We start from the raw sequence: 113,678 nt of genomic DNA on the forward strand, positions 1-113,678 counted from the left end.
GAAATGAATTGGGCAAGCATTCATACTGCTGCTCCAGTCTCACATGGGACCCTCCATTCTGGTGGAATTCCAGTGGTTTGACCACCACTAATCATACAGTAATCTAATATTCTGTGGACAGAGGGATAAGTTGAAATAATGAGAATATCCCTTTTTAAGCTCTTATGGCTACAAATTTTCTGAAAACTTAGAACCAAGTTTTAGTTTTTTTCACAATATATGTGGGCCACAGTTTGACAATAATGTAGTAAAGCAGGTTTCATCTCCAAAGCTGAGTTTGAACTCAATTCTGTAAGTTCATGTAACTTGATTCAGCAAGTTAATTTAATTTATAAAAGCAGTTCACAACAGAAAAACAAGCCCTGGATGAACTGAATGTACAATGGCGCAGAATGTGCCAGGATTCATAATGACCCGATATTTATTTCAGTGTACACGGAAGCTCTACTGACTTATGAAATGGCAAAGTTTGGTTTAAAGCAACAACACATTTACTTCTGTGGAAGTAAGTTGAACAATTAGTAAACTATATAAAAAGTCGACACCTTCTGATTTAGGTGAATCTGTTCCGGGTCTGAATGCCAGAGTGCACTCCCAAGTGTTTAGATAAGGTCAAAACCCTCTGACCAAAGCATGGTCTACTAGAATGCCAGATCTAATTTAGTAAGGGTGTTGTAGAAAATTCTAAAGTAACCCTGTGGCACGTGCATAGGGACAGTTTGGAACAAATAGACATGGTACCTCGCTTTTTCTATTATAAATTCCTAATTTTTATGCTATTGGAGGTCCCTCAATGTCCTCCTGAAGAGATGGGTAATTAATAGAGATAAGCAAATATACTCGCTAAAGGCAATTGCTTGAGCATTGCCTTTAGCGAGTACCTGCCCGCTCGAGACCAAAGGTTCAAGTGCCGGCACGGGGGAGCGGTGAGTAGCGGCAGTCAGCAGGAGGGAGAGAGAGATCTCCCCTCTGTTCCGCCCCGCTCTCCCCCTGCAGCTCCCTGCCCTCTGCCGGGACCCGAACCTTTGGTTTTGAGCGGGCAGGTACTCGCTAAAGGCAATGCTCGCTCGAGCAATTGCCATTAGCGAGTATACTCGCTCATCTCTAGTAATTAACAGAAAACTCTGGAAACCATGATACATAAGGCTCCGGACTTGCCAGAAGTTGAGCAGAAGTTACTCTTAAGGGAGGCAACTGCATCTGGAGGCAGCGTAACATTCAATGCTTCAGTCTTGGCCAAATTAGCTTTAAAATTCCTAAGCCACCCAAATCGTTTGAACTCAAGAACTACTGAGGGTAGAGATGTGCTGGGAGAAGGTATACAAAAGCAGATCGTCAGTGTATGAGGCTAATTTGTGGTGGACCTGCCCAGCACAGAAATTCATGTTTCAATTCTTGCACAAGGCCACCACCAAATGTTCAATAGTGGGAATATACAACAATGGACGCCCATGGCGGATGCCATTGTTGATAATGAATTATTCGTTTGCCATTCACTCTCGCCATCTGGTAGGAACAAAGAGCCATAATCTGATCTATAAATCTAGAACCTAACCCAATCTGCCTAGCGAGGCTTAAGAACCTCTAGTGTGTTCCTCCAAATGCTTTTTCGGCATCGACTGACAGAAGACACAATGGCACCCATTTGCGCTTAACATAGGAGCTAAGAGAGTGTGTGCATATAGTGTTGTCCCTTGCTGGGAACAAAAGCAATTTGGTCTCTTCCACCACTGGAATTTTTTGATGCAAGTAACTTGCAGTATATCTTAATATCACAGTTAAAGAAGTAGAACGGTAGTTATAACATAAAGTGGTGTCTTTATATAGCTTGGACAGGTACACAACATGAGCTTCCAATGCATGCTTAGTAAAAGGGCAGGAGGGTGAAACGCTATTGAATAGCTCTGTTAATATTGGCAAAAGCAATGTTCAATGTGGCTGCCGGTTGTTTCTTACAACAGACACCTGCACGCAACAGCTCTGATCAGCACTACCGCTGATTTCAGCTTTTCACCCTTTCAATTTGGCAGTCAATTCCGATAGCAGGGTGTTGTACGGTTTCCATGGCAGCTGGGGGCCTTCTGAAAGCCCCCAAGGCTGTCATTGCAGATTGCCAATTCTGTGGGGTGGTTTGATAGACTGCCCGTCAGATTGTGGTATAACGTAATACTATGGTATTACATCATACTGCAGGATCGATCAAACCATCACAAGTTCTTGTCCTCAGTGGGGACTAAAAAAAAGAAAGAAATTTTAAAAGTTTTAATTAATAAAGGTAAAACGTTGTATATATATAATGTAAAGACAAAGGAGTGCAAAATTTTATATATATATATTTATAAATAGAATTTTGCACTCCTTTCTCTTTACAATTATGATTCAAGGACTTACTCTACCCCCAATACATTTTATGTACTTTTAATACTCTGAATACAGAGATTTATAGATTTTCAATTTTTGATAAAGACTAGTTACACTGCTGCCAGTTATTTCTTTTCCAGTTCTACCTGTAACATAGATTCACTGCTGCACATAATTGGTTCCATTTTAGGGTGCCGTGTTTGCAGCATTCCAGGGATCTTTCTTCTGTGACACACCAGAGTTTACTGCACTGCTATATAAATAGTGTATCCATAGCACTGCAGGATCAGCAAAGTGGTTAGCACTGTTGCCTTGCAACACTGGAGTCCTGGGTTGAAGTCCCACTAAGGACAACACCTGCATAGTGTTTGTACATTTTCCACGTTATCATGGGCTTTCTCCCATACTCCAAAAACATGCTAATAACATGAGAATAGAGTCTAACAGCAGTTACGGCAGGGGACCAGTTTTCTGGGTGACTCACAATTTGTCCATGACCGAGGTCTTAGAATAGCATCCAACACCTGGTCAATAATATTAAAACCAGCGGAGGAAATGCCCGTCTTAACAAATTTCCCACAAGAAGTTCTGACAGCTATTTGCAAGTGTTTTACCCTCCATTTAGGAGTGCTCCTCCCAGTTCTTGAAAGCAGCACTTTGCCTTCTGCTTCTTTCCCCCCCAAAAAATTTATCATACATGTACTCCGTCACCGCTGTTCCATGCTACTTCTCGTTAGCCACAGTGAGAAAAGAAAACAATGACTTATCCTCAATCTTAAATGGCCACTCTGAGGAAAACACATTTTCCACCCCTTCACCTCTTTGTCTGCAATAAACAGAGGAGACCCCAGAGTGAGACAGTCAATTCCCTAGAGTGCAGCCCCCCTGTCTGATACTTACAAGGAAGCATCTTGATGTTACTTTCACATCAATCCCATGATACATCAGCACAGCATTACATGAGCAGATGGAGACTTTACCATTAGAGATGAGCGAGCACCAAAATGCTCGGGTGCTCGTTACTCGGGACGAAATTTTCGCAATGCTCGAGGGTTCGTTTCGAGTAACGAACCCCATTGAAGTCAATGGGCGACCCGAGCATTTTTGTATTTCGCCGAAGCTCGCTAAGGTTTCCTTGTGTGAAAATCTGGGCAATTCAAGAAAGTGATGGGAACAACACAGCAACGGATAGGGCAGGCGAGGGGCTACGTGTTGGGCTGCATCTCAAGTTCACAGGTCCCACTATTAAGCCACAATACCAGCAAGAGTGGGCCCCCCCCCCCCCCTCCCAACAACTTTTACTTCTGAAAAGCCCTCATTAGCATGGCATACCTTAGCTAAGCACCACACTACCTACAACAAAGCACAATCACTGCCTGCATGACACTCTGCTGCCACTTCTCCTGGGTTACATGCTGCCCAACCCCCCTCCCCCCTGCCAAACGCAGTGTCCACAGCGCACACCAAACTGTCCCTGCGCAGCCTTCAGCTGCCCTCATGCCACACCACCCTCATGTCTATTTATAAGTGCGTCTGCCATGACGAGGAACTGCAGGCACACACTGCAGAGGGTTGGCACGGCTAGGCAGCGACCCTCTTTAAAAGTGGTGGGGCGATAGCCCACAATGCTGTACAGAAGCAATGAGAAATATAATCCTGTGCCACCGCCATCAGGAGCTGCACACGTAGGCATAGCAATGGGGAACCTATGTGCCACACACTATTCATTCTGTCAAGGTGTCTGCATGCCCCAGTCAGACTGGTAATATGTACCTTAACAGTAACCGCGTTGGTGGTAATGTGGTGGTGACTGCGGACCTAGTAGCGCGGTTGTATTTTGTTGGTTTTCGGAATGTGGCCAGGATTAAGTTGGCCGTGGCGGGGGATGTTTTTGAGGCACTACGTGTCCTCTCCACGTGTCCGTGGTTATATGCACCTTAACAGTAACCGCGTTGGTGGGAAATGGCCTCGCCGCCATCATGTCTTTGTGAAGCCTCTGTTTCCACACCCCAGAGACATACCATTAGCAGCAGTATAGGCAGAGCCCATAATTCGTAACATTTCAGCCGTAGCATTAGGACAGGCCCCACTAACATATCACTAGCAGCATTATAGGGGGAGCACAGTATTAGTTCCATTTCAGTAATAGTAGCACTCAAGACAGGCCCCAGTAACAATTCCGAAGCAGCAGTATAGTGGGAGCGCAGTCTTCGTTCCATTTCAGTAATAGTAGCACTCAAGACAGGCCCCAGTAACAATTCCGAAGCAGCAGTATAGTGGGAGCGCAGTCTTCGTTCCATTTCAGTAATAGTAGCACTCAAGACAGGCCCCAGTAACAATTCCGAAGCAGCAGTATAGTGGGAGCGCAGTCTTCGTTCCATTTCAGTAATAGTAGCACTCAAGACAGGCCCCAGTAACAATTCCGAAGCAGCAGTATAGTGGGAGCGCAGTCTTCGTTCCATTTCAGTAATAGTAGCACTCAAGACAGGCCCCAGTAACAATTCCGAAGCAGCAGTATAGTGGGAGCGCAGTCTTCGTTCCATTTCAGTAATAGTAGCACTCAAGACAGGCCCCAGTAACAATTCCGAAGCAGCAGTATAGTGGGAGCGCAGTCTTAGTTCCATTTCAGTAGCTGCAGTATAGCCAAGGCCCAAGTTACATTTATGTAGCTAAAGTGTAGGCCAACCCCACACACCTTTCTGTACCATGAGTGCAGGCGAAGAACATAGAAATTGCTATGATTACACTGTAGGTGAGGGCCGAAAAAAATTGGTGTACCAACAGTACTAATGTACCTCAGTAAAAAATGGCCATGCCCAACCAAGATGGCAGGTAAAACCCATTAATCGCTTTGGTTAATGTGGCTTAAGTGGTAACTAGGCCTGGAGGCAGCCCAGTTTAACAAAAAATTGTTTCAAGTTAAAGTTCCAACGCTTTTAAGAGCATTGAAACGTATAAAAAATTTTTAGAAAAATTATATGAGTGAGCCTTGTGGCCCTAAGAAAAATTGCCCATTCAGCGTGATTACGTGAGGTTTCAGGAGGAGGAGCAGGAGGAGGAATATTATACACAGATTGATGAAGCAGAAATGTCCCCGTTTTGGATGGTGAGAGAGAACGATGCTTCCATCCGCGGGTGCAGCCTACGTATTGCTTAGGTCTCGCTGCTGTCCGCTGGTGGAGAAGAGAAGTCTGGGGAAATCCAGGCTTTGTTCATCTTGATGAGGGTTAGCCTGTCGGCACTGTCGGTTGACAGGCGGGTACGCTTATCTGTGATGATTCCCCCAGCCGCACTAAGCACCCTCTCCGACAAGACGCTAGCCGCAGGACAAGCAAGCACCTCCAGGGCATACAGCGCTAGTTCAGGCCACGTGTCCAGCTTCAACACCCAGTAGTTGTAGGTGGCAGAGGCGTCACCGAGGACGGTCGTGCGATCGGCTACGTACTCCCTCACCATCCTTTTACAGTGCTCCCGCCGACTCAGCCTTGACTGGGGAGCGGTGACACAGTCTTGCTGGGGAGCCATAAAGCTGGCCAGGCCCTTAAAGACTGTTGCACTGCCTGGGATGTACATGCTGCTCGATCTACGCACATCCCCTGCTACCTGGCCCTCGGAACTGCGCCTTCTACCACTAGCGCTGTCGTATGGGAATTTTACCATCAGCTTGTCCGCCAGGGTCCTGTGGTATAGCAACACTCTCGAACCCCTTTCCTCTTCGGGAATGAGAGTGGGAAGGTTCTCCTTATAGCGTGGGTCGAGCAGTGTGTACACCCAGTAATCCGTAGTGGCCAGAATGCGTGTAACGCGAGGGTCACGAGAAAGGCATCCTAACATGAAGTCAGCCATGTGTGCCAGGGTACCTGTACGCAACACATGGCTGTCCGCACTAGGAAGATCACTTTCAGGATCCTCCTCCTCCTCCTCCTCCTCCTCCTCAGGCCATACACGCTGAAATGATGACAGGCAAGCAGCATGGGTACCGTCAGCAGTGGGCCAAGCTGTCTCTTCCCCCTCCTCCTCATGCTCCTCCTCCTCCTCCTGAACGCGCTGAGATATAGACAGGAGGGTGCTCTGACTATCCAGCGACATACTGTCTTCCCCCGGCTCTGTTTCCGAGCGCAAAGCGTCTGCCTTTATGCTTTGCAGGGAACTTCTCAAGAGGCATAGCAGAGGAATGGTGACGCTAATGATTGCAGCATCGCCGCTCACCACCTGGGTAGACTGCTCAAAGTTTCGAAGGACCTGGCAGATGTCTGCCAACCAGGCCCACTCTTCTGAAAAGAATTGAGGAGGCTGACTCCCACTGCGCCGCCCATGTTGGAGTTGGTATTCCACTATAGCTCTACGCTGCTCATAGAGCCTGGCCAACATGTGGAGCATAGAGTTCCACCGTGTGGGCACGTCGCACAGCAGTCGGTGCACTGGCAGATTAAACCGATGTTGCAGTGTCCGCAGGGTGACAGCGTCCGTGTGGGACTTGCGGAAATGTGCGCAGAGCCGGCGCACCTTTACGAGCAGGTCTGACAAGCGTGGGTAGCTTTTCAGAAAGCGCTGAACCACCAAATTAAAGACGTGGGCCAGGCATGGCACGTGCGTGAGGCTGCCGAGCTGCAGAGCCGCCACCAGGTTACGGCCGTTGTCACACACGACCATGCCCGGTTGGAGGCTCAGCGGCGCAAGCCAGCGGTCGGTCTGCTCTGTCAGACCCTGCAGCAGTTCGTGGGCCGTGTGCCTATCATCTCCTAAGCTGAGTAGTTTCAGCACGGCCTGCTGACGCTTGCCCACCGCTGTGCTGCCACGCCGCGCGACACCGACTGCTGGTGACGTGCTGCTGCTGACACATCTTGATTGCGAGACAGAGGTTGCGGAGGAGGAGGAGGGTGCTTTAGTGGAGGAAGCATACACCGCCGCAGATACCAGCACCGAGCTGGGGCCCGCAATTCTGGGGGTGGGTAGGACGTGAGCGGTCCCAGGCTCTGACTCTGTCCCAGCCTCCACTAAATTCACCTAATGTGCCATCAGGGAGATGTAGTGGCCCAGGCCGCCTGTGCTTGTCCACGTGTCCGTAGTTAAGTGGACCTTGGCAGTAACCGCGTTGGTGAGGGCGCGTACAATGTTGCGGGAGACGTGGTCGTGCAGGGCTGGGACGGCACATCGGGAAAAGTAGTGGCGACTGGGAACTGAGTAGCGCGGGGCCGCCGCCTCCATCATACTTTTGAAGGACTCCGTTTCCACAACCCTATACGGCAGCATCTCAAGGCTGATAAATTTGGCTATGTGAACGGTTAACGCTTGAGCGTGCGGGTGCGTAGCGGCGTACTTGCGCTTGCGCTCAAACACTTGCGCTAGCGACGGCTGGACGGTGCGGTGCGAGACATTGGTGGATGGGGCCGAGGACAGCGGAGGTGAGGGTGTGGGTGCAGGCCAGGAGACGGTAGTGCCTGTTTCCTCAGAGGGGGGTTGGATCTCTGTGGCAGGTTGGGGCACAGGGGGAGAGGCAGCGGTGCAAACCGGAGGCGGTGAACGGCCTTCGTCCCACCTTGTGGGGTGCTTGGCCATCATATGTCTGCGCATGCTGGTGGTGGTGAGGCTGTTGGTGGTGGCTCCCCGGCTGATCTTGGCGCGACAAAGGTTGCACACCACTGTTCGTCGGTCGTCAGGCGTCTCTGTGAAAAACTGCCAGACCTTAGAGCACCTCGGCCTCTGCAGTGTGGCATGGCGCGAGGGTGTGCTTTGGGAAACAGTTGGTGGATTATTTGGTCTGGCCCTGCCTCTACCCCTGGACACCGCACTGCCTCTTGCAACCTGCCCTGCTGCTGCCCGTGCCTCCCCCTCTGAAGACCTGTCCTGTGTAGGCGTTGCACACCAGGTGGGGTCAGTCACCTCATCGTCCTGCTGCTCTTCCTCCGAATCCTCTGTGCGCTCCTCCCTCGGACTTACTCCAATTACTACTACCTGAGTGATAGACAACTGTGTCTCATCGTCATCGTCCTCCTCACCCACTGAAAGGTCTTGAGACAGTTGCCGGAAGTCCCCAGCCTCATCCCCCGGACCCCGGGAACTTTCCAATGGTTGGGCATCAGTGACGATAAACTCCTCTGGTGGGAGAGGTACCACTGCTGCCCAATCTGAGCAGGGGCCCGAGAACAGTTCCTGGGAGTCTGCCCGCTCCTGAGCATGTGTCATTGTAGTGGAGTGAGGAGGCTGGGAGGAAGGAGGAGTAGCAGCCAGAGGATTTGGATTTGCAGCACTGGACGGCGCAGAACTGTGGGTGGATGATAGCTTGCTCGAAGCACTTTCTGCCTTCCACGACAGGACCTGCTCACACTGCTCATTTTCTAATAAAGGTCTCCCGCGTGGACCCATTAATTGGGCGATGAATGTGGGGACGCCAGAAACGTGCCTCTCTCCTAATCGCGCAGCAGTCGGCTGCGATACACCTTGATCAGGAGCTCGCCCTGTGCCCACACCCTCACTTGGGCCTACGCGTCCTCGGCCACGTCCACGTCCTCTAGGCTTACCCCTACCCCTCAGCATGCTGTATTACCAGTGATTTCCCAGGCAGGAAATAAATTGGCGCAAGCCTGCAGGACAAATAGAATGTTTCCCTTTTTGGGAAACGGAGGGCCCACTGACTATATTCAATCAGATAAGATATGTGTTGCACAGAAATGCAGTTATATGAAGTGCAGCACAGCGGTTACTTTTCACAGGCAGGAAATAAATTGGCGCAAGCCTGCAGGACAAATAGAATGCTTCCCTTTTTGGGAAACGGAGGGCCCACTGACTATATTCAATCAGATAAGATATGTGTTGCACAGAAATGCAGTTATATGAAGTGCAGCACAGCGGAGACTTTTCCCAGGCAGGAAATAAATTGGCGCAAGCCTGCAGGACAAATAGAATGTTTCCCTTTTTGGGAAACGGAGGGCCCACTGACTATATTCAATCAGATAAGATATGTGTTGCACAGAAATGCAGTTATATGAAGTGCAGCACAGCGGAGACTTTTCCCAGGCAGGAAATAAATTGGCGCAAGCCTGCAGGACAAATAGAATGTTTCCCTTTTTGGGAAACGGAGGGCCCACTGACTATATTCAATCAGATAAGATATGTGTTGCACAGAAATGCAGTTATATGAAGTGCAGCACAGCGGTTACTTTTCCCAGGCAGGAAATAAATTGGCGCAAGCCTGCAGGACAAATAGAATGTTTCCCTTTTTGGGAAACGGAGGGCCCACTGACTATATTCAATCAGATAAGATATGTGTTGCACAGAAATGCAGTTATATGAAGTGCAGCACAGCGGTTACTTTTCCCAGGCAGGAAATAAATTGGCGCAAGACTGCAGGACAAATACAATTTTTCCCTTTTTTGGAAACGGAGGGCCCACTGACTATATTCAATCAATAATATATGTCTTCTGGCCCTGCCTACACAATTCTCTCCCTGTAGTATTACTGCAAGGCGCAATGCTCTGTAGACAGCCGATTTTGAAAAGAAAAAAATATGCAACACTGCTAACAGCAGCCTGCACAGTACTGCACACGGATAGATGTGGCCCTAAGAAGGACCGTTGGGGTTCTTGAAGCCTACACTCACTCCTAACACTCTCCCTGCCTAACCACCACTTCTATCCCTGGACTATTACTGCAAGGCGCAATGCTCTGCAGACTGCCGATTTTGAAAAAAAAAAAAATTTGTGCAACACTGCTAACAGCACCCTCCACAGTACTGCACACGGATAGATGTGGCCCTGAGAAGGACCGTTGGGGTTCTTGAAGCCTACACTAACTCCTAACACTCTCCCTATAGCAGCTCCGGCACCAACAGCACTTTCCCTCAGCTAACTCACAAGACATCTGAGGCGAGCCGCGGGAGGGGCCGACTTTTATACTCGGGTGACATCTGATCGCCCCAGCCACTCACAGCAGGGGGGTGGTATAGGGCTTGACGTCACAGGGGGAAGTTGTAATGCCTTCCCTGTCTTTCAATTGGCCAGAAAAGCGCGCTAACGTCTCAGAGAGGAAACTGAAAGTAACTGGAACACCGCGTGGTGCTCGTTAAGAGTAACGAGCATCCCGAACACCCTAATATTCGCACGAATATCAAGCTCGGACGAGTACGTTCGCTCATCTCTATTTACCATCCCTGCTGCAGGTAAAGCAATGACATTCTAGCCACCTAAATATGCTACAGACCATAAGTATACAGTCAGGAAGATGAGCGTCGATCTCCTCTATTACAACTGTGTGACAGGAGCTGTGTGATCATCATCAGTAAGTGCCCTAGTAGTGCCTGTGTTTCCATCTACGCAGCTTTGTGCTAGGGTTCATGTAATAGCATCACACAGGCTGAGAAACTGACTAGAAATTGAACCGATAACCCCAAATCTGAGCAGGTCAGAATTGAGATCCCATGACCATCTGAGAAGAAAGAGGCCAGGAGTTTCCAATAGAAAGAAATAATTAACCAAGGTAACACTGGCTCACTTATAAGTACTGGGAAATAACTATATAGTGAATGAAAAAAATGATGGCCCTTTAACCAAAAAAGCGAGGTGATACTGTTATCCTCTGCTTCATATCGACTAATGAGGGTATCTTAGCAAGTCATAGATGAGTGTTCCTCAAAAGTAAATGAAATAAACATATTCATATAATACAATTTGTTTTCAAATGTTTAATGTTATTAACATTGATTATTTAAAACCTTTGAACAAACTGCTATTTACATAGAAATCTAAATGATAGTTACTTTTGTCAATATACACAGTATATCTGAATATTTTACACAAAGACAATTCCAAAATACCTGTATATAATTTAAAACCAATCTGAAACAATACAATATATTAACTTTACAAAGGTAGATTATTCTGCTATATAAAGCATCTGCAAAACCACGCATTCAACTCAAGCATAATTGCACAAGATCTATATGAAAATATCACTTTCTTTGAAATTATAAAACATAAAAATGCAGTGAGAATATAAAGGGGACACGTGTGATAATACAGGTCTGCTTTCCTGGGTCCCCGGTGGCTCGGATTACAGAAACAGCCAACCTGGCTGTGCTACACCGTTTCTGTAAGAAGGTGAAGGAGAGCCTACACACGGCCAGTTTCGCTATTTCTGCAACCCCAACCACCTTGGGCAGAAGGAGGTGAACCAGGACAGGGTTGGGGTAGGTGAGTTCAGAAGACGGGTGAGTTCCAGAGGTGGGACCCGCATCTAGGAGACATTTATGGCATATCCTATGGCTATGTCATTAATGTCTAGGTGGGAATGCCCCTTTAATGCTCTTATAACTTATGAAAGCAAACCATATCATCATATAATAGTGAACCAATCTATGAGGTCTTTACAAGAAGCTAGAACCTGGAGGTCGGAAGAAAAGTACACAGCCTGGAGGGGACGAGCTACAAAACTGGATTCTTCACAGTAGATAATCAAAAAAACAAATAGAAAGGTTTGTACCCCCGAAATGCGTGTTGGACCACTAGGCAGGTAGAATCACGGACCACATGAAATCTAAGATAAGCGATAACAAGTTACTTTATGGTCTCAAAAAAACGCATTTCGGAAGGAAACCTTTCTCAAAAAACATGTTTACTTGACATCATTAGAGGAGATTGCTATCACCTATCTTGGTCCAACACACGTTTGGGAGCAGAAACCAGTCTTTCGATGATTCACTGTCCCCTCCACTTCCTTAGAAGGGTTGCACCAGGCGGTTTGCAGCACACCCATGTGGATCGATGTTGAAGTTGTTTTTGGGGTGTTGTGAGTTCAACTTTGATTTTTGAAACTACTACAATTCGAGTAGTTAGAAATACTATCCAAGGAAGCGCTCTGCTCTCTTTTTATTAGGTCTGCATCTTCAGAACTGAGGTCAGTGATACTGTAATAGATTTCTCAAAAAAAAACAAACAACTGAGTGAACCCTGTCAATGGGCAGAATCACTCTTGATTAGCAGATCTATACAATGTTATATTAAAAGTTTAGTGTATATAATTTAACCAGATAAATGCTCCTCCACCCCAACCCCCAAAGTGGACTTTTTGTTTCCAAAAATTCTAGGAGGTAGTAAAGTGTGTCACATGAACCTCCTGACCGTTGATGAGAAGGGACGTTCTGCTGCCCTGTCTGGCACCAGGGCAGATCACTTACCCTCCAATGTTAGCATCTTTTGGGAATCTAAAAGGAGATTCTCCAATGTATCATGGCCTGTACTATTCATAGACCTGTATCCAAGTGTCAGGTTCTCGTTTACATTTGCAAAGTATTATTAACATTCTGTTCATTGAAGACATAGTCATTAGATATGTAGAACAGTAGGCCAAAATCCGTTTGTGTCTACACAACAGAGTGGACTAAGTGTCTGGATTGCAATGACATTTATTCATATACTTCCTGTTTGTATCTCTGCCATTTCCCTGCATCTTCCTAGTTGTGCTGCCGCTTATATTGCACTAATCGCAGACTTCCTTCACATTGTTTCTTTTTACACTATCTTCTTGTCTTGTAAAAAACGCACGTAAATCGTGGCTTTTTTTTAAAGTGTTTTCTTGAGTGGCCTTTTTTTTATTAGTACTTTTTACGTTTTTCTGTGTGTTTTTCCAGTTATATAGAGAAGTCTGTGGAGAAACAGAACAAAAAGGGACACAACTAGAGCCTTCTGCATTTTGAAATGAAAAAAATATATATACCATTTCCCAAACAAGAAATGAAGCAAAAGTGAAGAAGAACTCCCAAAAAACTGCAGTTCGTAGTGCATTTACTTCAAAATCGGCTTTAAACTACCATCTGGCCACGGCATTAAAAAAAAAACTCCTAGAAAAGCGGGGCAGGAAAAATGCTGCAAAAAATTCAGAATGTTTTTAAAAAACAACACTACATGAAAAAACCCCTGACTACATTTTGGGGTGCGTTATTAAGGTAATGCTATGCATCTTACAGGTCTGCTAAGCATGCCAACATCAATGATGCAGGGTCTGTAACTTTGTTTTTATGGTTTGCATGGGCATCTTTTTGTGCAGTCACCTAAAAACCATAACAACTTAAACTCAGATGGGATATTCACAGCCACAATTATCCACGCAACTTATCAAAAGGCAAAAGGGTGTAGAAAAAAAATCCACATTAAGATAACAGACTTTTCAGGTCTTGCCTTATATTAGGGCCCAAAAAAACCTACTTACATTTTGTGAACAACATAAATAATTCCAAATGTAAATTCCACAACGGATCTTGCCCCAAATGTATCATTACATAGTGCCCATTGTCATTAAAGTGACTATGTTTCACGGCACAATTCTGTCTCAGGACTGGAGAGAAAGAAGGATGTTGCTTGCAGTTGTTGTCCCTCTGATCCACTGTTTCCAGGTCCCATTTTTAGCTATTCAAGATGGCCGATGTAATCATCACTCTATATAATTCCTCACAGTGCATTCCTAATGTTAGACTACCAATGAACTATATCTGCTCTCAGATTGACCAGAGATGCTCATGTGATCAGCAGTGGCCAAGTGTGCATTAGGTAATTAAAAAATTGCTGCAGCCATCTTGGACTGCCGAAAATTGGGCTTGGAACCGGCGAATCGGAGGAGAGAGGAGCAACTGCAAGTAATACACCCCTCTACTGTCCAAGGACAAAATATTGTCTTGAAACGAGAGGATCGCTTTATTAGGCTGACCAGGTCCGCCCAGAGCAAGATAGCCACTTTCGCTCAGAGTCCTGAACATTAGACTGCACTATGTTAGCCCTAATACTGTATTTGAAATTGGGTTTTCCAAACCAGACGACCCCTTTGATCTAGTTTTAGTCCCAGAAATTTAACAATTGTGATCTAGAAGTAAAGAGAGGTAATATTACCACTCTAAAACCATTGGTGCAGCCTCATCTGCAATATGCCATATAGTTCTGGCTACCATTTCATAAAAAAGGATGTCCTGAAGTTAGAAAAGGTCCAAAAAAGTGCAACAAAACTAATAAGGGGCATAGAGAATCTTAAGGAATCTTGAGGAAAGATTAAAAGAATTCTATTTATTTAGTCTTGAGAGAAGATGTCCAAGCGGGAGTTGTGTAAGTACATAAATGGGCCATACAAAAAATAGGTTGAAAAGCTGTTCAATGTAAAAAGCCCCCCAAAAACAAAGGGGAGATGCCCAACGTCTGGAGAAAAAAAGGTTAAAATTCCAAGGCTTTACCATAAGAGCTCTGGATCCGTGGAATAGTGGCCTCAGAAGCTGCTCACGGCACTAATAGTTGGTGGCTTCTTAAAACAAAGTGAAATTATATTTTATGCAAATTTATAGAATTATGTTGAGGTATTCTAACTGCCATATCCAGAGGGAAATTCCCCCTTTTGGGTGCAGATTGGCTTATGCTGTATAGGTGGAAACAAGGTTCTAGAGTTTGCCCACATCCCTTGGTTGAAGTTGATGGACTCATCTCAACTATACTATGTAACTATATCATTTTAATAAAGACACAACTGTGTCACGTAAGGTAAGTAGTGAGGTCTAGGCTTTCACTTGCTGGATATCATACAGTTCCAGGGGCAGTGAACAGTATATTGGGTCGGCAAACGCCTCGTTTCTAGCGTCAAATGGATTTTAATACAAATCTCAATCTAAAATGACCTGTATTCTATAATAATCATAACAAATAGGAAAAAAACACAAAACCTGTCATTTAAATATTACACTAAAAATGGCCGCATTTGCATATGAAACGGTAATGATCTGGCTTTACAGTCCGAGTCTGCGCTGACATCGATATAAAGTTGGGAACTGAATACAATATGGGAAATATACTGTATAATAGGTAATGGACCATTAATATAAGCATGTAAAACATTTCCTAACAGCAAATGTTCCTAGAAAACACAGAATCCCTAAAAAGGTAATCTCATCCCACAACAGGTAAAACACACACATTGACAACATCTTATATCTTATACTGAAGCTCTAATTTGGAGCCGCTTTGATGATTACATTACAGAACTGCACTAATTGGCAATTCCTCCACATAATATAATGAAGGAAATCGCTCCCCTTACAAGTGGAGGTGACCACAGTAATAAACCCACAGGTCTGCAGAGAAGTCATAGGCAGGTTACAAGTAACATATACAGCACCCCACTGTTCCTTATTGGCAGTGAGTAATGCAAACTTCCCAAAGGCAAGACTAAAGGGTCATTTGCACGCAACGATTATCACTCAAAATTAGTTTAAAATGCTGTCATTTGAGGGATAATCATTGCGTGTAAATGCTCCCATCTTTCACTCTTCGGCTGAAAGATGATTTTTAGGTGAGCATAAAATCCATCATTCAGCCGGTGAGAAGATAACACAAACCGCATGCTGTGTTTGCTGTCCATGGTGCTGTATTTTTCACGGGAACGCTGATTACATTGTATTCAGCTTGCGGCCCCGCAGAAGGACAAAGGAGCTGAATGCAGAGAACAGAGCAACTGCTGTTCTCTGCATACAGGTCCCGGAGGCTCATCTACATGCAAATGAAGTTGATAAGCTGCTAATGGATATTAGTGTCCATTAGCAGTTTATGCAAAACAATCTTTTGAATGATTATCTTTGCATGTAAATGGGCCTTAAGCCATAGGTTGTCCCCATTTAGAACATAGCCTTCACAGTTACTATATTCAAATCCAAATAAAAGACACCCAAAAACACAATAAAACCATTGGACTCATATGTCGCTGACTATACCAAGGGGTCTATATCAACAGTCTACTAGATGAGCATTATAGAATTGCTGTAATATCCACTCCTAAGCTGAGGTATATCAGAAAGGTATCAAACTAGCAGATATGGGGTTGCTTCTGTGGTGCATTTATATTAGTGTAGGGACCCACTACAACGCAAGGAACCATGAAGTGACTAGTGGGCTCATGTATCTTGGCCAACATCCATGCATTTATTATCTATCATTCACATGCAGTGTAGCTTTAAGACTCCAGGGGGAGCCCAGGGTGGCAGTACCAATGTGGTTCACTGATGGAAATGCAGGGCAACCTGCCGAATTATCATGGCGTCATTAATAGGTTGCTGGTCTGCATGGTGAACTACATATATCAGAATGGTCTGTCACCCTGTATCCACTATGTGTGGGAGTGTACGCCAAGCATCCACCCCCCTCATTATCAAGAGGCAGTGTGAGTGGCTGTCTTATCGGTGTCCTGCACAGGTGTTATTGGCTCCTCCATTTGGTAGTCAGCTACCTGCATGGTGAGAGGAGGATGCATCTATATGCACTCCTCAATCAGTAAGTAACGGACATTTTCTGTGATTGTCTGCAAAACCCTAAACCAAATTTTGAGAGCACATGAGATCTGCAAAGTAAAATATTAGACTATACGCTCCTTTGACAAGCTCGCCAGAGATCTGGTGTCATCAAGACTGGTGCTATAGATCAGTCTGAAACTTGTCGGTGGGGTAAGGAGGAAGGGGATCTGATAGTCCAATATTTTAGATTGCATATCTCATTTACGCAGTTTTAATATTTGGTTTTTGTGTTTACAGTGCTAACCCCTCATCTGCTGGTTTGATACACCTCGGCTTAGGAATGGGTATTACAACAATTCTAAAGCACTCACCTAGTGGACTATTGATATACACCCTTCAGTATATTCAGTGACAAATGATGTTTTTTATTTAAATTTGAATAAAGGTTGAGTTTTCAATGGGGACACAGCCTATAGTTTAATATTCCCTTGGGCAATGTACTTTATGTGGTTGAGAGTAATTGAGCTGTCGGGCAAACGATGTCTGGCTGCCCGTCCCAGTGATGCTCGTCCCTGAGGAATTACACAGGAGCGAATATCGCTGGCATCGCTGAAAGTGCTGCTGGCATGGAGGCGGAGCAGGCTGGGGAGCGTTCTCCTTCTCCCACTTGCTTCCATTCACAGTAAGCAGTTGTTCAGTCGTTCCAAGGTGAATGACTGCTGTATACACTGAACGGCAAGTCAATTAGTTTCTGCATGCCGAAAATTGAACTCTCCTTCAGTCGCTGCATGCATTTACACGGGATGACTACCCTGTTTCCCTGAAAATAAGACATAGCATGATTTTCCAGAATTTTTGAGGATGCAAAATGATTTTTCAGGCTTTTTGAAATATAAGCCCGACTCCAAAATTAAGCCCTGCTAACAGTTAATTAAAAAAGTCAATTTAAATAGTATCCAGGCAGCTATACATGTAAAAAAGTTAAACCTTTTTGAACAAAAATTAGTATAAGACACTGGCTTATTTTCTGGGAAACATGGTAGCGATCAATTTCCCACACGAGCGTGGGAACTTTTTTTTAACGATCCTCAATTATAATCGTCCCGCGTTAATGGCCTTAAAGGGTCCTTTTAGATGAGCCGATTCTCGCTTAAGTGACATCACCGCTAACCTGTTCGCTCTCGTTCAGACTATCTGGACAGGCTGTATAAGAACAACTGAACGATCACCGTTTAAGCCGAACGATAAGTGAACGAGCCAACGGTAACTTTTATGCCTGCGTAAGATAAACAATGAGCGAAAAGTGAACCATTCTCATTCAGTCGTTGGCTCGCATTCAGGCTGAACGGTTATCATTCACTTTCGCTCGTTTGAATGTTTTTTTTGAACGACAATTAGAGATGAGCGAGCACGCTCGGTTAAGGCAGATATTCGAGCGGGCATCGCTCTTCTCGAGTATCTGCATACTCGTCCGAGCAAATGCGGGGGGGCCGCGGGGGTAAGCGAGGGATAGCGGGGGGAGAGATAGATCTCTCTCTCTCCCCCTGCCGCCCCCCTTGCATTTGCTCAGACGAGTATGCAGATACTCGAGAAGAGCGATGCTCGCTCGAGTATCTGCCTTAACCAAGCGAGGTCGCTCATCTCTAACGATAATCGTTCTGTCCAAAACACCCTGGTGTGTCCCATCGGGCCCTATCTAGATATGATGTCTTATCGGCAGTGAAAAGTAATTACCTTCAAAGTAATTACCCACTTGAATCGGGAGCAATTCTGATAGTAAGAATAAAAAGTAAATATTTATACAAGGGAGTTGCGAAAAATGCAATTGTCTAATATTGTCCACTTTACGTCAAGAAATATTATTCGTCTTTTTTTTTCTTCTTGTTTTGCTGTAGTTCTACCAGATTATGTTTTAACTTATGGCCGGCATAAGCAAATCTATAATCTACAGTCAGCCTTTCTGTTAGATTAGTGGTTAACATGATAAATCTCATTATACAAAACGATTCTAAATATACAAAACATCTCATATCAACATTATATACTCTAAAAGCCCTAAAGGTTATAAAGCACCTTTTCTAATAAAATCTATACAAAATCATAAACAACCGAAGAAAGCTTGCTAAATGCTGAGAATAGTATTAGAGTTAGTCGAGTTAAGTTGAGTGCAAATTTCAAAAGTGTGATGCGCAAAACAGTAGGCAAGCCAATAATATCAGGCACGTTAATGTAACACTGTACTCCCCCATCCCCCTCCCCACCCCCCTCATTTATCAATCAGTCCGGCTTCTTTAATTTTAGTGTAGAAGAACTTCTCCAGGATATTTGCACATTTAAAGTATTCACTCTCCGGTGGATTATACTCCCTGCAGTTTGTGAAGATCCTCTGTAGATCTGCCATGAATAGCTTCTTCGTCACATAGTATCTGTTCTTCACACGTTCACTCATGGTTTTAAGATCTGATATTCAAGAAAGACAAAAAAAAAGCAGAGGTAATTTTTGGAATGTGTAGTATGCATCCCTACAGCGACCATAAAATGACACATGAGACGTCGAACCCGAGTGCCAAGGTCAACGTGAATCCCACGTCCGAATAGGGTGTCTGATGGGGTCTTAAAATAGATATGAGAAATGCTTTAAATATTAAGATTCAGGAAGAGGGAAAAGTGTAAACAGCTGTCAGAGACCCGATGCCTCAACCGAAATAAACTCTTATGTGCTGACTGGCCAGGCAATGACTAATAACTGTGGACAATGTAAACAAAACTGGTTGTGCTTCTACTATCCGACCAAAAGTAATTGGACAGTGTCCATCTTCTTTGAGGAAACTTGCCAGATGTTTGCAGGATGAATGGAGGGAAATAACGGCTGAAGTGTAGAAAGTATGCCACAGAGAGTATCCGATGAGGTTATTAAGGCCAAAGGAGGTCCCCCAAGTATTAACATATCAAGATAAACACTTGCTGATTCTTGCTCAGGGGTTTCATTACTTTTGTGACACAATTGTTGCAATAATTTTCGTGAGAAATTCCTTTGTTTCTGCAGCATGTGCATCAATCCCTACAGGCCCCATTCAGATGGCAGGGGCAGTCACAGAAATGTCTGCAACTAATCTGCCCAAATTTATCCTACTAAGAAGCAAGGCTGCTTTCACACCTGTGTTAGGGCTCAGCTCTGGGTTTCTGTCTTTCTGCTCCGTTTTTGGAGGTGGGAAACTGAAATAGAATGGAAAAAAAACTGATCCATTTTTTTTCCATTGATTTCAACTGGGGTTTAAAAAAAAAAAATAAAAAAAAATAAACGGAAAGCAAACACTATTTTTCTGTCCAAAAAAACCCAAAGCCTGGCAGAATGGAAGCAAACGAAAGCCTTTCTGTGTTTTGGTTTTTTTAAACCCCATTGAAATCATGGGGAAAAACTGCTCTGTTTTTTTTCAGTTTTATTTCAGTTTCTCTCCTCCAAAAATGGAGACGAAAACCCTGAACTGACCCTAACGCAAGTGTGAAAGTAACCATAGACTGCCGTATATCTATATACCCTGTGGGCATACAGACATACAGTTACTGTGCAGGGCGAGTCCGAGAAAAGGCAGCTCTACAAAGAAGTGAAGCAGCCTATTTAAAAGGGTTATTCCCATCTTATGAAGTGACATCATATCACTAGTTCCCGTTATCTGTGCAGCTGTGAGCGCCGCTGGGCAGGGATTAACAGTTAAGGGGATGCAGTACTAAACTAGTATTGCAACCCCTTCATTCTTGGGATTAGTGGGAATCCCAGAGGTCAGACTTCCACCGATCATAAAGTGATCCTAGCGATATGCCATCTCTTTAAAGCATGGGAGGAACCCTTTAAAGGAAACCTGTCACCGCCTATGAGCACCCAAACTAATGAAAACAAAGATCTGGTACCGTATATATAAGTATCCATGCCTCTTCAGATCCAATCCATTTAAGCCTGAAGCAGAACCCTGCGTTGGTTCGCAAGCTCGCTATAACATCATGTATTTTTGTTAGCCATTAAAAGGTATCATATCTACAAGATTACGTGGTTTCTCTTGCTGGGAACAATCACATTTCACCCAAACTAAGTTATGGTGCTCCTAGGCCAGATCCCAAGGAGTCTGGGGGGGTGTACTGTTTAGACTTACCCACCTCCCCGTTTCTGTGGGGTCACCCCTAAAAGTCAGCAAGTGGACAGTGCAGCGGGCTCATCTCTGCAGGCGGTGTGCGCACTCCATTGTTCTTGATGCCACCCATGGAAGTTGCTATGTGGACAATGCAGATATAAGATGGATAGCGCTCCAAGAAATGGATAGGAGATGGTTGCCAAAATATACAAGAAATATATATAAATGTGGAACAATTGTATGAAGGAGGTTACTCACCCCGTGACGCCGGGCCCGTGTATGGGGTGCCCGTGCGTCAAAATCCGAGATGGCGTATCAATCCACAATGAACGTAATGATTCCTCGCACCGGTCACAAGAGACATCCTGAAGAGAGCGTCTTGGTTGCTCCCAGCGATGAAAATAACACCACGGGATGAAAGACAAACCAGTGTGAAAAAGGAAAATTAACCAGCGCTCCAGGGTTTCAGAAGAGGACGGATGATTCAGGAGTATATATTGAGAAATGAAGTTGTATGGTTATAAATATTACTTACTTCGCAGGGGTGCTAATGATTAAGCACCCCTGAATCCAAGGTGGCAGGCAGAATTCAGAGGATACATACGGAAATTCCTTTTATTGCGACGCGTTTCGGCCGTAATATCGGCCTTTCTCAAGCATAAAAAACATATACAACATATACATATATATATACATAGTAAGTGATTATTGACATTGATCCCCTGATGCACAATCCAGTTCATGCTTTTAATCTAACTTATTGCAACATCATCTTTGCAGGCCATGCAATTGTGTGTTAACTATCTGCACTATATAATGCAGGCATGTTGTATATGTTTTTTATACTTGAGAAAGGCCGATATTACGGCCGAAACGCGTCGCAATAAAAGGAATTTCCGTATGTATCCTCTGAATTCTGCCTGCCACCTTGGATTCAGGGGTGCTTAATCATTAGCACCCCTGCGAAGTAAGTAATATTTATAACCATACAACTTCATTTCTCAATATATACTCCTGCATCATCCGTCCTCTTCCGAAACACCGGAGCGCTGGTTAATTTTCCTTTTTCACACTGGTATGTGGACAATGCAGTAGACGCATCTCTATAGGCTAGGCATGCACTTACAGATAACAATGGGAATGTGCGCACAGCCTGTACACATGAGTCCGCTGCACTGTCCACATGGCGACTTCCATGGGTGACAGGGTGGGAACGGGTAGCCGGGTAAGTATAAAAAGTACATTCCCGGACTCCTTGGGACCTGGCGTATGAGCACCATAATTTAGTTTATAGACCTCATAGGTGGTGAAAGGTTCTCCCAGCTCGCCGGAGTACTAAGGACATAGTGTACAGCACTCACTGCTCGCGTGAACTTCTTGCCACGGGCTGTTTTTCATTGAATGAATATCTGGTAGAATTAAAATAAATTATTTATTCCACTGATTCACTATTTACTGTATGGCAATTTATAGCAGATAGAGGATTACACGGATTATCCATCTTCTGAATACAAATTATTAATCCTCTGATTTATGAAGCCATGTATGACCTGGATTTTACATAGGGCGAGATAATGAGACCAGCAGGGAAACCTCATTCATGCACTGGAGCACACGGGCCAGGGGAAACATGGCATCCCCTACATAGTGGTTTTTATCTGTATATCCCAATGTTTCTGCTCACAATCTAGGAGCCTGATACACCAACAATGCAGGATAGATATTTTTGGGCCTCTTTTTGGCCTCTTCCAGAGTATTATTTACACGAGAGTGGGTCAAAAATTATCCGCACTCTGGCTGTAGAATTTATTTTAATCAACTTTCAAAAAGATAAATACATTATTTTTTGACATAATCTCCCTGCTTTTCAATGCGCTTTGCCTGTCTGTCAACAAGCTTTCATTAAAAAGTGTTTTAGGCTGAGCTACGAGCCACGACTGCACCGTTGTCTTCACCTCTTCATCAGAACGAATATTCGTCCTCTTAGGGCTTCTTTCAGGGGACCAAACAGGTGACAATCCAATGGGGCAAGATCAGGACGCTGGGGAGGATGGCTTAACACCTCAAAACAATTTTTAAAAAATCAGTTCACGTGTGCTCTCAATGTTGTCTTAAGTTGTGGATGTGGAGGAGCGTCCGGCTGCTTCTTGTACGACCTTCATTGAACTCCTCTACGCATTCATACACACGTCTTTGCAACAGAACCCTTTCTTTATACTGTGCACAAAGTCTTCGATGAATATCAGCACCAGACACCCCCTCAGACACCAAAAACTGAATGATTGCACGTGGCTCTTCCTTTGTGCCTATTACAAGTAGGGCAGCCATTTTTTCTTGCACTGCAGTCATAAATTAACTGACATCGCACAGTAGTGACTGGGGAGATGGCAACCTACAACGGAAAACGTTTTTTGCAGTGATTTGTTTGTAACGTTAGTGTAGGGAATTACAAGACATGAGGACCCTTGACGGTGGTGGGAAGTTTGTGTTTTGGCCTTAATATCAACTACCCCCTTATATTTAAGATGACTTTTGCAGTAGTAATCTGGCCCTGGGAAGCTGAGGGAGCCGAGGGGTGTCAGGGCTTTGTGTGGCTCTTCACTTAGAATGTATGGGACTGACAGCCTGATCTAATAGTATGGACACCCCCAATAAGCCTTAAGCATGCATTGTGCACTACATGAGTGATCGACACCCTACACTAAATCTTATCCATGCAAGTATAATAGCCCCAGCGCATGGTAGGTGTGATAATGCTTGTCCATCGGTATTTTGCACAATGGTAATCTCTGCCATATAGCATTTTGCCTTCCAGCATGCTGCTAGGTATTGATGTTTTGTACCTGTCCTCCTTCCTCTGTATCACTAAGCATGTCCTTTTTCAGTGATTTGTGGCCATATAAGATATCTATTTGAGAATGATATATGATGAAGCTTCTACCCAACTTACATCAACTATGATCGACCGGCATTATTGGGCTACATTATATAGAAAAGCACATCTAATAACTCCTTAGAGTATAGATGACAAACCTAGAGTGTAGTTTCAAAGGGGAATTATTAGAAAGGTAATAGTAGTTACTTGTACCTTAGCTCATGCAGTACAGAGTGAATTAAAGGGGTTTTCTGAGTTGTTTTTTTTTTTTAAACACAGCTCCCTTAGCCACAAAATAATAAACAAGACTATATCCACTCATCTTTGCAGCTCCAGTGCCAATTGTCTGTTCACCCCATCGGGTCTATTTACAAGCTGCAGAGTCAGCCTGTAAACAAAAGGTCACAGGCTGCTGCAGCCAATCAGCAGTCGACCACTGAAGTCTGTGATTGGCTGCAGTAGCCTTTGACGAGTGCTGTACTTAAAAAAGACTTAATTAACTTGGAAAACCTCTTTAAGAAGGTTAATGCCATTACCCATTGGAAATCTTATGACTTCATAGTATCCCGGTGCTTCTGTTCTTTTCACGGGCTCCATGAAAGGCCACGCACTTTGATGACTCTGAAATAAAGGAATGAAATTGGCGTAGTTACAGTATTATAATGAACTGCTGCGATGGCGTTTACAGACAGATTTAATCACATTCCCCATCTACATCGTCTCTAAATTATATAGAAAACTTTTAAACTCAACAAGTCCCCCTACAGTTCCTGTTGTCATTGCACAGAAATGCCATGTCATCTATTGTCACATGACTGCGGCAGGCAATTACTGGCCACAGTAGGAACAAGACCAAGTTGAAAAGGTTATTATTAATAATAATTGATTTTAGCCACATAAGAGCAGGCGACCAGGACTAATGTGATAGAAGCCAATGTGGAAAAATCTGAAGTAGATGCCAAATGCCGACTCTGTAAAGAAACCGATGAAACAATCGACAGCGTATTCAGTTGTTGCAAAAAATTGCAGATTGAGTACAAAGACACAAGTCGGTTGCAAAGATGATTGATTGGAACCTCTCCAAAAACTACAATCTGCCCACAACGGAGAACTGAGAGACCGTAACCCAGAAAAAGTGGTTCAAAACGAAACAGTAGAAATACTGCGTGATTTCCGTATGCAAACAAAGTCTTGGCCCATAACACATCTGATTTGATTATCCCCTTAGCTCTCCAGGACGTACAGTGACATCCTGCAGCATCGGGGTATGTATGAAGAGAGATCGCGGCGGGACCTCTCTTTATACAGCGCGGCCGTCAGCTGTTTATTACAGCTGACACTGGCAGGCAATAGCTGCAATCAGCCGTGCGGCGGATCAGCCTTTAAATGCCATTGTCAATGCTGTACGGACCCCCCACGATGAGATCGCAGGGAGCAGTGTGTGTGTCATGGCAGCAGGGGTTCTTCTGAAAGGCCCCAGAGCTGTCTTAACAGACTGCCTATCACGCCATCCCCATGGAGTGGGGTGGCTTAATAGACTGCCTGTCAAATTGCAATATGATGCAATGCTATTGCATTACATCATCCTGCAGGAGTGATCAAAGCATTGCTAGTTGTGGTCCCCTAGGAGGACTAAAAAGAAAGTAAAAATAAGATCAATAAAGTTTTACTAATTGAAAATTTTAAAAAAGTAATAAAAGTTTAAATCATCGCCCTTTTGCCATATCTATAATAAAAAAATCTAAATCATAAAGCAAAAATACATATTTGGTATCGCCGCATCCGTAAAAGTCAGATCTATCTAAACAGTGCATTATTTACCCCACAAGGTGAACATCGTCTGAAAAACAAAATAAAGGACGCCTGAAACGTATTTTTTCAGTCACCCTGTCTCCAAGAAAAAATGCAATAAAAAGCAACCAAAAAGGTCCAATGCATTCCTAAATGGTACCAATGGTATAAACTACAGGATGTTTTGCAAAAAATGAGCCCTCGCACAACCACATCAACGGAAAAATAAAAAAGTTATTGCGCAGAAGTTGGTGGCAGAAAATAATTTTTAAAAATTTAATGTCTTTGAAAAAAAATAAAAATAATACAGCAAAAAAAAAAAAAACAATATAGGTTTGGTATCGTAGTAATCGTATTATTGACACATAGAATAACGTTATCATGTCATTTTTGTTGCCGTTTGTGCGCTGCAGAAACAAGACGCACTGAAAGATGGTGGAATATTTTTTTTCCTTTTTTTTATTTTTCTCCACTTAGAAGTTTTAAAAAGTTTTTCAGTACATTATATGGTGCATTAAATAGCACCATTAAAAATGACAACTCGTCACTAGAGATGAGCGAGCGTACTCGGTAAGGACCATTAGTCGAGCAAGTATCGTCCTTACAGAGTACCTGCCTGCTCGCCCGCAAAGATTCGGGTGCCGGCGGGGTTGAGCGCTGTGTTGCGGAAGTGAGCAGGAGGGAGCGGGGGTCAGAGAGAGAGAGATCTCCCTCACATTCCCCCCGCTTTCCCCCGCTGCCCCCCACCGGCACCCGAATCTTTGTGGGCGAGCAGGCAGGTACTTGGTAAGGACGATACTCGCTCGAGTATCTGTCTTTACCGAGTACGCTCGCTCATCTCTACTCGTCACACAAAAAACAAGCCCTCATACAGCGACATCGATGGATAAATAAAGAAGTTACGATTTTTTATTTATAGGTTTGTTCTTATTTTGTCCCATGGACGGTAACTACTACAGGCCTGATAAGATCCTGGGCAGGACAGGGCCGACAACTGATGGATACATAGCCGTGCAGGCTGTGCACTCACCTTCACCTGCTGCAGGATATTTTTCAGCGTGTTGTACAGCTGATCGGCATCTTTTGGCTCTTTACTGGAAATAAAAAATGTAAAAGTAGTAAATAATTAGGCTGAATGAAGTTCATTCTCTCCCTATTCAAAAATGTTTGGTACTTTATTAGACTAGAAGTCATTTAAAGGGGCATCAGCTCAAAAATGCTGCCCAAACTGCAGGCATTACGTTATAGAGCAGGAGGAGCCGAGCAGATTGTATATTGTTTTATGGGGAAAGATTCAGTAGAACTTGTGTTTTATTCATTTATATGTCTGCACATTCTGAGCTGAGTGGTCCAGTGGGCGGTCCTATCAATCACTGATAGCTCCGCCCATTGGACTGTTCAGCTCAGAATGAGCAGATATAAATAAACAGAAAACAAGTTATACTGAAGAGTTCTGCTTTAATTGAGGCTGCTCATATAGGTAGGCTGGGTTCAGTTAATTAATGCCATTTTTGGAGCTAAACCCAGGAGTGGATTGAAGAAAACAGAAGTAGTATACAGCGGTCCTTAATACGTCCTCTCCTTTTACGACCACACCTCTTTTTGGTTTCAAATACTTAATAGAATGAACGAAAACTGCAGACATCTGGGCACCCTAAGGGCTTATTCACACGGGCATATGCCGTTTCGGTGCATGAAATACTCAGCATTTTCATGAACCAAAACTGCACATATTTACTGACAATTTTACCATTCTTGCGTTTTCTTGGTGTGCGTATTCAGCACAAGAAAGTTCCATTGATTTCTCCTGACTTCATGTGTAAATATGCAGTGAATACGCAAGTATCATGTATATTCACTGGGTTTTTTTTTTTGCAATCTCATAGATGTAATATAGTCTGAATATCCCAATGCAAATCAATGGAGTTTATGCTGCCTGAACTACGCTTGTAGTACCGACTGCAAATATGACAAGGTGGATGAGGTCTAAGGGTAAGTACATCAAAACCAGACGTGAAACATTTCTTACCGTTTTCTCGCACATTGCCACAGTTCTCAATTCAGTTGCAGTAAATCACACTATGTGCATACATCCATAGACAGAGTCACAGAAGATGCAGGTGCCACCCATATTTTAGGCAGTGCACATTAAAGAGGTTGTCCAGGACTTTGGGGATTTATACTAGATGATTGGCAAGAGTCTGCCGCTCGGAATCGCCACCGATCAGTTGATGGCACCGTTGTCATACAGGCAGTCCAGGAAGCAGATCATGCCGTCCATACTGCAGCAACCCTTCGGAGGATAGGTCATCAATAGGCAAAAATCCCCAAAGTCACAAACAACCCCTTTATCAAAAGTACATCTACACTGTATAAAAAGAGATACAGTGCAATGGCAAGATTACAAATAATTGCCTTTTAAAGCCTCATGTCCACGGGCGGGTTTAATTTGTGGGACACCCGCGTGGCAAATCAAGCCGCCCATAGGAAAGCATGGGTATTCGCAAATTAATTTAAGCATGCTGATCTGTTTTGCAGACTTTTTGGTCCGGAAAACAAATAGCAGCGTGCTCCATTTTTAAAGTCAATGGAAGCCGTCTGATCCTTGGCACACCCGCAGGCATTAAAATCAAATGACGATTGTAAACAGGCAGTTGTTGATCTAGGAGAGGCCAGAAGCGATCTCCGGCCCGCTCTGCCTCCATTCATTGAATGATTAGCGCTCCTGTGTGAAGAGATCCTAAAGTATATTAAGGCCCATTTAGATACAACAATTCTCGCTCAAAGCCGTCTTTTGAGCGACAACCGTTGCGTCTAAATGCACGGACATCATGCACTTTTCGTGCACGATTCGTTCCTCGCTCAATTCTAGTTTTTTAGAATTGAGCTATGAACTCTTAGCAGCGGTGCAGGCTGTTATCACAGCAGTGCTGATAAGATTCTTTCACCTCACGTCCCGCTGGTAGTTTACAGCTGGACGCGAGCTGTAAGCGCGGAGAACAATGCAGCTGTTTGCTTATGCAAAACAGCTGCATTGTTCGCCGAGCGATAGCGGCAGTGTCTCACTCCACCTGCATAGCTCTTTAGCAGCTAATTAGCGACTATAGACTATGCAAAGATGATTGCTCAAAACTGTCCCTCAAACTGTCGTTTGAGCGATCATCTTTCAGTGTAAATGGGGTCTAATGTGTAGAATAATAAATTAAATTAATTTACCTTCGGTCTTTTATGCTTGGCTTCCAGCCAGTCTCTCCTGTAAAAGAATACAATAAGAATTACACCATACAACCACATTCACATGGTGTCTCGCATGTAACCTCAACGATGTTCCTGAGTACTATACCACCATATGACCATACGTATAGGCGCAAAAAATAGGATATATCATCGCTTTTGGGTCTTTAATGATGCACACACTTTTTTTCAGCAGACATATCAACTAGATTCACAGAACCACTTCATAATAGTCTACTCATTTCTTATCAAATTAGTGCCTTCACTCCCGTGGCACCTAGAATATTATACACATATAATGTCATATAGAACACAATTAATGTTACCAAAATAATTTGATCTGGCTCAATCATGCAATGTGAATGAACATAAAAGATGCCACAAGTCCCAGTCCTAGGGGGTGTATTTAGGTCAATTAACATACTGCTGAGCAAATCAACCAAAGACCAATTATAAAAAATTGTCATTAGCATCAATGGTGCTCATTAGTATTTATTTTAAATTACAGAATGACTGACATAAAAAACTCAAAGATACAGTCATAGGAAATGTGAGAGGAATGTCAAACAGTTATTGCACAAGCCCCATTTCATATAACACATCCGGTTACAATATTACATCATCATTTGTATCTAAAAGAGTACAAAAACAAATGTCAAACCACTGAAAAAATAGCAAATACTTACGGATTCCAGGGATACTTTCAATTGGGATTTGCCGTACTCCTTCCTTGAAGCACGACAAGCCGGGGTACACCTTCCTTATCTGTGCTTGCTTCCTTTCAATCATTTTTTTGATGATCTGTTGAACAAGGTTTATACTTTAATAACGCACAGCAAAATAACAATGTTCTTCTGTTGGAAGGAGAAAACAAGTGAAACATAAAAAGTATCGGTTCTTAAGAAAAGGACAATTACACAGGAAAAGAATAAAATAACGTGTATTTACTGGTACGAATGCATCAAGTTCTAGTATATTTTATCGGACGGTTTTCAAATGTACCTCACAGGTGTAATAAAATCATTGAAATATATTAGGAATGTTATTTCCATAACGAAAGCCAGGGGACGAGATCATAGAATGGTAGAGATGGACAGGAACGCCTTGGTCACATCGGGTCTAACCCCTGCTAAATGCAGGATTCACTAAATAATCCCAGATAATATTGTAGTGGCCCGGGGGTCCTACAGGGTAGTCATCCAGTTACCAGTCCTATAACACCTAGCTATGTGCTCCTAGGAGGAAAAGAAGGTGCCGCACATTGGAAAACGCTTGTTTTCCCCCTTTCTTCTCAAAGTTAAAGCTAACTGCTTGGCAACAGCTGGCTGCTTATTGGCTGCTTGTCATGCTATCAGTGATTGGTAGAGGGGGATGATGTGATGAAGTGCAGAGTCGGAAAGGATCAGGGTGAGGTGGATGTTAGGGGGAGGTGTAGACAGAAAGTGCAGGAGTTCGACAGGAAGAGAAGGCAGTGGTAGGAAGGCATTTGTAGTGAGCAGTCAGAGGAGGAGGACGTGAGATGAGGTGCAGTAGCGTGGAGTGAATCTAGTGTGCTCCAGTGGAGAAAGCAAGGACTTTTCAAGTTTCCTAACAAGCTGCAGTGTGGAGGATAAAGTGTGGGACCCACCAGCACAACAGTGAGTTGCATGAGCACTTGTTAACAGTGAAGCCAGAGAAGTGTAAAAAGGGCCCATGACCAAAATATCTTCACCATCTGCCTAGCAATCGCCAGAGTAACCTTACAGATAACTAGGACTGTGGGAGTTTCTCTGAGTAACCTTCAAGAAAGAGAAAGAGAGCTTTGAAGTTTTTTAATTGTTTTTGCATCATAAATGAAAGTGTGGAGCAACGGTATATCTGCTTTAAATTGAATCTACTGCCAATTGCTAATGAACTGTATGTGTTGTTATTGCAATAGTTTAACTAAAGAGCTGAAGCAAGCTGAGTATCTCTAGTTTGCTCATCAAGGCTACAAGGACTCGTGTCAATTATTTTTACACACATACCAGGAGTCTGTTAACTTAGAGATACTGGTGTCACATGACAAATCCACTGTTTAGTATTTAGAGGCAGTCAAAACCCTTTCGCCACTGTGCGGCGACACAGTAAGGCACCTTTGCCGTCATTGCCGGGAGAGATGGCAGAGCCACCCGTGATATCTAGCTTGTTTTCCCCGTGGTCTCCCCCACTTTGGCGCGCCCCGCTCGGACGCTGTAATATCATTGTAGAAGCCAATGTAATAATTTACAAAGATGGTGACCAATTTAAAGTGAATGCCCATTCTTGGACATCATTTTGGTTTTATTTAAAGGAATTTTCCTGAAGTAAACTATTAATGATCTTTCATAGATCATCAATAGTTGATTAACTGGTGTTTGCCGCTCAAGATCCCCACCAATCAGTTGATTGAAAAGGCCAAAGCTCTCAGGTGAGGGATGCGGCTTCTTCCCAGGACTGTGACGTAACATTCACTGCTCACATGGCCTGCGAGACCCTCAGTCCCATTGAGGTGAGCTGCAATACCAGTACTATGCCTTGTATGGGTTAAAGTGACAGCGGCGGTCACCGGAGCGTCACTGTCACTTCAATCAGCTGATTTACAGAGTACCTGAGTGTTGGATCCCCACTGATCAACTATAATAGTTTAGGGGCAGAAAACCCATTTCATCTAAGTAGATCCAGAAGTCTGTGTCGATTTATTTCTTGATATGTGTTAATAGTGTTCAAAATTCTTATTGTCTCACACAGGGCTCAAAATCTTCTGCATAGAGAGAGTTAAATTATAGGATGAGCTTACTGCATGTTGTTTTATCGTAGACGAAAGATTCACCCTTCTCCAAACACTATAATCAGTATATATGAAAATATTAGAATCCTGAAGCAAAAAACACTAATATTTTCATACATACTGATTATAGTGTTAGAGTGCAGACTCGCTCTGCTGTGAATATACGTGATCAATTTCCACATCCACCAGCAGGTGGTAAGCCAAAAGAGCGGTCACAGCCGCTGCCTTAAGCATACAGGCGTAAGTAATCCGACTGCAGTTCACATTCCAATATAGGTAACACCTCAACAGCCACAATGCATTTTAAAAAACACTACCATGCCCACCCAGACATGTTTCGCCATGGCCAACATCATCAGGGGTTTGGGGCAATGACAGTAGGAAACACTGCAGCTTGAAACTTTTCAAGACTTACATCACAAGTCACCGCTAGAGATGAGCGAACGTACTCGTCCGAGCTTGATACTCGTTCGAGTATTAGCGTGTTCGAGATGCTCGTTACTAGAGGCGAGCACCACACGATGTTCGAGTTACTTTCACTTTAATCTCTGAGACGTTAGCGCGCTTTTCTGGCCAATAGAAAGACAGGGAAGGCATTACAACTTTCCCCTGCGACGTTCAAGCCCTATACCACCCCCTGCAGTGAGTGGCTGGCGAGATCAGGTGTCACCCGAGTATATAAATCGGCCCCTCCCGCGGCTCGCCACAGATGCATTCTGACATAGCTCAGGGAAAGTGCTGTTGATGCTGGAGCTGCTATAGGGAGAGTGTTAGGAGTGATTTTAGGCTTCAAGAACCCCAATGGTCCTTCTTAGGGCCACATCTGACCGTGTACAGTACTGTTGAGGCTGCTTTTTGCAGTGTTGCACTTTTTTTTTTTTTTTTTTTGTATATCGGCCGTGCAGAGCATTGCGTCCTCAGTCTGCAGTAATTTTACATAGTATAGGGCCAGTAGTGCTGAGGCAGGGACAGTGAAAAAGGTGAAAGACATATACTGTCTATATAGGCAGTGGGCTTTTCCAAAAAAATTTGGGAAAAAACATTCTATTTGGGCTGCCTGTGACCGTCCTGAGTGTACTGCGTCTCTGCTGGGGGTAGTAGTCCTAATTAATACGCAGCCAGCTAAGTGTTACAGCAGGCTTGCGCAAAATTCTTTCCTGGCTCTGCGTTGCCCATTACATCACCGCTGTCATCCTGTCCAGAGGGAAACAGTCTGCAGTAATTTTACATAGTATAGGGCCAGTAGTGCTGAGGCAGGGACAGTGAAAAAGGTGAAAGACATATACTGTCTATATAGGCAGTGGGCTTTTCCAAAAAAATTTGGGATAAAAAAATCTATTTGGGCTACCTGTGACCGTCCTGAGTGTACTGCGTCTCTGCTGGGGGTAGTAGTCCTAATTAATAAGCAGCCAGCTAAGTGTTACAGCAGGCTTGCGCAAAATTCTTTCCTGGCTCTGCTGTGCATTCCGTAAGCGAAGTCAGCCTCCAACCACAGGCCAATAAGCGACACATTTAATTACAACGTTCTGTTTCTGCACTACTGGTAATACACCATGCTGAGGGGTAGGGGTAGGCCTAAAGGACGTGGACGCGGGCGAGGACGCGGAGGCCCAAGTCAGGGTGTGGGCACAGGCCGAGCTCCTGATCCAGGTGTATCGCAGCCGACTGCTGCGGGATTAGGAGAAAGGCACGTTTCTGGCGTCCCCACATTCATCTCACAATTAATGGGTCCACGCGGTAGACCTTTATTAGAAAATGAGCAGCGTGAGCAGGTCCTGTCGTGGATGGCAGAAAGTGCATCCAGCAATCTATCGACCACCCAGAGTTCTGCGCCGTCCAGTGCTGCAACTCTGAATCCTCTGGCTGCTGCTCCTCCTTCCTCCCAGCCTCCTCACTCCATTACAATGACACATTCTGAGAAGCAGGCAAACTCCCAGGAACTGTTCTCGGGCCCCTGCCCAGAATGAGCAGCAATGGTTCCTCTCCCACTGGAGGAGTTTGTCGTGACCGATGCCCAACCTATGGAAAGTTCCCGGGGTCCGGGGGATGAGGCTGGGGACTTCCGGCAACTGTCTCAAGAGCTTTCAGTGGGTGAGGAGGACGATGATGATGAGACACAGTTGTCTATCACTCAGGTAGTAGTAATTGGAGTAAGTCCGAGGGAGGAGCGCACAGAGGATTCGGAGGAAGAGCAGCAGGACGATGAGGTGACTGACCCCACCTGGTTTGCTAAGCCTACTGAGGACAGGTCTTCAGAGGGGGAGGCAAGTGCAGCAGCAGGGCAGGTTGGAAGAGCCAGTGCGGTGGCCAGGGGTAGAGGCAGGGCCAGACCAAATAATCCACCAACTGTTTCCCAAAGCGCCCCCTCGCGCAATGCCACCCTGCAGAGGCCGAGGTGCTCAAAGGTCTGGCAGTTTTTCACTGAGAGTGCAGATGACCGACGAACAGTGGTGTGCAACTTTTGTCGCGCCAAGATCAGCCATGGAGCCAGCACCCCCAGCCTCACCACCACCAGCATGCGCAGACATATGATGGCCAAACAACCCACAAGGTGGGACGAAGGCCGTTCACCGCCTCCGGTTTGCACCACTGCCTCTCCCCCTGTGCCCCAACCTGCCACTGAGATCCAACCCCCCTCTCAGGACACAGGCACTACCGTTTCCTGGCCTGCACCCACACCCTCACCTCCGCTGTCCTCGGCCCCATCCACCAATGTCTCTCAGCGCACCATCCAGCCGTCGCTAGCGCAAGTGTTTGAGCACAAGCGCAAGTACGCCGCCACGCACCCGCACGCTCAAGCGTTAAACGTGCACATAGCCAAATTGATCAGCCTGGAGATGCTGCTGTATAGTCTTGTGGAAACGGAGGCTTTCAAAAGCATGATGGCGGCGGCCCCGCGCTACTCGGTTCCCAGTCGCCACTACTTTTCCCGATGTGCCGTCCCAGCCCTGCACGACCACGTCTCCCGCAACATTGTACGCGCCCTCACCAACGCGGTTACTGCCAAGGTCCACTTAACAACGGACACGTGGACAAGCACAGGCGGGCAGGGCCACTATATCTCCCTGACGGCACATTGGGTGAATTTAGTGGAGGCTGGGACAGAGTCAGAGCCTGGGACCGCTCACGTCCTACCCACCCCCAGAATTGCGGGCCCCAGCTCGGTGGTGGTATCTGCGGCGGTGTATGCTTCCTCCACTAAACCACCCTCCTCCTCCTACGCAACCTCTGTCTCGCAATCAAGATGTGTCAGCAGCAGCACGTCGCCAGCAGTCGGTGTCGCGCGGCGTGGCAGCACAGCGGTGGGCAAGCATCAGCAGGCCGTGCTGAAACTACTCAGCTTAGGAGAGAAGAGGCACACGGCCCACGAACTGCTGCAGGGTCTGACAGAGCAGACCGACCGCTGGCTTGCGCCGCTGAGGCTCCAACCGGGCATGGTCGTGTGTGACAACGGCCGTAACCTGGTGGTGGTTCTGCAGCTCGGCAGCCTCACGCACGTGCCATGCCCGGCCCACGTCTTTAAATTGGTGGTTCAGCGCTTTCTGAAAAGCTACCCACGCTTGTCAGACCTGCTCGGAAAGGTGCGCCAGCTCTGCGCACATTTCCGCAAGTCCCACACGGACGCTGCCACCCTGCGCACCCTGCAACATCGGTTTAATCTGCCAGTGCACCGACTGCTGTGCGACGTGCCCACACGGTGGAACTCTACGCTCCACATGTTGGCCAGGCTCTATGAGCAGAGTAGAGCTATAGTGGAATACCAACTCCAACATGGGTGGGGCAGTGGGAGTCAGCCTCCTAAATTCTTTACAGAAGAGTGGGCCTGGTTGGCAGACATCTGCCAGGTCCTTCGAAACTTTGAGGAGTCTACCCAGATGGTGAGCGGCGATGCTGCAATCATTAGCGTCACCATTCCTCTGCTATGCCTCTTGAGAAGTTCCCTGCAAAGCATAAAAGCAGACGCTTTGCGCTCGGAAACGGAGGCGGGGGAAGACAGTATGTCGCTAGATAGTCAGAGCACCCTCCTGTCTATATCTCAGCGCGTTGAGGAGGAGGAGGTGGAGGAGCATGAGGAGGAGGGGGAAGAGACAGCTTGGCCCACTGCTGAGGGTACCCATGCTGCTTGCCTGTCATCCTTTCAGCGTGTATGGCCTGAGGAGGAGGAGGAGGATCCTAAAAGTGATCTTCCTAGTGAGGACAGCCATGTGTTGCGTACAGGTACCCTGGCACACATGGCTGATTTCATGTTAGGATGCCTTTCTCGTGACCCTCTGGCCACTACGGATTACTGGGTGTACACACTGCTCGACCCACGGTATAAGGAGAACCTTTCCACTCTCATACCCGAAGAGGAAAGGGGTTCGAGAGTGATGTTATACCACAGGATCCTGGCGGACAAGCTGATGGTAAAATTCCCATCCGACAGCGCTAGTGGCCGAAGGCGCAGTTCCGAGGGCCAGGTAGCAGGGGAGGCGCAGAGATCAGGCAGCATGTACAGCACAGGCAGGGGAACACTCTCTAAGGCCTTTGACAGCTTTCTGGCTCCCCAGCAAGACTGTGTCACCGCTCCCCAGTCAAGGCTGAGTCGGCGGGAGCACTGTAAAAGGATGGTGAGGGAGTACGTAGCCGATTGCATGACCGTCCTCCGTGACGCCTCTGCCCCCTACAACTACTGGGTGTCGAAGCTGGACACGTGGCCTGAACTCGCGCACTATGCCCTGGAGGTGCTTGCTTGTCCTGTGGCTAGCGTCTTGTCAGAGAGGGTGTTTAGTGCGGCTGGGGGAATCATCACGGATAAGCGTACCCGCCTGTCAACCGACAGTGCCGACAGGCTTACACTCATAAAGATGAACAAAGGCTAGATTTCCCCAGACTTTTCTTCTCCACCAGCGGACAGCAGCGATACCTAAACAATACGTAGGCTGCACTCCTCCTGCTCCTCCTCCTGAAACCTCACGCAATCACGCCGAACGGGCAATTTTTCTTAGGCCCACAAGGCTCAGTCATATAATTTTTGTAAACAATTTTTATATGTTTCATTGCTCATTAAAGCGTTGAAACTTGCACCTAAACCAATTTTTATTTTAACTGGGCTGCCTCCAGGCCTAGTTACAAATTAAGCCACATTAACCAAAGCGATTAATGGGTTTCACCTGCCCTCTTGGTTGGGCAATTTTTCTGAGGTACATTAGTACTGTTTGTACACCAATTTTTTGGGGCCCTTGCCTACAGTGTAATCCAATTAATTTTTTGCCCACCTGCATTACAGCTGACGTTACATCAGCTGTGCTGGGCACTGCAATGGGATATATTTATGTACCGCCGGTGGATTCCAGGGAGCCACCCATGCTGTGGGTCCACAGGGAGTTGTAACTGCATGTGTCCACTTCTAAAGAACCCCAGTCTGACTGGGGCATGCAGTGTGGGCCGAAGCCCACCTGCATTTAACATGACATTACCTCAGCTGTGATGGGCAATGCAATGGGATATATTTATGTACTGCCGGTGGCTTCCTGGCACCCACCCATGCTGTCGGTCCACACGGAGTTGTAACTGCATGTGTCCACTTCTAAAGAACCCCAGTCTGACTGGGGCATGCAGTGTGGGCCGAAGCCCACCTGCATTAAACATGACATTACCTCAGCTGTGCTGGGCACTGCAATGGGATATATTTATGTACCGCCGGTGGCTTCCTGGCACCCACCCATGCTGTCGGTCCACACAGAGTTGTAACTGCATGTGTCCACTTCTAAAGAACCCCAGTCTGACTGGGGCATGCAGTGTGGGCCGAAGCCCACCTGCATTTAACATGACATTACCTCAGCTGTGATGGGCAATGCAATGGGATATTTCTATGTACTGCCGGTGGGTTCCAGGGAGCCACCCATGCTGTCGGTCCACACGGAGTTGTAACTGCATGTGTCCACTTCTAAAGAACCCCAGTCTGACTGGGGCATGCAGTGTGGGCCGAAGCCCACCGGCATTTAACATGACATTACCTCAGCTGTGATGGGCAATGCAATGGGATATATTTATGTACCGCCGGTGGCTTCCTGGCACCCACCCATGCTGTCGGTCCACACGGAGTTGTACCTGCCTGTGACTATTTATAAAAAAACCCAGTCTGACTGGGGCATGCAGTGTGGGCCGAAGCCCACCTGCATTAAACATGACATTACCTCAGCTGTGCTGGGCACTGCAATGGGATATATTTATGTACCGCCGGTGGCTTCCTGGCACCCACCAATGCTGTCGGTCCACACGGAGTTGTAACTGCATGTGTCCACTTCTAAAGAACCCCAGTCTGACTGGGGCATGCAGTGTGGGCCGAAGCCCACCTGCATTAAACATGACATTACCTCAGCTGTGCTGGGCACTGCAATGGGATATATTTATGTACCGCCGGTGGGTTCCAGGGAGCCACCCATGCTGTGGGTCCACAGGGACTTCACAATAGGGAGTTGTACCTGCCTGTGTCTATGAATTAAAAACCCCGGTCAGGTTGGGGCATGCAGTGTGGGCCGAAGCCCACCTGCATTTAATCTGATGTTAGCTCTGCTGTCCAGGGCACTGCAATGGGATACATTTATGTACAGCCGGTGGGTTCCAGGGAGCCACCCATGCTGTGGGTGCACACGGAATTCCCATTGCGGAGTTGTACCTGCCTGTGACTATTTATAAAAAACCCCGGTCTGACTGGGGCATGCAGACACCTTGACAGAATGAATAGTGTCTGCCACATAGGTTCCCCATTGCTATGCCCACATGTGCAGCTCCAGATGGAGGTGCCACAGGATTGGATTTCTCATTGCTTCTGTACAGCATTGTGGGCTATCGCCCCGCCCCTTTTAAAGAGGGTCGCTGCCTATCCGTGCCAACCCTCTACAGTGTGTGCCTGCGGTTCCTCCTCATGGCAGAAGCACTTATAAATAGACATGAGGGTGGTGTGGCATGAGGGCAGCTGAAGGCTGCGCAGGGACACTTTGGTGTGTGCTGTGGACACTGGGTCGTGCAGGGGGGGGGGGGGGTTGGGCAGCATGTAACCCAGGAGAAGTGGCAGCGGAGTGTCATGCAGGCAGTGATTGTGCTTTGTTGGAGGTAGTGTGGTGCTTAGCTAAGGTATGCATTGCTAATGAGGGCTTTTCAGAAGTAAAAATTGTTGGGAGGGGGGGGCTACTCTTGCCGCTATTGTGGCTTAATAGTGGGACCTGGGAACTTGAGATGCAGCCCAACATGTAGCCCCTCGCCTGCCCTATCCGTTTCTGTGTCGTTCCCATCACTTTCTTGAATTGCTCAGATTTTCACAAATGGAAACCTTAGTGAGCATCGGCGATATACAAAAATGCTCGGGTCGCCCATTGACTTCAATGGGGTTCGTTATTCGAAACGAACCCTCGAGCATCGCGAAAATTTCGTCCCGAGTAACGAGCACCCGAGCATTTTGGTGCTCGCTCATCTCTAGTAACCGCTCAATTGAACAGCCAATGAGAAAACACATAAGATGGACAGCACAATCAGCCAATAACATGCAAGGCATATGCGCTAATGCAGGAGAAGGTAAGCGCGCAAAAGAATACAGTGTAAAAGAATTCTAGATGGTGCATGCCCAGACTCTTGGTAACAGAGACAAAAGGGCTGGCATCACACAGGTGATACGGATGTATAAGATGTGGGTAAGTATCAATGTAGTACCAAAAAAATGGAATAGTTGCAAGAGATCAAAATAACTAAATACACTGATTGCCATCAAGGGATAAAGAAGTAGCAATATATCAGATTATATATGCAACCGCAAGATATTAAATAGAAAAAAAAAGAAAAAAAAGTGGTGATATAACCAGAACCAAAAACATATAAAAAATATGACAGCAATGTAGCCAGCATTTCTCAGTCGTAAAAGTGACTGCTGCTAATAAACACTAAGAAAGAAGTATAAATAAAGAAGGTAACATGTAGAGGTCCTCATATGAAAGCTGATGGGCAGGAAACTATAAGGCCAAATGCAGATGGCTGGGTCGGATTCTGCATGCGGGATCCCACAGCGGAATCAGATCCTGTGCCCGGCTGGTGATTTGTGTATCTGTCCGGATTAGTCTTCTGTGTGCTGTGGATGTGTCGGCCGGCAGACATGTGCAGTGCAGAGAATGCCAGGCTGTCGTGCCGGAAATGACGCGGATCCGCGACGATTTAAAAATTGACATTTTGGAATCGTCGCGGATCGGACGGCTTCCATTGACTGCAATGGAAGCTGTCCGTAGGAGTCCCGCACAAAAAAAAGAGCATGCTGCGATTCTTTCTCCGTGGGTGGAAATCGCTAGTGATTTCCGCTCGCGTGCGTGGAAGAATTTACATTGCATGCTATGGAATGGCCATTGCTGTGGAAGCCGCAACCAGACGCCCACTGCGGATTCCGCAGCAAAATTTTGCCCCTGTGCATTGGGCCTTATGGTAGTTTAAATAAAAGCCTTCATTCAGATCAGATGAATTGAGGCTATTCAAGTAAAAAAATCCAACAGGCTTTTCATAATAGTACTATCTTATCAAGATATGTTTAGGGTCCACGTTTACAAGAAAGAAATCCAAAATTTAAGGAACTTTGGGTGGATGCTATGCATATAGCTAATGAGTCTAGATAGTTGAGATGAGTTCCCTGTATCTCTAGGGCAGCCAGAGATAACCGATTGCTTGAACTAGGCCATCTCTGGCAGCCCTCCTGAAACCAATAGACTAGTTGTGCGCATGTGCCGCTCCATTCATTCAGGGAACTTCCGAACCCCCCCCCCCCCCCCAACTCTATCAGTTTTCACTGTGGATAGGTGAAAACATGCAAAAAAAAAAATCACTGAACTGGAATACCCTTTTAATATATTCATTATATTCAATTTATAAAATTTCACATCCCCCAAAATGGGAGAGAATTTCAAAGCTTCTAAATGATGAAGATTCTTGTATTTACAATATTTACCCATTTTTATCTGAATGGAGAAGAATGAAGCCAGGATTCCCCGAGCGGCATGCATGCCAGCCTGCGCATACTAAAGCGGCATATTGTTTTCACTGTTGACAAGCCAGTCATGTAATTCAGCAGAGAGCTACAATCTTATATGAATTCTTAATATCTGCATCTGAGAAGAGTGATTACGATTTATTAGAAGCGGTCGCAGCCATGTTACAAGACCGGCGCTGCTTCCAGAACTGTTCTTATGTAACGATTAACATTTAATTATCATTTGATCAATGCAGGTATTCGACTATAAGTTTGAGTATTTAATTTACCCAGCTGAGATTTAATTAACATTTCCCAAGAGTTCAATGATTGGATTCATTAATGACTTCAATTTTACGCTTTGCTGATTTAGAACAACATCGTGGAAGTCATCTATTCAGAATTACAGATTATCGATTCTGCTGGCGGCTGGTAAAATGTCACTCACTGATATAATATTAAATGTGCCGCTAGGAATATCAGCTTTTCCTTAACTGTTTCTTGCAGGCTACTAGAACTTAATTAGAAACTCCTATCCGGCTGGTGTAGAACTTCTGTATAACTGCATAGGATTTTTCCACAAGTTACCGATACCTCCTGGAGATGTCCATCAACTTTGGGTCCAGTAGTATAAATTTGGTGGGACTGTCCCCTCATTGCACTCCTGCGGGGTGATGTGTCTATGCTATGCAATTACTTACTGTACATCTTCCCCTATTTCCATTACACCAGAAATAGAATTCTCATCTACGTTCCCGAGCTCAATATCAACTATTTAAAAAAGTCTGCTTTTTTGGGCTTTGCGGCAGACTATCCCCACATTGTAGAAATCTCCGACCCCCCTCAAGAGTCATGAGCATAGAGGTTTCAAATTCATTAATGCACATAGAGGAATGGGGGCCTCTGAGGAGTCTAAGTATCAAGTTTATTACTCTATGTGGGCAACGTCGATTCATTTAGCGAGCTCCGCCATGTTTTTTTTTTAACTCGTTTTATTGAAAAGTCAATAAATTACAACATCTTTTGTAGCATTGCAGTACATCAAAAGGCATGACAGATCAACATATTACCAGGAGGGCAATTCACCCCAATAGCGTAAGTCTTTACATAGAGGAAAAGAGAAGAAGTTTAGATCTATTGTCAGTGGAACTCTGATTCCAGCCCCGAAATGTGCTTATTAATGGGGGCGTCTCTGAATCATTGAAATGGAAGATGAAAGAAAGTGTGGAGTGCAGAGAATGCCAGGCTGTCGTGCCAGAGATGGGGCGTTATTGGGGAACCGCACCACAGACCCCACACCTTATGTGGCGCAGAGTGCTAATGCCGCACAAAAATGCAGTCCTAAGCTCTCGCTCACAACCTGAGGGTAGCAAGTTTAATCCCCGCATGCATCAGGTAGCCGGCTCAAGGTTGACTCAGCCTTCCATCCTTCCAAGGTTGGTAAAATGAGTACCCCAGCTTGGTGGAGGGTAATAAATAAATTACTTGAAAGTGCTGCCGAATAAGTTGGCACTATACAAATATCAAAATGTATTTATTTTTTACATTTATTTAGTGCTGTAAATAAATTTATAGGGGATCACAGGGATGAAGGACCTGTGATGATGTCACCGGCATGTGATCAGGGGCGGAGTTCAGAGCCTCAGTGACTGATCCCATGACGGTGGCATCTTCACATGTAACCCTCACAGTCACTCATTTACAGACAGGTGGTCATTAGTATTCCATAGCAACTGAGGCCATGGGGACTTTTAGGAGATGTAGTCCGTCTCTAATCTGCACAGGGATGAAGGACCTGTGATGAAGTCACCGTCATGTGATCAGGGGTGGAGCGCAGAGCCCCAGTGACTGATCACATGTTGCAACTCACACAGTCACTCACTCACAGACAGGTGGTCGTTAGTATTTTGACTAGTAATTATTAGAAAATTATAGTACCAGTGTTTCTGGTGGCGCAATGCGTCACTTACTAATATAATATAGTTAAAGGGATTGAGCTGGTCACAGTTCCTAAACCAGCAGAGTCTGACAGAAGCTGTGTGCTTACAGGACCTGTGATCACATCACCATCATGTGATCAATCACCGGGGCTCTGAGCTCTGCTTCTGATCGCATGACAGTGACGTCATTACAGGTCCTACACCAGCGAAGCCGGACAGCAGCCGTGTGCTTACAGGGCTTGTGATGATGTCACCGACATGTAATGAGTCACGAGGGCTTTCTCTAAACTCAACCCCTGATCGCATGAGGGTGACGTCATCAAAGGTGCTAAACCTGCAAAGCTGGACAGAAGCTGTGCGGAGCCCGGTGACTGATCACATGAAATGCTTCATTCAGTGCATAAAGGACTTGTGATGACATCACAGTCATGTGTTTAGGGGCGGAGCTCAGAGGCCCAGTGACATCATCACATGTAACTCACACAGTGACTCAAGGACAGGTGGTCATTAGTATTTTAATTCCTGTGGTAAGCTTTACCTGTTGAGCTTATCTCCATGACCTAGTTAAAAGATTTTTTTTCCTGTCCCCTTTCTTCATTTCCCCATTCTTTTCCTCGAATACTCTATGTTTTATAGTGTTATTGTTTTTTTTTTTATATATTTCTATTTTGATGTATGTATCCAGCTCACTGAGCATGTAATTGGGGTCACAAAGATCCTATTCATTTCCATAGTACTGCACTGTCATGATCTGATTTTTGTTTTCCAATTACAAAGCCAGTGGGTGACGAACAACAAAACTGATTAGAAAACAATGGCAAATATATATGTATTGCAGAGCAAACCAAAGAATGAAGTGCCATAATTGCTTTATTGCGGGCTCAATAAAAGGAGTCTAAAAGGGGTTGTCTCAGAAAGAAATATTAATTTACTCTTACAAAATGCAACAATTTTTCAATTGGAATGATTAAAAAAATGTTCCTGTGTCTACGTATGGCTGTTATATAGTTGTTATGGCGCCCCCAATGTTATTAGATGGATGTTCTAAGGGAATCAAAAGGTGTCCAGTGCAGGTAGTCACACATGGCCTACTGCGCAGGCTCACCAATAAAAATCACCTCACTAGAAACGGATGCATTAGGTGGATGCTCTGAGGGGCAATGTTTACACATAGGGGCATTTAAAAAAAAAACAAAAATAAATAAATTTATGTTTTCATGGTCTAAAGAGTAAATCAATATTTAATTACGTGTCAATCCTTTTAAAGTCTGCTTCAACTTACTAATTGATTTTTGCAGCTTTTTTTTCAGAGACACATAGAACTATTTTTTTTACATCTTTTTTCACTGACTATTTTTTTTCTATTTTTGTTTTATTCGGGGTAAAAAGCAAAAAATTTTTTTTAGAAATGTATAGTTTTTATTTATGGATTAGGTATATTTACACTAAAATAAAGTGGGTTCCTCATCTCGTATCAAACGTTTGGATATATAATTTCTATAGATTTGGATTACAGGTCATGATCTTATACAAGACCTCTGGGTATCATTCACATTGTCGTTTTTTTTAAATAAATATATCACTTCTGCCTTCTCTTCAGGGTCCTTGGCTGTGACTATTAGCTGTGGACCGGACCTGATCCTGCTAGATTGCAGGAGGAGGAGTTTTAACCTTTTCCAATCCAATTTGTATCCTGGTTTTCCTAGGGGGCTTACTCTTTTTCTGTTGTTATACAACGGCGCTATCTGCTGGCTAAAGACAGTACTGCATAAAAGATAGGCACGTTGGATAGGCTCCGACAGCAGAGAGGCTGGCAATATACAGTAAGAGAACCCCGACGGACGTCTTCCAACATCGGAGCTGTACAGCCTTAAATCATAATGTCTTCAGAGGTCAGACAGTGGATTGGAAAGGGTTAATCCCACACCATACTTTTGCTATCGGCTGGAATTGAAGCCCAGGACCGAGCGCCAAAATGTATCATGCTTAGGCCTCTTTCACACGGCGACAGCGATATTGCCACAAGAAAATTGCTGCGATTTCACAGCTGCGTTCCCGCGATTTCTGTGCGTCATTGCTGCGTTTTATCGTGGCGTATGGGGGAGATAGAGAATAGGACTTTCTAATGTTAAAGTCACATCACATCGCATGGGCTACAAAAGAAAAAATGTGCAAATCCCGGCAATATAGCACATGCCACGATTTTTGTTTTCTCGCAAGATAGCATCAGAGGAAGCATCGCTAATGTGAAGGAACCCATTGGAAAACATGAGGTTCACATACATGCGTCTTCTCGGGCTATCCCATCGCGTTAAACTCGAGCGATTTTGTCAGCTGTGTGAAAGTGGCCTTAGTCCTTAAAGAATTAACCATTTCCAATCCATTTATTTTTTCTCATCCATTCTACCCAGCTCCAAATAAATTGGAGCTGGGGTGAATGGATGAGAAAAAATACATTTTCCCTTCACCCTCCTGAGCTTACAGAGTTCAGGAGGGTGCAGGTGCTCACTGCACCGTAGGGGGAATGCGGAAGTAATACTTCCGCATTCTCCCTTCTGCCTCCCGGCTTTGCGATCATGTGACCGCTGGGGTCAGGTGACACCCACGGTGCAGGCTCCCGGCTCGGCGTTCATGTGACTGCTGGAGGTCAGGTAACACCGGCGGTCACATGATCGCCGGCCGGAATCTCTGCATTACATAGCGCTAATTGAGCACTATGTAATGTGTAAAGGAGAAGGCAGAAAGGGTTAAAAGCCCTTTCTGCCTTCTCCTCGGGGGTTTTTGATGAGGATTAGTGCAGAAGTGTATCTGCACCCAATGTGTCTGATGATCGGGTGCAGATGCACTCCTGCACTGCAGTGTCGGGCCTGTCCCGACATCGGAGCTGTGGAGGGAAATGATGATGTCGGGGCAGGCCCGACATTGGATTGGAAAGGGTTAATATGAAACTATAACAGTCAAATTATTAGTATTTTGAAGAAATGAACTAAAGATTAACTTATAACCCAATATGCCCACAAATACTATACCTCTTTCTGTTTCTTAATGATGACAGAAAATTCAGTGTATGGAATTCTGGGGTTCAGCTCGCACCCCATTAAAGTGGCTCCTTCATAGTCCTTGATATATCCAACATATCTTGCTTTAGGTACCTTAATATCCTTAGAAAAGCCCTAAAAGAGTGAATGAAAAACAGAAAAGAGAATTTGTATACAGACTAAAAAAAGCTTGCACAGAGATTTGGTGGAAGATTCTCCCCTGGTCTCCTTTCTCCATATGAATCCTAACATATCCGTGTTCTATAATATAAGGCTTTCTGACTTTAAGTAGTTCTCTAGAACTCTGAAAGTATCTGAAAGGGATTAATAACAACACTATATCAGCTCTTTTGCACAAAGGCAAAAGGAGAACATACAAAATAGTGTTAGCTAGAGGGCCACCCACCCTACTGCCCCCCACCACCAAAAAAATCTGAATTTTTCTAGGCCATTACAATTAGGCCTCGAGACTAAGATCTCGAGAAATGTAGAATATATGTATTTATTTACAGATTCCTATTCATATGTTACTAGAAGAGGTCACACAAAGTGTCTGTTGCAACAATTTCCAGGCACTTGGCAGCAGGACGCTTGGTCTCATGGTGCCCATTATGTGCACGGCCTGTCACACCCACCCACCATTGCCTACATTTGTACTGGTGTCGTGAACAACAAAACTGGACTGCTATGGAGTGGAACCGAAATGTCTTGGGATATGAATCCAGGTTTATTTTGGGTTCTAAAAACTAACATGTTTGTTTCTGGAGACCTAGGGGTGAGCTCAGCGATGTGTTCAGGACATCCTGCAGGCACATGTGTAGCCTCTCATGGCAGGGCTTCCAAGAGGCATTTTCCTGCAGGTCACACATGACAAGGATGTCACAGGAATGCCTCCACATCATTGCCACATTTCCATGGCCTCCCTGGGTTGCCAGATTTATCGCCAATAGAATATATATGGGACTATCTGGGATGCCAACTTTGACAGCCTATGAATTTGCATGATCTAACGGCTCAGTTACAGTAAATGTGGACTGACATGCTGCAGGATACCATACAGAACCTCTACGCTCCCATGCCCATCAGTATCACATCTTGTATACAAGCTTGAGGCAGTACCACAGGGTACTAGAGCCTCCATGCTCGCAGTATTACATCTTGTTTTCAAGCTAGAGGCAGCCCAACAGGGTACTAGAGCCTCCATGCCCCTATATAACATCTTGTATCCAAGCTAGAGGCGGTACAACAGGGTACTAGAGCCTCCATGTCCTCCCTTATCACATCTTGTATCCAAGCTAGAGGCTGTACAACAGGGTACTAGAGCTTCTTAAAAGAAGCCTGTCACCAGGTTCATGCTGCCTGAACCACGGCAGCATGAACCCAGAACAGATATGCATATTTGGGCCTTGTATGTGTTATTCTGAAATGTTGCTTTCTTACTTAGAGGCTGGACTCAGAGTTTAGCTCTTGAGTTACAGAAGCAGGCTGTGTCTTACTTTGCTGGTGTATATAAAGAAGACAGTTGCAGAGTGCTAAGGCAGCAGAAATGCAGTCCTAAACTCTCGCTCACGACCTGAAGGTTGAGAGTTCAATCCCCGTGTGGTTCAGGTAGCCGGCTCAAAGTTGACTCAGCCTTCCATTTTTCCGAGGTCGGTAAAATGAGTAATAAATAAATTACCTGAAAGCGCTGTGGAATAAGTTGGCGCTATACAAATAACAAGATTTGTTTTATTTATTTTATGACGCAGGCAAGAAGAGGCCAGCATGGCCCGCCTCTTAGGCCGCCTGCAGACGAGCGGGTCGGATCCGGCGGCAAGAATTCTCGCCGCGGGACCCGACCCGAGCGCCTGCAGAGACGAGCGCGTACTCACCCGCGCCCGGCGGCCCCGGCTCTTTCATGTGCCGGCTGCCGGGCAGCCGGCGCATGCGCAGACCGGAGCCGGCGGCCGGGTGAGTGACGTATCTGTGCACAAAAATAGGGCATGCCGCGGTTTGTTCACCGCACGACATTTCGCTCGGCCAAACCGCGGCCGTCTGCATAGGAGTGCGTATTGTAATGCACTCCTATGCAGGCTTTCAGTGGCGGAAATCCCTCGGGAAATCCCGCCGCGGGATTTCCGCCCGTGTGCAGGCGGCCTTAGACTCTAAGCTCTGATACAGTTGAGGTCCAAGTCAAACTTCTACGTTTGTGTTTCTGAAACACAGCAGCATTTCATAATAAAACATACCTAAAACATATCTGACCCGGGTTCATGTTGCCTGTGGCTCAGGCAGCATGAACTTATGGATAGGTTCACTTTAGTCTATTTCAAGCCTAGGTACGGGTGGACGCAGCTCTAGGTCCACTCCAATTGCTAAGCCTTCCGAATCGAGATGCCGATTACTACGAATGCCCCAAAAATGCAACATATTCAAGGACACGTGAAATATAAAGTGAATGTATTTTCTTACAGCAGGCCCACAACTACAATGTGATGTTGTACGCTCCTACAGTAAAGTAAGCCGTATTAATACTCAACAGGTAGATGTTATTTTCAACTGAAGCAATAAACAATACCTGTTTCTTGAAGTAGCCTATTGCATATTCATCAGCATAGGTAAGGAAATTGAGCACATTATGCTTGATGTGATATTCCTTCAAATGATTCATTAAATGAGTCCCATAGCCCTAAAAGAGGAGCACATCATTCACATATTATACATATGATAACAGCGGGGCATATGTTCATGCGGCATACAACATAATCACCTTTTCTCTATAGATGCATAGAAATAGGTGACTACATATGACTAAGTCATCATAGAAATCATCAATGCTATATGATGGAAAGCCTCACTGCTGATCTCCTCAACTGAATGGGAAACCATTCACCCAATTATTGGACTGAGCTTCACCCCTTAGTGTCCACCAATACACCTTTTAACGGTGATTACGTGAACGTGTTTTTATTGTGCTAAAGTAGTAAAAAAAATCTATACAAACTTGGTACAGCAGAAACTGTGCTGAACCAGAAAGTTCTCATGTTATTTTTACCGAATAGCGAACACCGTACAAACAAAACTCAAACACAACAGTGGAATTTCTGGACGTTTTTACTCTCTCCCCCCACTTCAGAGCCCAATAGTAGTTCACCATCAAGTGAGTGATCTCCGCCGCCCAGTGGCAAAGACTAACATGATGTTTAACGGTAACTGCTGTAGAGGCTGCTCTTTTAACCCCTTAGTGACAAAGCTTTTTTTCCATTTGCTTTTTTTTCCTCCCCCCCCCCTTTTAAAAAATCGTAATTCCCTTATTTATCCATCAACATAGCTGTATGAGGGTTGGTAATAGGCTGAACTCAATGGACATGTTTTTTTTCAGCCTGACATACTATGTTCCTATTCACATGAGCAGCACTGGCTAATGAGGCACCACCAGTGCTCAGTGCACATTAGTAGTCTTAGATTTGCCACAGCTATCTTGCAAGAATAAAGAGGGGGTCCAGGAATTGGCGGATTGGTGGCAGAACGAAGACAGAGGAAGACACCAGATAATATATATCCCCCACCCCCCACCTTCAGTTCCTTCACAAATTTTGTCCCGCTTTAAAACGATTTCCAATTTAAATTTTAATTAAAAAATTAAAAATAAAATAAAACTATGCAATATTTAATAACTTGTCTATTTAGCTAAATGGAGTCATTTCAGGACATAATTAGGATGACTTCCCACCTTTACTTGTTCATTTGATGTCACAGCACAGAAAACTATTTCTGTGAATCCCTGACTTGGAAACATTCGAAAGCAGATTCCTCCAATCACACGGCCATCTTTAATTAAAGCAAGTGTTTTGTGTTTTCTGGAAAAACAAAATTCACATTTAACTACAGTGATATACATACACATGTTCTTCTTTAACTTGGCACAAGGTTAAAAAAAAAACAAAAAAAAACGGCTGACACGTATCGGCCATCGATCAACATAGTGTCCCATATTAAACAAAATGATGCACTTGATTATAGGTTTTTCTATTGGATAGGTTTTTCTATATGGAGGTACCCATGGGCACCAATATTATAAAAATCTATATGTTTAATCAATGCATTTCTTTTACTCGATGGGAAGAGAATGTATCATTTTTGTGTCATGAGAAATTGCAATCCTTAAAAGGCTATGGAAACCTCTGTGTATGCAAATCAATACACACGTCTTTTCAAGTCCCTGCAGAAAAAGATGATGCACTTATATGTATTTTGCATTGAATTTTGCTTTTCATGCATTTAGAAAGCCTCATACTTGCTCTGCAGGCTCTCCTAAATTCACGTTTCTGGCTCGAGGGCGTTCCCAGTACTGATTAGCTCCACCTCTTCTCTCCTCTTTCAGAGGCTGTAAAGCATAACCACACCTACTCAATGCTACACTTCTCTCTCCTTCTATTTCATCCTCTTTCTAAGTAGCTGCTGGTCTGTTCCCCCTCACTGATGATTAGAGTAGAACATTTACTGGGAGTGAATTACACCCCTCTGTAATAGTAGCTTTCTCAGCTCTCTGTCCTCCTGATCTCCTCCACCATCCCTCACTTCTGTCATACATCCCTCTGTAGTAGCTCAGTGGAAGGGCAGTAAATGCATGTTCACAACTAAGAAAGGACTCACTCAATTTACTCCGACTGACAGAATTTGGAAAAAAATACAAGCATAAAAATCAAACGGTCAGCAATGTTTAAAGGTGTTTGTCCCACAACTTAAAATTGCTTCACAACCATTCCTGGTTGCTGCTGATCAGGACATGTGACTGCTGCAGCCAATCACTAACTATGGAAGCACACAGCTGTGGCCAGTGATTGGCTGCATAAGCCACATGTCTTGATCAGCAGTGATCAGGAAGGACAGGATGGTTGTGAAGTAGGTTTATATCCTGGGAAAATCCCTTTAATCAAAATCAATTACAAAATGTCTTCATTTCCAAAAACACATTGATTAAAAGAAATAAAGAAAAGAATGTAAAGGCGTACATGGCCTTTAATAAAATTCAAGCCAAGGTAAGGGTGGAGACATCTATATGTCTTCTCAAGAACAGAGGAAGGCATCATTTGACTAGCCTAGGCAATTGTACGCAAGCACTATTGGATACAATTATTAATACCCATCGGTCTTTCAGTAAAGAAAATGACTCAACAGTAATCTAAGATTAAGCCCCCTGAAGCCCATTACAACCCTTACTCAGGAGTGTTTGGTAATCAGGGAAAACCTCTCGGTACATGGTAATCAAGCATTTCATCCAACGGTACTATATACAGTACCTAGATAGCTTTGTACACATAAGTACGGTAAGTCTCATAATGATATAAGTAGCTATATTTTCTCAAGAGAAAACAATTAAAAACAGTTCCCACTAAGGCCTCATGTCCACGGGCAAAAGAAGAATTAAAATCCGCAGCAGATTTTAACTCTTCTCCCGCCCGCGGATCCGCACCCCATAGGGATGCATTGACCACCCGCGGGTAGATAAATACCCGCGGATGGTCAATAAAAGTGATTTAAAAAAAAATGGAGCATGAAAAAATCTGGACCATGCTCCATTTTCGTGCGGGTCTCCCGCGGGGACGGCTCCCGCGGGCTTCTATTGAAGCCTATGGAAGCCGTCCGGATCCGCGGGAGACAAAAATCGGAATTTACTCACCCGCTCTGTTTCTCCTCTTCGCCGCGGCGCCATCTTCTCTCCGTCGCGGCCGGATCTTTTTTCTTCGGGCCGGAGCATGCGCGGGGCACGTCACCGACGTCATCCTGCGCATCCGCCGGGCCGAAGAAAGAAGATCCGGCCGCGACGCAGAGAAGATGACGCCGCAGCGAAGGAAGGATCCGGAGCGGGCGAGAGGTGAGTTTATTCTTATTTATTCTTATTTTCAGCGCTCATGTCCGTGGGGCAGGAGGGACCCGCTACGGATTCTCCATAGAGAATCCGGAGCGGGCCTGATTTTCCCCGTGGACATGAGGCCTTAAGATACAATACAGACATAGAACATGTCTGAGTGAGATCGATTATGAACACAATACACAAACTCCTAAAACAATCATTGAAACTCGGATTTCTCACTTTCCTGCTTTCTCTACAGCACATTATACATTGTAAAGTAACACAAAATCTGGTATTGATCTAAGAACAAGCATTCTCTAACAAAAGAAGCGAATGCAATGTATTTTTCAGTTGATAACATGTAATCTACTCACGGATCAAAGACAAGACGGGTGATGTACTCTTTAGGCATTCTAGGCAGCTGATGCGAGAACACATTTTGTAAGCCAATGAGCCAGATCATGATCTTCTTGTTTGGTTTCTGGTTTAGAGAATTCCCAACCACATGAAACTCAATTACTCCCCTGCGTTCCTCCAGCCTGGCTGCCTCATCTCTGGCAGAAATTGCAGATAGGAAGCTGGTCTTATAGAAAACAAAAAAATAAAAGCTAGGGCAAGAATACCGACCAAAAAATGTGCAATAAGAGTGCTAATTACTCCTTAAAAGGCTGATTTTATATTAGTGGCTGCACATCATTCTCACGCAGGGCAGGAGCATAGGACCCACCAAATAGTAGGTCCATACATATTTAGTATATATGTGTATTTTTTAACAAAAATGAGACTGAATCCCAGCAAAGGGAAAGAAAAAGGAAAAAACTATCCCTGATTTTCTGCTGCCAAGATCTATTCTGGAAAAACGTTTCAGACCCCTTAGTGCCAATTCCTTATCTCTATAAAAGGGTGATGATGGACAGCTCATACACAAGCACACCGTATGCAGAGAATCACAGACTGATGCCCTATTTTGGAGAAAAACAACACTAAAATAACTTACAGGATTTCTTTAGCTATAAAAAAGTGAGCAGAATATTTTTATAAAAATCTATTAAGAACAGATAAATAAGTAACAAATCTCCCGCACTCACGAGTCTAGCCAATAAGTTATAAGAGCAATTTGACAAGATCACCAATGAATGCACTTTATACCTCCTCTTTATATATTTAGTTTTTTTGTTTGTGTTTTCTTTTGTATTCTGTGCCATTTTTTATTTTCTGAGTAATTATTAAATATGGCCTTTTCCTGTGATACCTTTTGAATGGACATACTTATTTCAAGTTGCTGATATTGTTCCTTCACGTCACTTTGGACCTTTAAGTCGGGTGCCCTTTGGATTTTTCTTAGACCCCTCCCTCTCAAGTAAGTGCATTGGTGATCTTGTCAATTTTTCTTTTATAACTTATGGGTTGGAGCCCTGAGCACGGGAGAATTTTTACTTATCTATCTGCTCTTGATATTTGTCCGAGACCCTTGCTGCTTCAGAATTCTCCCGCTATTTGCTCTCCTCTCTGGATGTCATCTTGACTAAGTGTTTTTTTTCAAACTATTCACGTTGTGTTGCTTACTTGGACCAAAGGTGTGATGGCCAACCATTTGAGGTTGGGCCATGCACACCAGGTGAGTCATTTCTTATTCATCACCTTTTTATCAAACTGTGACATCAATATCCTCCCTAGAGGAGCTGTCCTCATTATCTTTATATGAAAATCTAATAGTATCTTATAGCCCCTTAGAAGTGATTTTCAAAAGTTCGGCTGGGCCAGTTAGCTGAATTTGGGCAAAAAGTTTGGTTCGGTCTGAATTAGTTCGAACAGAAGCTGAACTTCATATACTACCCTTAACATTGGTGTACAACACTGTCTAAGAGCCATAAAAGCCCTGTATAAAGAAAGAAGGCAGAAAAAGAAGGAAGGAGAAGAAAGAAAAAGAAGGAGGAAGAAGATGGAAGAAGAAAGAAGCAGATGGAAAGGAAGAATAAGAGGGAGAAGAACAAAGAGAAGTAGAAGTTTTCTTCTTCTTTCTCTTCCTCTTCTTTTGAGTTTGACCAAGATGAACCATTTCGACCACAAAAAGGGTTCGTCTGTTTTGGTTCACTCAACACTACCCACAAGATCCAAAAGACATTATTACGTAAAGCAAAAAAAAATGCTTGCTGAAGATTGAAAACTTTTCTCTCCTTTGCTGATGTTTTCCATTGGATTCAACTTTCTTTTATTTTCTTGTATTTTGTGTTTCTGATGTCATTTACGGACATTTATACATTGTACAAGCACTGGACATTTAACCTCGTTACTCCTTTCGTAACTTGTTTAATGTAACAATGTACCAAAGAGAATGAATCATCCTAAATACATGATCCTTCTTATGCCACCAATATAAGTAATTGCAGTCAAATATTATTTTATATCTGAGCTTTTAGCATTGTGCTGTCTAAGTGATGTAGTATATTTACCTCTGGACCCAGCATGGCAGCAGGATCTGTGATTGTTGACATGACCTCGTTGATTAATTCAATAGGAATGTCCCCTACAACTCTGGGTTTCTTGGCCTCTTCTCCTGAATATGGTTCATTGCTCTTCCTTTTATCGCCTGTGACAATAACATAGCAGTTCATATATATTTAGGCTGAAATGGAGCCAACCATAATAATCACCAAATCCAGTGGCGAGTACAAATTATCAATACAGAACCCCTTTAAACACTTACCTGGATTTGATTCAAGTGCTGGTTTACTAGATGGGCTCAAACTTCCGCTGTTGGACTGATCTAGGGACGATGGGCTGGTCACATAAGTGACTGTTCTGGCAACCGGTGGATTTGAGATAACTAAAATTGTAAAAAAAGGAGACAATATTTCACAAGATCCCATACAATATAAGAATATTACACAATTATTCACACATTTTTAACTATGTACTATTTTTATGCAACTTAGGCTAACTTTACGCGGGCCATGAATTCTGCCCCTATATCGTGCTCCCCATCCTGAAGATGCTAGGCGTTTTCATGTCAACACAGCCTCACATCACTTCAGGGATGAAGTGAACCTGCGCCACGGCTGTCAGTCACAATTTGATTCCCGCTTAGCATCATGGTGCCATGCAGGTGTACATTGCTCATGTGTATGACCCCATTCAAAAGAATGGGGTTCATATTTGGGCGAGATTTATGCGGCTCGCAACGCATAAATCTCGAACGATTTTTTTCACCCGTGTGAAGTCGGCCTTAGCTTTCTTTTTTCCATTTTGAAATACATCGCCTCTACTTATGATGTCATTATCCTAAGCAGAATTGTATAATTTAGTTGATGAAATTTAACAATTAAGCCATTTTCACACGGCCGAGAAACTTGCGTGAGATTTGTGCATTGCGAGACGCACAAATCTTGTGTGAGTATGAACTCTATTCTTTGTAATGGAGTCATATACACAATTGGCATGTCCTATGTCTTCGCCTTCCTCGGAATGCATCGCCCATTGATTTCAATGGGACCTTTAATGCATCGCATGGCTCTCGCATGCCATGCGATGTGAGGTTTCCTATTGAAACTCGCGCAAGAGGATTGGAATTTCACAAGTGCAATTTAAGGTGTTTTTACCTGAAAAACAACTCACATGGAGAGTCAGAATGGAGAGCCACTTATGAGGGTAGCTCCACTTCTGGTGGATACGCACTATCCTTGTATTACATGGGTGGTTGTTCATTACATTTCCCCTGCATTAGGAATGTTTGGCTGGCTACATCTTTCCCCAGTAAATCAGATATTTGCCAGAAGTGCCAGGAGGTCCACATTCTCTTTTAAAAATATAAAGTAAATTGCTGTATCATTAAAAGCGTTGTCTAGTTGTAAACTATTAATGCCCATCTGGGTTTGCCTCCTGGGGTCCCCTCTGAACATCTGTTTGCTGGGCTAGTGCATTCATGCACTCAGACAGCTTCTTTCTCTCTGTAGTGGTGACGCCTGGTATTACAGACAAATTTTCCATTGAAGTGAATAGAAACTTCTCCTGTAATAACAAACCTGGCCACTGCGATAGAAACAGAGCTCTCTGCTTCCTGCAGAAATCATCTCCATGCAAGAACACACTGGGCTGGCGTACACACTATTGGTTGGGGTCCTGGATGACCCGACTGATGTACTATTGATGACCTATCCTAAGGATAGGCCATTATTACTTTACAATTGAGCAACCCCTTTACTCCTTAAAAGACAAATCCAATTTTTGCTGGAAGGATGACAAGCGTTTTTTCCTTTCCCTCTTAATACTTCAATCATTATGTTTTTCTTGCATTCCTAACTAAATGTAAAGTTGTCATTTTTGAAGGCCAATATTGTGGTACACACACGCCACCATTTAAAGGGGGTTTTACCAAGATCACAACTTATCCCCTCTCCACAGGATAGGGACTAACTTGCTAATCGGTGGGAGTCTAACTTATGATCCTGGTACTACCCCTTTAAAAAAAAAAAAAATCTATAATTGGGGTTGGTGCACTGGTTCATAAATGCCCTTTTTTGTTTTAATTAAAAAAATATTGTCCCATCTAAGGTATAACATATCATAATAACAGGTAGCATCATGGGAGGCCACAATACAACATAAAGATGACACTATAAGGTAAAGCATAAGTACCTGCTTGAATACCCAGCTCGTTTGCTCGAGAAGATGTAGATAAAAAATCTTCATCCCATATAGGTGAATCATGGCTGTAAACCTCTTCTTCTAACATAGACAAGAATCTGTGGGGAAGACAGACATATTGGATACCAGTGAACATGGCTCAGCTGAGAAGCACAAAACCAAAAGAAAACAGGACGCTACAGATTACAAAAATCACCTGCACTTAGTTGCGACACTCAATCAGTACCAAGCTGCCTCGAGAGGTAACTTTGGCGCTGTTCATTGTGATCTTCATAGACAAGCTATGCACAGACCTTAGGCCAGTGCTACATGACTACTTCCTCCATGACACGTCATGCAGCCAAAGATCTCAGTATGGCCATCACACACCAAAGGAAGCGAATCCCGAACTGCAACCTACAAGTTGTCAAAACCGCAACTCCACAATCGCACAAAATCCCAACTCGCTGGATTTCTTACAATTGCGGGGATGCAGTCATGGCAGCATCTGAGTTCCAGGGTGACTACATTTACTTCCATTAGTATGAAATGTTACAGGGTTCTACTACGATCTTTGACCATGGGACGCATGACACAGCCAAAGTCGCTATATAGCCCTAGGCTTAAAAAGAGCGAGGCATCCCTTGTAATCAGCCTCAATACTTGATAATATTGATTTTCTTACAAAACATATTCTGACAGGTCCGTTTTAGTGAATACTTGTGTTTTCCAATTCGGAATCCTCTTTTCATATAACTCTGCATTGTGCCGTTCCTCTTCTATGAATATTTATGACTGCATTGACAACAGGGTGTTACCAATTGGGGGCGTGTCCTTACACAGTCTGAATCTGTCAGCACTGATTGGATAGTGTCAGAGTACATATGAGCACACCCCCAACTAGTAACACCCAGTTGTCAATTTATTTATAAATATTCAGAAGGAATAAAAGAAGAACTCCGCAACTTCTCCAGAATTGTTATTTCATGAAGAAAACAAGTATTTTTAGTAAATTAGAATGGCCAAGAAAGCAGATTCATCTTAAAATACATGTATCTAACATGAAAAAGCCCGCATGTTTTTGAAACAGGCTGAACTAGATGGACATTGTCTTCATTCAACCCAACATACTATGTTACAGGCTTTTTCTTGCCCCACACTTTGACCCCGCTGCGTGACCTTTGGTGGATTTTAGTGTCATTAGATTCGTGACAACCTTATCACCGCCGTAAAGTCATATAATGTGAGTTTGATACGTTGAATGGCCTGTCAGGCCAAGGAAAAGTTCCTATGTTAAGTCTAGAGGCGCTGTTGTGCTTCACCCAACAGCGCTGCTACGGAGAGTCAAGCGTTGCTGAGCGCCGTTCATATCAAGTGCTTACCAGTTTGACTGTTGGCATGTCCCCAAAATGTGGAAGACCAAGTCGTGGACAGCGAACAGTTCAAGCTGAATCCTCGGCTCGGTAGTTCTTAAAACATTTACAACCATTTTTGCAAACATTTTAAGTTCATGTAGTGAACATCGGGACAATCTAGTTGTAATGGGTGACTGGTTACCTGCCAATGCATAGTTGAAGGGATGCTCGGGGTTTGAGCTGGGTTAGAGGGTTATGTCCCATTGCTGTACAGTTGTAAGGTGGACATGCATGCTCAGAACACTCTGCCCAGTCCTCAATGTGCATTTTGCTCTTTTCCTTCCTGCTTCTCATACACTGACAGGAGTTGGTACGTAATCTGAGCTACTGGGAAGAAGGTTGAGCAGGGCAGCTTCTGCTCTGCTCTTATCGAATAAGATCTGCCATGTTTCCTTGATAATAAGCCCTACCCTGATAATAAGACCTACCCAATTTTTCAAAAAGGGGTTGAAGTATAAGCCATCTCCTGAAAATAAGCCCTAGCTATACTACATGAAAAAAAAGAATATTCAACGAGTAGGCGGTGTTTGGTCGCTCGTGCTGGGCTGCAGCGCTGCTGCAGGCTGCCATGTTCTCCTGGATGACAACAGAGCATTTCTTCCTGGTAGTGGGGCTTGAATACCTTGCCTCCAGCAAGCTAATGCTTTAATTGGTTAATCGAGCGCCACATCAGCCACTTAGAGACAGCACTCGATTAACCAATCACAGCCATTCATTGAATAACATCGCTGAATGGCTGTGATTGGTTAATGGAATGCCAGCTCTGACTGGCTGGTGCGGCACTTGATTAACCAATCAGAGCATTAGCTTGCTGAAGGCGGGGTATTCAAACCCCACTACTAGGAAGAAATGCTCTGTTAGCGTTCAGGAGAACACGGCAGCCTGCATCAGTGATGGTGACCCGAACACCGCCTACTAGGTGAATATTATAAGATACTGTGCCTCTTTATGGGCAAAAAATCTATATAAGACAGTGTCTTATTTTCGAGTGAAAGCCGATAGTAAGATTGATGCCCCACGTTAATTACTACATGTACAATGCAGGCGCAAAGGGGTGAGTGTGCGTAATAGAGAGCCCTTGAATTAGGCCATGATGCAGTGCCATTCACAATGGGTAGTCAAGGCATTGCTCTGCAGGGGAAAAACAGTGAGGAGGATGCAGTGCTAAACCAGTGCTGCGTCTCCTTCATTCACAGGATTGATGAGAATCCCAGAAGTTAGATCCCCACCGATCATAAAGTGAAGGCCTATCTAAATACACAAAGTGTACTGATGCAAATGTTGCTATCTGTAAATTGGGCTGGGTGACTGCATGTTAAGAGAGTCTTTAAGTGCTACTGTAATGCATAATATTCTGCGATGGGATTGTTCGCTCCGTGATAACATCCAATTGTAAATGAGGCGTACAAATATAATTTTCATCTAGCCATTATTAGATTTTCAGAGATCCAGAATACATTGTGGTTACATGGCTCAATAGAAATGGGGAAATCTAAAACAGAAGCTCCCGGCACGACCATCGGCAATTGCATTCGGAAACCAATTCTCATCTAGCTCATTTTCATAACATGAAAATTTCCCATTCCCTATAAAACAGTCATTATTAACGCTCGTATTATGGTCAAAGGGTATATATGAGCGGGTCGTGTGGTGGGGGTCCCTTTTGTTCTTATCTCCATCTAGTTCAGCTCTAATTGGCTGCGTTCACACAAAAAAACAGAGAGGTTTTAGTTTCTTCCGTTCTATGTTTCTATCTGTTCCGTTACAAAAAATTGGAAATGGAATGGAAGAAAACTAAAAGCTTTCAGTTATTTTGAAAACCCACTGACAACAATGTAGAAAAAAATGAAAATGGTTATTTCCGTTCGATTTTCGTTTTCCTGCTCCAAAAACAGATGAGGAAAAGCTCTAAAGAATCTTACAAGAGAGCAAGCGCAGGAAGCAGTTCTGTTAATAGGTTCTGTCCCATTAACTCTGTCATTTCCCTTACATTCTAAACAGACTTCACCGCTTCCTCCTATTTGGATCCCAATGATACACACTTTAATTAATGAAGTGTATTTATGTACCTGTGACTTTTGGCAAGCTTTTTGCTTTCATATGCATTGGTATAATTAAGATCTGCAATATGGTCATGAATTTCTCAGGCCAAGTTGTGAGTCCTAAAAGCTCCGCATCCCGTAATATCAGCAGCTTCTGACAAGTAAGAACTGTTTGATAGCACCTCCAGCACTTCCATCAGATCGGCAGCTTTTCCTCAACTAACAGCATCAGGAAGAGCCTGATCATGCATGGATCCATGTACGCTATCTTTTCTCCTTAGGGAGAGCACCTAGAAGGTGAGTGAGTGAGGAGACTTGTAAGGCCATGCATGCTCCTCTGGGTAATATGCAAATAAGGGAGATGGAACAATACCTATGCAATAGGTGACGTTACAGAGGTATTATTCCATCTACCTTATATGTACTGATGCAAGCTCTTTTGTGAAGATATTTCCTATGGATTCCATACACTAACTTTTATTAATGGACATGCAGAAGAGTAACTTGCTGTTATCTCCACCTCAGCAGGTGTGCTGTTTACTCTGCTGCGATGGAGGCTGTCTTGATGGAACAACCCTTTAAACACAGTGCAGTACAGCATGCAGTTATCTCCGCCAGTTCACTACAGATGAATGGAGTGGTAGTGTGCATGTGTTTGAATGTTGCTCCATTCATACGAGAGGACAAGTTTTTAAAACTTGGTCCAACCCTTTAACTGGCACTTTAAGTAGAATAAAAGTTAATAACTTATTATAAGTGTGTCATACTTTGGAAAATGGGTCAATATTAGTGTCCTCTTCTCCTGCGGCAGTTTATCTTTCTCTTGCCTGGCCTGTTCTAACAGCTGCCGTCTCATGACCGAGAATACTGAACGCAGCAATGTGCGCCCAAACACCTGAGTTGTTTCATAGCGGTGCAAACTGTCGCAAAACTGGGGGACATTGCAGTAACAGAGCCACCTACAATATAAAACACATGCATGTTATTACATGAAAACACAAATGTAACTCAGTATTATATACACTTTATATTGGTGGAGTTGTTTATTTTATTTTTTGGTAAACTCAGGCAAAAAAATTATAAAAAATGTTTTTTAACCCTTTCCAATCCACTGTCTGACCTCTGAAGACATTATGATTTAAGGCTGTACAGCTCCGATGTTGGAGGACATCCGTGGGGGTTCTCTTACTGTATATTGCCAGCCTCTTTGCTGTCAGAGCCTATCCAACGTGTCACCTCATGCAGTACTGGCTTTAGCCAGCATATAGCGCTGTTGTATAACAGCAGAAAAAGAGTAAGCCCCCCCCTAGGAAAACCAGGATACAAATTGGATTGGAAAGGGTTAAAGCATTACATTTCAATAAATCATTGAGTGAGGTATTCTACATTCACTGAGAAAGTGGGTAGATATCTAAAAACAAAATATAATGTTAGGCATTATACATATATGGATATATAGCAAATAGTGTTATCCCCTGGATATTTCCAACTCGTATTGCATCAGCAAAAATATGAGGCGACAGGGGGTCCTCTATCCAGGTGGAGAGAAGAGGAACTGTAGCGTGACTTTGGGCACAAAAAGCCACCTAGATAGCTATCACTCCTCGAATATACCCCAAGAATGGAACCAACGAGTTTCAACTGTACCAAGTATCATCAGGGGTCTATGTTCGGAAAAAAGAGGGTATTTGGTGTATATTAAACACTTTATTATATGAACGTTATAGGAGGTAGGTGTGTATTTGTTACTGAATGTTTTAAAGAGTTTGAACTACCCCTGTCGTTCTGAAAACTATTCACATATGATGGAAGTCTCCTAACGCTAAAAATCAGTCAACAAGTCCCTAAACCGGATCGACAGTCAGGTGACCTGATGACTGTGTCATGTGACTGGTATCTGGTCACGGACATCATAAAACAAGCCATAAAATGGGCGGGGTTACTCCTATTTAACCTTAGTCCAATGCTATACCTACCAGAGCTGCCAGGTACCCCTGAGATGTTGAGATAGGCGTTTGGTGCTGCTGCTACAAGCAATTAGAGAGGCAGGGACTTGTTGGCTGATCTTTGTAGTTAGGAGTGTAGACGGGTGTGCTGCAATCACCCTACTGTTAGCCGATGCTGGTGATTAAACTATAGGAAGCTACTGTAAGGATGAATGGGAAAGATGTGCTGCTGAGACGTTGGAGCACGTTTAGTAAATTGTGACAAGCTATTGAAGGTAATCATCTCCCTTCATGTTATAGGAGCCTAATTGACAAATAGACCGCTGACTAGTGATTACAGGCAGTGATTTATTTAGCAGGTGATAGCATAAGGGCTTTACTTTCCTCCATAACTGGAGGGGTGGGGGTGGTTTGTAAATCTGTCTACTGCACTGCCAGACAGTGATCTAGGCAGCTGCATGTAAATGCCAAAAGTGCGAGCACCGTTTCCTGGCTTTTTCAAGCCAGGGTAATTGTTTAGAAAGTGTTGCCTACCGGGTTCATCACATATAGATATTTGTGCCGATGTGGAAGGTGGTATAAAGAGGTGGAGGAAGAGGAAGAAGAGGAGTAGCATGGTGAGGAGGAGTCAGACAGAGAGGAATGTCCTACAACCATTGTCGGTACCATGAAACATGGACCACAACTTTCAGCTTCATGCCCCACCTACCGGACATTGACCCAGTGTGCTATTAAACATATGTAACGGTGGTGGAGGAAGAGGAAGCAGAGGAGTAGCATGGTAAGGAGGAGTCAGACAAAGATCAATGTCCCACAACCATTGTCGGTACCATGAAACATGGACCACAGCTTTCAGCTTCATGCCCCACCTACCGGACATTGACCCAGTGTGCTATTAAACATATGTAACGGCCCTGGCCATGCTTGCTAGACCATGTATTTGTGGCCAGGTGCATTCTTCAACGCCAGGGACACGTTATCACTCACATGGTGTAGTTTTATATAACTTATCAGCTAACTTTGTAGTTTGCATAAAAGCACTGCTAGCTGCATAAGGCCTGCAAATAATTGTAGGGGTCGGACTGGTAAATTTGAACGACATGAGAGGCTGCTGACACACATTGTGTATTTGAGGTTTTCTTGTTTGGGTCTCTTTTTGTTTTATGTTAATATTGCTAACTAAATAAGCCGCAATCCCTGGGATGCACAATATGTGAGGACAGAAGGTCAAGGAGAATAGCTTGTATCTTTCTGGGCTGTCTCAGTTTTGTGCAACGTAATTGAATTCCCTTCACTGCACTGCTAGCTGCGCAAGATCTGCAAATAATTCAGAGTGGTCGGACTGGTGACTTTGAAGGACATCTAAAGCCACAGAGAAATGTAATATTTCCCACACCAGAGCATAGTTTGTCTGTCTGCATTGCTGCTATATACATTGACAGCAGCAGAAATATCCTCAATGTACAGTCCGTGTTTCGTATAGGCATATAAGCATGATGGGGATTACTTCTCTGCTCCCTCCAATAGAACTCTGTTTAAGTTCTCTGATGTTTTACAAGCTTTGACACCCAGTTACAATATATCCTCTGCAGAATATCTGACCCTAACAACAGACCATTTGTTATATTGGCGTGTAAACGTGAGACAGCTTGTCTGTCCTGTGCTCAACTGTAAAATGGACATAGGTTGCCCTGTGCCTATCTTATATGTGCCTAGGTCATGTGCTGTAGGTGTCCAATCAAAATGCTGCCCATATGCAAGATGGAGGACACATTTGGTCAAGGTGCCCTGGCTTCTGATTGGCTGAACTCTGCAGCAGGAAATGGGAAATTAAATTTTCACCAAAAATCGTTTTGGACTTACCCAATTACAATTTGCTAAAATCGGGTCAATTGTATCACTTGGCTTATCAAGACAAGTAACACTAGTGGAGTATTACCATATTCCCTCATGTCATTTGTATTCTTTGGCTCTATAATACTCCTATTTATATGACTTTACCTGTTATACGCAAAAACTCAAAAAAAGTAACAGTATGAAAATAGCATCTATGTATTAATGTAGTCAACTGTAATAATTTCATTTTGTTTATATTATTACATTAAAATCAATTTACAAGGATATTTAACCTGGTTCAAAAGTTTGAATAGTTGATAGGGAGAACCCAAGATGGCTGGAAGTAGTGTTCAAGCCAATGTATGGTTAGAAGAGGGGAGGTATAATTGTAATCAAGTAAATTATGTTAATTATTTTTACTCCTGATGCTTACATACATATAAAAATCACATCTAAAACATTAACAAATAGTCACATTTCCAGGGTACATTTCATAAATAATCAAAAATAAAAATAGCAACCCTCTTCCAAACTATTAACCCTCTCCAATCCACTGTCTGATGTCTAAAGACATTATGATTTAAGACTGTACAGCTCCGATGTTGCAAGACGTCCGTCGGGGTTCTCTTACTGTATATTACCAGCCTCTCTGCTATCAGAGCCTATCCAATGTGTCGCCTCATGCAGTACTGGCTTTAGCTAGCAGATAGCGCTATTGTATAACAGCAGAAAAAGGGTAAGCCCTCTAGGAAAACCAGAATACAAATCGGATTGGAAAGGGTTAAATCCTGCTCAGCAGTGGTGACTACTTCTGTACATGCACATCATTGAATGCCCAGTGAAAATTAACCATATTCATAATTACCTGATAAAATATATACCTTGTATAATTGACTTTGTAGGCGGCAATGTCCTCGGCTGGGGATCTCTGCCTTCGTTGCGAAGGAGTTTCTAGGTGCCAGTAGTTAATACGATTTAGAAACATTTTCGCCAACTCTATAATAGTCTGTCGTTCTTTCGCAGGTAAATGACTAAATTTATATTGTACAAAATTATTTACACCCTTTAAAAGGAAACAAAATGAAAACAAAATGAATTTCAGAAGAAGAAAGCATACATTAGAATACAGACATGTCAGAGTACGTGTATTTGTAGTAGCTTCTAGCCAATGTATACTTACGACATATATATGGTTTAGGCCGAATGCACAAGGGCAGATTTGTATTGCGGAACCCATAGCGGGGGTCTACCTTCGGATTCCACAGCAAATACCGCCGATGGCATGCTATGGCGAAACACGATTTCCTCTACACGAGCGGAAAACTATTGCGATTTTCTGCTCGTGGCGGAGAAATCCCAGCAGGATGTGATTCTATGCAGATTCAGCACGGACGGCTTCCTTTGAAATCAATGGAAGCCGTCCGATCGTGGCCCTTCTGCAATCATTATTGCGGAAAGGTTGGGGGATCCGCGTCTTCGCCTAGCGACGGTGCAGCTTTATCTGTACTGCTCATGTGCGCCGGCAGACCGGCCGCCACATATGCAATACAGATAAAGAAAACTGCGGACACGTATGCGGGGCTCACCGGATAGGAACAGGGTCGGATTCCGCTGCTGGTTTCAGCTTGCGGAATCCAACTCGGTCATGTGCATTTGGCCTTAACCGAATATCCCCACTGTTTCATTAATCACTCTAAAATTCTGATTAATTACATAACACACAGGGCGTTCCACTTGCTGGAGGCCCAGAAAATGGACTGTAACTCCAAGACGAATTAACACATTGTACTGAAATTTGGTTAAAACATGCCTTACTCAGTGAGAATCAGGAACCCCTCATAATATGTGCTGGAAGTGTCCCCTGCTTGCGGTCAAGCATGCCTGAATCCGATGGTCCATACTGTTGAACGTTCAGGTAAGCTTCTCTAGAGTCACTGCAGCTATTTCTTGCGCCTTGTTCCTTTTCTGGATAATTTGTGGCTTAATCCAGTAAACTTTCATCTTCAGGATGCAGCAAAGACTCCTACTGACTTCACGACTGAAGGAAAACATGGCTGCCGAGTGGGCAAGGTGGGACATAGTGTGCTGAGCAAGACAGCCAGGCTAGCCGTCCAAACTAGCTGTTCCATCTTCCTCGCCAATGACAGTGAGAGAGATGGAACAGATACAGAAGCAGTTGGGTCAAGCAGTGCTCGACGGACAAGTTGCGAGGGGTTCCCGATTCTCATTGGGTAAGGTATGTTTTGACCAAATTTCATCAAAATGTGTTCATTTGTCTTGGAGTTATAACAGTTGGGATACTTTGTATTATGGGATGACTTGGATTTTTCTGTTACAAATCTGCTGCTTCATGCCACACGGTCATAGAGTTATAGTATCACCATCTGATAGGTCCCCACAGCAAGCAGCTAGTTTTAGAGGGCCTTTCTGGGCAAATACTGCTGATGGTCTATCCTCAGGATAAGTCATCAATAGTTGATCGGGATCCGCCCCTCAGGATCCCTGGTGATCAGCTGATTGTCCGGCCCACTGTCAGTGCAGTGGAACTGGATGTCGTCATTGGGGTCGGAGCAGGAAGTCTCAGAGGCAGTGTCGTTCCCACTAAAATCAAAGGGAGCCTTTTATTACACATCCATCTTTGACCCCAATGCCAGAATTTGATCATTTAGGGTCGTTTCCCACAGTTTTTTAGTAGCAGATTTTATGGCAGATTCTCAAGCAATATTTTGAGCCAAAGCCAGAAGTGGATTCTACAGCAAGGATAACTAGAAGGCTTCTCTAACACGGGCGCTGCACGAAGACTCCATTTATTTCAATGGGACCTCTCAGACAAGCGTTTTTAACATGCGCTAAAACGAATGCTGCATGTTCTATTTTCAGACTGTCACCTTGTTTTAGACGCCTTGCATCGCCCATTGAAATGGAGTGCGCTAAAAACTCTGTAAAACGCTATGTTTTTAACGCTGCTTACTACGCCACTGGGAGGGCATAGTAAGCAGCGCCGTGTCCAATCAGAAGCAGCACTCAGCTGTCATTCAATGACGGCTGGACGGTGCCCCGTGATGCTCAGCCAATCAGAGGCAGAACTTTCTGTAGGCAGGGATTTTTCAATCCCCCGCCTCCAGAAGACAGAAGAAGACTGCCGGGGCCAGAGACAAGAGCCGGACAGCTCTTCTAGGTGAGTTAATTTTTTTTTCACTTTTTTTTACAACTAGCCATGATTTTCAGGAAACGACTAATATTTCAAGCCTTTCCCCGAAAATCATTGCCGAGGTGGTAGCCTTCATTCCATGGCTTTCAATGGGGCTGCAGCAGTGCCGACTCCATTGAAAGCAATGGGATAGCATCACGGACTTCTGCCACAGCTATGACAGGGCATTCCTTCATCCCCATGGTCACCGCTGGGATGAAGGAATCCCCTGCCATAGCTGTCACAGCTGTGTCAGGGGAGCGCAATGTACTCCCTATGTCTTCAATGAGGCTAGTGCTACTGCCGCTGGCCCCATTGGAAACAATTGGCGGTATGGGCCATTCTTCTTTGCAATGCGAGGTTACAGTAAAAACATCGCTAATGAGAATGAAACCATTGAAAATCATTGGTTTCATTATCATGCGCTTTCACTCTCTCTCGCATCGCAAGGATATTATATTGCCAGCGGGTGTTCACCCTAGGTCCTTCCTTTATATTTCCCATTCCTTTTGAAAACAATTGTGTCTTTGGATCAATAAACTGCTTTAAAATCGGCTGCAAAAACCTGTGCGTGAAACCGCCCCAAATGATCAAATTCTCGCTACCAGCTGAGTAAACTTACCAATATCCACAGCTACTACTGAATGCTTTTAGATCTCCTCTTGCAGGAGGTTTCGACAGACTACAACTGTGGATTTAGCATTGCATAGGACAATCATGTTTGTTCCAAGTATGAGTTTGTAACTTACTGTATAAATTAAATTATTACAGTCTTTCCAGACAAAGTTTCCAATTCACCTATCTGAATATAACACCAGGACTTCTGTGAAGGTATGCCATTCAGGGTTTACAAAAACTAGAAGGGAACCCCAAAAGATTCTGTAAAAGCTAGTGGTTATTTTCCAGTATGTATTACCTACTGAAGGGGCTGAGCTAACAAAACTTTTTTTTGAAGGTTTGCTGCTTACTTGGCAATTTCCAGGATACCTGTGCATGCCAACCTGTTCTGCAACTGAGAACGTAGATTTGGGGCAGCTTGGTCTCTGTTGTTGGGAGTAAAGAGGTCATACTAACACCTAACTTATTTTTATAGCCTGAACGGTGGGCGATTACTTGCTTTACATTCGTTTTTACTAACATTGACATTAACTGACTTCTACAATTAAATCAGTGATCTGGCTACATGGGATAGAAAGGTTACACCAGGCACTAATTAAGATTATCCAAAGCAATAGCAGGTGGCCAGTATTATACAAGGACAGTCAAAGCTAGTGGTGGGGAAGGTGGGTGGTAACCCCAAACCCATGAACGTGGTGGGCCAACTCAGATTCCCAGACGAACTCCACTCAACTCAACTGTACCCTATGGAGAAGTAATGATGAAGCCATAGGCTCTATGTCCCATCATGCTCTGATCTGCAGCCTTCGGAAAGCTTAGCCCACGGCTTGGAAGCCAGATTCCTGATGCAGGAGATGCACCATGCCACTTGCTTGAAGCCAGAAGCCAGAAGAGGAAACTGCACTTGTGAAGGTGAGTATAAGCTTGTTTTCTCTCTTACATTCTACTATACTGTTTGTGGGCATTCAGAAGGCATTATTACTTTTAAGGGGGACTCATGAGGCATCGCTATTTAAGGGGGCACACAGAGATATTAGTACCTTTAAAAGGACATTCGGGGGGTCATTACCCTGAAAGGGGCGTACAGGGGGTATTATCATTGTCAAAATAAGCATTTTTACTGTCTAGGAGGCAAAAAAATAGGCATTACTACTTTGTAAGGGTCACAAGGGTGGGAATTAAAAATTATGCGGAGGCATAAAAGGGAATTTTTTTTTTTGTGCCATAGCACAAAGGGGGCAGTATTACTCTACGGGGTACTAAAGAGAACACTATTACTGTTTTGGGGGTACAAAAGATGGCAGTGCTGCTGCACTGAGGCGCTCTCTTAAACTGTTATTTTTAGGGGTATTATGTATCTGGCACTATTGCTATCAAGGATGCTGTCTGTGTGGTGCTATATTTTCGATGGCAATTATAGTGATGACCATTTTGGGGGGGGGCACAGGCAACACGGCAGATGGGGCAACAACAGGCACAGAATTAGGGGTAGCAACACAATGGAGATTTTGTGCAAGTTGTGAAAAGGTTGGTGTAGTGCTGGAACGGGGATGAAACAAAGATGTCTGTCTTGAAAGAAGTCATCATGGAGGTCTGGTCCAGATGGAAAAGGTAGGAAAAGTGAACAATTCCAGTCAGAGAGGGCATCAGCTGTGAGTCACCACATTTTATTGTATTCACGTATACAGTCTGCAGAGTGCCTGTGCAGAACTGATATTTACCATTATATTGGTAACTGCATGGTGGTAATGGTCTTTATATAACCACTAGGATTAGGACATTCCTCTGCAGTTGTAACCATGTATTATCTGAGGTCGGAGTCTACTGAGGATGTTCCACTCTCTCCTTCCTGTTCTGAATCCCTCCTTCAGCCTCCACACATGGCTGATTATATTATATATTTAGAGGTGTTACTGTGTCACTGCAACAATACAATGTAAGTACTGAGCAGATGTGGATTTGTGTACAATGTAAGCATAATCAGTGATGACTAAGGATCTAGAAAAACAGTAAATATTTGAGGAAATCATTTTATTCCGTGGCATTTCTTGCGCTGCATCTGTTCCTTATTGGATTGAAGTAAACAAGTGCAGCGACTCCAGCAAATTCATATTATCGGGATTTTAAATGGCTGATTTGTTTTGCACTGTGACACGCTGAGAAGGCTGGATGCGGCGGCCATGGAGCAGCAGTGATTTTACAATGACAGACTCTTGATTCAGCGTTTCAGGCCTGAAATTGTGCAGTCACAAGAATTGGAATGTTAAATGAACTAAACCAAGCATACATCGCCCCACCGCTGGAACATGGAGAGGGCCGGGATGTGGTGGAATGTGAAACAGAAGAATGTAAGCAATATGCGCTTTAATTGCTGGAAATACCGAAAACACCTTGTTATGCAACTATACAGAATATACTGTACATATTGCATACGGTGGATATAAAAAGCCTACACACCCCCTGTTCAGAAATCCGATTAATCAGTAATTAGATTTATTTCCACCCTCAGTGTGACCCGTTATCTGTATAAATCCATTGAAAAACAAACTGGAATCACTTAAGGTGGAAAAATAAAAATAAAATAAAAATAATGTGGTTGGATAAGTGTGAACACCCTCTTATATTTGGGGGTGTGGTTGTGTTCAGAATTAGCCAATCACATTAAAACTCACATTACATAGTAGTCAGTACACGGCTAGTATTATTTACAGGGATTCTGATCTCCCCCGTTATAGAGTTCAGTAGGATTTTCCTGACATTTTCTTAGTTGTGTTTTTCGGCAAAAGGACGGTCATTACGAAGAGGATTAAATTTGGCACAACAGTGATATTACCAAAAAGTGGACGTCCCTCAAAAATTGATAAGAAGACAAGAAGGAAAGTGGTTCGGGAGGCTGCCAAGAGGCCTACAGAAACATTAAAGGAGCTGCAGGAGTTTCTGACAAGTACTGGTTGTGTAGTATATGTGACAACCATCTCCCGTATTCTTCATATGTCTGGGCTGTGGGGTATGGAGGCAAGATGGAAGCCTTTTCTAACAAAGAAAAACATCCAAGTCTGACTATGCTTTGCCAAAACCTACATCAAGTCTACCAAAAGTATGCAGGGGAATGTATTATGGTCTGATGAGACCAAGAGGGAACCTTTTGGGCCACAATGCCAAAAGGTCTGTTGGGCACAAAGCCAACACTACGCATAACCAAAAGACCACCAATCCGCCGTGAAGACGGTGGAGGCAGCATTACGCTTTGGGGCTGCTTTCTGCTGCTGGAACTGGGGCTTTAGTCAAGGTGGGGGGAATTATAAACAGTTTTGGCACACAATTTCACCTTTTTGAGCACTGCATTGATTTTCTGAGCAGCACTTGAGAACCAATCAGAGCCATCGCTTCCAGGAGGCGGTATTTATGAATCCCATAACCAGAAAGTGATCTTCTGTGAGCAGCAAGAGGACCCGGACTAAGCCTGCTAGGTAAGTAAAATAAGACCTCCCCTGAAAATAAGAACTAGTACCTCTTTTCGGGCAAAAATTAAAACGGGATCTTATTTCTGGGGAAACACGGTGCAAATACATTGTCCAAACAACTACAAGGAAACATCTGACCCTGGACTACACCAATAGGGAAACCCTGCCTATAAGCGAAGCAATCATCCTGATAATGACAGCCCGGCGTCAGGAACATAGAGCCGAACTAACTCTCCCTAAAAGATAGCAGGAAACAGATGACCCATAATATAAACTCCAGCAAATAGAGCAACATGAACAAGACACAGAGCGAAACCCCCAAGACCAGGAAACAGATCAGGCAGGACATAGCTCACACCAAGGTTCTGCACACCTATGGACAGAGGGGAATTCGGACCTGAACCAAGCAGAACTTAGTTCAGACTCAGGTGTCTGCACACCTACGGACGGAGGGGAATTCAAGCATGAAACAAGCAGGAGGTGTGAGGACGCCTAACTTCCCCTCCTTAAATAAAGACAGAAGGAATTTAGACATAACCAAACAGGACACAGTTCAGTCCAGGAGTCTGCAAACCTACAGACAGAAAGGGATTCAGACAAACGTATGCATGTAATCACCAGTGTTCAGAAAGTAGATGATGAGGTGTAATGACCACCACCTCTAGCAAGAGGCGCTGCTATTTATGTGCACCCCAGGTGAATGGCTGGCTGGAGCAATCCACATAACAGCCAGCCAAATCAGATCCACCTGCAGAGATGTACTCTGGAAAGTGCATAGCACCACAAGACCCAGGAGCACAAACTATCGCAAACTTGACAGGTACATCAACAGAGTATTACTTTAAGGGCTTATTCAGACGACCGTATATCGGCTGGGTTTTCACGCCTGGCCGATATACGGTGTCCCTCTCTGCAGAGGGAGGAGGCTGGAAGAGCCGGGAGCAGTGCATTGAGCTCCCGCCCCCTCTCCACCCCTCGCCACTATTTGCAATGGCAGAGGCAACTTTTCTGGTGGGAAACATGTCTAAGTCAGCCACGACCACAAATTTAAAAGAATTATATATATATATATAAATAAAATTAATTGATGAGTGTCACTGAGATATAAATTGTTTCCATAGGGGTTCCACAACGATAAAAAGGTTGGGTATCACTGCTCCGGAGGGCCGCCGTCATCCATGAATTACATGAACTCCCATTTATTTCAAATGGTGTTTTAATTCTTCATTTCAGTATTATTGTAAGAAAAGTGATCACCCCCAAGAACAGATGATCAACAGTCATTGGGTTGTTGACTGGAGGAGACAACTTCTTCATGTGATAGAAAATAATAGTGGACAACTCCAGTAATCTTGTACTGTCTATGGAATATCTATTTAGCTCCTATTGTTTTACAACTTCTGCTTCCCATTTTAGGTACATTTTTCTGTTTAACAAAAGGTGGAAAAAAGAAGAATCAAACAAGGAAGTGTCATGAGTGTGGGTGGCAAAAGGGACAATCCATCAAAAGATAACAGAGAAGAAAGCCCTTCTCAGGAAAGTAGGTAATTACTGTGTAGACACCGTAGGGAGTTTTCTGATGAAAAACCACAATCAAAGCTTTTACCTGTTCAATACTGGGCTTCTCGAATGGTGGACTTTCCAGAGATCCTTCCACTATCGGTTTCCCCATTTGCAGAATACATTTTCTTAAAAGCTGAGTGTGAAAGGTAAAAAGTTAAATCAAGTATGAATTCATCCTTTTCGGCTAACCTAGTTCATGCAATTGGAATAGAGATCATCTATAAAAGTCCAGCAGGACTATCGGTCTCACTTGGGGAGCTTTAGATCACTGCATTATAAAGGATGCTTAAAGGGGTTATCCAGGAAACGCCGTCCGGGGTTACACCGGGGTTGGAGAGGAAGCAATGAGAGCTGCACTTGCAGTTACCAGTACCTGCGACTATACAGGGGTCGGAGCAGTGCTCCGACTCTGTTGTGTCCCAGCGGCTACTTCCTCCATAACCCCTTTAACATTTTCCTTATACCAGTATGATAAAAAAATATCTGTAGAATTATAGAAGGTAAATACAATTCTCGAATCATAAAATTATGGTTTAGTTAAGTAGAGTGGATGCAGGTCCTTTGCCTCTGAGTTTACAGGAAAATAGAAACCAGGTTCATTTGGAGAAAATATACTCTGTAGGGTGGCAAAAAAGACAGTCTAGATCAAGGTCCAAGACACGCACATAGTAAACTGACCGTGCAATTACATCTGTAACCACGTCAGGCTTTGAACGGCTTGCAGTACCTTAAAGAGATAGAAATAGACTTGTTTGGTATCAGCATCTTCTTCCTTATGTACACAAGTGAACAAGTATTCCACATCTAATGCAATCCCCAGGAGTCTATTAATTTCCTCTTCTGATACATTCTCTAAATGGGAAACATGCGATGCTGAAAAACAGTAAGTTTAGAGAAAAACACAATTTAATGCTGGGATATTGTCATTTATAAAGTCGATGAAAAGAGATTGGCCATTAAATGTGAATGCAAGAGGCCCACTTGAACACCTGATGAAAATGTAAATACCGGAACTTAGATTCTGTCTATCCTACAAATATCATTTCGCTAAATCTAACTGGACAAAGGTTCTCCAGAATATCTCGGTAATGCCCCTTTAATTCAAACCTCTCATTCCTGCCTCCAAGACTTCTCCAGAGCAGCACCGGTCCTCTGGAACGCACTACCAAAGGCTACCCGGCCAATGCAGGACTCACAAAACGTCAGGCGTGCTTTAAAAACATACCTCTTCAGGGAGGTATACCATATCTCCTAAGCCAAAACTCTCTGTATGTCGCCTGATAACATGCTGCCTGACCTACTGACTGCAATCCCTGCTAGCCACCATCAACTGCCCCCTGCAGTCACACCGTTTCTGCCATCACACGGCTTAATGTCTGACCATTGTTTATGTGTATAGCATCCCTCACTCTTCACCTCGCCATACCGTGCACATCTCCAGCCCCTTTACCTTCTGTATCACCCCATTATCTGTAGTATGTAAGCTCGTTGGAGCAGGACTCTCACCCCTACTGTCTCCATCAACTGATAACTATGTAACCGTGGTTCTGTAATTTGTGTACTATGTAACGCTCATCGTGGAATTATTCCGAAAGACCGGATAAAACTAACACTAAAAAAGGCACAGCCAGATGTACTTTATTCTTAAAGGGATACGGTTATGTTGAACGTGCAGTCCTATCTGTGGGCAACAGGTTATATAGAGTAGGGGGAACTGGGTATAATAATATATAGTTTTGTGGGAAAATCCCTGCACTTTCTATAGTTAGGAGTCCAGTGGGCGGTGATTAACAGCTGTCTAACACTGATAGAGCCGCCCACTGGATGCCTAAGCATAAAAAATCACGGATTTAAATGAATAAAATACAAGTTATATAGCTTGTGGTTGTAAATAACTCTGGCCAGAAGTTGGACTGCATGTTTATCATGACAGCTTCTCTTTAAGTAGTAGCTAAAGCTATCCATTTTCTTGAGTTGATTTTCTCTAGGCTTCATTTCTACTCTACTAAGCAACTGAAAATGTACCAGCCAAAAGGTGTACGTGGAACACTAAAATAACATCAGAAGTTCTCACGAGTTCATTTTATTGAGAGCACACGAAGCAAGTGGGCCACGTAGCAGGCCTTTTCTTAGCGCAGTCTTCATTTTACTTATAAATGTACTTGTCTTTATTTATAAGTGTCCCTCCCTTGATACTTAAGTGTTTTTACCACAAGGGAACCCCAGGAAAAATGTTCCCATCCTTTGAATAAGTCAACTATCACTAGAGAAAGCCAAGAATGCATGCTTCTAATTTGTCGAATGTTTTGTTCTTCCCATGACAAGCATCTGGAATGACCTGAAGAAAATCAACCCAGTTACCTTCACGAAAAGGGAAACCTTTAAAGTAGTGTTCCAGTTAGAGGCCACAATTATAAGTTTTCACTCATCCACTGGATGAGTGAAAGGTGATAGATGGATTGGGATAAGACCGCTGAGACCTCCACAGATCCTGAGAACAGGAGTCCTGTTTTCCCCTTTGTCTCCAGTTCCTGGTTAATTCTTTCACATCAATGAATGGAGGTCAGGTCGCGCAAGTGCACTGCCGTTTCATTCAGTGTCAATGGGACTGCCGGAGATAGCAAGGGGTAAAATCTGCAATACATCTGCATGTAAGACATGTAGAGTTTGCCATTTATTTACTATCCAAGAAGTGGGCATGCCCTTAAACGGATAGGACATACAAGCAATGTCTGAGCCTCAGCAGTCGGACTCAATCATACAGGTTTGTGTCTGAGTGCTGATGACATACCCATCAATGCCTGCGATAAGGAAATACCTTCAGGGCTATTTTCAACTAATGCTGATAATTGTAACATTAATTAACATTTTGCCTAATGCTTCAACAAACCACAAGTTACAAGAGTACTCCAAGGAAGCTCAGAAACAATACTGTTTCTCCCAACCCCTTCCCCGTCTGCCGGAGAGGCCAAAAAAAGGCAAGTGTAATATGAATGCCTTGTTATAGTAAAAGTGTTCTACAACAGTGTAACTCAAATTTTGCATACTATATTAATATCAGAACATAGTACTAGAGCGATGACGACCATGAAGCGTGAAGGTCAAAATATTTAAAAAGTATATTGGAAACTTATTTATAAAAGTAACATCATATTACAAGAAAACCAACGAGTGGCTCCACGAAACTAGGACAAATGGAAATTCTAGAATTAGGTCAGGCAGCTTCAGTTCCTTGACTCGATAAGCCAATAGTCAACCGTCCAAATTCAGATGTCACAAATTACCTTTATATTCTTATACTTTCATTGTCTAGCCCTAAATCTAAAGGCCCATTTACACGCAAAGACAATCTTTGAAATCATTCAAAGATTCACAGTTTTAGCGATTGTTTTGCATAAAGTGTTAATGGACACTAATGTTCATGAACACTTTATCAGTTTCATTTGTGTGTAAAAGGGCACCGAGAGCTGTTTGCAGAGCACAGCATGTGGTCCGAGCTCTGCACACAGCTCCATTGTTCTTGTTCCAGGCTGTGGGTAGAATTCAATGTAATCTCGGACTCCCATGCAGAACACAGCGAGTGGCCGCTGTTATCTCTCTCTGGCTGAACGATGGATTTTAAGCTCACCTTAAAATCATCGTTCAGCCGAAGAATGAACAATGGCAGTGTTTACGCACAATGGTTATCGCTCATATGCCATTGTCTGAACGAATTTTGAGCGATAATCGTTAAATGGGCCTTATGTCTTCATTCACTTTCTTACATCTTAAAACCGCCTGGGCTCAAACTAGTATGGCCACACTGGTCAATTCACATATGGCATCGCAATTAAGAATTATGGCATTTTATACTATGTATAAACAGAAACATGGTAGAAAGGTAATAAAATTCATAACAGAAAGTCTTCCTTACCGAGTGTGTGAGAACAACTACGACACGGCTCAGTGAGACTCACGACTGTCTGCTGAAAGTCCATTCTGGGTGGTGTGGGAGGAGGATTGGGGTTCTTCCATCCATTGCATTTACAGGTTTCATCAGCCTGAAATGGCATTAAAAATACCTTATTATTAAATGCTAAACTTCCTGTACAGTAAGAGATTAAAAGCAAAACATTACAAGTACTTAGCAAGAATGTGAATGAGAACCCAGCAATTACAAGACATTGAAGACTGACGGCCAATAAAGCCCACATGGTCCATCTAGTCTACCCTTACTTTATTCCCCCCTCAGAATATATACTTACCCCAGACGTGCCTCAATTCATTTATTGTTGGTCTTCCAAACACATCTGGAGGGCGTTTGCTCCGAGCTTTACAGTGTCTAGTTTTGGGAAAATAATGTTTCCCGAGGTTCCTTCTGATCTTCCCCCTACTAATCTCAGATTTTGCCCCCTTGTTCTCGTGTTTAGCTTCCTAATAAAACCACTTCCCTTTTGAACCTCCTTTAACCTAAAGTTTTAATCATGACCCCCTTTCCCTTCTTTCCTGCAGACTTTACTAATTAAGTTCTTTAATTCTCTATCTCCAGTCCACTATACATTTCACCTGCAGTTGTGTCCTTGTAATACACGGACAGTCCGGTCCACCAGAGAAAGCGGTGTGCAATGGCTCTACAATCTGGCTAGAGGGGAATCCTGGGAGGGTCTCCCAATGATCCTAATATGCCCAAATCGGTCACTTAGAGATAGCTTATCTTGGTGGGACAACCCCTTTCATTACTAAAAGTCTAGTTTCTATTTTTATTTGTACAGATCACAAAATCGCAGTGCTGAAGTAGCCATACGCCGGCTTCACATGAGCGGATTTGCGCGCGCAATACGACGAAAATAGAACCCATTGATTTCAATGGGTTCGCTTACATTTCCATATTTTGCATGCGCAAAAAAAAATACAGCATGCTCTATTTTTTTGTATAATTGCACACCAAAGATCCCCTTTAAAAGTTAAGAACATGCGGGAATTCATTAAGACTAATTAGCCATTTCAATCGGTGCGGCTTTCTTTGTCGCGTACAAATGAATACGCAGATGCAAAGAGTACAGTAAAAAAAAGCACAGTTCATTCCACAAAAACACTATGCTCATGCACGCAGATACGCATACGCTCGGGTGAAGGGGGCCTTAGTAGTTCAATAATCTTCTTTACAACAAGCAAGAAAGTAAGACAGCCCAATACACAATGCAACAGACTGCAAAGAACTCCTATACCATAAACCCTCCATACAAGGGTGGATTCCCGCGTGGTGTAAAAAATATGCCTTGAAAATCCACAACAGCGAAACCCAAGTGGAATTACTGTTGCCACATTTGCGCCGCAGGTTTTAGTAATAAGAAGCATTGAAGTCTATGATACAATTCCGCATCCAAAAACTTCAACACACGTTAAAAACATTATGGAATGTATTTCCGCAGCAGGAAAAAAAATCTGCGAGGGAATTTAACCCATTTATGTTCCCCTCGCCCCCCATAGAATTATATTGTGTACCTCTACAGCAGATTCTTTGATTGTGGAGGTTACATCACGTGTGAATCCACCCTAGTGATGGATGCCTGGTAATTTGCACAGTAGCTAATTAATACAACAAGTAACACACCAAGAGCCGGCATCTCCTGAACTGAAATAAATTAATTGCATCCAATTACTTACACATTCACACAGTCTTTACACAAATTAATGACATGGTAAGCACTTTCCTGGAAGGCACTAAGAGAGCTAGAAGCACAACCACAACCCCCCAGAGGAGGGAACAACTGGAATAGGATTCTAATGTGCAGCGCGGAGGGAGCACCTGGGCAGACCAAGATATCCAGTACAATCAGATCGCGGACCGGGCAAACTAATGCCTCATTGACACGGGATGAGCTGTCGGGCAAACGATGCCTGACACTCGTCCCAGTGATGCTTGTCCTGTAAGGTTACACAGGAACAAGTATCACTGGCATCCCTCGCAGCGCTGCAGGCATGGAGGCGAGAGGGCCGGGGGGCGTCCTCCCCTGTCCGCCTCCATTCACTGTAAACAGACAGCGTTGCATGCATTTACACGGGATGATTATCATTCAAATTCTCGAGGGGTTCCGACAATTTGATCGATTCTGAATGAATCATCCAGTGTAATTAGGCCATAAGTCTACGAGCCCAACATGCCTTGCATTAAGATGTACTTAATCTTTAGGAAACCAAACAATTTAGAGGTGATACGGTCGATCTTACTGGGGGTAACAGTGTATTATTTAGAGCTCTAATATTATTTGGCCATATACGCATCTGTGAAGTCAGGAATTGGGGATGCCGATGGATATATGCCTTGTCTATAGGGGGCACATGTACATATATGGCAGATAGGCGTTCTGTCATGAAGGCAACCCCATGTTAATAAAAAAAAACAAAAAAAAAAACAACATGGCAATCAGCTGTTATCACCAGGATATGCCGTATTTGGCCATATACATGGACAAGCCATGTCCACCATAGATGATCATCACTAGATGATCTGGCTCAAGTCCTAAATGGAAGGCTTCCCTCCACAACGTACATAAACAGAACTGTTTGTTTGGAAGAAAAACTTTTTGAATGCCAATTAGCCGCATAATTCTGGACCTTTCAGAAAAGTCCTTAAGTGACGGTTATCAACACATTCACTACAGGATAAGTAAAACATGGCTCCCTTCTTCCACAAACAATGCCTCATCCGTCTACAGGTTTTGCATGGTATTGCAGTTCAGCCCCATTTACTTCAATGGAGCTCAGTGGCATTACCAGATATAACCCGTAGACAAGTGTGGCACTGTTTTAGGACTAAAGTATTTCTAACCTGGACAGGCCGTTAAGGTTCAATAGCCATAGCCGGTATGGACATCCCTGATGAAAATGATAGACCTGGTTTCCATTGTTGGACAGTGGCGATTTCAATAATATTTAAAGGGCCACCCAGGTGACATTTTCCTTCCCACTTATTATGTAACTATCCTCCAAATATATTTTTATATATTTATATATCGGCTAGTGTTACCTTGGTTTGTTATTCCTTTTTCTCTTAAACTCCTGGCCTCTTTCTTCTCAGATGGTCATGTGATCTTAATTCGAATGGACTCAGATGTACTCAGTGTGCATTCAAATGGGTGAGTACGCGTTGCATCTATGTACTTGGGATTTTCATGCAACTTTTTCAGGCGTGTGGAAAAAAAAAATCACAAATGCTTCCAATAGTTTTCAATGGTAAAAATGGCATCGCATGCGAGTGCAGTGCAATTTTTTTAAGATTCCATAAGGAATAATGAGAAATGGCCCCAAAATTAGGAATTGCCCAAAATTAGGCCATGCAGTGATTTTTCTATCTTGCGGCATTGCTGCAAAAAGAAAAACTCTCCGTAAATAAAAATACATTTAAATCAATGTTATTAACGTGCAGGAGTTCTGTCCATATCGCAATCGGACGGAATTCGCCAGTGTGAATACATTCAGTTTATGCTGTCTGAAACTAGTCAGTCTCTGTGATGCTATTACATGGACCTTACCGCAGAAAAACTGTTTAGAGGAGGGCATAGACACTATTAGGACATTCACCGAAGATGATCACACAGCTCCTGTCACACAGTTATAATAGAGGAGATCACTGCTCATCCTGATTGTATACTTCTGGTCTGCAGCTTATTTAGGCGACTATAGAATACGTGCAAATGCGGGGCGGCAGCGGGGGGGGAGAGAGAGATCTCTCTCACTCCCACCCCCGCTCCTCCGCCGCCCCCCAGCATTTGCTCGGACGAGTATGCAGATACTCGAGAAGAGCGATGCTCACTCAAGTATCTGCCTTTACCGAGCGTGCTCGCTCATTTCTAATTATCACAAAGCAATGAAAGCAACATCAAGATGGTGCCCGATAAGCATCGGACAGGAGGCTGCACGGCATGGAAGTGACTACAATGCACATAGGAGACGTCCACAGGTAATCAGCTGTAGGAAGCAGCTTTGGAAAAATATGTTTTCACCGGAGTAGCCCTTTAAAAAGTATTTATAGTGCTGAATATTTAGAAGTAATGTGTAATATAAAGTGGTATCTACACTAATATCTTACACTGAATAAGGTTGTATCGCCTCTTACAGTTACACTGCATTAGTCACTGAAAACGTACACTGCGTAGTGCAATTTGAGCAATTTTGTGTTTCTGCAACTTCTGCTCACGTCAAAGCCATCCCATGGACTTACAACTTTTGTTGTTACTTTGGGATTATATCATGACATTTGTTCTCATGTAAGTTAGATAACCTTACATTTTTTCTTGTTACATTTAATTTGCTTTCCCTTATCCTAACCTTTCAGCCCCTACAATCACCATGCTCTGTGTCATATAACCTTTACAGCTTGGTAATAGCTACAAAAACACAATATTTCCTCACAAATTCAAGTTACTAGAAGATATTCTGAAATGAACCCCTGTATGCCACTGCTAACTTTCATCCAGACTTAATGACTAGTCCTCAGTCTTCTGCCCTTTAACCCATTGTTACACTTCTATATTCTCCCTTCATGTAACAACACTTCATTGGTTCAGTAACAAACACCACAGAAAAATATAGACCCCTTGTCATTGGGCTTACAGGCACTAGGATATACAACTTAGTTCCTGCTTGTAGCACTAGGATATACAACTTAGTTCCTGCTTGTAGCACTAGGATATACAACTTAGTTCCTGCTTGTAGCACTCCCTAGTGCTGCTGTTCTTCCTCTTCTGTGCTCTTCCTTAGGGGGCGCACATCTTCTGTTCGTCTTTTATCTAATAGTGCCCTTGTCATTGGTTTCTTCTCTGCTTATAAATTGCTTTGTGTGATAAGTCCATTCCCAAGATGAGGTTTATTACAGACCCATCGGAAAAGCCACTCAGAGCTGATTTGTTAGAAATCGGTCCTCATGAAATCATGATAACATAATTTAAAGGGGTTATCCAACGACTGATTTGCGTCACCTATCCACAGGATAAGTAATAGAAGTCTAACTGGTGGGAGTCAGACTGCTGGGACCCCCACCGATCCAGAGAACTGGGGTCAATTGTGGGATAGTTGTAATACAAACCCTTTTAGCCTGTCCAACAATTTGCCTATGATGAAGGTAAAGGTGTGTACGGCCATAAAACTGTCGAGTACATGCCAGTTAGTTATGTGATTGTACAGGTGGTCCCCGACTTGCGAACAGGTTCCGTTCCAGGAGCCTGTTCGCAAGTCCATTTTGTTCGCAAGTCGAACAAATGCTTGTATGGAGCGGGATCGCGCGCTCCATACAACGTCGGGTGCCGGCTGTTCTTACAGCGGGCACCCGGCGGCAGCAGTTCCGACGAGCCGCGCCGCTTGTCGAAACTGTTAACACTTTAAATACCGCTCTGACAGCGGTATTTAAAGTGTTAACAGTTCTGACGAGTGGCGCGGCTCGTCGGAACTGCTGCCGCTGGGTGCCCGCTGTAAGAACAGCCTGCACCCGACGTTCAGGGGGCCCGTACAGCGTCCCACGATGAGATCACGGGACGCTGTGCGGTTGCTAGGCAGACGGGGACCTGCTGAAAGGCCCCAGGGCTGCCTATGCAGAGTGCCCATCAAGCACACGGCTTGATAGGCACTCTTCATAGACAGCCCTAGGGCCTTTCTGGAAGGCCCCCGGCTGCCTAGCAACCGCGATCTGACCGGACAGGCTTCTATCAGGCTTGATAGAAGCTTGTCCGGTCCCTGCACAGCATGATGTAATGCCATAGCATTACATCATACTGTGCAGGACAGATAGTTCGTATCTAGCGAAATTCGTAACTCGAATGTTCGCAAGTCGGGGACTATCTTGTATGGGCAAAATCAGATGGCCAAAATAAATAGCATATCCGCCTAGCATATCCGAACTCGGCAGACGATTTTACATGCGACCAAAAAAGATAGCTTTTGCCCTATCTTTTGGCCGCAATCAGCCAGAAGCTCCCAGAGAAGCCTATCGGAGCTGCCGGCAAAGGGAGGGACTTTAGCAGCGACTAGCACTGCTAAACTATGTCAGCCGGCTCTACTGAGCCAGTTGAAGAATTTATGCCACCCGAAAGAATTCCGGTATGTGGTGTGTATGCACCGCACCCGGCCATGTGAATGGGTGAGAAAACACAAGATTTAGTCGTGACTTGGTCATGCCTCTCTCTCTCATTCGTGAGTTTTGCGGCCGGACGAAAAACACATTGCCCATGTGAAAGAGGCCTTGGGGTGCTTTTAGATGAGCCGATTTATCATTTGAATGATGTCATCATTGAATGATGTCATCGTTAGCTCGTTTGCTCATGCAGCCAGTTTAGACAAGCAGATTGAAGGGGCCAACGTTGCATCTGCCTAACTAAACTGGCTGCATAAGCGAACAAGCGAATGAGCTAACAATCACGTAATTCGCTCATTCAAACGAGAAATTGTACAGTCTTTCACATTCGCTGTTTAAGTGAATGAGAACTACTGAATGAGCGCTGTTTAAACCGAATGAGCCAACAAAGACTTTTATGCCTGCATAAAATAAACAGCGAGCGAAAAGTGAATGATTACCGTTTGTCTTTCAGTCATTGGCGCGCATTTAGATTAAACGATTATCTTTCACTTTTGCTCGTTTGAACGATAATCGCTCTGTCTAAAACCACTTAAAGAGTCAAGATAAAGTTTATCCCTATTTTAAATAAATACTGTAAATTACAACCCTGTAATGACCCCTCCTGAGGATAGGTTATCAATAGTTTTTGCCTGGAAAACCCCTTTATCATTCCAGTATGTACATTTACATTCTGGAGGTTCGGGGTTTGTATGGAGGTCCATCCGGCTCCATACAATGTGGGTGCCAGCAGTTATTTACGGCCGACACCACCCGCAGCGGCTCCAAACAGCAGCGCCGCTCATCGGAGCTGTTAACCCTTTAAATGCTGACAATTCTGATCAATGTCCAGGGGTCTAGAATGGCCCATCGAGATGAGATAAGGTGGTGCTGTGGAATCGCCATGGCAGCTGTGGGAATTCAGATTGCCTATCAAGCCATGCCTGTGGAGCCTGTCAGACCACGGTATAACGTAATACTATGATATTTCATCAAACCGCAGGATCAATCAAACCATTGCGAGTCATCCACAAAGGGGATTAAAAAAAAATGCAAAAATTGGTTTAAAAATGTTTTACTCATTATTATAAAAATAAAAGGCAATAAAAAAAGTTTAAAAAAAACATTTTTGCCATAATTATATTAAAAAAATCTAAATAAAAAAAAAATGAAATGATATTTGGTATTACTGCATCCGTAAGAGTCCTATCTATCAAAGTAACCCATTATTTGCCCCACACGGTGAACGTCGTCAGAAATAAAGATAGCGGATTTCTTTTTTTTTTTTTTTCCCACTATAAGTCACTTGGAATTTTAAAAAATTTTTCACTACATTATATGGTAAATAGTACCATTGAAAACTACAATCCCGCAAAAATTAAGCCCCCAGACATCTACATTGATGGATAAATAAAAGTTATGATTTTTATTTTTAAAAGGTGAGAGGAAAAATTGAAAATGGAAAAAAAAAGCGCCGCGTCCTTAAAGGGTTAAATAATACCAATCGGATAATATAGGTACAACAAAAGTCTCCATGTTGAATCACGGACAGCTAGTTATTCAGCCTTCGCCCTACAGAACATAAAAGACAATTGTAGATCAAACTTAGCTGCGCTTCATGCACAAGTAAGTTCATCTAAAAAGTGAAGACCTGTCAAAAGTGGGCAAAGTCACTTGTACATAGATGCACTTTGTCACTCAGCAGGAAACCTAATAATCATCAACAGCCGCTGACAAACACCACGTCTGGGCAATCAAGGTTTCACAATGCTTGAGTGTTGGCCATAAACATTAGACTACGGACATATGGCCAATGAATCATATGCAGGATCGCCCAACAACATGTCAGGCCGGACTGACAGATCAGGGACATGATGGAAAAAGTGGGGAAAAAAATGCTATTTTGCAAAGAAGTGAATGATCAGCCACAATGAAGGCATTCATAGATCTAGGCGATGAAGAGAACTAAACATTCGGTACAATGGATCACCTTTTCTGCCGATAGCATGACTTTCCATCGAATGTGTATTGCCAGCTTTAGTGTCAGAAGTATGGTGAGGCATATTCTACTTTCCATATTACACAGGGAATTGAGGCTTCTGTTCAATCCCCCATCAATGCTTCCGGAATGGTTTATAATGGAAGTCATGGTGTCTTGCCAGATGTGTTGTACGATGAATCCAAACAGCGCCCAAGGGGGTCCATCAGGGCACCACTCAGATTCCGTGACTCTGCATGCGGTGCTATTATTGCCATAAAGAGTGATGGTAACCTCAATGGATCGGCCAACAGAAGGGCCAGACATTGCCTAAATGGCATTAGTAAAGTAATAAATAGAATGGGCGGACTACAATACCCAGAGAGGTTTTCGAAATTGGCATTATTTAGTTTAGAAAAAGACGTCTAAGGGGCGACCTAATAACTATGTATAAGTATGTCAGGAAACAATATAAAGATCTCTCCCATCATCTATTTGTACCCAGGACTGTGACTGTAACAAGGGGGCGTTCTCTATATCTAGAGAAAAGGAGGTTTCTACACCAACATGGAAGGCTGTTCTTTACTGTAAGAGCAGTGAGACTATGGAACTCTCTGCCTGAGGATGTGGTGATGGCGAATTTGATAAGAGCTTTTTAAGAGGGGCCTGGATGTCTTTCTTGGGCGATACAATATTATATGTTATAGTCACTGGTTACTTCAGAAGGTTCGGTGTCCCGGGGATTATTCAGATTGCCAGTTTGGAATCAGGAAGGAATTCTTTTCCTTTAAATGGGGAAAATTGGCTTTTACCTCATTGTTGGTTTTTTTTGCCTTCCTCTGGATCAACATTGGGAGGTAATAGGCTGAACTGGATGGACATATGTCTTTTTTCAGCCTTAATTACTATGTTGCATGCAAAGTGCCCCCCCAAAAAAGAAATAAAAAAATATGGAAAAAAAATACCATTGCTCTGCTTAAAAATAAAAAATGATTGCAGCAAATACAAAAGTGGTTCAGTTACATAAATGTAGAATAACTATTTTTAAATAATGTAAGTCAAGTCAGTTGTTTCATGTTCCTCACGGCTTGCCAAGTGAGTTGGATCAGCGCTTGGTAGTAATGCAATCTCAATGCCAGCACATGAAAGGACTGATTGTAGAGAATAGAAATGATTCTATCACTAGCTTCAATGAACAATTAAATGACAATCTGATCCAGAGTCAACAAGTATTTCTTGTGCGCGTAGGAGAAATGAATATCTCTCTCTTTAAAGGGCCACTCCGGTGATGTAGCTAGCCCCCTGGTATAAATAAGTGAAATAGTGTTACCTTGGTTAGTCATTGCTTACCATCTAAAACTTCTGGCCTCATCCTCCTCCTCAGATGATCATGGGATCTCAATTCTGATCAGCTCAGGTTTACTTAGGCTTATGTGTTCAGTTTGCAATCAGTTTCTCAGCATAATATCTGTGTGATGGACCCTTCCATAGAAACTGTTTACAGGTGGACACAGACACTCCCATCCCAGTTACTGAAGATGATCACACAGCTATAATAGAGGAGATCACAGCTCATCCTCCTGACTGTATATTTATGGCCGCAAGCTTATTTAAGTGATTACAGAATGTAATGGTAGCATTTTTCGTGCAGCAGAGATAGTATAGTATCACAGGACAGATGTGAAAGTGAAAGCAAAAATTCTGTCATCCTGTTGCCGGGTTCATGCTGCCCAAACCATGGGTAGCCTAAGCCCAGGACATATCTGCACAGTGCCCCATGTAAGTGTTATTCTGAAGTGCTGTGGCATTTCAGAATAAACACACTTTAAAATTTAACTGTTTGACTCGTGAATGGCGTTCTCGAGTCAAACAGGTGGGCCGTGTCAGGCTATCCATGCCCGCAGCATACTGACTGACAGCTGTTTCCCTGCTTGTGTATAGGGAGAGAGCTGTCAGTCTACATGCTGGAGTCAAGGAGAGATTGGCACGGCCCACTTCTTTGACTCGAGAGCTCTGCTTCCAAGTCAAACTTTAAAGTGTATTTATTCTAACACTGCAGCATTTCAGAATGAGGGCAAGGTGCAGATCTGTGCAGGTTCACGCAGCATGAACTCAGTGCAGGGTCCCTTTAATGTGGAAGGAGGATTAATGAACTACACACAGTTTATGTCTGCATTTTAAAGCACTAGTCTATTGAGAAAAGTCCAGAAAAACTCCACACCTAGAACATGCTGCTGTTTCGATAAAGATGACAATGAACCTTAAAATGCTACAAAAACACCAAAAAGCAAAACACTGTATGTAGCCTTTGCAATTCTTACTATATGTTTTAAAGGGCTACTCCGATGAAAACACATTTTTCCATCACTGCCTCCCTCACTTGATAACCTGTCACACTCTGGAGGTCTCTGCTCCATGTAGTGCAGCCACTTCCGTGCAGTCCTCTGTCTGATGCTTATCAGGAACCATCTTGATTGCGAGATTTTTTTGGTTTCATTATTAAGGATGAGCGAGTATACTCGCTAAGTCACTACTCGCTCGAGTAATGTGCCTTAGCCGAGTATCTCCCTGCTCGTCTCGAAAGATTCGGGGGCCGCCGCAGCTGACAGGTGAGTTGCGGCGGGGAGCGGGGCAGAGCGGGCGGGAGAGAGGGAGAGAGAGATCTCCCCTCCGTTCCTCCCTGCTCTCCCCCGCAGCTCCCCGCCCCGCGGCGGCACCCGAATCTTTCGGGACGAGCGGGGAGATACTCGGCTAAGGCACATTACTCGAGCGAGTAGTGCCTTAGCGAGTATACTCGCTCATCCCTATTCATTATCTTATCAATCCCATGATGCATCAGCATAACATTAGCTAGAGGCTATACCATTTGTGCTTGCTGGGGGGTCAGCTTAATTATCATTACATTCTATATTCATCTAAATAAGCTACAGACTCCAAGTATTTAGTCAGGAGAATGAGCTGTTATATCCTCTATTATAACTGCATAATTAGAGCTGTATGATCATCAACAATAACTGTGATAGGAGTACCTGTATCCTTCACCAGGCAGTTTCTGTGGTACATGTAACAGTATCACTCAGACTGAGAAACTGACTAGTTTAACACAGCATAACCCCAAGTAAATCTGAGCTAAGATCACATGACCATCGGAAAGAAAAAGCTGCTAGGAGTTTAGATAAAAAGAAATACCTAACAAAGGTAAAACTATCTCACTTGTATATACTGAGGGGCTAGCTACATAACGAATGAAGGAAAAAGCACACAGCCTGCACCTCGGATCGTGTGAACGGGCTACTTCATGGAGCTTGAAGTAGCCCGTTCATGCGATCTTTTCAGGACTATAGCAGCACAGTTTTCTCTCTGCTTAGCAGTGCGAAAACAGCACTCGTCTGAACGAGCCCTAAAAGGAGAGAATGAAAAAATAATTGGGGGTGTCATAATTCTCCATCTTTTGGGGTAGACATTTAAAACACACAGGAGAACATTGGCAGATGTCACAAAATGTATTAAAAGTGCCACCCACAGATTGCCATTATAGTCAGTAGTGACCGTTTATGGCACTTCCAGATGCCCTTTATAATTCTGACCACAAATGCCCCCTTCCAGTCACATATGCCCATTGTAGTGCCAGCCATAGACTTCCATTATAGTCTGTAGTGACCCTTTATGTCACGTCCAGATGCCCTCTATAATGCCCCCTTCCAGTCACATATGCCCACTGTAGTGCCTGCCAGACTTCCATTATAGTCAGTACTGACGCTTTATGACACCTCCAGATGCCCTCTGTAATGCTGACCACAGATGCCCCCTTCCAGTCACATATGCCCACTGTAGTGCTAGCCACAGACTTCCATTATAGTCAGTAGAGACCCTTTATAGAACCTCCAGATGCCGTCTATAATGCTGACCACAGATGCCCCCTTCCAGTCACATATGCCCACTGTAGTGCCAGCCAGACTTCCATTATAGTCAGTAGTGACCCTTTATGGGCACCTCCAGAAACCCTCTATGATGGTGACCACAGATGCCCCCTTCCAGTCACATATGCCCACTGTAGTGTCAGCCATACTTCCATTATAGTCAGTAGTGACCCTTTATGGCACCTCCAGATGCCCTCTATAATGCTGACCACAGATGCCCCCTTCCAGTCACATATGCCCACTGTAGTGCCAGCCAGACTTCCATTATAGTCAGTAGTGACCCTTTATGGGCACCTCCAGAAACCCTCTATGATGGTGACCACAGATGCCCCCTTCCAGTCACATATGCCCACTGTAGTGTCAGCCATACTTCCATTATAGTCAGTAGTGACCCTTTATGGCACCTCCAGATGCCCTCTATAATGCTGACCACAGATGCCCCCTTCCAGTCACATATGCCCACTGTAGTGCCAGCCACATATGCTCCCAGTCCTATCAGTTACAGATATCCCTCTGAACCAAGCCTGCATTTATCCCATGATGCTGGGCTTCTCTCTGGAAAAAGCAGTGCCAGGGATTTGGGCAGTACAGACCTAAGAAATGCCACACTGTAGCACCAAAATTTCTACCCTTGGAGTAAGCGAAGAGATTTTTTTATACACCGACTTAGAAATTAGGGCAAAAAATAGTTTATACAGCAATATAGGTTTTTGTATTTACTTCCTTCCTCAGACACTTAATTCACAAAGCCTGTGAAAACGTCGTCCTGATCCCTCGTGGGATTAGTGTTATACAGAAGTGTTCTACCGTTCGCTGCAGAAAGCTCATATGCATAAGCTCTGGAAGGCAAATGCTCCCACTTTTCTTTGTGCCTTTGTCCTAGCTTTCTATCACTGTGTCACTCCGCTGAAGATTGCCTATGAAAGTCATTCTCAATGTAGCAAATCCTCTTCTATAAATAAACGCAGAAGTAAAACATGTTGTAGATTGTTGTATTATTGCTACATTTAAATGCAACTTGTTTAAAAAAAAAAGAATAATTCTTTCCAAACAACATATAATATACTGAGTCCAGGATTATCCAGGAGATAACAGGTTAAAAAATGTACAGCTTCGGCGTGGAGGGGTGTGTGCAGTTCAGAAGAAGAAGCAACAAGTTAAGCGCCACCTCCATGAGCTGTCAAAACAAGGCAACTGGAGTCAAAGAGAAAGCAAGCACTCCAGCAGCGCCCCCTCCCCGCACACAGACCGCCAGAGGGGTAACAGATGGGTGTTGGTAGAAGGAAGACCATCTCCATGCTACAACCCACACAAGCAGGATGAGCCTAGAGGAAGGCAGGGAACCCCGGCCATCCGCACTGATACATTGTTGCAGAGGTCTTACAAAGTATCAACTCTGTACCCATGTGATAACTCCGTGTGCGCCAACATATCTCCCACAAGGGCTGCTGTACACTGGCGATCAACGCAAACATCGCTGCCACGTGCAATGTACTCACGCGTTTCTATCGCAATAAACAATAATAGTTTCTAATGTTAAAAAACGTATCGCATCGCACGAAAGTCGCAAGTTCGTGCTTTGCAATGCGATAAAAAGGAGGCTCCATAGAGAAACAAGCAGAAAGATAGGAAATGCCGCCATTTTTTTTCCACTCCACATCGCATGAGTGAAAACATCGCAAATGGGAATGAAACCATTGAAAATCGTTGGTTTCATATTTCTGCGTTTTCACTCAGGGCGCCTTCACACGGACGTACTTGCACGCGAATTATGCAGAGAACAGAAACCATTTATTCACATTTCCGTATTTTGTGCGCACATTTCGGTCACGCAAAAAAATAAAGCGCAGTATGCTTTAGTTTTCTGCAAAGGTTCCAAGAAGTTAATAGGGAGGGGGTGCGAATAAATAAAAAAAAAGCATAGTTCTTTCCGCAGAAACCCAGCGCTGAGGTGTGCGCAAATATGCATACGCTCGTGTTCTGGAACCCTAACACCTGTGTCACACAGGAGCATTTGCGCAATGTTATGAGGTTGCAATACACAGTGAATAGAACCCATTGATTTCAATCTGTTCGTTTCCATACGTATACTTTGCACGCACATTTTGTTTGCGCAAAAAAACCCCCCGCAATGTGCTCTATTTTCCGGCGTGTTCGCGCTCATTTTGAACTAGTTAGTGAATTGGGAGCATGCTTGTGTGTTTTCTGATGCACGCAAATGCGCACAATTTGCATGCGCAAAAAGTTCAGTAAGACATGCACTTGTGAACGCAGATATGCAACGCTCACTGCACAAATACCAGTGTGACACCGCCCTAAATCCAGAAATCCAGCTGATAAAAAAAACGACATTTCTGGAGGAATCGGAAATAAAGAGGGGGGAGGGGAACTTATACTGAAATGTTGTGACAGAGCCGGAAAAATGGCATTGATGCAAGTGCCAAATTTCGAGAGGGGAATGTCTCCAACTCTGCAGCTGCGCCAAGAAGAGCAGGAATGTTCAGAAAGGGGAAGTGGTTAATGTGTCTCTTGCCACATACTTATTAAAAGAGGAAAGTGCTTTTAATTAAATTGCGCAGGTTACGGTGTAGATAGGAGGTGTCAGTTTTAGCACCTGGACAAACAAGTTATTTAGAAATGACCAATTAGGGCGGTTTCACACGGCCCTATGAGCAACTATGTGCGAGATCCGTGTATTTGCGGTGCTGACAGCATGCGCCTGCTGAGCTGATTGGTCGGGGTCCTGAGCGGCGGACCCCGGGCGATCAACGATTGATGACCTATCCTGATAGGCCATCAATAGTATTTCCCTGGAAAACCCCTTTAACTACTTGTGGGAAAGATGCAACTGTCAATGGGACTTTCTAATGTTAAAAACGCATCGCAAGTTTGTGCTTTGTGATTTTTGTGCGATGCGTTTTTAATAGAGATAAGCGAGAATACTCGCTAAAGACAATTACTCGAGCGAGCATTGTCCTTAGCGAGTACCTGCCCGCTCGGAAGAAAAGATTCGGGTGCCAGCGCGGGTGAGCGGTGAGTTGCGGGAGTGATCAGGGGGGCGCGGGGGGGAGAGAGAGATCTCCCCTCCGTTCCCCCCTGCTCTTCCCCGCCGCTCCCCGCCCCCCGAATCTTTTCTTCCGAGCGGGCAGGTACTCGCTAAGGACAATGCTCGCTCGAGTAATTGTCCTTAGCGAGTATGCTCACTCATCTCTAGTTCTTAATATTGGAAAGTCCCATTGACAACAGCATTAAGAGGAGCCCTTAGGCTGCCTTCACACTAGCGATAAAATCGCTAAATCTGGAGGTTCTGTAAAGGGTCTCTATGCAAGAATGAGTGAAAACGCAGAATTATGAAACCAATGATTTTCAAAGGTTTCCTTCCTATTTGCAATGTTTTCACTGATGCGATGTTTCGAGCAAAAAAAAAAAGCGTGGCATTCCCCCACCTTTTTGCGTTTTTTTTTTTCTCCCACGTTTTCCTATGGAGTCCCCTTGTAATCATGTCACAAAGCACGAACTTGCGATTTTCGTGAAATGCAATGCATTTTAACATTAGAATTCATATTGACTCCCGCGCAAAAAAACGTGCAAAAAAATCGCAAGTGGCAGCAATTTATTTTTGCGAGAAATAGCAGCTCTGATGCCCAAAGTCACGGCAAAAAAGATGCGATTTTGCAGCAATTTTCTTGCGGCAATATCGCAGTCGCCAGAGTGAAGGAGCCCTTATGGTATCTATTTCATGTACTGGACCAGATCCAAAATTAGACTTAGGCCACTTTTCACAGGGCCGAAAAATTTGTGCGAAATTTGTGCGTTGCAAGACACACAAATCTCGCACACATATGAACTCCATTCTTTTGACTAGGGTCTTATACACGAGTGGTATGTCAATTGCGCCTTCTTGTGGGTCATTTTTTTTGCGCGCATAAAAAACGCAATGAGTAGGGATGCAACACAGAATAAAAACGTGCATCTCCTAGCAGAGCCGCCAGACTGTCGATGTACCTGGTCCAAGCTGTGTGAATCAGGTGAGCAACACTGATCATTGTGGGAGAACTGCCAGACAGGTACACAGAGGCACTCTCCTTTATGCGGCTCCAGTTTGGTAGAAGAGTTGCTGCACTTTTAAAGGCTATGGCCAATTTTGGGGGTATTTTAATTAAATACATGTGTTTTGGACTTCCAATCATTTTTGCAATAGGGTTTGAATAAAAATTTTGCACAGTTTGTCGTTTGCAACTTCTTCATATCCCTGTATATAGACACTGCAGTCTGAGTCTCACTAGAAGATCCGTCAGTGAGGCTGGGCCGATTATCATCCGGTTTTTATGCCGAATGAACGAATCATCATTCATCGCTCAAACATTGGCCGTGTTCACACTGAACGATTATTGTTCAGCTTCACACGATCCAACGATTGCCTGTACAGTAATCATTCCATGTCAAAGGCCCTAAACCATAGGTCCAGCCTCACCGACGGATCTCCTACTGAGATGTAGACTGCACTTTCTACATACAGTGATATATAGAAGTTGCAGAAGACAAACTGTGCTACATTTTTATTAAACCCCCCCCCTTGCAAAAAGGATTGTCAATCCGGAATACATGCATTTAAGTGCAAAATATTGTCCCCAGAACGTGTTGATAGCTTTTAAAAAGAGGACCTGTCAGCTCTCCAGGCAGGTTTGTTCTATCTGTATTCCCCATAACATAACAATGCTGGAGCTTCTTCTGTTAGGATTATATTGTGCCCTTCCTATTTTATGCCTCTTGGAAATTTAGGAATAAACTGGCAACTGAATGTTATCATCCTCCTTGTTAACCCTTTCCAATCCACTGTCTGACGTCTTCAGACATTCTGATTGAAGGCTGTACAGCTCCAATATCGGAAGACATCCGGCAGGGTATTCTTTCTGTATATTACTGGCTGCTCTGCTGTCGGGGGCCTCTCCAGCATGTCCCATACTGCAGTACTGGCTCTAGCCAGCAGATGGCGCCATTGTATAATGTCAGAAAGAGAAAACCCCCTAGGATACCCTCAATCCAAAATTGGATTGCAAAGGGTTAGTAAGGTTTTTCCCTATGACCTCTGACACGGTCACCACTTGATGCACTGACTGTACGGGGACAGAAGCCTTCAATTTAGTTATATATTTACAGGAGAAATGCAATAAAGAGATTCCCTAGGATAGTTAGTTTTTCGACAGGCAGGGGAGCTCGTACTGTGCAACCTCTTTAAGGGTTGATTCAGATGCTATGGTCAATGTTTAGCTGCAAAACCATCACAAAAAGCCCCAAATTGCAGCAAATCCTCAGCATCTTGAGGTAGTAAAAAATGTCACTTAACCACCATGTCTGAATAAAGCCATCTGTTAGATGATAAAAAAACAGAACATCTAAGGCCGGACTCACATGACCGGGTCAGATTCCGCATGTGGGATGCCGGTAGCAGATTCTGGCAGTGAGCCTGGCCGGTCACCCTCTGTACCTGATTTTTCTGTATTGCGAATGACTGCGGCTGCTCGCTATCGTTCATGCACAGTACAGTATATTTTTTTCAATGTTTGTATTTCCCACGTCATCACTGAGCAATGATGCGGGTACCCGCAGCCTATACCCAATGTAATTGCACATGGGCTGTGGGTCGGACGGCCTCCCTTGACTTCAATCGAGGCCATCCACGTGGAGTCTGTGACAAAATAGAGCATGCCACAATTTTTCTTCTGCTCACAGAATATGCAATTTGTATCCACGAGTGTGAAGGAAAACAGGAAAATTAATGCCTGTCAATGACAGTATTTTGCCGTGGATCCTCCATGCGGACGATTGATGAATGACTAAGCGCTGCCTATAGTTGGCTGAGCGTTTAGCCAATCAGCACAGCTCTTTCAGCCTACTGAAAGAGCTTGACAGCAGTGACGGGGCGCCTGCCGGAGGACGTGCCTGAACAGCGGAGAGCTGAGTATATAACTTTTTTTTTTCACCAGCTAGGAATGATTTTCAGGGAAGGGCTTATATTTCAAGCCCTTCCCCGAAAATCATGCTGCGGGGATTGCCTACAACCCACCTCTTTCAATAGGGCTGGCAGCAGCAGCAGCGCCGACCCCATTGAAAGCAATGGGGTAGCATCCTGGACTTCTGTGACAGCTGTGGCAGAAGTCTGCAATAAACTTCCTATGCTTTCAATGGGGCTGGCACTGCTGCCAGCCCCATTGAAAGCAGTTTGCGATATCGCAGGTTTTTTTGCGCTGCAAGGCGAGCTTTTTTCACTCGCTCTCACAGCACAATAAAAAAACGCTATTGGGTAAAAGCCCTAAGGCTGGAACCCCAACCACCCATGGTGACCAATGATTCCATGAGCTTTCCGGCATTACTGGCAAGATCGTGCATCCATTGGCTTCTGCGGGCGAGTACGGTTTTGGTCGCAAGGTGGTTTTTATTCTATGAAGCCCAACCTAATATCGATGAAAGCAGCAAACATCATCAGACTCTCAGTAGTGCAGCCTCAGGCTTTGGGCCAATGACTTCAAACAATCATCTCTCATTCTCAGCACGGAAGGACGATACAGTACTCTAAATATAATGGTCATTACATTATAATGCACACTGAAGGGCGACGAATGAATCAGGAAACCCCCTTAATAACATAGTACTTCATTGTAGACATGAGAAGACTGCGTCTGATACTATGTAACTTCAGCTATGGCAAAAACCTAGAATTAATCATCAACCCAGTGCCTAAGTGGTTGCCTTTAATAAAGTCACGTTTTTGTCTGTTGCCCTTAATCACTTAGTAAAGATTAAGAAAAGACATAAGCCCGGCATTGACTCTGATTATGCCCCCCCCCCCCTCCCCGCTGGCAGAAGAGATACTAGAGAGCGGCACAGTCCTGATTACAATCTGTCCAGCGTATTTAGGCAGTCAGACAGAAATCCCTTCAATGGCTGGCCGCTCTTCTTCACTCACGTCTTCTAATGATCATCATCTTACTTCTGCCACACGAGACATGCTTATGGGCTGGTCTATACATCCGAAGAAAGGTACGAGCTATAATAAAGACTAAACGCCAACGTTCTCTACATATTATCAGACCCTTATGACATACATGCAGTACGGCCAGACTGGATATCCACATGAATTATGGGAGCCCTGTGATCAGTAGGTGCATTTAATAAGGAAAACACTAATAAAAACAATGTATCTAACATTGTAATGACCATCTGGACCATCTTATGAGGGCCTTGTGGGTTCATAGAGGGAACCTATTCACTTATTTTAAGTAGAGACTAGCTATGAAAATTCCTCTGCTTGTGGAGGACCCGGCACATCTGCACATTACACAGACAGCCCTTTAAATTCAAAGGGAACCATGTAATTCCCGTTTTCACCTGCGGTGGTGCTGCAGAAGAAGTTAGCATTTGTTGCTGGATTCCCCACCGATCAGAGCAGATCATTGCTAGGGTTAATGGGTATTCCCGTCTCGGCTTTTCATGATTGAGATGGAAATATCCGGAAGCTCTGTTCCGACTACTGGACAGAAAGAGCCGCGCGCTAAGTGCAACACTGTTTCCGTAATGCTCATTGACTTTGACTTTTCCCTAATGTGTATGGGGGCCTTTACAGTAACAAGATACCATGTGATGAGTTTATTTAGGGGAATCCGTCTTACAAAAAGAGATTGACAAAACCAAACAACCCACCCCTAGTATCCTTTTCCCACACAACCAATAATCCTACAAAATGACATACAGATTTACGGGGAACCCATGACAAAAGAGGCCCCTTTAAATATACACATCTGTAAGGTTCCCTAGTAAAACTACACTGGTGGTTGCAATTTAATGCTGTAGAGGGTAACTGCACTTTCATAAAACTTTTGACATTTGATAGAGACATGTCAAAAGTTTTGATCAGCGGCTGTGAAGACCACAATTGATCGCTGAAAGAAGGGATGCAAGGCTCATCGGGCCGCTTTGGGCCTCAACTGTGTTAAGGGCCCTTTTAGACACAATGATTTTCGCTCAACAATCGCTCAAAGCCATTGTGCAGTTTTCGTTAAGCCATCGCTGATCTTAAAGCATGCTGTAAGATCAGTTATAATGAATTCACAACGGGATACAGCTGATACTATTGTTGTTTCAGCTGTATCTCGCTCCCTGAAGACAGGCGGGTTATGCAGAACAGAGCGGTCCAGCTGTGTTCTTCATACCCCGCTCGGAGCGCTCGGCTGTATAACAGCTCGGCGCTCCAAGCAGAGAACAGCTGGATGCAGAAGACAAGCGGGGCCGCTGAGTCTAAACCAGCCTTTAATCTCTGTTTATTACTCTTACGCTGTTTTCAATAGTTGAAGACGGACTCCTAGGTGTCTATAGAAGATGTCTGTAGACCTCTATGAGACCATCATTTCAGTGATTGGTGAAGGTCTCAGTGACCGGACCTCCACTGATCAACACTTCTGACATGTCTCTATGACATGTCAAAAGTTTTAAGAAAGTGCAGTTATTCTTTAAGTAGCCCCTGAAAACTAAAGACACACAATAAAGTGCAGTAGATAGCCTTATGTTGTACACGGTAGCTTGCCAAACAGAAGTATTTCACTGTAGTCCATCGTGAAGTTAAAGAGAACCCGTCACTGGGTTAATGCTGCCCAAACCACGGCATGAACCCAGGACAGATCGGTACTGTCAGAAGAAACAGAGCTCACAAATCAAAAAGGCTGGCCGCCGCCAGGTTGCCTTCCGTGGGAGACATCGCATCCCACGGAATGCCAGTGCCATTCGATGTCTTTCAAGGTCCGATTGAGAACAATGGGCGAGGCGTTCCGAGGGAACGGCTAAGGAAAGAATATGCTGCGAATTTTGGCTCATGAGAATGAATCCATCCAAAAGAATAGTTTTGCTATTCATGCAGGTTTTGTGCGCATCAGACAAAACTCATTTGAGAATATCCTTCGTGTGAATGCGCCCTTACATGGGGCAGAGTCCATACCTTACATGGGGCACAGTCCATACAATACATGGGGCACAGTCCATACCATACATGGGGCACAGTCCATACCTTACATGGGGCACAGTCCATACCTTACATGGGGCACAGTCCATACAATACATGGGGCACAGTCCATACAATACATGGGGCACAGTCCATACAATACATGGGGCACAGTCCATACCTTACATGGGGCACAGTCCATATCTTACATGGGGCACAGTCCATACCTTACATGGGGCACAGTGCATACCTTACATGGGGCACAGTGCATACCTTACATGGGGCACAGTGCATACCATACATGGGGCACAGTCCATACCTTACATGGGGCACAGTCCATACCTTACATGGGGCACAGTCCATACCTTACATGGGGCACAGTGCATACCATACATGGGGCACAGTCCATACCTTACATGGGGCACAGTCCATACCTTACATGGGGCACAGTGCATACCATACATGGGGCACAGTGCATACCATACATGGGGCACAGCCCATACCTTACATGGGGCACAGTCCATACCTTACATGGGGCACAGTCCATACCTTACATGGGGCACAGTGCATACCTTACATTGGGCACAGTCCATACCTTACATGGGGCACAGTCCATACCTTACATGGGGCACAGTCCATACCTTACATGGGGCACAGTCCATACCTAGCATGGGGCACAGTCCATACCATACATGGGGCACAGTCCATACCATACATGGGGCACTGTCCATACCTAGCATGGGGCACAGTCCATACCTAGCATGGGGCACAGTCCATACCTTGCATGGGGCACAGTCCATACCTTACATGGGGCACAGTCCATACCTTACATGGGGCACAGTCCATACCTTACATGGGGCAGAGTCCATACCTTACATGGGGCAGAGTCCATACCTTACATGGGGCAGAGTCCATACTTTACATGGGGCAGAGTCCATACTTTACATGGGGCAGAGTCCATACTTTACATGGGGCAGAGTCCATACTTTACATGGGGCAGAGTCCATACTTTACATGGGGCACAGTCCATACTTTACATGGGGCACAGTCCATACTTTACATGGGGCACAGTCCATACTTTACATGGGGCACAGTCCATACTTTACATGGGGCACAGTCCATACTTTACATGGGGCACAGTCCATACCTTACATGGGGCACAGTCCATACCTTACATGGGGCACAGTCCATACCATACATGGTGCACAGTCCATATTTTACATGGGGCACAGTCCATACCTTACACGGGGCACAGTCCATACTTTACACGGGGCACAGTCCATACTTTACATGGGGCACAGTCCATACTTTACATGGGGCACAGTCCATACTTTACATGGGGCACAGTCCATACTTTACACGGGGCACAGTCCATACCTTACATGGGGCACAGTCCATACCTTACATGGGGCACAGTGCATACCTTACATTGGGCACAGTCCATACCTTACATGGGGCACAGTCCATACCTTACATGGGGCACAGTCCATACCTAGCATGGGGCACAGTCCATACCTAGCATGGGGCACAGTCCATACCATACATGGGGCACAGTCCATACCATACATGGGGCACTGTCCATACCTTGCATGGGGCACAGTCCATACCTTGCATGGGGCACAGTCCATGCCTTACATGGGGCACAGTCCATACCTTACATGGGGCACAGTCCATACCTTACATGGGGCACAGTCCATACCTTACATGGGGCAGAGTCCATACCTTACATGGGGCACAGTCCATACTTTACATGGGGCACAGTCCATACTTTACATGGGGCACAGTCCATACTTTACATGGGGCACAGTCCATACCTTACATGGGGCACAGTCCATACCTTACATGGGGCACAGTCCATACCTTACATGGGGCACAGTGCATACCATACATGGTGCACAGTCCATATTTTACATGGGGCACAGTCCATACCTTACACGGGGCACAGTCCATACCTTACACGGGGCACAGTCCATACCTTACATGGGGCACAGTCCATACCTTACATGGGACACAGTCCATACCTTACATGAGGCACAGTCCATACCTTACATGGGGCACAGTCCATACCTTACATGAGGCACAGTCCATACCTCTCCCAGGTTCCCTTTAAGAGTTGTATAATAATAGACTTCACATAGCGCCTCCCAGATCTGTCTCTTAGTATAGAAGCCAAGCAGATTGTAGACTGTGCTATGGAATCATGGGCAATTAGATTAAATGGGTAACGGAGTAGCACTCATATGACGGGTCTTACATGGACCATTTCTGGAGTATGGAGTTCTGTCCAGTATAATAGGAGTAAAGCAATTATCGGAGATATGTGAGGATTATGTACGCAGATGTCTGATATAACATAGGCCTCGGCTGCTTTAATTCATATAGACCAATACTTCCGAGCCATATAGGCTGCTATGGTAGTGATGATTTCAGGGTTATATAACATGCTGGGTTTCCTTTCACACATGAATGGATGGCTATCTTCCCTTTCATATCCAGAGTGCATTCATACTATGACACAGGATATAGACAGCTTTCTTAATGTGTCAAAAGACAGGACCTCAATGGGGAAAGTGCAACAAAGAAAAGAAATCGCACTTATGGATAGTCTACAGGGAGGTCGGAACCTAAGAGGTTACTATAGGAAAACCTATAATGGAGAACTGCTATACACAGCTAGGTGTATGGACATACATGGGGAGACACTCATATCTATATACACCTCCAGTCATTAACGGCTAAACGAGACATCTATCAGTTTGACAATGGGGGGCCCATTAACTACTGCAGCCGTGTCCCAGACTGTCAGCTAGGAGCTCATATGAAATAAACTATCAATAAGTGATCAATTGGAACTAAACCACTGAAGACCCACATATTGTACAGATGAAGAACCCCTTTAATGCAAATAATGGTTTGCATTGGTCTGCTGTTTTCCCATTAATAACCCCGCATCTGTCTGTGACTATCTGTAATGCATGTCATCACCATTTGAGTGAATAGAGCTGAACTGCAATACCAGACACAGCTCAAGGACAGATGGGGCGCTCTTTCTAAAATCAATCTGGGACAAACTTCTTTAAGGGTGCATTCACATGTGGCGGATTTGGGTGTAGATCTGCACCAAAATCTGTGTCAAATTCTGCAACATTTGGTGATCATTTTGATGCAGAGCCATGGCCCTGGATGGGAGGATCTATATTTACATCATATGGATGGTGGGGGCTCAGGAGAACACTGATCCCCACTCTTAGAGTGAATAGACTCCTGAGCCCTTACATGTCGCGATCAGTATTGATTGCGGCATGTTCAAGCTTAAAAAAGGAAGAGTGTTCCCTCTGCAACATCATTGGCCCTTTGCCATGAAATCATGGAGTGCCAATAGGTTGCCATGCCATCCGGGTCTGCCATGGCTTGTTATAGGCAGGAATAGCGATAATAGACTGCAGTACAGAACTACTGCAGTATATTAGCTGAGCGATCTTGAGATCACAGGTTCAAGTTTGCTAGGTTGACATAAAAAAAAAAAAGGTTAAAAAAAAGTCCAAAAATATGTAATAAATAGTAAAAAAAAAAAAATACTTGTGCTGCGATTTTCCTTTTTCGTTTAAAAAAAAAAAAAGTAAACATGTTTGGTATTGTTCACCCAGGTGAAAAAGAAATGGTATAAAAAATTGAGGTATGAAGCTGAATTGTTTAGATATATACACATACATACATACATACATACATACATACATACACACATACACCCCCTTTTAGCCTTTTTCTCCACTCATAGAAAATAATTGGACATACTTTTTATCCCATAAGGCAAAATGAAGTAAAAAAAGTTGTCATGCCCTTTATACCGCATGGTGAACACCATTAAAAAAAACTATGGCACTGACTATTGTCACCCTACCCTCCAAAAAATTAATAAAAGTCACACAATACATTTTATGTACCTCAAAATGGTACCAATAAAAACTACAGTTCACCACACAAAAGAAAGCCCTTATTTGGCCATCTCGATGGAAAACCAAAAAATCTATGGCTTTTGAAAAGTGGAGATGAAAATCAAAAAAATCCAACGCTTTCTTACTTCCAAAATATTCCATGTCCTTAAAGGGGCTGTACCAGGATCACAAATTATCTCCATCCACAGGATAATACATAACTTGCTGATTGGTGGGGGGTCTCACAGCTGAGAACACCTGCAATCTCGAGAGTGGGGGTTCTGTGTCCCACTCCGCTTGTCACTGTGGGGTCTGTTTGCCCCCCGCAGTGACATCAGAATGAATAGAGTGCTGGCCAAGCATGTGCGGTTGGCACTCAATTCATTTCAATTCCTTAGTGCTCCTTAGCAGCGAAGGGGTTTCTGGTAGTATCACTGGTGGTCTAGAGCTGGAAGGGGATGTAAAGCAGCAATTCGTTAACCATACCTGGTGTCTACGACTGCCATAAGCCAGGGACAGGGAGGTATAACAGACACTCCAACAGATGACTGGGATATCTCCATGTTACTGTAAGGGGAGATAGACATTTTCATTGTAAATTACTAGCGTTAAAAATTGAATACCAGCAGCAGCCTCCTGGCATCAATTAGTGGGCAGATTGGTTGTTATGGGCAACAGATAGTTTTTCTTGTAGATAGCCCTCAGACAAGTTAGGTAACTTTTCAGTGGCGCACCCTGTAGCTACCTTTTATAGATCGCTTACACCGAGTGGTTAACACCACAAAAAATAAACTACGGCAGAATGGATGTGTTTTTCCACCCTTCCCCCTCCCAAAAAAAAATAATTTATAAACATAGGTTTTGTTATTGTATGAGGGATACTTTTATAAGTAGCGATAAATTGTTCGCCGGAGCAAGCTACGTCTCAGTTTCCTCGATCATTCGGTGGAGTCACAAGGATAATTAAGTCGTTCAGTTCACTGTACAAATGAATGGGAACGACTGAACAATCTGTTGGGTTGTGTGGCTGGGATATGTTGTTCTACTTGGATTTCCAGCAGCACACCTTCTCAGCTGTGAAGTAATAGAGCTGGCTGGGTGTGGTAATCTCTAGCCAGCCAATCCCTCTGGTCTGCTGCACATAAATACCAGCTTCTCTTGCCAGAGGAGGTGGGTCATTTTATCCTGTTTATGCATTCTGTTCCTGCATAAGTGAGAAGGACTGAAAGAGCTCCATTTAAACCGAATGATAAGTGAATGAGCCAACGATGGTTGTTATCCTGCATAAAATGAATGACAAGCGAACAATTATTGTTTGTCATTCAGTTGTTGGCTTACGTTTAGACTGAAAAATTATCTTTCACTTTTGTTCGTTTGAACGATTTTTTGAATGATAATTGGGTTCCTTGTGTCTCATGCACAGTTGGGTAATTAGGGGTATGATATAATTAGAAAAAAACAAAAACTGTGCGCGAGAGGTGTACTTTAGGCCCGTAGGTTTCTGTATCCAGGACTGTTGTGACACATCCAGGACAGACACAACCTGCCTACACTGCAGTTATCTTCTATTACACTGCCATGCAGTGGTCAGCGACCAACATGGTGTTCTAATGGCACTCGTGTGCTATGCGTTATTATTATGGTATAATACTACGTTGGCAGTCAGCGCCCAGTTAGGCCAGGCTTACATGAGCATATGCGCATTTGTGCCTCGTTTAATCAGTTCAAGAGGTCTTTCCCTGCAGAAATGCACAGGAAAATAGAGCGTGCTGCGTATTTGTTTGTGCGACCAAATTGCACACGCCAAATACACACGTGTGAATTAACCCATTGAAATAAATAGGGGTTTTATTTTCTGTATATTGCACATTCAAATTTGTAATGCACAAATACATCCATGTGAATCCAACATTAGCCTTAATTCACGTCTGTGCGGTGGGTTCAGTTTTCCTGCTATGGCTGCAGGAAAACCGCGTCCCCCGGCCGGCCCGATCTATCTTATGACGAATCTGAGCAGCGTCCACTGACTATAACGCCCGGCTCACACGATCAGATTTGAATTGTGTATTCTGTGATCACCGTCCGCACGGAAAATCCACAGCAAAACGCAGGCATTGAAAGCCAGAATGCCTCCTGGGGGGGAGAGAGATCTTTCTTCCGGGCAGACGATACAATGTGCATCCGCATACATCCACGCGGAAAAACCACCTGCATCCGCAATCATTCGTAATTATTTTCCATGAAGTATCGCAGGTCTTCCGCTGTGGAAATCCGATGCGGAATCTGAACCATTTATGAACCCGGCCTAACAGAGTCTATTCGCTTCCCACCCAGCACATTACAAGATTAAACGGAGCTACGTGTGGCGCTATTTCATCCTGTACTTCAATGGTGATCACAGATGGAGGCTCCGAACAGGACTTACAACGCCGATATCAGCAAACTCTTATTTCTTATCATCACAGTGGTATAAAGCTGTGCGGTCGGTGCCCAGTCTCTTATTACTACCCCACTTGTGCCCTGTGTGTTATTACACTGGTATAATGTTGTGTCAGCTGTGTGACTTACTATCATTACACGGATATGACATGTCCGATGTGTTGTTGTTAGTATTACACAATTAGTGTCACTGGTGTAATGTTGTGTCAGCTGTGTGACTTACTATCATTACACTAATATGACATGGCATCAGCAGTCAGTGTCCGATGTGTTGTTGTTCTCAGTATTACACAATTAGTGTCACTGGTGTAATGTTGTGTCAGCACAGTGTGACTTACTATTATTACACGGATATGACATGGCATCAGCAGTCAGTGTCCGATGTGTTGTTGTTCTCAGTATTACACAATTAGTGTCACTGGTGTAATGTTGTGTCAGCACAGTGTGACTTACTATCATTACACGGATATGACATGGCATCAGCAGTCAGTGTCCGATGTGTTGTTGTTAGTATTACACAATTAGTGTCACTGGTGTAATGTTGTGTCAGCACAGTGTGACTTACTATCATTACACGGATATGACACGGCATCAGCAGTCAGTAATTAATGTGTTGTTGTTAGTATTACACAATTAGTGTCACTGGTATAATGTTGTGTCAGCACAGTGTGACTTATTATCATTACACGGATATGACATGGAGTCAGCAGTCAGTGTCCGGTGTGTTGTTGTTAGTATTACACAATTAGTGTCACTGGTGTAATGTTGTGTCAGCACAGTGTGACTTACTATCATTACACGGATATGACACGGCATCAGCAGTCAGTGTCCGGTGTGGTGTTGTTAGTATTACACAATTAGTGTCATTGGTGTAATATTGTGTCAGCACAGTGTGACTTACTATTATTACACGGATATGACATGGAGTCAGCAGTCAGTGTCCGGTGTGTTGTTGTTAGTATTACACAATTAGTGTCACTGGTGTAATGTTGTGTCAGCACAGTGTGACTTACTATCATTACACGGATATGACACGGCATCAGCAGTCAGTGTCCGGTGTGTTGTTGTTAGTATTACACAATTAGTGTCATTGGTGTAATATTGTGTCAGCACAGTGTGACTTACTATCATTACCCTAATATGACATGGCGTCAGCAGTCAGTGTCCGATGCGTTGTTGTTAGTATTACACAATTAGTGTCACTGGTATAATGTTGTGTCAGCACAGTGTGACTTACTATCATTACACTAATTTGACATGGCATCAGCAGTCAGTGTCCGGTGTGTTGTTGTTAGTATTACACAATTAGTGTCACTGGTATAATGTTGTGTCAGCACAGTGTGGCTTACTATCATTACACTAATTTGACATGGCATCAGCAGTCAGTGTCCGGTGTGTTGTTGTTAGTATTACACAATTAGTGTCACGGGTATAATGTTGTGGCAGTCAGTGTGACTTACTATCATTACACTAATATGACATGGCGTCAGCAGTGAGTGTCCGATGTGTTGTTGTTAGTATTACACAATTAGTGTGATTAGTGTAATGTTGTGTCAGCACAGTGTGACTTACTATCATTACACGGATATGACATGGCGTCAGCAGTCAGTGTCCGGTGTGTTGTTAGTATTACCCAATAAGTGTCACTGGTATAATGTTGTGGCAGTCAGTGTGACTTACTATCATTACACTAATATGACATGGCGTCAGCAGTCAGTGTCCGATGCGTTGTTGTTAGTATTACACAATTAGTGTCACTGGTATAATGTTGTGTCAGCACAGTGTGACTTACTATCATTACCCTAATATGACATGGCGTCAGCAGTCAGTGTCCGATGCGTTGTTGTTAGTATTACACAATTAGTGTCACTGGTATAATGTTGTGTCAGCACAGTGTGACTTACTATCATTACACTAATTTGACATGGCATCAGCAGTCAGTGTCCGGTGTGTTGTTGTTAGTATTACACAATTAGTGTCACTGGTATAATGTTGTGGCAGTCAGTGTGACTTACTATCATTACACTAATATGACATGGCGTCAGCAGTGAGTGTCCGATGTGGTGTTGTTAGTATTACACAATTAGTGTCATTAGTGTAATGTTGTGTCAGCACAGTGTGACTTACTATCATTACACGGATATGACATAGCGTCAGCAGTCAGTGTCCGGTGTGTTGTTAGTATTACCCAATAAGTGTCACTGGTATAATGTTGTGGCAGTCAATGCCCGGTGACATTATTATTGCACTGGTGTAAGAGAGAGTCTGCAATTAATGCCCACTGCTTTCTAAAACTGCCAGCAATCCATGCATAGTTATTATTACAGTAGTATATAGCTGGACAAGCAATCAGTGCCCTGCGGACTGTGTTGTCCAAATACACTCATTGTCAAAAAAAAATTCAAGCACCCAGAAGGAGTTGTTGGAATAGAATGACACTTTTTCTGTGTGATTACAGCGCTGATATAAGTAAGTGATTACACTATCAAAGAAAAGGATCCTTTATTGTGGAAAGCGGAACACTTGAAGGGAAGCTCTAGTATGCTGTTGTACTGCCTCTAGCTTGGATACAGGATGTGATACAGGAGGGATGGAGAATCTAGTACCCTGTTGTACAGCCTCTAGCTCAGATACAAGATGTGATACGGGTGGGCATGGAGGCTCTGCTACCCTATTGTACCACCTCTAGCTAGGATACAAGATGTGATACGGGTGGGCATGGAGGCTCTGCTACCCTGTTGTACCGCCTCTAGCTTGGATGCAAGATGTAATATGTGTGGGCATGGAGGCTCTAGTTGTACCAGCTCTAGCTTGGATATAAGATGTGACACGGTTGGGCATAGAGGTTTTAGTACCCTGTTGTACAGCCTCTAGCTTGGATACAAGATGTGATACGGGCGGGATGGAGGCTCTAGTATGCTGTTGCACTGCCTCTACCTTGGATACAAGATGTGATACAGGCGAGCATGGATGCTCTAGCATATTGCTGCAATGTCATTGTCCCTCATACCACTACTAGGGGTGACCGACTGTTAAATGTAAAGGAGCTCCAGACATCACACCAGCAGTGGGGGCAATGCCGCTCCACAGCAAAGACAGGATTGAGGCGTTCACCCCGAGGTCTCCTGACACGAACATGACCATCATTGGGGCCCAAACAAAACCTGAATTCATCACTGTAGACAACCCAATTCTACTCTGTAGCTATTGAGTTTCATCATTCACAATACCACTGTGAATGGAGGTGACGGTGGGTGGGTGCCAAAAACAGTACAAATAATGGGCGCTGTGAGTCCAAATGTGCTTCAGCCAAGAGCCTGCAAATGGTTACAATAGATCCATGGGCCTGTAACAATGGTGGCACCTGTCTGTGGATGGTGGACAATGAAACAGTTGGAGCAGCTTGTGACTGTTGGATGATTAGATGCTCCTCTCTATTGGTGGGCTGTTGGGGGGTCTTGAGCCGATCACCTTGTGTGCCCTCACACATCCACTGGTCCCAACACCTCCTAACAGTCAGGTCAAAGAGGCCGGTGGGAGACAATTCATTGATACGACCATGCAGCTTCTCGTATCACCATAATGGTGATCAACAAGCTCTACACAAGCAGAAGAAGAGGTCACTACACACAAGGAGCCTCCGAGAGCCTTTTATAGGCCAAGGGTGGAACCACTTTTAGGGCATCAGCTGACAAGATCGTTTATCTATCACACTGCAACTCTAATCATTTGCATATCTGCCTGAGATGTAACTGCTTGCTGAGTTTTGCAACAAAATGACAACTACGACTAGGGGCTAGATCTTTACAAAAAGGGGACACATTAGCACACAGGCAGAGCACACGCTCCCACCTCCTGTCTACTACATGCTTATCTCCTGTCTACTAGTTTGTTGTTGGAGCAGTTACTGTGCAACTATCTCACAGCTCATTCGCTATTATGGGTCAGCTGACCACACCACTGCTACTCAGGCCTGCTTGGAGAGGAGTTCCTGATTGCTTCTAGTCAGCCTCTATTCAGATATTCCTGGCTTATACAATGTGTTGCTGGTTATAGCGTAAGCGAAGTGCACTTAAAAACATTATTACCTCTATTATCCTGTTCATTGAACAGTGTTGTCACAGTACTCCTCACACTGTTGTGGCTGTCACACACTCCTCACACTGTGTTGTCCCTGTCACACACTTCTCCTCACACTCTCTCAGGGTTGCGGATGTCACACACTCCTCACAGTGTTGTCGCTGTCACACACTCCTCTCCTCAGGGTTGTCGCTGTCACACACGCCTCTCCTCAGGGTTCTCGCTGTCACACACGCCTCTCCTCAGGGTTCTCGCTGTCACACACGCCTCTCCTCAGGGTTCTCGCTGTCACACACGCCTCTCCTCAGGGTTCTCGCTGTCACACACGCCTCTCCTCAGGGTTCTCGCTGTCACACACGCCTCTCCTCAGGGTTCTCGCTGTCACACACGCCTCTCCTCAGGGTTCTCGCTGTCACACACGCCTCTCCTCAGGGTTCTCGCTGTCACACACGCCTCTCCTCAGGGTTGTCGCTGTCACACACGCCTCTCCTCAGGGTTGTCGCTGTCACACACTCCTTCTCGGGTTGTCGCTGTCACACACTCCTCTCCTCAGGGTTGCGGCTGTCACACACTCCTCTCCTCGGGTTGTCGCTGTCACACACTCCTCTCCTCGGGGTTGTCGCTGTCACACACTCCTCTCCTCAGGGTTGTCGCTGTCACACACTCCTCTCCTCAGGGTTCTCGCTGTCACACACTCCTCTCCTCAGGGTTCTCGCTGTCACACACTCCTCTCCTCAGGGTTCTCGCTGTCACACACTCCTCTCCTCAGGGTTCTCGCTGTCACACACTCCTCTCCTCAGGGTTCTCGCTGTCACACACTCCTCTCCTCAGGGTTCTCGCTGTCACACACTCCTCTCCTCAGGGTTCTCGCTGTCACACACTCCTCTCCTCAGGGTTCTCGCTGTCACACACTCCTCTCCTCAGGGTTCTCGCTGTCACACACTCCTTCTCTGGTTGTCGCTGTCACACACTCCTTCTCTGGTTGTCGCTGTCACACACTCCTCTCCTCAGGGTTGTCGCTGTCACACACTCCTCTCCTCAGGGTTGTCGCTGTCACACACTCCTCTCCTCAGGGTTGTCGCTGTCACACACTCCTCTCCTCAGGGTTGTCGCTGTCACACACTCCTCTCCTCCTCAGGTTGTAACTGTTACACACTCCTCTCCTCCTCAGGTTGTAACTGTTACACACTCCTCTCCTCCTCAGGTTGTAACTGTTACACACTCCTCTCCTCCTCAGGGTTGTCGCTGTCACACACTCCTCTCCTCCTCAGGGTTGTCGCTGTCACACACTCCTCTCCTCCTCAGGGTTGTCGCTGTCACACACTCCTCTCCTCCTCAGGGTTGTCGCTGTCACACACTCCTCTCCTCCTCAGGGTTGTCGCTGTCACACACTCCTCTCCTCCTCAGGGTTGTCGCTGTCACACACTCCTCTCCTCCTCAGGGTTGTCGCTGTCACACACTCCTCTCCTCAGGGTTGTCGCTGTCACACACTCCTCTCCTCAGGGTTGTCGCTGTCACACACTCCTCCTCGGGTTGTCGCTGTCACACACTCCTCTCCTCAGGGTTGTCGCTGTCACACACTCCTCTCCTCAGGGCTGTCGCTGTCACACACTCCTCTCCTCAGGTTGTCGCTGTCACACACTCCTCTCCTCAGGTTGTCGCTGTCACACACTCCTCTCCTCAGGTTGTCGCTGTCACACACTCCTCTCCTCAGGGTTGTCGCTGTCACACACTCCTCTCCTCAGGGTTGTCGCTGTCACACACTCCTCTCCTCAGGGTTGTCGCTGTCACACACTCCTCTCCTCAGGGTTGTCGCTGTCACACACTCCTCTCCTCAGGGTTGTCGCTGTCACACACTCCTCTCCTCAGGGTTGTCGCTGTCACACACTCCTCTCCTCAGGGTTGTCGCTGTCACACACTCCTCTCCTCAGGGTTGTTGCTGTCACACACTCCTCTCCTCAGGGTTGTCGCTGTCACACACTCCTCTCCTCAGGGTTGTCGCTGTCACACACTCCTCTCCTCCTCAGGTTGTCGCTGTCACACACTCCTCTCCTCAGGGTTGTCGCTGTCACACACTCCTCTCCTCAGGGTTGTCGCTGTCACACACTCCTCTCCTCAGGTTGTCGCTGTCACACACTCCTCTCCTCAGGGTTGTCGCTGTCACACACTCCTCTCCTCAGGTTGTCGCTGTCACACACTCCTCCTCAGGTTGTCGCTGTCACACACTCCTCCTCGGGTTGTCGCTGTCACACACTCCTCTCCTCAGGGTTGTCGCTGTCACACACTCCTCTCCTCAGGGTTGTCGTTGTCACACACTCCTCTCCTCAGGGTTGTCGTTGTCACACACTCCTCTCCTCAGGGTTGTCGTTGTCACACACTCCTCTCCTCAGGGTTGTCGCTGTCACACACTCCTCTCCTCAGGGTTGTCGCTGTCACACACTCCTCTCCTCAGGGTTGTCGCTGTCACACACTCCTCTCCTCAGGGTTGTCGCTGTCACACACTCCTCTCCTCAGGGTTGTCGCTGTCACACACTCCTCTCCTCAGGGTTGTCGCTGTCACACACTCCTCTCCTCAGGGTTGTCGCTGTCACACACTCCTCTCCTCAGGGTTGTCGCTGTCACACACTCCTCTCCTCCTCAGGTTGTCGCTGTCACACACTCCTCTCCTCAGGGTTGTCGCTGTCACACACTCCTCTCCTCAGGGTTGTCGCTGTCACACACTCCTCTCCTCAGGGTTGTCGCTGTCACACACTCCTCTCCTCAGGTTGTCGCTGTCACACACTCCTCTCCTCAGGTTGTCGCTGTCACACACTCCTCTCCTCAGGGTTGTCGCTGTCACACACTCCTCTCCTCAGGTTGTCGCTGTCACACACTCCTCCTCAGGTTGTCGCTGTCACACACTCCTCCTCAGGTTGTCGCTGTCACACACTCCTCTCCTCAGGGTTGTCGCTGTCACACACTCCTCTCCTCAGGGTTGTCGCTGTCACACACTCCTCTCCTCAGGGTTGTCGTTGTCACACACTCCTCTCCTCAGGGTTGTCGTTGTCACACACTCCTTTCCTCAGGGTTGTCGCTGTCACACACTCCTCTCCTCAGGGTTGTCGCTGTCACACACTCCTCTCCTCAGGGTTGTCGCTGTCACACACTCCTCTCCTCAGGGTTGCGGCTGTCACACGTTACCTTACAGGCGGAGTACACGCCGAGTTTCTCCAGTTTCTTGGCCCGGGGAGCCGAGCGGTGCTGCCCCTTCTTGGCAGCGATTCTCAGCGGGGCAGCTCCAGCACCTCCCCCTGCCGGACTCTCCGCTCCCCGGGCTGCTCCTCCGGCTGCTACCGTAGCCGCCGCCGCCGCTGCCGCTGCCACCACCACGGCCGGAGAGCCTTGGGGTGCCACCGTGCCCAGCCCCGAGCCTCCGTCGGCAGCCGCCTCGGACATTGCGGGAGCCGGCCCGGGGAGAAGAATGCCCCCTCCCCTCCTCCGGTGCACAGATCCCTGGGCGAGGTGACGAGCTCTGCAGCCGTTCCCCCAGCAGGGAGGCAGCTGGAGCACATCACCGCCTCCCTGCCTCTCTCCTCCTCCTCCTTCTTCCCAGTCCTCCCTCCTTACTGCTGCTGTCCATGGCGGCTGCGGCTCAGTGTGGAGGCAGCATCCCCGGCTCGTCCTCCCGCAGCAGCCGACATGACAGGCTCATCCGTCAGCGGGAGGCTCCTCCATTTACACCATGCTAGCGCTGAACTAGGGGGCGCTATAGGCAGCGGCAGTGGGCAGCTGGAGATGGCTTCACCCCGTATTACCCGGCTGCAGGGGACCTCGCTCTGCTGTGATGGCAGGTTGTAAACATTATTTTTATGAATGGAACAAATGACGCAAAATACCAAAAAACTTAAAAAAACCCTGTCCTGCACATGAAGTCTAGTAGAGCCCAGTTTTCAGGTCTGTTCACCACCACTAATTTGAAAGAGCTATCTCTAGTGCGCAATTGTGAGTTCTGCTTCACTTTTTCGCCGGCTTCACACGGGCGCGCGTGTAATGGCGTGCAGCTTAGCGCAACATTTTTGTGCTATGAATGAAGCTTTTTATCACCTCCATCGGCGTACTTTACTGCACCTTTTCTGCCCGCAGGGCATGCTCATCCGCTGATGGGACAGAAAGGACACCGCAGAATTACGCAGCGTTTCCCGCATCTCGCGTATTGCACACGCATTATGCACCCTCCATTGACTTCTATGGAGCCTTTGTGGTGCAAATACACAGAAAAAAAAAATTGCACGTCCGGAATGCGCCTGCAAAATACGGAAACGTGTAGCAACCCATTGGAACCCATGAGTTCTGTTCTCTGCGTATTGCGCTCTTTTGTGTTCTTTTTCCTGCGTAATTCTGCAGTGTTTCACGCATGTCCTTCGTATTGTGCGTGCGCTTGTGCCCCCCCCCCCCAACTTCTATGAGGACTTTTGGTGCGCAAATCCACAGAAAAGTAGAGCATGTTTTTTGTTTTTTTTTGCGTGATCAAAATGTTTCCGTAAAATGCGAAAATCTGAACAAAGCCATTGAAATCAATGGGTTCTACTCTTCACAAATACGTCCGCGTGAAGCCGGCGAAGGCCTCTGTCACACAGAGACCTACGCATGTAAAAAACGTGCGGCTATTAGAACCAACGGTTTGCTATGGGAACGTTCAGATGAAGGAATCTTAGACACGCAGACATCTGAATGTTCCCTTAGTGGTCCGCACGTTTTTTACACACGTGATTTTTTTGGTCGTAGGTCCCCTTGGAAAGACGCCTTAGACTACCTTCACGCACAATCTTTTTTTTTTTTTTGTGATGGTAAAAACATCAGAAAAATCACGTGTTTTTTTTATTGATGCACACATTTTTAATAGGTGTTATTTTCGGTGGCGTTTTTTTTTGTTACATATAGGTTTTTGTGTTTCCTATAGAGAAGCCTACGGGACAACAGCGTAACAAGCCTTATCCAGCACACGCTGGGATGTCAACAAAACTCCATGAACTTCCATACGAAGGGGGGGAGGGACTTGTTATTTGTATAGCGCCAACTTATTCCGCAGCGCTTTCATGTCATTTATTTATTCCCCCCACCACCAAGTTGGGTACTTATTTTACCGACCTTGGAAGGATGGAAGGCTGAGTCAACCTTGAGCCGGCAACCTGAACCAAGCGGAGATTGAACTCACAACTAGAGATGAGCGAGCGTACTCGGAAAAGCACTACTCGCTCGAGTAATTTGCTTTATCCGAGTATCGCTGTGCTCGGGTCTGAAGATTCGGGTGCCGCTGCGGCTGACAGGTGAGTCGCAGCGGGGAGCAGGGGAGAGCGGGCGGGAGAGAGGGAGAGAAAGATCTCCCCTCCGTTCCTCCCCGCTCTCCCCTGCAGCTCCCCGCTCCGTGCCGCCACCCGAATCTTCAGGGACGAGCACAGCGATACTCGGATAAAGCAAATTACTCGAGCGAGTAGTGCTTTTCCGAGTACGCTCGCTCCTCTCTACTCACAACCTTCAGGCCGTGAGTTAGAGCTCAGGCCTGCATAGATTTCATAGACTCAAGAAATGCACCAAAGTAAAAAAAAAAGTAGCACTACACAAAACACATTGGTGGAAATATACTAAGATTGGTCTTTCAAATGCCGCTTTTTGGATGCCAGTCAATGTAGCAGAATCTCTGCTAGAGAAATTGCTGCGGAATGTGAAGGGGATTTAAAAATGGTGGCATATAGTCAAACAGGCACTGAACGCACTAAATACCCTAAGCTCCCTGGGGTGAAAGAAGGGGTGAGAAAGAGTGAATTCCCCCATAACCACCTACATAGTGCCTGTAATCTGCTGACAATCCCCAAGAATAACATTACTGATAATGATTGAAGTCCCTAATATTTCTCATATGTTCCCTACGGCCGCGCGGGGCGTTGCTGCAGAGCGCTGGAGTCTTGGCACCCTGCTCACATCCATGGGTAATGTTAGCTTTAAATAAACATTCTTCCCAAAACTAAAACAATGTTTCATGCCAAGTGCTTGGAAGGGCGGTGCCTGACTCTGATTCCTTCTGTGCCATCAGGCCTCGCAGCTGGCACAGCAGTATATACATTTTGTAAGTGCTGTAGTTTATCACTGGTGGACCTATAAGTAGGGTGGGCAGGACTGGGTACAGAAAGTGAAGATCTGGGAAGAATAGTTTCCTGCTGGTCATCTCAGCCCACATAATCCCGCCATATACTGGCCATACTATGCAGTATATAAACAATGATCATTTTTTAGCTTTTACATCGTTACGTTCCAAGAGCTGGAACATTTACATTTTTTGTCAACA

General features: G+C 44.6%; 1 protein-coding gene across 1 annotated transcript; it reads right to left on the bottom strand.

Annotated features, from left to right (window-relative positions):
- Window positions 1-16,993: 16,993 nt before the first annotated feature.
- Window positions 16,994-111,012, bottom strand: KAT2B (lysine acetyltransferase 2B). The gene is made up of 18 exons (XM_066585231.1): window positions 110,537-111,012; window positions 75,839-75,965; window positions 72,653-72,798; window positions 71,969-72,058; window positions 63,972-64,153; window positions 60,076-60,267; window positions 55,864-55,970; window positions 53,936-54,055; window positions 53,682-53,818; window positions 51,603-51,811; window positions 49,105-49,231; window positions 47,950-48,060; window positions 45,384-45,527; window positions 29,327-29,441; window positions 28,623-28,659; window positions 26,437-26,500; window positions 24,152-24,236; window positions 16,994-19,073 (listed from the first exon to the last, which is right to left on the bottom strand). Exons 1-18 carry the CDS (start codon window positions 110,789-110,791, stop codon window positions 18,880-18,882), a joined length of 2,442 nt encoding a protein of 813 aa, XP_066441328.1. The 5' UTR covers window positions 110,792-111,012; the 3' UTR covers window positions 16,994-18,879.
- Window positions 111,013-113,678: the final 2,666 nt, after the last annotated feature.

Source organism: Eleutherodactylus coqui, chromosome 12 (assembly GCF_035609145.1).
Source record: "Eleutherodactylus coqui strain aEleCoq1 chromosome 12, aEleCoq1.hap1, whole genome shotgun sequence".
Lineage (NCBI taxonomy): Eukaryota > Metazoa > Chordata > Amphibia > Anura > Eleutherodactylidae > Eleutherodactylus > Eleutherodactylus coqui.

Coding starts and splice junctions, on each gene's coding strand:
- KAT2B (XM_066585231.1), bottom strand. CDS start 110,791: ATGTCCGAGGCGGCTGCCGACGGAGGCTCGGGGCTGGGCACGGTGGCA. Junction 75,966..110,536: donor GCGTGTACTCCGCCTGTAAG/GTAACGTGTGAC, acceptor ATGCCATTTCAG/GCTGATGAAACCTGTAAATG. Junction 51,812..53,681: donor CTGCCATGCTGGGTCCAGAG/GTAAATATACTA, acceptor GTTTTCTATAAG/ACCAGCTTCCTATCTGCAAT.